The sequence below is a fragment of the Euphorbia lathyris genome, chromosome 8, assembly GCF_963576675.1.
Source record: "Euphorbia lathyris chromosome 8, ddEupLath1.1, whole genome shotgun sequence".
In the NCBI taxonomy this organism is placed as follows: Eukaryota; Viridiplantae; Streptophyta; class Magnoliopsida; order Malpighiales; family Euphorbiaceae; genus Euphorbia; species Euphorbia lathyris.
Genome location: NC_088917.1, coordinates 57,061,308 through 57,205,486, shown reverse-complemented (window position 1 = coordinate 57,205,486; position 144,179 = coordinate 57,061,308). Strand labels below are relative to the sequence as shown.

General features: G+C 34.8%; 7 protein-coding genes, 2 long non-coding RNA genes, 1 other non-coding gene and 1 pseudogene across 19 annotated transcripts in view; 5 read left to right on the top strand and 6 right to left on the bottom strand.

Annotated features, from left to right (window-relative positions):
- Positions 1-788, top strand: part of LOC136202305 (uncharacterized) — a 22,386-nt gene extending 21,598 nt beyond the window's left edge. Inside the window, exon 15 of the mRNA XM_065992842.1 lies at positions 770-788. The gene's annotated coding sequence lies outside the window, so the exon portion shown is untranslated. The remainder of the gene's footprint in view (positions 1-769) is intronic.
- Positions 789-2,781: 1,993 nt separating this feature from the next.
- Positions 2,782-2,888, bottom strand: LOC136204957 (small nucleolar RNA R71). Its single transcript, XR_010675767.1, has one exon. It is a non-coding gene; the product is annotated as a small nucleolar RNA R71 (small nucleolar RNA).
- Positions 2,889-22,969: 20,081 nt separating this feature from the next.
- LOC136203956 (uncharacterized) lies at positions 22,970-25,236 on the bottom strand. The gene is made up of 3 exons (XM_065995163.1): positions 24,969-25,236; positions 23,534-24,762; positions 22,970-23,312 (listed from the first exon to the last, which is right to left on the bottom strand). Exons 1-2 carry the CDS (start codon positions 25,234-25,236, stop codon positions 24,113-24,115), a joined length of 918 nt encoding a protein of 305 aa, XP_065851235.1. The 3' UTR covers positions 22,970-23,312; positions 23,534-24,112.
- A 5,492-nt stretch (positions 25,237-30,728) lies between these two features.
- LOC136202537 (uncharacterized) lies at positions 30,729-36,204 on the top strand. 2 transcript variants are annotated; one of them, XR_010674489.1, is made up of 4 exons: positions 30,729-31,406; positions 32,126-32,840; positions 34,276-34,569; positions 35,883-36,204. It is a non-coding gene; the product is annotated as an uncharacterized lncRNA (long non-coding RNA). The 2 variants fall into 2 exon arrangements; XR_010674488.1 differs by lacking the exon at positions 35,883-36,204 and having other exon boundaries at positions 34,276-35,628.
- A 10,221-nt stretch (positions 36,205-46,425) lies between these two features.
- On the top strand, positions 46,426-54,191 carry LOC136202535 (uncharacterized). Of its 9 annotated transcripts, none has more exons than XR_010674487.1 (8): positions 46,426-46,749; positions 48,490-48,595; positions 48,765-48,969; positions 49,071-49,357; positions 49,547-49,668; positions 50,910-51,015; positions 51,987-52,038; positions 52,294-52,381. XR_010674487.1 is itself a non-coding variant. In XM_065993224.1 (7 exons), exons 2-7 carry the CDS (start codon positions 48,551-48,553, stop codon positions 52,300-52,302), a joined length of 720 nt encoding a protein of 239 aa, XP_065849296.1. In that variant the 5' UTR covers positions 46,426-46,749; positions 48,490-48,550; the 3' UTR covers positions 52,303-52,436. The 9 variants fall into 9 exon arrangements, 3 of the variants coding, with proteins under 3 accessions (XP_065849296.1, XP_065849295.1, XP_065849294.1); XR_010674486.1 differs by having other exon boundaries at positions 50,907-51,015; XR_010674484.1 differs by having other exon boundaries at positions 50,904-51,015.
- A 10,637-nt stretch (positions 54,192-64,828) lies between these two features.
- On the top strand, positions 64,829-68,542 carry LOC136203700 (actin-related protein 6). The gene is made up of 8 exons (XM_065994907.1): positions 64,829-65,763; positions 66,172-66,361; positions 66,446-66,509; positions 67,134-67,218; positions 67,306-67,356; positions 67,445-67,507; positions 67,590-67,737; positions 67,871-68,542. The coding sequence occupies exons 1-7, from the start codon at positions 65,009-65,011 to the stop codon at positions 67,717-67,719; spliced, it is 1,338 nt and encodes a 445-aa protein (XP_065850979.1). The 5' UTR covers positions 64,829-65,008; the 3' UTR covers positions 67,720-67,737; positions 67,871-68,542.
- A 1,419-nt stretch (positions 68,543-69,961) lies between these two features.
- Positions 69,962-72,343, bottom strand: LOC136203641 (uncharacterized). Its single transcript, XR_010674934.1, has 2 exons — positions 71,820-72,343; positions 69,962-71,718 (listed from the first exon to the last, which is right to left on the bottom strand). It is a non-coding gene; the product is annotated as an uncharacterized lncRNA (long non-coding RNA).
- A 5,777-nt stretch (positions 72,344-78,120) lies between these two features.
- LOC136202640 (probable clathrin assembly protein At4g32285) lies at positions 78,121-80,472 on the bottom strand. Its single transcript, XM_065993390.1, has one exon. It carries the CDS (start codon positions 80,204-80,206, stop codon positions 78,311-78,313), a length of 1,896 nt encoding a protein of 631 aa, XP_065849462.1. The 5' UTR covers positions 80,207-80,472; the 3' UTR covers positions 78,121-78,310.
- A 1,165-nt stretch (positions 80,473-81,637) lies between these two features.
- Positions 81,638-84,655, bottom strand: LOC136203954 (uncharacterized; annotated as a pseudogene).
- Positions 84,656-102,551: 17,896 nt separating this feature from the next.
- Positions 102,552-106,683, top strand: LOC136202458 (BRAP2 RING ZnF UBP domain-containing protein 1). Its single transcript, XM_065993090.1, has 11 exons — positions 102,552-103,002; positions 103,323-103,431; positions 103,525-103,639; positions 103,757-103,854; positions 104,721-104,827; positions 104,951-105,200; positions 105,438-105,491; positions 105,646-105,789; positions 105,905-105,969; positions 106,196-106,250; positions 106,344-106,683. The coding sequence occupies exons 1-11, from the start codon at positions 102,710-102,712 to the stop codon at positions 106,488-106,490; spliced, it is 1,437 nt and encodes a 478-aa protein (XP_065849162.1). The 5' UTR covers positions 102,552-102,709; the 3' UTR covers positions 106,491-106,683.
- A 307-nt stretch (positions 106,684-106,990) lies between these two features.
- Positions 106,991-118,569, bottom strand: LOC136202457 (topless-related protein 4-like). Its single transcript, XM_065993089.1, has 26 exons — positions 118,413-118,569; positions 118,079-118,177; positions 117,773-117,952; positions 117,565-117,678; positions 117,258-117,416; positions 116,962-117,139; positions 116,742-116,862; positions 114,629-114,744; positions 114,154-114,322; positions 113,932-114,041; positions 113,768-113,837; positions 113,570-113,643; positions 113,353-113,448; positions 113,185-113,280; positions 110,897-111,024; positions 110,572-110,806; positions 110,328-110,492; positions 110,119-110,211; positions 109,880-110,020; positions 109,394-109,504; positions 109,121-109,300; positions 108,706-108,834; positions 108,530-108,625; positions 108,036-108,224; positions 107,754-107,917; positions 106,991-107,640 (listed from the first exon to the last, which is right to left on the bottom strand). Exons 2-26 carry the CDS (start codon positions 118,156-118,158, stop codon positions 107,400-107,402), a joined length of 3,435 nt encoding a protein of 1,144 aa, XP_065849161.1. The 5' UTR covers positions 118,159-118,177; positions 118,413-118,569; the 3' UTR covers positions 106,991-107,399.
- Positions 118,570-144,179: the final 25,610 nt, after the last annotated feature.

Genomic DNA, 144,179 nt, shown 5'->3' with positions numbered 1-144,179 from the left:
TATAGACGGAAATCTCATGCCACGTTGATTTTATTTTTTTTTCCAGATGAAAACCTCTATAGTTGGGCAGACATTCGGGGTTCAATATTGAAGGAGGATATTGTTAGTTAAATATTGCTACTGTACTGATTTAGAGACGTTTGGATAAATTTATGGTATATACTTCTTTATAGTTTAAGTTGTATAATCATGCTAGAAGCCTTTATTAATTAAACAAGTATTAGTTTGTGCTTTGAATTTGAGGCTAGCATAGGTTAAGGTAGTCTTAATTTATGCGCCGGTCATGGCCAGGTTCGGGTCGTGACATTGAGAGCCCAAGCTCTACATGAGCAAGTCAATAGCTTCAAGTCCACTACATATCTATAATTTCCCTCAGTGATTTCAAAGCCAACAACACCGTTCCATATGATATTGCACTGCATTGATCTGTTCGTATTAGCTTGTAGAACCGATAAACTCATTGGGGAAATGTCTGTGATCCATTTTTTAGAAAATGCAACCATTGCACTGATTTGTTCCATAACTTTTATCCTGATATGCTCAAGCATTGTGATAATTGTCTTGTGTCTTGGTCCTAGAATCCAGCCAATGAAAGTCTGTGAAATGTTATTGTCAACTGAATCACATTTGGTGTCTGTGTGGAAGTAAACTGTTAAGCCCAAAATATACCTAAAAAATCATCGATATTTATATGAGTTCTAATACGAATTTGTGCTGTTTATATGTATTTAGAGTACTTTTACGTCCGAATATGTTTCTTTCATGCAAGGTACCTAAATATTTGGTAAAATCCAAATAGGAGCAAAAATGGTCAGAAACGAAGGAAAAACCCTACGAAAAGAGTCAAAGACGACGAAAATCAAACGCACCGTTACGAAGGACGGGAACGAAGTCTGATTCGGGAATAATTACCCGTGTCACGACCGAGATTCCCTATTCTCGGTCACGACACGCGTCGCCCAGTCATTTCTCTCCTCCGTTCTGAAGACTGAAATCTACACCCCTAATCTTGGTAACTTCAGATTTTCAGGCAGCACATCTTACACATGTTCGATTTCAAAGATATGCGTCCGTTCGAGTGGATAGAAACATCTCTTCGCAGCAGACACATCCCCTAGACACGACTCTTCAACATCTATAAATAAAGAGTTGATTCAGAGTTGAATGATAATTGAGAGTTAAGATTTAGTACAGAATTTATGCAGAAATTCTGAGTCAAGCGATTCAGAGTTAGAAGTTCGATTTTGTAAAAATGATATGATGTACACACATTGTTTATCAAATAATTACATACACAGTAGCATTTAGATTTAGATTAAGATCTGTTTAAAGATTAGTTTACATTTTGGTAGTAGAGGAACCATCTTTATTCCGAAGATTCAGCGAGAAGATTAAGTAGTGGATTCGACCCCGGAGCCTGACAAACTCTAACGAGGTTTGAGGAAAGGATTGACGATCCAGAACTCTCATGTCGTTTTGAATGCTTCTATGCTTTTTATTCTCTGTAAACTTGTATCAAATTCACACTTCATCTAATAAAGTTCATGCAATTCAATATATTTTTATGTAGCACTTCTGTAAATGATCCGAAGTGAGTTCTGGTGTTTTCATTAAAACGTAGTTAAATTCAATATCTTTACAAGGAAACTTTGTTGAACACTTAGGCAAATTCATTCATTGAGAATTAATTTGGTTAAGGTAGCAATCTAACCCGGCCGTAGGAGGATTGTCTGCGATTCAAAGCCCTTTAATTGAAGGAGTTTACGTTATTAGACTTTTATAATTTATACAAAGTTTAAAGTTGTTTTCTTTGCGTAATGCAAACGAATACAATTAATCTCTTATTTTAAACACTAAACGTTTCAGTTTTGTAATTCATTTTCAAAACAGAATTGATTTCTAACATTCTAACCTAATTCTTATTCTGTCAATTTCAAAACCAATTTCAAATAGCAATTATCTATTTTTATAAACCTTAAGTCGTATTTAAACTACACATTAATAAGTTTTTGTTAAAAAACGTTCCCTGTGGGATCAATATCTTTTTATTACTACAAACGAAACCGTGCACTTGCGGAAATCGCTCAACAAGTTTTTGGCGCCGTTGCCGGGGAACGCCAATTTTTTTAACAAAAATTTAGATTTTTCGTGTTTTATTTCGAATCTAGGCTTATACATACTTATTTTAACTTTTATAATTTATTAATTTTAATTTACTAACATATTTATTTTTCAATTCTGTTTTGAAGGTAGTTTCGGTTCGTGCAAAATTTCAAGTTCATGCGCAGTTCTCGAAGTTCAGGCATTGCACCAAACCCGTTAGTTCCAGAAATTGAGAAGACACTTAAAAAGAAAAGGAAAGACAAGAAAAACAAAAACAAACAAAATTCTGAGCCAGAAAATATGGCAAATCCACCAACACTTATGGAATACGCTAGGTCAGGGGTGGCTGGTGTAACCAATAGTATCATTAGACCCATAATCACGGCAAACCAATTTGAAATTAAGCCGGCTTTGCTTAATATGTTGCAAAATAACGTGACATTTTATGGGTTACCTAACGAAAATCCTAACACCCATTTGACAAATTTCCTTGAAATTTGTGACACTTTTAAAATACCAGATGTGACTACCGAAGCAATCAAACTTCGACTCTTTCCTTTCACTTTGAAGGATAGAGACAAAGAATGGTTAACTTCTATGCCAGGCGCAACATTTGCGACTTGGGAACAATTAGCCCAAGCGTTTTTATCAAAATATTTTCCTTTAGCAAAAACCGCAAGAGTCATAAAAGAGTTAACATCTTTTTCTCAAAATGATAATGAAACTCTTTATGAGGCTTGGGAACGTTTTAAAGAACTTCAACGTTTATGCCCACACCACCAATTGCCCGACGCACTTTTAATGCAAACATTTTATAATGGATTGAATCCTACAACTAGAGGTTCATTAGATGCTATGTCAGGAGGGTTATTTATGAAGAAGACATCCGCCCAAGCAAGAGAACTTTTGGAGGAAATGACAATCAACAGCAGTATGTGGCCCGCTGAATGTGGACACATACCGATGGCGAAACCATCATCCTCAACCACATCATCCGTTAAAGGTATAGTGAATCTTGATCCAGTCACGATGTTACAAGCCCAATTTTCTGCCTTATCGCACAAAATTGATAGGTTTATGGCACCGTGCGATACCAATGGTAATCCAATCCAAACAGATGTGGATTATGAAGGTATGAGCGAGATTGAACAGGTAAATTTTGTCCAAGGGCAAAACCAAACTAATAATTCTTATTCTAGTACTTATAATTCTGGATGGAGGAATCATCCTAACTTTAATAGGAAAGATAATAATAATAATGCAAATTCTAATCAAAATCGTACCAATAATTATCAAAATCAATCAAGAGATACGATTAGCACTTTATCTTCTAAAATCGACAAATTCATAGATGCTATCGGTGAAAAAATAAGTAATCACGACGATGGTTTTAAACGGATCGAGAATAAATTCGATCAGCTTATTAAAAACCACTCATCTAGCATCCATAATTTGGAGGTTCAAATTGGACAAATTGCTAAATCAATTCCATCCCGAAAAGAGGGAAGTCTTTCTAGCCATACGGAAGAAAATCCGAAAGAGCAAGTAAAGGCTATCACTCTTTGTTCAGGGAAAAATTACTTAGGTCCGGAAATGCCCGGAGATTCTACATTACCAGGAACTGATTTACCAACGAAATCCAAAGAAGATACATTAAATGCAAAAAGTTCACCTATTGACTCAAATACAAAAACATTTGTACCCAAACCACCTTTTCCACACAAAGTCCGAAATAAAGACTATGACAAACAACTTTTAACATTTTTGGATAAACTTAAAAATTTGCATATTAATTTGACGTTTATGGATGCGATTACGCAAATTCCTAACTATGGTAAGTTCTTAAAAGATTTGATTTCAAAGAAGATCAGTTGGGAAGGAATTTCATCCATTTCGCTAACTAATGACTGTAGTTCAATAGTGTCAAGCAATTTGCCCACTAAACTCCAAGATCCCGGATGTTTTACCATCCCGTGTAAATTGGGAGATATTGAATTTCCAAGTTGTCTTTGTGATTTAGGAGCAAGTATAAACTTGATGTCGTTGTCTATTTTTAATAAGTTAAGTTTAGAAGAAGATATCAAGCATACCAATATGGTTTTGCAATTAACGGATCAAACCACTAAGAGACCATATGGTATAATTGAGGATGTTTTAGTCAAAGTTATAAATTTATTTTTCCTACCGATTTTGTTATATTAGACTTTGCATACGACGTTAATTGTCCACTAATTTTTGGTAGACCGTTTATGAACACGGGACGTGCATTAGTCGATGTGTCTAAAGGGAAAGTAGTTTTAAGAATAGGTGAAGATAAGATCGAGTTTAATATGAACAAAGCGATGAAGTATCCTATGGAGGAATTCGCTTGTATGAAACTTGACTTAGTAGAAGAATGTGTTAATGACATGGTTCAAAGTGAAGAAATAATAGAACCTATAATAGGAGAAGAATTAGAAGATAAGGACCCAGAGCCTTTGATTCGAAAAGATGGACCAGTTCCGCCTTCAATTGTAGTACCTCCTAAATTAGAACTTAAAGAGTTACCAAACCATTTGAGGTACGCTTTCTTAGGCGAAGGCGATTCTCTACCTATAATTATCTCTAACAAGTTAACTAAAGTTCAAGAAGAAAAATTGAAAGAAGTTGTTAGAAATAGGATAGGAAGTATGAGATGGCAAATCTCAGACTTAAAAGGAATTAATCCTAGTATTGTAATGCACAGAATTCATTTAGAAGAAGATAAGACACCTAAAGCGGATAGGCAAAGACGCTTAAATCCGAACATGAAAGAAGTAGTAAAAAATGAAATTACTAAACTTTTAGACAATGGAATCATTTATCCTATTTCGGATAGTGAATGGGTTAGTCCAATCCATTGTGTACCTAAAAAAGGAGGCATAACTGTAGTAAGGAATGATGAAGGTGAATTAATACCTACGCGAACCACCACCGGTTGGAGGGTTTGTATAGATTATAGGAACCTAAACAAAGCAACCAGGAAAGATCATTTTCCTCTACCTTGCATTGATCAAATGATCGAAAGGATAACCGGTCATGCTTTTTATTGTTTTCTTGATGGTTATTCCAGATTCTTTCAAATTTATATTTACCCGGATGACCAAGATAAAACAATCTTCACATGTCCTTATGGAATCTTTGCATATAGGAGAATGCACTTTGGTCTATGTAATGCACCAGCAACATTTCAACGTTGTATGACTGCAATTTTTAACGATTTCATTGAAGATATCATGGAAGTTTTCATGGATGATTTTTCAGTTTATGGAGATTCTTTTGATGCATGTTTAGAAAATTTAGATAAAGTGTTATCTAGATGTGAAGAAACGAATTTAGTTTAAATTGGGAAAAATGTCATTTCATGGTTGACGAGGGAATTGTTTTAGGTCATAAGATATCTGAAAAAGGATTAGAAGTGGATAGAGCAAAAACTTCAGTGATAGAAAAATTACCCCCTCCAACTACTGTTAAGGGAGTACGGTCATTTTTAGGACATGCAGGTTTTTACAGAAGATTTATTAAAAACTTTTCTGTAATTTCCAAACCACTTACTAATTTGCTCATGAAGGATTCAACCTTTGATTTTAATGAAGATTGTGTTAAAGCTTTTGAAATATTGAAAACAGCTTTAGTCAGTGCACCTATAATTACTAAACCCGATTGGGATTTACCTTTTGAAATTATGTGCGATGCAAGTGACTTAGCCGTAGGATGTGTTTTAGGTCAAAAGAAGGATAAGAAGCTTCATGTTATTTATTATGCAAGTCACACATTATCCGGTGCACAGTTAAATTACACCACAACTGAAAAAGAAATGCTAGCGGTAGTTTTTGCATGTGATAAGTTTAGGTCGTACCTGTTAGGATCCAAAGTGATTATTTATACCGATCATGCAGCTTTAAGATAGCTATTTGCTAAGAAAGATGCAAAACCGCGTCTTATTAGATGGGTCCTATTATTACAAGAATTTGACATAGAAATTAAAGACAAAAAGGGAGTAGAAAATCTTGTCGCCGATCATCTATCGAGACTTGAAGATGAAAACGGTCCTATCGGTGAAACTGTTGGTATACGAGATGATTTCCCCGATGAATATCTCTATCAAATAAAAAGTGTCATGTCACCATTGTTGGTCCCTTGTAAGGTTGCAAGTATAGTTCCAAGGGGGGGTTAGGAACTATTTAAACTTTTTTTTCAATTAGGGCAGACTTCTTTTTCTAAGGAAAAAGGTTTTAACAGCGGCGCGGGGTAAACAACAAGATACTGGCTTAGTCAACTGGTGACTAGGTCAGTTTCTTAGCTTGAGTCAGGAGATAGCACTTATAGTCTATTCCTGAGCTCAGACGTTTAACGCGCACAACTCAACTTGACCTCTTTACTTGGTCAGTTTTTGGTTGTTTTAAGCAAGCAATATAAATAAGGAGTTAAAGGTAAGAAATACTTTACTCAGCAGATTTATCCAGGTTCGGCTTCTTCTAAGCCTACGTCCTGTCCCCGGAACGCGTTCCGAGATTTCGAATCCTCTACTGAGCTCTTTAAAGGTAGAGCCTCAAACCTTTTACAATCTTAGCAACTGAGTATAACAAGAGTACCTTCCTTTATACCTCTACTCAATCCTAATCTCACGCTGAGTACTATAACCGAGTACTCAACCTCTCCTTTCTATCTTCTAGAAATGATAAGTGTTTTATCCTATACAAAGATTTGCTAAGACACTTTAGACGATTGAAATAATCACTCTAGACTTTTACACAGATATAAGAATTGTAGTGTAAGATTTGCTTTGCTTCTTCGCTTGCAGAACTTGTGTAGAAATTTGGTCAGCGTAATGGCTTGATCAAGTTCTGTATTGAGTGAAGCTTCTGATGGCACTATTTATAGAGACGTCTGGGCATCAGTCATTTTGAATTTTGAAATAACCATTGGAGGGAAACGACTACCTGTCGTTGTCATCCTGACTTGCTCAGAGCTCTCGGCCAATCAGAATCGTGTATCTTCTGTCCTCGGTCAGCTCAGCAGACTGTCTCTCCTTTTATGGTAAAGTCAACTGGACAACATACTGTGTCGTCTGAACTTTACCCAAAGTAGAAATACTTTGTCTGGAAGTTTTTGTTAGCCAGCTGCTGTCTTGTACGCTTTGTCGATACTACTCAGCAGCTTCATCTTGAAGTTATTCCCGAAGGTCTTCTAGATCCTTCTCTTGCTGAGTTGCGTTTTGTCCAAAATGGCAACGTTGTGACAAACGTGGGCCGAGTTGTACTGAGTTGTTTGACATGGGCTTTAACACTTGTATTGGGCTTGGGCCTTTTAATTCTTGTGTCTTATAAACAGTTTTAACTCAACATTGAACAAACACATTAGTATAATAAATCAAAGCATTTAAACTTAGTGTGTTTAGAATATATATTTCAATTATACTTAAACAATTTTGTCAAATCAAAATTATGTGGAAAGGTGTTTCAACAAGCTCCCCCATTTTGATGTTGGCAAAACTATTCAGCGAAGAACTCAGTATTGAGCTCCCCCATGATAGTTGACCTATTTCAACTTTAGCAAACTCCCCCGTAAGGGTTGAGCTACTGACTTAGTTTTACTTTAAACATTTAAAGGTTTAATTCGAGTAAGTCTAAGGTCAGTTTTTCAGATATAGGTCAGCTTATTAAACATATTCTATTTACTCAGTATTAAGCGGAAGGTATAATCATATAGAGTGCGCTGAGTAATTTGTTGTTCAATGAGTTCTTAACAGACAATGTTTTATAAGCACATAAGTCAATGTCAAACATGTTATCAGCATTTGATTCAGTCAATAAGATTTATAAGTATAAAACATAGCTGATTTAATTGAAGATACGTAATGACTCAGTACACAGTAACATATATTAACATATATCATAACTCAGAAATAAGAATCAAAGATGCAGATATGATATATTGATAGAAGTCAGTGGTTACACAACAAAACTTATAGATAAGGCATATAGATTACACCTGACTTAGTCTATACTGAGCTAGCCTATCTATTTCTTTTTCTTATGTTGAGACTGACTTCGCTCATGCTGAGCTCTAGCTGCTTGTTCTTTCTCCCCCGTTTTGTCAGCATCAGGAGGAGGAAGTCTGAAAGCATCAGTTAAGACAGCTCGAGTCAGTTCTTTAGACAGCTCCTTAAGTTTGTCAGCGCTTTCATTGACGCCGTTAAAAATTGCAACTCCATCAGTTGATACCTCTGCGGGTATGTTGAGGTCAGCAGCACTGAGCATATTGACGCTAAACGCTTGAGCTTTGCCTTGCCAGATGAGAGCTTCAGTAAGACCAGCAAAGATTTGGTGAAAGGTCTTTAAAAGGGCTGTGTCGTAATACTGACGTTGAATATTGTTATGACGAATATGGTTGAAGGTTTGTTGCATGATAGACTGCATCTCATTATGTTTCATTGCGTCAGTATCCATCTCTTGCTTATTCAGATTAAGCAAGCGAATAGCCTCACCAATTTGCTCTACTGAGCACTGATTGTAAGAAACCATTTGCTCGTTGGTCTTGATTTGCTCAGTGTGAAGCTGAGCAAAGAGCATCTTGACTTCAGATGAAGTGGCATGGTCGGGGTTCACAGCTGACAAGTTCTGGATTTGTTGTTGTAAGGAGGTCAAGTACTGCACGGTTGTCAGCTGGATCTCAGCCAGTTTGGCGATTGAATCCTGCTTAGCTTGCTGTGCTTGGAAGGTAATGATTACATTCAGCAAGTCCTTGAGTCCCTTAACCTCGTTGAGAAGTTGAGTGACCTGGGAAAGCTGAGTATTCTCAAAAGTTGAAGACCCAACAGCAGGAGGAGTGGACTGTTGAAGGCCTCTGATCAATGCTTGCACTGAGTCAATGATCTTTTTGCCGGACTCAGTGGCATTCAAATAGCTTTGAGAGCCTTCAGGGACATCAGTGTGACCGGAAGGAAAAGGAGTGAAAGGAGTGACCTGGTTAGTGACTGGAATAGTTGTACCAATCTGCACTTGAGTTTCTGGGATAGTTGATTGATCGACAGGGATGGTAATATGAGAAGTAGTAATACGGACACTGTCTGTGCTGACAGGGGTGGAAGTGGTTGGAGTCAGCACCATGCTTGAAGAAATAGCATGCACAGTAATCGGCTCAACCTGACTGGTTGAGGTGGCGGAAGCATTTTGGTCGGCATGTTCCTGTTGAGAAGAAACAGAGGCTTGCTTTTCTAAGGACGCTGAAGCAGTAGAGGGTTGTTGGCGTTTGAAAAATGTCAGCTTGACTGTAGAGGGGTCCTTAGTTGTCTTTGAGATGACAAAGTCAGGAAGAGTTGGTGGTGGCACAAAATCTTCACTGACAGGCTTCTCACTGGCCTTAACCAACTTTCTTCTTCTACGAGGTGGAGTGACATTTTGAGTAGGATCTCCTGAGTGAGAAGGAGAAGATTCGTGTTGCTCATCAGCAGGTTGGTCAGCCTGTTCTTGGACTGGATCAACATTGTGTTGATCAAGTTCTTGCTCATCTCCAGCAGCAAACCCAGCATTGGCCTGCTCAGTCTCATGTTCACTGGCTGTCTCCTCAGAGTCCTCAGCGTCATCCTGACCGCTGGCCTCTTCTTCTTCTTCGGTACTGTCACCATTAAGTTCTTCCTCAACTTGTGAGATGAAATGATCATCCAGTTGTACCTCATGTTCTTTGGACTCAGCTACACTACCTTGACATTGGGTGAAGTGAGAGTCACCCGGTACAATAAAGTCAGTAGGTATGGCGTTGAGGGGAGTCAGTGTAGAAGGTTTCTGCTTCTTCTGAGGATGCTCAGTAGTTTCCTCAGTTCCAGGCTCACCTTGCCTGCTTCGTTTCTCAGCTGACTTACCAGCTGACTTCTGCCTTTTTGCTGGAGACTCAACATTTTTGGAAGGAGTCTCAGCAGTTTTTCTTTTGCGGGAAGCTGGGGCCTTAGTCCTTCGCCCTTTCTTTGGCTCAGCAGTTCCCTCAGCTTGTCCAGCAGCAGCAGCAACAACTTTACCTTTCTTCAAAGGTTGTCCGAATTTTAGAGCTCTCAGCGAGGCCGCTGTGATCTCAGATCCTCGAGTCTTGTCCTCACATTCGAGATCAACTTTATGGTCGATGAGGATTCTTGTAATGATTGATCCTAGCCTCAGCGTACCAGTGCTGCGTAGGAAGCCAGCGATGAGAAATACTGGCATATTGATTGGAGTGTACGTCAGCATATGCCATATAAAGCATTGCTCGAAGTTTGTTGCTGATGTGGTGCAGTTGATCGTTGGGTAGATGAAGTAGGTCAGCAAGTAATGAGCCATCTTCTGGTGCTGACCCATAGAGGAAGCTGAGACTTCTCCTGAGTGACCCTCAGGTTTGCAAAAGTTGTGTGCATACCCAGTGCCATCCTGATCTCCAGATCTTTTCAGCCTTGCTCCCTCAGTTTTCAACTTGAGCAGATTTCCTAAGTAGAGAGGGTTGATGAAGATGGTTTTCTTCTTCACCACTGTGCACAGGTAGTCAGTGTTGTCATTTGCAACTCAGAGGTTGTGGTAAAATTCCCTTACCAGGTCAGGGTAGGTGTCATCCCTAACCGAAAATAGCTCCGTCCAGCCGTTTTGTGAAATCCATTCGCAGAAAGGTTGTTCGTTTTGTACGAAGTTTTCTGATACCCATCTTGAGGGCTCAACTTTCCATTCGCGGACGTTCTCAAAGACCTTGGAGCAGGTCCTGACTTTTACAGGCTTTCCCTGACCAGAGGTTTGGCCAGCTTGTCCTTTGTTCGGCGAGGTTACTTTGGTAGGTTCCGGCACAGAGGTTTGCCTGAAAGTGTCATCGGAGCTGGGCTTAGAGTGGCCAACACCGGAGATGTTGTAGGAAACCTTAGTCATTGTTGAGGATGGGAAAGCTTAGAGGGATTTTTAGAGAGAAAGAGTTTCTTTGCCTTAGAGTTCGATAAGCGTAAAGAATAAAAAATGGGGAATTACCCATTATTTATAGAGGTAAGGTGTGGTGTGGATCTAATCGAATCCATGTGTCATTTTTTTTTGCCTTGGGATTGTGAACCGACAAAGATCCTGACATTTATGACACATGCGGCGTATACGTCATCCTAAGGCTATACACGTGCTATTGCATTTATTCTAACGGATCTAACACTCAGCGTTTAGAATACTAATCGTTTGATATTCTGAGTGGTCAGTATTGCATTAATGGGATGATTTCTAAGTTTAAGTTTATACTAACTTACTCAGTGTGCAAGTTTACTCAGTATTTGATGTTCAATCAATTTCTATGAGTTACTCAGCAAAACCAATCATTCAGCATAATAATTCACTCAGCATACATATTCATTTAGTACAGGAATTTACTGAAGAGGATTAAACATACCGATAGCTTCTCTCAGTATGCTGAACTGCTCACGAGCCAGTGGCTTCGTGAAGATATCCGCAAGCTGTTCGTCCGTTGGGACAAAGGTCAGCTTGATCTCACCTTTGAGTACATGGTCTCTAATGAAGTGATGTCTGATGCTGACATGCTTCATTCTGCTGTGTTGAATTGGGTTCTTTGAAAGATCAATTGCACTTTTGTTGTCACATTTGACTTCAATTGTCTTCGTTTGAACACCATAGTCTTCAAGCTGTTGCTTAATCCATAGGACTTGAGCAACACAATGACCAGCAGCAATGTACTCAGCTTCAGTGGTAGACAATGCTACTGACGCCTGCTTTTTGCTGAACCATGATACCAGATAGCTTCCTAAGAAGTGACATCCTCCAGAGGTGCTTTTATGTTCCAGCTTATCCCGTCCATAGTCAGCGTCAGTGTATCCAATAAGTGTAAAATCATGAGTATTGGGATACCATAAACCTGCGTTCACTGAGCTTTGCAAATATCTAAGGATTCTTTTTACAGCAATGTAATGAGATTCCTTAGGGTTAGATTGATATCTAGCATAGTAGCATACTGAAAACTGAATGTCCGATCTACTAACTGTTAAGTAAAGTAGAGAGCCTATCATACCTCGATATAATTTGCTGTCTACTGACTTACCATTCTCGTCAGCGCAGAGGACAGTGTCAGTGCCCATAGGAGTGGATATTGGCTTGCAATTTTCCAAGTCATATTTCTTTAATATCTCCTTGGCATATTTGGCTTGACTGATGAAGATGCCATTCTTTCCTTGTTTAATTTGAAGACCGAGGAAGAAATTGAGTTCTCCCATCATGGACATTTCAAACTCAGTCTGCATTTGTTTGCTAAACTCCTTGCACATTGATTCGTTAGTTGCACCAAATATTATATCATCAACATAAATTTGGGCCAGCAGGGTATCTTTACCCTTTCTCTTAATGAATAAGGTTGTATCAGCTTTGCCCCTGACGTAATTTCTAGTCAGCAGGAAACTGGTCAGCCTCTCATACCAAGCACGTGGTGCTTGTTTGAGGCCGTACAGAGCCTTTTTGAGTTTATAAACATGGTTAGGGAACTTATGGTCCACAAAACCTGGAGGTTGATTAACATAAACCTCCTCGTTTATAACTCCATTAAGAAATGCACTTTTGACATCCATTTGGAATAATTTAAAGTTCATGTAAGATGCATATGCACATAGAATTCTAATTGCCTCTAGCCTTGCCACTGGGGCAAAGGTCTCACCGTAGTCAATACCTTCTTGCTGACTGTAGCCCTGAGCTACAAGCCTTGCTTTGTTCCTGACTACATTCCCTAGTTCATCCATCTTGTTCCTAAAGACCCATCTTGTTCCGATGGTCTTTTGACTCTTTGGATGAGGCACTAGCTCCCATACATCGTTTCTTCTGAATTGATCGAGCTCCTCTTTCATTGTGTTCATCCAGAATTCATCGTACTCAGCTTCAGCGAAATTCTTCGGTTCTTGAACTGAGACGAAGGCAACATTGCTGAGGTACTTCCTGAGTTGATTCCTTGTCATCAGGGTATTCCCAGCAGAATCAAGGCTTGCACTTTCTGAGTGCCCTCTTGGAATCCTTATCTCTTTAGGTAGATTCATATCTTGTGCTGTCTGTGTTTCAACAATCTCTGCAGAAGTAGATGGGTCAGTAAAAGTAATCTTAGGTTCACTCTTACTCTTGGTCAGCCTTTTCGTGAATGACTCAGTAGCTGGTTCTAGGTCAGCGGTGGTTACTGAGTGTGGATCATCTTCGGTCAGCGGCTGGTATCTACCTGCAGGGTTAGTTTCGTCGAACTCTACATGCACTGACTCTTCTAAAACTTGAGTTCGCTTATTAAAAACTCTGTATGCTTTGCTGTTTGTTGAGTAGCCCAAAAAGATAGCCTCATCAGCTTTTGAATCAAACTTTGCTAAGCTATCTTTGGTATTTAAAATAAAACATCTACAGCCAAAGGCACGAAAGTATCCAATATTGGGCTTTCGTCCTTTCCAAAGTTCATAGGGGGTTTTCTTTAATATAGGTCTAACTAGAGCCCTATTAAGAATATAGCATGCTGTGTTAACAGCCTCTCCCCAAAAATACTTTGGAAGCCTATGCTCATCCAGCATTGTCCTGGATATTTCAACCAGAGTTCTGTTCTTCCTTTCTACAACCCCATTTTGCTGAGGTGTTCTAGGAGCAGAAAAATTGTGGTCAATGCCGCTGGCTTCACAGAATTCAACAAATTTTTGGTTTTTGAATTCTCCACCATTATCGCTACGGATGTGAGCTAATTTTAGGTCTTTTTCATTTTCAATTTTTCTAACCAAATTTGAAAATGTCTCAAAGGTTTCATCCTTGCTGGTCAGCAAGATGACCCACGTATACCGAGAGAAGTCATCTACAATGACCAAGGAAAATCTTCTTCCACCCAGACTCAGCGGCTAGACTGGACCGAAGAGATCCAAGTGTAGTAACTCTAACAGACGTTTAGTTGAGACAATATTTTTGCTATGAAAAGATTGTTTGGTTTGTTTTCCAGCTTGGCAAGCGTGGCATAATTGATCTTTTTCAAATTTAAGTTCAGGTAGTCCCTCAACCAATTGCTTTCTTGCTAGTTTGGCCAGGAGGTCCATGCTTACATGACCAAGTCTCTTGTGCCATAGCCAGGAATTCTCTTCCTTTGATACTAAGCACACAGTTTTTGAAAACTTTTTCTCTAAGTCTAACATAAAGACATTATCTATTCGAGGGGCAGTTAATATTAACTCATTTGTTTTACCCTCGTATATTTTACATCCAGTAGCATCAAATATAACTTTTCTCCCATTGTCACATAGCTGAGCTACACTGAGTAAGTTATATTTGAGTCCGCTGACTAGGGAGACAGATTCAATAGTAGGATTACCTTCGATGGTTCCTGACCCTACTATCTTACCCTTCTTGTTGTCTCCAAAACTTACGCTCCCTCCTCGTTTACGCTCAAACGTGATGAACTGAGTTTCATCACCCGTCATATGCCTTGAGCATGCGCTGTCAATATACCACATCTTTGACTTCTCGGCACATCTCAGGCTTACCTGCATTGTAACTAGTTACTTTTAGGTACCCAATTCTTTTTGGGTCCTTGCTTGTTAGGTGAAACAGGTAAAGCATCATATTTCATTTTATGGCGACATACATGAACAATATGGCCATTCTTTCCACAGAAGTCACAACTGACCTTCTGTTTAGGATGTTTCACTGACTTGTCAGCACCCCAGTGCTGAGCGTGCCAGCACACCTTAGTGGTGTGTCCTAACTTCCCACAAAAGTCACATTGGACTTTTCGCTGGGGATTCCATCTCTGCTGAGTACCTTGGTACTGAGTTCTCAGAGGACTGTTTCTTTTATTTGGAACCTTTAGTTGGTTCTGGATAGTTGTGACGTCCTTTCTCAGTTTCTTTGAAACTGACTGGACTTCAGAGACAGACTCATGTATGATCTTCATGTTATCATGCAGAGTTGTATTGTCCTGAAGAAGGAATCTGAGGTCACTCAGTTTGACCTCTTCCACTTCGTCACAGCGCCTGCTGAGTGCTCTAACCTTTTTATTACACTTCTTGACAAGTGTGTAGAGATCACTCAGGGCATTAACCATATCGTTTCTGAGCTGGGGAAGAGAAATTACCTCATTTGATTGCTCCTCGTCATCTGATGCGACAGATAGGTCAGCATGCTCAGAGACGCATGGCTCAGCAAGTTCGTCAGCCATGAAGCATATCTTCGCTGACTCGGTGGCCTCAGTTTCTATGGATGAAGACTCATCACTGTCACTCCATGTAGCCACCATTGCCTTTTTGCCACTCTTCTTGTCTTTCCTCAGTGTGGGGCAGCTTGACTTAATATGGCCGGTTTGATGGCACTCAAAGCATGTAATGGGCTTTGAGCTGTTCTTTTTGTATTTGTTGTCGCTTGAGTCAGCTTTATACTTATCAAACTTTCTGTAAGGCTTCTTAGAGTATTTGTCATTTTTCCTGAATAGCCTTTTCATCTTCCTTGTGAACATAGCCATCTCCTCATCATCAGTTGAGCTCCCGTCAGTGGAGTCAGCTTTCATGACAAGGGATTTCTACTTCTTGTCTTCAGATTTTTCCTTCACCTCGAAGTTCTTCATAGATATCTCGTGGGTCAGCAATGAACCGATGAGTTCGTCATATTTGTAGGTGGTTAAATCCTGAGCTTCCTCAACTGCTGTCTTCTTTGCTTGCCAATCTTTAGGAAGACTCCTGAGTATCTTTTTGACTTGTTCTTCCTCAGTGAAGATTTTTCCAAGTCTCTTGAGCTCATTAATGATGTTGGTGAACCTTGCAATTTGTCTGAAATGCCCTGATCATTGTTCATCTCGAACAGCTCGTACAGTCTCATCTGCTGATTCACCTTGGACTCCTTTACTTTATTTGTTCCCTCGTAGGTGACTTCCAGCTTTTTCCAGATCTCTTGTGCCGACTCACAACCTGAGATTTTATTATATTCTGCAGCATCGAGCGCACAGTGAAGCATATTGATAGCCGAAGTATGGTTTTGGAGCTTCTTAAGATCATCCTCTGTCCATTTGGCCTCAGCTTTTACAACTTTTTGGCCAGCCACAACTTCGACAGGTACAAATGGGCCTTGGACTATAGACAGCCAGGCACTCATGTTTGTAGCCTGAATGAAATTTTTCATCCTATTCTTCTAGAAGGTATAGTTTGACCCGAAGAATAGGGGAGGCCTAGTAATGGACAGCCCCTCAGGCAATATCTGAGTTGTTTGGTTTCCAGGTAGAAACCGAGTGCTGTTTTCTCCCATGGTAGGGATCAGCTCAAGGTTGTTAGACCTTTTACAGTGAGTTTTTAAGCTCTGATACCACTTGTTGGTCCCTTGTAAGGTTGCAAGTATAGTTCCAAGGGGGGGGGGGGGGTTAGGAACTATTTAAACTTTTTTTTTTGCAATTAGGGCAGACTTCTTTTTCTAAGGAAAAAGGTTTTAATAGCGGCGCGGGGTAAACAGCAAGATACTGGCTTAGTCAACTGGTGACTAGGTCAGTTTCTTAGCTTGAGTCAGGAGATAACACTTATAGTCTATTCCTGAGCTCAGACGTTTAACGCGCACAACTCAACTTGACCTCTTTACTTGGTCAGTTTTTGGTTATTTTAAGCAAGCAATATAAATAAGGAGTTAAAGGTAAGAAATACTTTACTCAGCAGATTTATCCAGGTTCGGCTTTTTCTAAGCCTACGTCCTGTCCCCGGAACGCGTTCCGAGATTTCGAATCCTCTACTGAGCTCTTTAAAGGTAGAGCCTCAAACCTTTTACAATCTTAGCAACTGAGTATAACAAGAGTACCTTCCTCTATACCTCTACTCAATCATAATCTCATGTTGAGTACTATAACCGAGTACTCAACCTCTCCTTTCTATCTTCTAGAAATGATAAGTGTTTTGTCCTATACAAAGATTTGCTAAGACACTTTAGACGATTGAAATAATCACTCTAGACTTTTACACAGATATAAGAATTGTAGTGTAAGATTTGCTTTGCTTCTTCGCTTGCAGAACTTGTGTAGAAATTTAGTCAGCGTAATGGCTTGATCAAGTTCTGTATTGAGTGAAGCTTCTGATGGCACTATTTATAGAGACGTCTGGGCATCGGTCATTTCGAATTTCGAAATAACCGTTGGAGGGAAACGGCTACCTGTCGTTGTCATCCTGACTTGCTCAGAGCTCTCGGCCAATCAGAATCGTGTATCTTCTGTCCTCGGTCAGCTCAGCAGACTGTCTCTCCTTTTATGGTAAAGTCAACTGGACAGCATACTGTGTCGTCTGAACTTTACCCAAAGTAGAAATACTTTATCTGGAAGTTTTCATTAGCCAGCTGCTGTCTTGTACGCTTTGTCGATACTACTCAGCAGCTTCATCTTGAAGTTGTTCCCGAAGGTCTTCTAGATCCTTCTCTTGATGAGTTGCGTTTTGTCCAAAACGGCAACGTTGTGACAAACGCGGGCCGAGTTGTACTGAGTTGTTTGACATGGGCTTTAACACTTGTATTGGGCTTGGGCCTTTTAATTCTTGTGTCTTATAAACAGTTTTAACTCAACATTAAACAAACACATTAGTATAATAAATCAAAGCATTTAAACTTAGTGTGTTTAGAATATGTATTTCAATTATACTTAAACAATTTTGTCAAATCAAAATTATGTGGAAAGGTGTTTCAACAACCATGGTATGCGGATATAGCCAATTATCTCACAACTAACATTGTTCCAGAAGGGTTAAGTTTCCAACAAAGGAAAAAATTCTTTTCCGATATTAAAAAGTATTTTTGGGAAGATCCTTTCTTGTTCAAAACTTGTGGTTATGGTATAATTAGGAGATGCGTTAGTGAAAATGAATATGAGTCTATAATGTCAGAATGCCATTCGAGCTCTTATGGAGGGCATAACGGCGTTAGTAAAACAGTAGCTAGGATATTCGAATGTGGATTCTTTTGGCCTACGTTATTTAAAGACGTTCATTCATTTATTATTCGGTGTGACAAATGTCAAAGAACCGGAAATTTAGGAAGGAAAGATGAGATGCCTCTCACAAACATGTTAGAAGTTGAAGTCTTCGACGTGTGGGGGATCGATTTCATGGGTCCTTTTCCCCCTTCTTTTAGTAAAACTTATATTTTAGTAGCCGTAGATTATGTTTCAAAGTGGGTTGAAGCAATTACAACCCCAACAAACGATGCTAAGGTTGTCGTTAAGTTTCTTGATGACATATTCTGTAGATTTGGAGTCCCTAGAGTTATGATAAGTGATGGAGGTACCCATTTCATAAACCGAAGTTTTGAATCGCTTATGAGAAAATATGGAGTACACCACCGCGTATCTACGTCATACCATCCTCAATCGAATGGTCAAGCGGAGATATCAAATAGAGAACTCAAGTGGATATTAGAGAAAACAGTTTCGTCTTCGAGACGAGACGAGATTAGTCTTGTAAACTTAACAATGCGTTATGGGCATACCGTACTACATTTAAAACACCTATAGGAATGACACCGTACTGACTTGTGTATGGAAAAACTTGTCATTTACCAATAGAATTAGAGCATAAAGCTTATTGGGCTATTAAAGCACTTAATTATGATTTACGAGAAGCAGGTAAGAAACGTTTATTCGACTTAAACGAGTTGGATGAATTACGTCATTTATCTTACGAAAATGCAAAAATATATAAAGAGAAAGTGAAAAAAAGGCACGATGCCAAAATTAAAGTCAAAAGCTTTCATGTTGGAGATAAGGTGCTACTGTTTAATTCATGACTCAAGTTATTTCCATGTAAGCTTAAGTCTAGGTGGTCAGGACCATTTTTAGTTGTTAAAACTTTCAACTATGGATCCTTAGAACTTGAAGGACCTAATGGAGTTCGTTTTAAGGTTAACGGTAATAGATGCAAAATTTATTATGAAAACGCTCCAATTAAGGAAATTAAGTTTGTAACAAAATTTCATGAAGATTAATTCGTTAATTTTCATACATTTTATTGTTTAGTTTTTGTTTAAATTTAAGTTTAGCTTTTATTTTTAATTTAATTTTATTTTTTTTACACATTTCATTTTTATGATTTTCAGTTTTTAGATGAGTTTATATCAAGTTTAAAATGCATAAAAATATATTTAAGTCATGTTTTTAATCAGATTTTAGGTAAATAGTTCGAATTAGAAGAAATTCAGGAATCTCGGTTGAGATTTCAGGAATCTCAGTTGAGATTCAGCACTTTCAAAAATTGTCCAAGAAGGTAAGGATTTTCTGATCTTACCGAGATTCCCTATTCTCGGTCGAGATTCCCAAAAACACTTCTAGCAAAATGATTCGGGATAACTGTCTATTTTATTTCACAAGTTTTTGAGTTTTTCATTGTTTGGCTGGGTTGAGAGTTCCAAAGTTCAAGTTCGAGATTTGTTTGTTCTGGATTGTTTGTTGAAAGGTCTAAGGGTTGATAGCATTGGAATGCTATTTGACAATTTATAACGTGCTTCGAAGTCACACACTAGGCAAGTACCTCTAGGGAATTTTATTACCGGCTTAGTGATGGGTGCACGTGGGGAATTAGCAGATTTTGACATCACCTCCTACCATGGCTATGTCCCTCTTTTGGACATTGCGGCCCTTGACCGAGCCCACCTATTGATTAGTTTTCATCCTCCCGTTTTTGTTTCGTATGAATCACGTATTGCCCATCTTAGTGGTAATACTGGAGGAGGAGCCTCGAGTTCTCAATTTGTAGGTACCGAAGAAGGCGGTGCGACGGACGAGGCGGAGGTCGAAGCTCACGATGTTCCACATGCACAACCACATGAGGAGGATCCTATTGATTTAAGAAGGATTTGGAACTAAATCAATGCCCACAATAGACAAATGAATTTGAGAATTGATGATTTGGTTGAAAACAATAATGTGATGAATGACAATATCAACACCTTGAGGAGGGAGAACAAGTCCACCCGTCGTCGGATGCTATCATTTTCCATCGTCAAAATATTGAAACTTCACCATCTCCACAGGATTCACCATCACATGCTTAGGTTTTATCTTTTCTTTCTCATTTCTTTTGTTATGCTAAAGTTTGGTACATTTTCTATTTTACTTATGCTTGGTACAATGTTAATTTTCTTTTATGTTGAATATTTTCTTTTATGTTTATTGTTGGATGAATTTCTTTCATGATTTTTCTATTTTCTTTCGTATGCGTTATTTCGTCTAATTTTTCGTGTTTTATCAATTTTTGCACCAATGAGGACATGGTCCAAATTAAGTGTGGGAGGAGATATTACATATATCATTTTTGTTTAGTACGAATAAGTATAACGAATAAAGATACAATGACATCCATTTTTTTTAACATATACTAAAACTTTTAAGCAACATTTCTTTTATACAAATGCAACACATTTTCAAAACAATGACATTATTTTGATTTTATATATAATTTTACATTATTTGTTTTATGAAACCTTACATTATTTTTCTATGTTTAAAAATATATAATTGAACTTATGATTCTTTGTAGGTTATCATTATCGATAGAAAATAACATTTCTATACGGGCATATTTTTGAAATTTTTCACAAATCTCCGATACAATTTTAAGTAAAATTGTCTCGAATGAATGTATTTAAGTAAAATTCTTTATTCTTAATCTCTATTTTATATCATGCAATTCATGATACAATAAATCTTATTTTTTCAATTAGGTTTATAGGCATTAAATTGAACTAACAATTTTTAGCTCGGTTTGATTTTCGTCTTACATTAACACCAATTGAAGTTTTTAAGGAAACTTTAGCCATAATACATGTTGAATTTTAAGTCAATATAGGATGAATGTGCTATTTTTCTTTTTCCCAATTTACAATTTTAACAACTCGTGTTAATCAAATCAATTAGTCGTATTCTTAACTTTTGGCCACGATTGGGACCAACCTTATCACAATCGAGGTATGAAAGGGAAGAAAATTAAGTAAACGGTACTTTTGACCACGATTGCGACCACCCTTATCACAATCGAGGTATGGAAGGAGCGTTTAAAAATAAAAAATTAAGCGTGTTTAAAGTTTAACGTAACGATTGCGTCCACCCATGGCATGGTCGGTACCTCTTAAGAGAACACAAATAAAATGCATATAAAGTTACGATCAAGACCACCCTTATCTCGGGCGTAACTAAGCAAATAATTTAATTCAAATACTTATTCATTTAATGTATTTCATATAATAGTTTAGGTTTGGGAAAGGAAATTTTGTGCTTTGAAATGCCTTGAGACGAAAGACTCAATAACATGCGTGCTTACGTCGTCCCGAATACTTCAATTTAAAATTGAAAATACAAGACGAATGATATATTGCCTTTATACTAGTTAGTTCGATATCTTGCGCATAAATTTGTCATGCGAAGTTAATCTTTTCGGGTTAACTAATTTAAAACGTAATACAGAGATATATGTTTTATTTTCATAAAGAGATTAGTTAAAGGATAAATTCAGTGAAATTTTGCTCGGGACTAGCAAAAGATTAAGTGTGGAGATTTGTTAATCCCAAAATATACCTAAAATATCATCTATATTTATATCAGTTCTGTTACAAATTTGTGCTCTTTATATTTATTTAGAGTACTTTTACGTCCGAATATGTTTCTTTCATGCAATGTACCTAAATATTTGGTAAAATTCAAATAGGAGCGAAAATGGTCAGAAACGAAGGAAAAACCCTACGAAAAGAGTCAAAGACGACGAAAATCAAACGCACCGTTACGAATGATGGGAACGAAGTCTGATCCGGGAATAATTACCCATGTCGCGATCGAGATTCCCTATTCTCGGTCGTGACACGCGTCGCCCAGTCACTTCTCTCCTCCGTTCTGAAGACTGAAATCTACCCCCTAATCTCGGTAACTTCAGATTTTCAGGCAACACATCTTACACATGTTCGATTTCAAAGATACGCGTCCGTTCGAGTGGATAGAAACGTCTCTTCGCAGCAGACACATCCCCTAGACACGACTCTTCAACATCTATAAATAAAGAGTTGATTCAGAGTTGAATGATAATTGAGAGTTAAGATTTAGTACAGAATTTATGTAGAAATTCTGAGTCAAGCGATTCAGAGTTAGAAGTTCGATTTTGTAAAAACGATATGATGTACACACATTGTTTATCAAATAATTACATACGCAGTAGCATTTAGATTTAGATTAAGATCTATTTAAAGATTAGTTTACATTTTGGTAGTAGAAGAACCATCTCTATTCCGAAGATTCAACGAGAAGATTAAGTAGCGGATTCGACCCTAAAGCCTGACAAACTCTAACGAGGTTTGAGGAAAGGATTGACGACCCGGAACTCTCATATCGTTTTGAATTCTTCCATGCTTTTTATTCTCTATAAACTTGTATCAAATTCACACTTCATCTAATAAAGTTCATGCAATTCAATATATTTTTATGTAGCACTTCTGTAAATGATCCAAAGTGAGTTCTGGTGTTTTCATTAAAACGTAGTTAAATTTAATATCTTTACAAGGAAACTTTGTTGAACACTTAGGCAAATTCATTCCTTGAGAATTAATTTGGTTAAGGTAGCAATCTAACCCGACCATAGGAGGATTGTCTGCGGTTCAAAGCCCTTTAATTGAAGGAGTTTATGTTATTACACTTTTATAATTTATACAAAGTTTAAAGTTGTTTTTTTTGCTTAATGCAAACGAATACAATTAATCTCTTATTTTAAACACTAAACGTTTCTGTTTTGTAATTCATTTTCAAAACAGAATTGATTTCTAACATTCTACATATTCTAACCTAATTCTTATTCTATCAATTTCAAAACCAATTTTAAATAACAATTATCTATCTTTATAAACCTTAAGTCGTATTTAAACTACACATAATAATAAGTTTTTGTTGAAAAACGTTCCCTGTGGGATCGATATCCTTTTATTACTACAAGCGAAACCGTGCACTTGTGAAAATCGCTCAACATAAACCCTGCACCATTTCTCTTTTTCATAAGTCAGCAATTGTGGCACGATGTTTTCTCCTAGCTTTCTTAACTCTTCTAACCAATCCTTAAATTCAGCCTCAAATGTTGATTTAGCAACACGCCAGAAAACATTTCTCCTTTCAACACCCTTCCATTTCTTAGCCCAATTGACAAGAATATGCCTTGCACACTCTCTATGCTCCGCTGTTGGCATTATTTCTTTTATAGCTGGAATCAGACCCTACAGATTGACCAATTAATTTTAAAAGCATTCCAACCAAACCAATGCATCATTCCAACCAAACCAATAAAGCACACCAACAAACATAAAGCATTAAAGCATATCTAGGACCAAGCAATTAAAGCACACCAACCAACATAAAGCATTAAAGCATATCTAGGACCAAGCAATTAAAGCATTATAACTTAATTGACATAAAGAATTAAAGCAATAAAACTTACTTTTTGCATGTCCGGTATCATTGTGTGTCCTGCACCTTCATCCATATCCAAATATGCTCTAACCGAATTCAAAAACTAGCTCTATATATGTTTTGTTTCATGCTCAACAACTGCCAAGCAATTGGATACATCTAGTTGTTTCCATCCATACCAACAACAACAAGTAATTGACCCTTACATACACCTTTAAGAAACATCCATCAAACCCAATACGTTTCACACATCCCCTTTTGAAACCTTCCTTTAATGCATTGAAGCATACATAAAAACCTCTAAAAACCAATCTTTCAAGATCTAGTTTCTTATCAACTAGTACAACAACTGTGCTTCTTGAATTAGAATGCAACAACTCATCCTTGTAATCATATAGCCTCGCATACTCTACCCTAAAATCACCCATTGCTTCCTTCAGTACTTTCAGTTTGGCCCTCCTACAAGTGTGTTTCCCAATATGAACTTTCAGTTTGGTCTTAACCAAATCATGTATCTTCTTGGTCTTGATATTTGGCTGATCTATAATTCTGTCCTTAAAATACCTAGCAATAAAAGAAGTATTATAGTGCTTGTTCCTGTTTGTCTTCACACACTTGTGAATTGGGTAATATGTCTTGACAAGAAAATTCTGGCTCTTCTTATCCAGACTACCCAGAAGATGCCATGGACACTTCTCATTGCATTTAATCTGACCCTATGGTGATCATTTTTAGCAAACACCAAATCTACACCCCTCTTCACAACATACTTAGCTACTGCCTCTCGAAATTCGTACACAAACTTGACGATCATACCCAACTCCCACAACGGTTCTTCACAAGCTGGATCATAGTGCACTTTCCTATAAGCCCTTTTTACCCGTTTGTGGGTTTCATGATCCTCTCCACCGTCATCAGAAGCAAAGCTATCTACATTTGAGCTGGCAATGTACTCTTCATCTCCACCGAGCAAACCATCATATTTGTTCCCCTCTCTTAAATAACATTCTAACTTTTTGTCTGTCCCAACTTCTCCTAAATCAAGAACATTATTATCTACTAGTTTGTTGCTCCTAGATCGCTCTCGTCTATAGCTTTTAACACTTTGTCTAACTTCTTGATCCTCTTCATCTTGTTCACTCCCATTGTCATCATCAATTTCAGCTTCATACAACTCATCATCTGTTGTCTCTGAATCTGTGTCACTATCAGATGATGCATCTTCTACAATGCCTTCTACAGGGATAGGATATGGCTCTAATGATCTTCTCTATCCACAGCTTCTTCATTAACAGCCTTTCCCCTTTCTTCGGAAGTAGAACATGAAGCTACAACCACTTCTAGAGTCCTCTTTACCACTATATTAGCTACAATTTCCACCTCGGCCCTAGTTTCCAACTCAGCAGACTTGACAAAATCTGCTGGCAAAGCATCCACGTACACATCCATCTAGTCATGCTTACCTTTTCCACTCATCATATCCAAGACACTTAAATCATTTGTTAATTCCACATACTTACTTGGATCTTTGTTAATAGCATAATAAACAGGCCCACAATTTGTATATCCTAAATAAACAACATACCAAAGTATGTCTAACCTACTTAACTTATCAAGATCAATAGGTGATATGCAATGGACTTCACCACCAATATACTGCCAAACTCCCCCAACCCCAACCACAAACTTTCCTCCATAGTTAATATTGAGATTGACGAAATCATCTCCCATCTATCAATCAAACATGCACAAAAAAAAGAATCTCTTCAACAAATTGTATTGACAATAAAGAAAACATCACAAGAATGACCATACAAAATAGCTGTAATAGCCCACTTGCAACATAGTAACTTAAAATCCATCCAACCTTTGCCCATACTTAAACTAAAATCACAAGTTTACCCATATAAACTTTGAACAACACACCAGTACAACAATATAGCACTAAACAACATCACTTAAAAAAGCATAAAAAATACCTTGTATGAATCGTTCGCATCCGTCTGAGAATGAGTAGGAACAGAGACTTGCAATTTCTGCTTAATCAACCGCGATTTCCTCAGCTATCAACCCATCCTTGTTCTGCAATATTCAACAATATCTTTAATGGAATTTGCAGAATTAGGAAGCTTTTGGAGTCGAAATCACTTTTGGGTAGATATAAGAACTTCCAAACTTAGGGCTTCCTTGTATCATTCAACTGGCACAATGACCATGATGATTCAAACTCAAAAGTCGAGGGGTTTAACTCCTTTAGTTTGGTTTTAGTCGGTTGATATTTTGTCTTCCATTTTTTTAAACTAATTATCCTACATGGCGCTTGACTTTTCAACGGATCTACGTGTCTTTGACAGGTGGCAGTGCGTGTTCTTCATGCGAAATTCTTTCTCGAATCCGTAGACTGGAGGGGTAAGTAATTCGGAATAACCATGTTGGGGGTTATTTATTAAAAGTGAAAATACGGGGGTCAGTTGCAGTATTGGGCCAACTTGGAGGGGGGGGGGGGGGGGCTGGGAGAGTATTAAGCCTATATTTAATATGATTCGTAATACATAATAATTCAACTTTATATTTTTTTTATTGAGTTGATTTTTTCTCTCTCTTATATTTTCAGAGTTACATGTTTTATCTTAACATTTTTTATGAATTTCTTTTAATTTAATTGAACTCATTTATTTTTAGTAATAACAATAATAATAATAAGTAAACATCAAAGTCATAGTTAAAATTTAATAAATCAGCATATGAATATCAAAATACAGACCGATATATGATAATATAATCAAAATACAGCAATATATATATATAAAAAATTACAGCCAAATCAATCAACCATTGATGAATCTTATTCTATTGTTTTTATTTAATTTTTGTTCCTTAGTTTTCTATTTTTTTATTTGTCAAAGGAATTTTGATAGATTAAATCATATCGTATGTAATTCATACATATGATTTGAATTATTTTATAATATATTTAAAATAGCTTTATTTAAGATTCATACTTTAAATCTTTTCATATATATGACATATGAGCGATAAAAGTTAAATTTTAAATTCAATAAATATGGTTAAGCATAAGTTATATATATAAACTCCAATTAAAACTAACCTCAAATCCTAAATTTTTGAAACGGAATTGCCGAACATCTAGCTTTTATTAATAATTAAAGCAAACAAATGGCAAACACATGTTATTATGATAGTACGAATTTATTAGACGGAGTAGGTTCATATTACGTTTCTTCCCTACACATAATCGAAAAAACAAACTTGAACCTCTTCATAGACAGTCGTTATCCTAACGTCATATAAACAGAGTCAAAACAAAAAAGAAAAGGTATCTAGTCATGCTTACAGATTGATTGGTGGCGACTCGAGTTACACCATGAACGAGCTTCCCATAAAAGGTTCGATTCGAACCGAGGGAAAATAGCAAATAGAGCCCTCGAGCATGCCTCGCACCTCACGGGCCCAACACGATGCATTGTATGATATGACTAGTATAAGGTTGTAAAGACTTGCATGTAATATGTTTCCTATTTTGAATAGGTAATTGATCTCACAAGTTGTAAGTACACAGATATCTAGATAGTTATATGGATGTTTATGAATGTGTTCATAGGCATTGAAGATCTAGTATGAGATCCTAGATGGATAAAGAATCATGAATGCCACCGGTTAATCTCATAGTGTTTAGGTATACTAATCCTTAGACTTAAATAATCATCATTTAAATCTTGAACAAGAAATTTACTTTCATCACGACGCTCTATAAATAGGGTTTGCTCCTGGGAATGATAGGGTATTACATGAAGTCGGTGCAAGTTAGTTGAATGATAGATTAAGCATTCATCGCTCTCAGATTAAGAGAGAGTTATCTATAGCCTCTTGTGGGATACTTGCTCTAAATCCTTATAAGGTGATGGATGCCATATGGAAATTGGAAATCTCATGATCTATTTAGTTTTGAGAAATCCAACATGAACAAGTAAACAAATGTCTCATATATGTGATTTGGCATATTCCATGGTCACGAGTCATTTGAATATAACTGATGAAGGATCGAATTATACTGTAACTAAATCTGATTACTATAATCGGACCCTCGGCATTGTTATTTAACTTGACTTTATTGGTATTTTCAATCCATGTAATACATTGAGTAGTATTTGGATGTTTAGTAGTAACCGGGATGCCTTAACTTGTGTAATGATTCCACTTCCATCACTGAAGATGTCTATTTAGACTAGGATGAGAAATACAGGCAGTAGGGTTTTGATCCTATCTTAGTAACATTTTTCGATATCCCTGATATAATCCAGGTGCATCTAATGCTCCTATTTTACCCAGTGTTTAATGTAGAATTCATTAATAATATTTTGTCAAAAAAAAACATTTCCTTAATGAGCATTTTAATGGCATTTTGAAACATTAATTCATTAATCTCAAATTTCAAATCTTTATTTTTGCATGGATTCAATCCTTGCTCCTACTAATCTTATTAGACTTAGACTTTGTCTTCACTTCCTTCTGAAACATGTATACCTTTTAAGTCTTCATCTAACGAGACTTACAAACATTATCTCTATTATGCTCCCACATTTTTTCTAGAAATGAGGATCTCATTTTCTGAAAAAATATCTGCTTGAACAACAAACCATTTGTTCTCACTGGGTAGCAGAAACATTAAGGTATATCTTATATCTAATAAGTTATTTCCAAAATAATCTTATTTTAGTGGTTATTAATGATTCAGGGTCTTTTATGAGGAATTCTAATCTTATTGGTGTTTGAAATGTTTCATCATTCTAAATGATAAACATATCATATACTTGGTTTATCTTCTTTGTGATTGTTTTTACATTTAATGCATTCATACATTCATCAGTACCATACTTATGAAAATACAATGTCTCCGTGGCATTCAAAATTTATTCTAAATAAAACTGAATCCAAAATATAAACAACCCATCCAATATGTTTAAATAAAATAAAACAGGATGTCCGAATCCAAAATAGGACCACCCAAAATGTACTATCTTATATGAGAATAAACAATCCAAATATATATAGCAGAGGTATAAAATAAAATCCTCATAGAGGATGAACATCCAATGCTCCTCTGCATGCTTTCTTCTTCTTCTTCTTCTTCACTCCTTGGCTCCTACACATTTGCAACAAATGTTAGTTCCCCTTTATAGTATCCAATGCTATACAATTGAATATGAATGATATAAGACACCTAAAATCGAGGTTGTGCCTCCATTCCTCTTTTGCTCATCCAAGAAGACTAGACAATCTCGCTTCCAATATCCCATCTCAAGACAATGGAAGCAACCCTTATCGACCTTGGGCTTTTCTTTGGGCTTAGAAGCACCCTTGCCAACCGTTCTTGATGGTTGCAATTTCTTCATACCCTTTTGAGGATAAGCCTTCTTCCTTCCCTTAGTTTGTTGTCCCTTTATATCGCACCATCAACATATAAGTAGAACTTTGATAGACAACTCGGCTGTTTTGAGCATCCCATGCAACTCAATCCCAACTTTAACCATCCTTTGCATATTATAGTTTGGGATGAAACCATCATAAGCCTCTAGCAAGGAACTCATAATAGTATGCACTGCCATCTCCCTAGAGATAGGTGACTCTTGTCTCACAAGGGTATCAATATAACCCTTTGTCTTAAGAACATGGCACTTACCAAAGTGTCCAGAGCCATCTTGCATGAGTTCAGAGCCTTGGTGGTCAAGAACCGTTCTGCTTCTGGAACATCTCATCGAGACTATTCATAATCTGAAATGAATTTTGGTCCATGAACTGCTTTTGAAGTTTAGGTTTTATGATAGCAATCATGAGACATGACATATCTAGTAAGTCCTTTTTATGCTTCTCAAAAGCGTCCAACACTTCCGCGTTTGCATTTCGCCTTGGTGAAGCAGGCAAAACTCGGTTCAGAACATAGTCTTTCTGCCATTGGATAAGCACTATCTGCAGATTTCGACCCCAGTCGATGTAGTTCTAAGCACCCAAGGAAAAAGCATTTGTTTTTGCCATTTTAATCTACATAAAATAAATAAAGTCAGGTTAATTATTAAGGTCTTAATTCTTCCCATTAATATGAACTAATATCCCTATAAATTAATTCATGTTGTAGTATGCTTTTACATTAATGGGTCGAGATCCTTATAAAGCCCAATCCTACTGAAGTCATCCTACACGCTAAGACATGGTTGTTTGGGTAGGAATCTCATGCCAATTACATCAATGTGTATTCTTAGTTCGGATCGGAGGAAATAGTATTTAGGACTTTAGCATTTTCCTTCTATTGCTTAGGGCCAGGGTCTGCCTGGGGGTCTATATTAAGTCGAGACCATCAACCCGATGTTAAGCATATCTGATACCTTAACCCTTGCCTCAAAAAGATGATCCAACGTACCCGACTTTAGCATGACCTACGTTTAAATAATCGATGTCTTGACAAGGTTCATTTGTGGAAAGCACTTATGACTTACTATTGAGGGATTATTAATTTAGTTAATTAAAGTGGCTCCTAAGATGACTTTATACGACCCATGGATATAAAACATTTCTAGCGAGTGAAATGGACATGTATTTGAAAGTGTAAATAATAATAAAAAATAAAATGATTCTACATAGACTTCCTAATATAATTTATTGAAATTTCTAAAATTTACAATAGAAATAATCTTCTAGGCTAATAGGCTCCAACTCCAAATCTGGACCTCATTGTTGGCTTTCTGGTCTTATTTGAATTACATAAAATAAACTTATTCTAAAAGTACAAAGAAAATAAATAACACAGGTAATCTATAAGATCTTTGTCCTATTAGCCTTTGTAACGTTGTTTATAAGCTTATCTCCAAAACCCTTGCTAATCATTTGAAACAATGTTTGCACTCGATTATTCACCATTCACAAATTGCTTTCTAATAAATGGTATTCACCCTGCAGAGAGCACTGCCAGCTTCTTGTAGACTGAACTCTCTTCTCTTTCTTTAGGTTCTGCATCTTCACAGACATGTCTATTTCAGAGACAGTGCCCAAATTGTTATGTCTTTTGTATTTTAGGAATTTATTTTCTTTTAACTTTGCTCTCATTGCAAAGCAGGTTCGGAGAATGATTGAATTTCCTAATTCGTGTTCACAGGTTTTCAAACATAAATATTTTACAATGGTTGGTGTGATGAGGGAAAACATGGGTTTTTATGCTAGTCATGTATGGAGGAGTTTAAAGTTATTTGAGATGGGAGTTGCTGAAGATTTGGTGAAGGAAGGCCCGTTAAATTTGATGGATTCCACATGGGGTTCCCGATGTTCCTGCAATTGTCCATTTTATTTGCTAAATCCAACTCCATCTCCAGTTTGATTGATTTAATTAATTGATTTTGACTCATGGAGTACAAACTTTACTCTCCAACAAAAGAACACATAAAATGGACCAATTTGCATCAGGTAGATAGCACATATAGACCATTAAAGTTGGCCTAAGCAAATCCACCGCCCTTTCTCTCCCTCTCCGTGTGTGAAATTTGAATTAGATCGGCTCTCCGTTCTCCTTCCACTTCCCTCCCCTTTTCAGTCACGTAATTAATTTCTATTATGGCTTCCACTTCCTCACCTATTTCTCTGCAACTTCCATTTGATATCAATTTTAAGAACCACAGTGTATTACCGCCAGTTGTTCTGGTACGATGTCGGTTGAGAAAGTTGGATAATTATGCCCATATGATTTGTGCGGTTCAGTATATGAATTGAGTGGTACGATGTCGTGATGTGGTCAATTGATTGTGTCTTGCTCTACGACGATAATTTTGCTCACTAGTTTGATTCTGAAGATTGTGATCAGCCTATCGAGTCTGAGAGGAAGAAATGCCTAGAAGGTATGAAAAGTAGACTTTGTATGGCTACTGGTTTCCAGTCTCTGCCACTATTTATAGCTAACCATATGCTAATGTTCTGTTGTTATTTAGCAATTTGAAACTTTAGATTTGTTGTGAGTCAGGACTGATTTTTATTCGGATAGAGATTAACCATCATAATACAATAAACATATTTATTAGCTCAAGAGCTGTATTAGGCCTTTTTAATATTGAATTAGCATTTCCACCTAGTTATTGTTCTCTATTACATTTCTTATGCAACATCACGGGGCAAGGCTCTTGTTTTATCATTTATTACAACTCTGTGTTCCAATATGCTCTATTTTTGTTCGTTCTTCGGTGTGCTTGCCCCATGACAAGTTATCTTAACATCTTGATTTAGGGTTGGTTTGAAGTTTATCGATGTTGTTATTGGTTGCACGCTTTAATTGTGCCATTTGATTTGAGTATGTTCATTTTATGGGTTGTAGATTGATTAAATTTTGATGTAACTTTTGGGTCTTGACTTTAGATATTCATTAACTCAGTGTTTTATTTTTATTTTGTGAAAATGAATTCTTGGTATGATCTGTTTGAGAATTGACTCCGAGACATGCTGACTGTTCATGGCGTATTAGACGCATTTCAATCATGGCTAGAGTAGAGCTGTAAAATTTCAGAGCTCATTGACACTTGGTTAGATTGTCTTCGTAATTCTTTATTTCTTTATTGGTATGTAGGCTGGCAGTGTGGATGTCCTTCATTGCTACTATCCACATATACAAGGGAAGCGGCAAGTCAGCAATTGTTAACCGGCACTATGCTCAAAGGCTAATGGAGAATGTTGATTTGGACATTTATAAAGCTACAATATCACTCAGCTTAAATTGTTCTGCTGTTGAAAGTAAACTTATTGAAACAACAATAATTATGAAAACAATGTTCACATCTCTGATGGAGAAGTATGCTTATTGCTTTGTTGGACTGATTGATAACTCACAATTCAAGGTGTTTCAATCCAAAATTTCAAAGTTTCTTCATCAAAGTCTAATGAATTTGTATGTCCTAAATTTTGATTTTGTGCACTACCTTAAATCGGTTTTTGGGAGGGCTTTGCATGGAACATCATTAAGAGAGGAATTTTGAAATTTGATAATTCAGAATGTGGTTAAAATATTGAGTTACATAGGTAACAATTGACTGACATAAGAATAACTCTCCTTTCAATCAGTTAAAGTCCACTGATGCGTTGTTCTTTCATGTGCCTTACATTACATTACTGATTATCTTCGACTTCCATTTCAAATAATCTGTTACGAAGAGGTGTAAAGGAGCACAAGTTATTCAGCTAACGAGGCAACCTATTAATTTTTCAGCTGACACCTAATCTTTATGGAAATCTAGTTGGAAATATAGCTGCAAGTATTGGTGGTGGTACATGAGTCATGCCATGAGGTATATATCCATGAATTAACTGTCTTAGAACTTTTCTGCTTTAGTTTTTCCTTCTTTTGTTGAAATGCATAACATGGTATTGCAAACTACATCAATAGTTTTTTTTTTCTGGATATGCTTATAGCGTTTGCTTTCTATGTGCTTAAATCACTTATTAGCCTTAGAATTTGATTCATGATAATAGTTATTGGGGTTTTTAGTTTTGTGTGATGAAATGAATGACACTTGGGATGACCTTTGCTTGTCTCAGAGCTATTGAAATGCTACAATGCTGAATGTCGTATTAGGAAATTTCAACATTGAAATTTGGTACTTGAATGCAATTTGGCTATTGTAAATATTAGGGATGTGTACACCAATGTGGAGAAACTTAATATAGATTCCAACTCCCTTGATGTGCATTTATGGCTAAACAGATATGCAGTCGTGATTTAAGATTATGGAAGAAACTGATTTATGACTTGCAAATATATGAAACTGCTTGGGTTATTAAATAATGAAACATTGTGATTGTATAGATGTACATCTAATCATAACAATCGGGCTTCATTTCCCCAAATTATTGACTCTCTCTCGTTTGTTCTCTTTTTGTGTGAGCGTGTCAGTAGTCCCTAAACAAATGCCCTTTACCCCCATTAACTCTATGTTTTGAAGACAATGCTAATTTTTGAGCTATGACTTTTAAGTCTTTATGTTCCTTCGCACCCCATTAACTCCATCATCACACCCTTCTCTTTCATTTAGCTACTTTCATTCTAAGTCTCTCTTGATCATTCTGAACTGATGTTTGAATAGCAAAGAGTTCACCTTTTTATTCTTTGGTGATAAATTCTGAAAGTTTAAGTTGGGTATTTGTTGAAGTTAGTTGAGCTTGGTCTTTGTAGTGGTTACACATATTTAGCAGCCAATAATTTAATTGCTTGTGGGGGAGTAAAATGCATGATTCCCTCCATTTGTCTCTTTGACTTCTCCTAACCTTCCCACATTTGTCATTAATAGAGAACTGGAAGGAATGATAGAATGATATTTACCATATAATATTATGGAAAAGATGTAGGAAAGGGGAGAGAAATAACCTTTACTACAATTTTCAAATTAATGTTATGAGCTGTTGACATATGCAATGCTATTAGCTGTAATTAATAAAAGTATGTTAATATTTTTCTAAAAAAAAGTCATATAAATGGTGTAATTGTTTATGGTCAAATATGATTTCACTGATTATTGCAGACATTTTCATGATTTTCAAAATGTTTTTCTTATTGAGTTAAATAATATTCATGGATATCATAATTTCTAATACACAAAGAGTTTGATAGGTTAAAATCCATGTACAAGTAAACATTTTTTTATATTAACAATTAATTATATCTTATTTTCTCGTGATTCCTCTCTCTCTCACCATACACTGAGAATTTTAGTGTCCGTGGCTCAGAGTCAGACGAATCTGCTGCAAAAATGGGGAAAGTAAATCCCAAGGATGATGCATCATCTTCTTCTTCACTGCTCGTCGAAGAGAAAGAGAAAGAAGGGACTGTGAGCAAGAAAGTCAGTGTCACTATCACCACTGGCTCAAAAGAAGATGCAGAAACTGGGAAACTGGCAATATCACTACTGCCTGATGCATCATCTTCTGCTTCACTGCTCATCGAAGAGAAAGACGGGAGTGTGATTGATAAAGATGCTGTGGGTGGCTGAGAAGAAGCTGCAGAAACCAAGCTATTATCAGGTAATATTGGTTTTACTGTAGAAATTGTAGGCAGAGGAATCTTCTGTTCCAAAGTAGAATCCTGGAGGATAATTAGTGAGGATCAAAACTTGAGTAGAAACAAATCCTAAAAATGCTATGCATAAATAATAAAACAGGAAATACAAACCTCATTGGCACCCTTGTATCAATGTGATCTAATATTTTTCGAGCCACAAGGGTAGATTGGGCAGGGACTCATGGAGTAAAGAGTTCAGTGTTTTGTGGCTTAGTACACTGACTATCTATTGGTCCATTTTCCAGATTTTTCTTTGGAGCAGAAAATAAGGCCTCTAAATTACTACTCCAGTAGTCCTTTTTAGAACAGTTTAAATTCACTGATCCTCTAGAGAGAGTTTCAACATGAAACTTATGCCGCAGCCTACGAATGGGTCCCACAGATCCGTGGTTACTGTTTAATGATTTGGTCTTCTTCTTTGAATGTACCTAAATATACATGCAGTCCAACAAAGAGTCAGTCAGACAATAAGAATAAACTCATAAACTTAATCAACAAAATAACAAAAATTGCCTGTTTTAAAGTCTGTTGAAATGAATTTGTGATTGTTCTAGAATATGGGGTTCGGGGAAAAGTATGAAGCACAAATCTGTTTATCTGATCATGGGCTAAGGCACCAGGACATGTAGGGGCTGGCTGTTGAAACAACATGAAAATTGAATGCCTTAATCATCCATAAAAATAAAGGAGAAACAACCATTTCATTTTGGAATTTTATTAAACACTTGGTAAAAGGTAAGATTATAATTCAATTTTATTTTGGCTCATGTATTTTAATTCATCCCTTGACAAACAATTCCATTTGCAGCCAAGAGTCAAATCTTTGGATATTAATTACTAAAAGAATTCAATACAGAACACTTGTAAAATTGTGCAACTGCTGTAAATAACTCAATTTATTGGCCAAATTCTGGATGAATCTAATAATATATTACAAATTCTTTGGTTTTGGTTGTTTAAATTGTGATTTACATCCTCTTCCTCTTAGTTTTTAGCTTTCCTGATCATGTCGTGGGGTGATATATTACAAGAATTAATGGATATGACAAAATGATATATGAAGTAGAATTTGGTTTTCAAGAATTAATATGATATAGCTTACACCTACCTACCAAATCAAAATAATACTCTTACTTTGAGATATTCTAATTTTTATAGCTAATTTTATCTTTTTTTACACTTATTATCATTTTTTACACTTATTATCAATCTTTTTTCTATTTTTATATATCAAATAATATCTATTCTTTTTATTTTCTATTTCACACAAAATAAGAGCGCTTACACTCTTAGATTGAGATTTGGAGAAGAAAGAAGCCAATAGCATGTTGGCTTTGCTCAAAAACTTAGAGAGAAGACCACCACCGTGTGTCTGGTTATATGAGGAAGGAGGAGGCGAGGTGTCTCTGTCCTGCACGGGTTTGGGTACAAATGAAATGGTTCTCCGGTTCTTAGTGTTCATGTTTATATCATTCACATTCTTGAGTCCACTATCATCATGCTTCCGCTTGTGGATTCCATACCTATCCATTTTCAATTCTAATACAAAAATATGTTACAATTGAAGAAATCATTCTTTATTTATAGATAGAGGATGGGAGGGGATTATAGAAGGAAATATTTAATGTAATTGGGAGGAATATCAATTATAATAAACAACTCTCTAATTTAACATTACAATATTAATCCTATTGACTCAAATAAAAGTCTTATATTGGCTTGACTCAAATTTGAAACTTTATAAAATTCGCCAGTGTCTCAATTTTACTTAATCAAATCTCACATGTTTGGTTTTCGCTGGATCGTCCTGGTCTTAGTCAAAACTCCTTTGATTTTGAATCCCCTCAAAAAATTACCAAAATCAATTAATTAACTTACCAAAAAATTCTAATGTAAATGTAAGGGATATTCAATTATAATAATAAGCTCGCTAAAATAACGTTGCAATATTAATGGCTTAAATCATGTGATAGTTTTAGGTAAATGTTAACTTCCTTTTAATATTTTAAACTAATAAGATTATTCCTATATAGTAAATTTATAAAAATCTTATCTTTAACTTGACTCAAATTTTGAGATTGACTAACCGTCTAAATTTGACTTTGTAAAATTTGGGGTAGCCATGATTTTAATTCTAAATTTACTTCTTCCTTACCTAAAATTTGAAACAAATAGTTGCATTATGTCTTTATTAAACTGATCAATATCTAACTATTAATCCGCGATAATTCTTATTGAATTCAACCAATTTACCCATTTTTTTATGAATTTAAGCCACAGTTAAATTGTATGAAATTTTCTTAAATTGGTATGAAAATGCATTTAAACACGTTTAGTGTGATTTTATGAAACCTTCGAATTAATATTTCGGAATAATTTCAATTGATTTCATCTTTTCATCGTTGTTACTCTTTTCTACCATTTTTCTTCATTTTTTTCCCTACGTTGCCTTTTTTGTTTGTTTGGGTCGATTTCAATCAATTAATTCAGTTTCAATCAATGTATGCCAATTAATATGAGGTTAAATTGAGTGAAATTTGTATGAAAATACATTTAAACATGTTTAAATGTATCTATATTTATAAGAGAATAGAAAAGGCATCAGCATTAAAATGTCACAAGTGATATAGTAACTCCAATGTACCCATACTTTTTGGATATATATAATATTTTGAAATATTAACTCCATGATTTTCATAGTTTTTGGATACAAATAATATTATACTGTATGTGACTCAAATTAGGTAAAACCCAACTAAAACAATAATAAATAAATAATATATACATCAATTGAAAATAACTGAAAGTTTATAAAAGTAACTTTAAAGTATATGCAAGTGACTGAAATTGTATGAAATTGGCTAAATTTTGGTGAAACTATTCTAACATATTCAATATTTCGTAAAATTATATTTAAGTGATTGAAATTGGATACAAATAATATTAACTTCGAGGTTTCCATACTTTTCAGATACGTGTAATATTTTCTAGGGTAAATTCCAAAAAAAAAACCTGTGGTTTCATGGATTTAAAAAAACCATGTGGTTTGTTTTTACAAAAAAAAAGGAGCATGTTATACACTGTTACACGAATTAAGAAAAATGACTTAACACCGTTAAATGTGATGACGTGACAAAGGGTATTATGGGAAAAACCAAATTTTTTTATTTTTTTATCCAGAATTCTCTCTCTTCCTTCTCTTTCCTTCTTCTTCCTTTCATATTCTTCTTCTTCCTCTAAAACATGTCAAGCAAACCCTAAACACCAAATTACTGCTATTACCAACAATTCGCACAAAAACCCTCATCATAATAAATTCAATATTACCTAAAATTACTACGAAAGAACGCTGAAAAGAAGTTACCAAATTAACCAAACCTTAAAAAATTGAAGAAAATCAAATTAATTGCACCAATTTAATCTAAAAACCAGAAGACAGCAAAAGAAAGAAATTTTGACGCACACGAATGAAAAGTGTAGAAATATTGAAAGAGGGGAAGTTAAAAAGCATAGAGAGAGAAAAAGAAAAGAAAGAAAAATCATTTTCTTCCAGGAAGGAGGAGCTGAGAGCTCAACATATATAACTTCCTCTTTAGCTTCCATTTTTCACCTGTAAAAATCAAACCAAACCCTTTCTCTTTTTCTGTTCGTTTAGAGCCTGGGATATGTTTGTTGGTTGATGTTTCCCTCTTTCTGTCTTTCCATTCCTTTTTTCCTTTTTTAATAATTTCCCTCCTAAAAAGAAAAACTGTCACGTAATCCACTAGCTTTCATAATCTCACCTTACATTACACAAATTTAATCATCCCGCAACAGATTAAAAATGGAATTGACGGTAAAGGAATTAAAGGAGAAGGAGGTGGCTGAAGAGGGTTAGGTGGAAGCAATGGAGGAAAAGTGGAGACGGTTAAAGAATTGGGGGAAAAGTGGCGGTGGCTGAAGAATTGGGGGAAAATCGGCAGTGGCTGAAACAGATTCTAGAAATTTCCAGATTTCTAGAAGTTTCAAGAATCCTGGAATCAAAATTTAAAAAAAAATAGAAAGAAGAAAATAAGAAGAAGAGAAGAGAGGAGGAGGAAGAAGAAGAAGAAGAAAAAAAAAAGGAGGAGGAAGAGTAAGAGGAAGAAGAATGGAAGAAGAAGGAGAGAGGAGAGAAGGAAGAAGAAGAACCATGGAAGAAGAAGGTGAGAGAAGGAAGAGAGAGAGAAAGAAAAATAAAAAAATAAAAAAATTTGGTTTTTCCAATTTTACCATTTTCCACGTCATCTAATCTAACGGTGTTAAGCCATTTTTCGTTTTTTGGATAACGACGTATAACACGCTCCTTTTTTTATAAAAACAAACCACAGAGGTTTCTTTTTGAAATCCATGAAACCACATGTGTTTTTTTTTGGAATTTACCCTATTTTCTATTAACTTAACGGTTTCGTGATTTTTTGGTTCACATGATATATAAGTGGCTGATTTTAGTGAAACCAAACAAAAACTTTAAAAAAAAACAATATATATCCTGTAAAAGTGAAATTGTGTGAAGCTATTTTGAAAAAAATAATATTAATTCTAATGTTCTATAAAGATACATTTGTGTGTAATTTAAAGTTAGTAAAACTTAATTGTAAATTTTAGTTTTTTTTTTTAAATACGTAAAAAACAACAACATACAAAATCACAAATACAAGAAAAATAAAATATTAAAACACATAAATCTCTCAAATTTTCAATTAACCCATAATGGACTTATTCACTAATTAATTAGTTCCATCCTCCATCTCTAATACCATTGCTTGCTTTCCAATTTAACATCATGCATAATTCTATAAATGTGTCTTTCATGTAATCAATGCAAAATTATTGGTAACCTAGTGGAAATTACTAAGGTTGCCTCATGAGCTGGAGACCGATTGGTTTAGGATAACATCAAGGTTCCCATAGAAAAATATACTTCTACCCCATTCAAGGGTTCGAGTGACGGATAACAGGTATGGAGCTATGAGTGATATACACATACCTACCCCATGACCCAAGGAATGCGTGAGAAGTATTTTTATACGCATCGGGACTAAAAGGGATCAATCTTGAATCATGTCAAATGTCGTAATGCAATAATGAAAACCACTTAAAAACTTTAAAGTTTAGTAATTAATCTTCGGTGTTTTCCATGTACTAAACACATACTCCACTTTTTAGAGATTACGTTCATGGACAATCACTTACTTAATTAATTGCTAACTAGTTTAAACTTTAATGAGTGTTGTTCTCCATAATTACTAAGTCAATTTTCAATTTATAATTACTACATTATAAGGTATCATGCATCATCCACAAAATGATAAATAAATTACAAAGTTCACAATTCTCAAAATAAGGGGGTCGGGATGCATTTGTAAAGATAAAAAATGGGAATTTACATAAATCCTATATATAAACATGTTCTAGTATTTGCATATTCACGAAACCTGTAAGACGAAAACAATTAGAGTCACGAGCCATATATTAGGCCTGATTTTTTATTGATTGGTGTGGAGATGGGTGTTGGACCCATAATGCATATGTTCTGGCAACGAGTGTTGGATTGCCTAACAAGTTATTTATATGTATGACCAAGACAAGATAGAAAATAGATAGAAGGACCAAAGTGTTAATAATGATAAAGAAAAATAACCTTATAATATGTTTTTCAAAATAGGAGGACCTAACAGTGTATTAAGTAAAAATGAGACTAATAAATTATTTTCCTATATTAAAGGTAAAAAGCATAATAAGTCCATTAACCTTATCTGTTTTAAGAATTAAGCATTTAATCAATTATTTTTCCATATTGAGCCTTTGATTATCGATTATGTTATGGATTCAGCCTTTATTTAACTTTTTCGTCGAGTTTGGGCAGCACGCATCGTTAGGGCGATTTAGCCTATTATCGTGGACAAATAAAAATAAGAGTTTATTGACTAGGATACATATAGAGCAAAAAGTAAAAAGAAATTACACAAATCAATTTCCAGTAGGTTCTTTCAAGCTCGATCGTCTCCTCTCCCGTTTCGCTATTTTTAGCATTAGAGTCACCAAATCGTTCTTCTCCCTTAATACCAAAGTCCATTTCTAGAAGATTCTTCCAAACTTGATTTTCAACTTGAAAAAACCTAGTGGAAATCGATTTCTGTAATTTTTTTTTTTTACTTTTTACTTTCTCTGCCTAGTCAAGGAAATTGTTTTTTTATTTGTCCACGCTGAAGTAAAAATTTCCACCTCAAAGGCTCGTGTTGCCCAAACTCGATGGAAAAGTTAAATAAGGATCGAATCCATAACAGAATCAATAACTCAATGTGGAAAAATAATTGATTAGAAACTTAGAGCATCTCCAACAGCTTCTTAAGTTGGCTCTTAAGTTAAAATTTGAGGAAGGAGAATGAAAAATGATCTCCAACAGTCTCTTAGTGCCTCCACAAATCACTAAAAGCTTCTTCACCCTCTCTATTAATAGAGAGTTTCTCTCCACCTCTTAGTGTCTCTTAATTCATTTTTATTAATAATTTATTATTGAGGAGTCTCTCTCCTCACACTATTGGTAAATATAACAATAATTAATAATTTTAATAATAAATAATAAATAAGGAGTATTGTTGGAGATGATATGTCTTAGGTCATGTTCTTTTTGACTGAAATTAAATTAACTGAACTGAACTGAACTTAATTGAATTACACAAAATAATTATAATTATAATAAATTATATATATAATGATATATTTTATATATAAATAATTATAATTAAAATAAATTATGATAAATTATATATATAAAATGATAAATGATATATTATATATAAAAAAAATATAATAAAAATTATATATTATATATATAATAAATTGTGAATTATATATAATTAATTATAATTAGAATAAATAATGATGAATTTATATATAAATTATACTAAATTATAAATTATATATAAATTATTTTAATTATAATAAATAATGATGAATTATATATAAATAATACTAAATTATAAATTATAATAAATAATAATACATTAGATATAAATAATTATAATTATAATAAATAATGATGAATTATATATAAATAATACTAAATTATAAATTATAATAAGTAAATAATAATTTGTATATAAATAATTATAATTATAATAAATAATGATGAATAATACTAAATTATAAATTATATATAAATAATTATAATTATAACAAATAATGATGAATATAAATAATACTAAATTATAAATTATAATATATAATAATAAATTATATATAAATAGTTATAATTATAATAAATAATGATGAATTGTATATAAATAATATTAATTATAAATTATATATAAAAAATAATAAAAAATTATATATAAAAAATTATAATTATAATAAATAATGATAATTACTGAAATTAAATTAACTGAACTAAACTGAATGATGCTGAACTGAACTGAACTTACTTATACTGAATTTAAGTCAAAAAGAACATAACATTAGTCACTCTTAAATTACTAAGAGTCAATTATTTATATTATTTTTTAGAGAGTGAACTAAGTATAAGAGCATGAGGAAAAGATGTTTGTTCTTATTGAATCAGCAAGTATTTATATAGAATACAATTTAATGATAACAACTAGGTTAAACAAGAATTAGTTGTAACAGAAGATAAGTAAGCTATAAAATAGGAGTCAAGTTTATCTACAAGATATTGTTATAGAGATATGAGGACTTGGTCAATCCTTATCACGCCCCCTCAAAACGGTCGGCCAAGATGAGAGACCGATTTTGTGAACCAATGAGGTGAATATAGCTCTTGAAAGAGGCTTTGTTAAGGCATCAGCGAGCTGATCATTGGTTGAAATGTAGGCGACCCGCAGCAAGCCCTGTTGATCCTTTTCACGAACGAAATGATAGTCCAAACCCAAGTGCTTCATTTTCGAGTGAAAACCGGGTTAGCACTAACATATGTTGCGCCGACGTTATCACAGTATTTGGGGGCAACAAGATTGATTTCCTTAACACCAACATAAACTCATTTATGTTTGAACTGATATGAATAGATAATTGTGAAAAAAGAAAAAACCGAGGACAATCATGGAAATACCACCAATAAAAGCCAATGGTTTCATCAACAAGATAGAACACGAGTTGGTGGGCAATCAAGACGATGTCACCAATAAAGGCAAGGTTTAGAAGGATATCACGTCGAGGCGTGGAGCAATGGAATCTTCTTGATCATTTGTACTTTTTGATGGTTTCATTATCTAAACCATTCTTAAAAAAATCAAAAGAAAAAAATCAATAACATAATTCATACTAACATTCATATCTTGCATGTAGACCTTTATTTGAAAATGGTTTTATGCATTCGTTAAAGAGTCATGATCCTGAAAAATATGTGAAATGAATGTTTCAATTTTTTGGAATCATAGCAATGAGACGTTAATATACCACTTCAAATCATTTTTCATGTGGAATCTTGCTAGGGGGCAACATGACTCATTCCCTTGGAACTAGATCCATCAAACAAAGGTACCAGCAGTGCCGAAATTGAAACAAAAAACATTGGGGGAATGATACCTTCCCATGATATGAATAAAGAAATAAAATGGTTTGATACAGACATGTTGTAAAGAACCATAATATTCAAGAGCATTTAAATTCAGATCATCCTCAAAGACAACAAGGAGTCAGACGAACAAACTCGAGGATAAGTCAAACCTGAAGCAATCAAGGGCTTAACCAGATGAAGCCAAAATACCCAAGGAGTAAAGATGATCTATTCATTAAAGGTTTTTAAGCCATCTTTTAAAAAAATCATGATATTCTTTCTACATTGAAAGTTGTAGTTTTCTTAAAAGCTCGTCTGGAAAAGTTCTCACTCAAATCAGAGTCATAAACACATCATCATTACGAGCATGCTTTCATAAGCATAAGAATTATATGTGTTTTCCATGTGCATCAATACATTTTGTCATGCCTAGCCACTTTGAGTCTTTTTTAGGAAAGCAATAAAAGTATGGCGAGCAATCAATAGTATCATCCCAATAAAATTTCAAAAAATCAACACCAAATGTAGAGAATGGATATGTATCGTCCCACTCTGAGTTTTTTTGGCATGTTAGACCATTCTTAATCCAAATTTCTAATTTTTTTTACTTATTAGGCCGTCTCTAAATCCGATTTATTTTCTATTAGACACATCTTTTTACATGTTAAGAATCTTAAACACCATATAGCTTAATTTTGAAAAGTTCTACATTGGTACTTAAAAATTGATTCTTGACCACTTTGATTGTAACACTATATACGAAATTTTTTTAAACAAGTTCAATTTAGCAATTTTTTTTTACACACCACGTGTAAATTTGGCCCCTCCAACCGAACAATTCTATATTCGCCACTGGAGAATGCGATAAGGTATAAAAAAATACTATCAACATAGGTAAAAAAGAGCAATTTTGTTCCTAATTTGGCAAGTAGGGGCTAATTTACATAATTAATGAAATCGTATTCTAGGTCATGAATCTTATTATTTTCACTACACATGTGTGTCATTTTATCATTCATCTCTAACCAATTACATACATATGTACATGTGAAACCAAATATAAAAAAAATTATATCGTGTTATATATTTGTTGAACAAAAAAAAAATAATTAAAATTCAAATATTTTGTGGAATAAAAATATTCCATCTCTAAGTTTATTCTGAAATAACAAAAGATACAAAATGTTATTCTTTTAGAACCAACTGATAAGCAACTAGTGCATATATATTTTTTAGTAATTTCTGAAATTGATTAAATTTGTCAACGTTTAAAAGTAAACTTGCTCTTGATTGTTAGAGGTAAAATTGTTTCATATTAAACGTTAGAGGTACAATTACTCTTCACTACATACATTAAACGTACTTTTTTTTATACCTTATCTCAGTGTAAAATTGATTTCAATGCCTCAAAAGCTATCAATTAAGGGTTTTTTTTTTCTTTGAAAAGGTGATACTTGTATTAAAATTAAGTTAAAGTTACATCAAAAATCACACTAGATCTAAAACAAAGAGGGATTGAGTCCTAAAAAGAGAGGTTAGGAAAGAAAAAAGAGTTCTTAGCTAGCACATTCGCAACTCTATTATCAGAGTGATGAACGAATGACATGTGAAAACCAGCATATCGCCTAGTCATCATACGCAGTGGAGGATAATCTGCCCAAGCTCTGACGAAGTCGTATTGCTAGAGGAAAACACATCCACTACTCTTTTAGCATCCATCTCAAAATGCATATTAGAAAGACCACAATCTAAAATCTAGCTCAAAATCTCTTGCAAACCCATTACTTCCGTCTGAAACGCAGTTCAGGTCCCCGAAAGCACTTTCATTTTGGCAGGCTACAATCCTTCCTAATGAATCATGACACACGTGGTCCAGACCGATCCTTCGTCCTTCACAGTCCCCACAGCTTGAAACGACTAATGCTCCTCTGTATGCCTCTAACCGCATACTGCTTGTTTATTACTAAGGCATTGCAATGTTGGACATCCTTCAAAAATTCCAAGCATTGTTTCGTAGCAATCCGAGCCAGAATTATGCAATTATTCCAAAGTTTATTGTTCATCTCTACCCAAATCATCCGCAATATAATGTAAGCTTTTTCTTTAATATCCACTGTGTCAGTAGTGCTAAATAGTTATGTTCATGGGTCGGGGCCAACGAGATCTAAAAATGCTCAGGTACAAACTCAGCCCGCTATTAGTTTAGGCGGGTTTGGGCCGGGTTGGGCTCGGGCTCAAAAATCAAATCCCAAGTTCATCCCATATATGTCCACCTAGAGATATATGTATAATTTTTAATAATAAAAAAAATTAAATTTATGCTTAAAAATAAATATTAATATATAAATTTATTAATTATATCCGGCCTATGCTATTTTTATAAATCTCAAACTCATCCAAAAAAGAGACAGATTTTAATAAATTTGGGCCTAAAGCTAAATTTTCAAGTCCAAGTCCGGCCCAAACGACATGGGTCTAGACGGATCAAATAGATACCTGAACCCGTGAACAGGTCTAGTGCTAAAAGAGAGTGAAAACCAAATTAAAAAAATTGTCCATTTGAGGAAGAGTCATATTTAAACCCACCGCATCCCAACAATCCTAGGCATATTTGCAATCTAAAAAAAGATGGATATTGTGTTCCTCCACCTCCTCACGGATAATACATTTATTTTCAATTATCCTCGTGGATATTGTTATTCTAAAGGAGCTAGAAATATAAACTAACTTTAAACTAGTCACAATTAATAAAGGGTCACACTCAATGTTAATCAAAGTAAATAAATCCATGAAAATAACAATTCCATAAGAAGAAATAAAGCTACAATACAATGTAGCGAATTACGCCAAAGAAACTAACTGAGTTACAAGCCCTTCATTTAAAAATAAACATTCAATAGACAACTTGACATATAGTTTACTTCCTATGAATATGAATATGGGCTTCTTATTCATGTACGTACCTCATTCCAACAAACATCAAGTATTAAATCTAAAAAATCAGATATATATCTAATTGATGCTGTAATTAATTTTGAAAAACAAAGAAAACACAAATCATAAATGAAAAATAATGGAATTTGACAACTATAACAAAAATTCAGACCATTGTTATGAATCTAATTAAGAGATTTAGGAAACAGGTTTCTTAGAGAAGAATCAAATTTTATAAAAAAAATAAATAAATAATAAGAATCAATTTTTATCCCAAAAAAAAAACCCCGATAAGAATCAATGATGAATAAATACACTATAATTGAAATAAATTGTGAAGCATAAATATACCACGATATCAAACCATAATTCATTGAATCCAAATATAGATATCTGATGATGAAGCAATAATCACGATATCAAACCATTTAAGCAAATGAACACAAAAATATCAGCACCAAAGACGTTCTCTTCAATCCTGTTTGTTTGTTTTCTCCTGCGATTCTATCCTCAGCTCAGTCTCTCCAATTTCCTTTCTCTTCTCTTTTTCTCATTTCCTCTCAGTTTCACCTTCGAATTCAAATGGAGCTGCGTGTAGCTCGAAATCGAAAATCCCTAAGCCAACGCAATCGACTTCTAACAGTAGAAGCTCCATCTGCTCATTCAATTTCAGGTATTTACTTCGCTTTCCTTGGCTGTTTGTTGAGACACACATGATTCTTTCTTTCGCATTTTCAGTGAAGTTGATGTTGCCAAGGGTTTTCTCCTTCTTCGACTCTTTGTATAATAGTTTTTTTCTGTAGTAATTCTCAACAGTCAATAATTTGTTTCAAATGCTTCTGGGAAATTAGAACCATGGAAATTGAATTCCTACTCAAACGGGAGTCATTATCAAGTATATTTTGAACTCAGCATCAGGATGCAAATTTTAAATTTATACTTTAGACTTTTTGTTCCATATACAGCAGTGCAGAATTTATTTGATGAAAGGTATGCATCTTTAGTAGTAGATTTTAATATATCTCAGGAAGGAATTCATCAATGTGCTGTATTAAATTGGATGGAAAACGTGCACCTTGTTTTTGTTCAGATGGTTCTGTTACTTTTAGTTCGATGAAATAATAAGGATCCACTCTCTTGCTTTCAATGGAGTTTGCTGGTGTCAATGCTTGTAGACTATTTCAGAATTGTTAGAAAGCTGTATTATTTTCCCATTGCTTTTTAGTGATTACTTGCTTTGAACTTAACATTTAGATAATTGTGCTGAAGAAAGTATGCTCTTTTTGTGTATATATATGTATATATACTCAAATATGAATATAAAGAGTCCCTTTCTCATAAAATGTTCGTAAAACAAGTAGGATCCACTTTCATTGGGCTATTTTCTGTAGCCTTCAATATTTAGTTCATTCTTTATTTACTGATTGTAATTAGGGATGTGTCATGAATTTTTTTGTAAGACAATTCTATTTATTTTCACATATGATGTCACTGTTCATTGAATGTGATGGCATACCAATGTATATTTTTGTGTTGCCAAATTAATAGAAGTGACCTCAACTCTTTTTTGGGCCTAACAGTTTGGTTGAATTCTCAGTTATATTTTCTTAACCATAATTCTTCATTGAGTTTGAGAGTGTACTTTCACCGATGATATTATAAATTAATTTACGCTCTGGAGAAGTTATTCCTTTGCCTCTATTTTCTTGTTCTCATTATAAATATACAAACCTTGGTTTACTAGTTTGACTCAGTATTAAAGAAATTCTCAGCTAGTTTATGTTGGTCTCGTAATTTTTGAGGTGTTACAAGGAGGCTTGAAAACGACTGGTTTTGTGCAATATGTCAGGGTACCCCGTGGGGGACTCTCAGATAATCAGAAAAGTTTCAATGAAGAAATCATATAGAAAGAAACAAATATGGCATTAAAGGCCATGACCTGTCTTTGGGGGGTTTATGAAGAGTCTTATTTGTAGAGAAATGACTAGATTTCCTTTGCATCAGCTGGATGGAGGGTTTGGGCCTTTTTTTGGGCCATTCCTGACGAGAGCCTAAGCTGAAGACGATCTTGAGATTATGGCTGTCATCTGGAAGATGAACAATTGTTTCCTGAATCATATGTGAATCGGTGCATGGCCCATTGTAATTTTATTACATAGTAAAAAAAAAAGTTGCAAAATTTTGAGCAGAACTAGATTTATTTTTTTATTTGGGGTGAGATGAACTAGTTAAGCCAATGTTCTACCGTTAATATTGGATACTAGGCGACCATAGAGATTCGGATGTATTAGCCTTCAATGCTGAATTGTTTTCATGTGACATGTTCTTTGGGTGTTACATTTATTTTGGACTAATGGCTTAGTTTTCTGCTTGGTGCTTTAATATTCAAGGTGTTTTCTTCATATTCATGCAGAAACGATAGGAAACTTGGCTATGGCCTGCAATCCCGAGCTATTAAAGAAAGATTCAGGCCTATGCCAATTTGCTCTCCAATACTGTTTCCTACACCACATGCCCTGGTATTTTTCTTATATTTCTTATTATCCTAGATTCCTAATTCATTGCATTTGTGCAGCATGTTGGCATTCCTGTGGTGCTAATTATTGATTTCTCAAAGATCAGATTCAGTTTTTCATAGAGAAGGGATTTCTTTCAAGGTAACACACTGCATCTGTTCCTTTGCTACAGGCATTGCGGATGATCTTGCAATTGGGTGTCAAGCCCTCTTGGTTCAACACTTGTGGTACAAATATTGATAAGAGGCCTCATTCAATTCCCGGAACTGCTCCGCCTGCTGTGGATCTGCGAAATTACATGTCTTATTTACCTCCTATTGGTGATGCAGTAGTGCCAGAAATGCTTCTTAAAGTATTAGAGCCATATCGGAAAGAAGGTGGATCTTACTTCTTGAACACGGTCTTACATTAAGGTCTAGATAATCATTAATTAATTTTTTTCGTGCTTTCCTTTTCTGAATGATTCCCACACCTGAAGGTTGCATACTCGACGATGAGAGAGCAAGATTATATGCTACCATAGTGAATAAAGGTTGTGCTGTAAGGTTTGCCTTTGCAGCTGCTATTTTTGGTGAAACCCCAGAAGCGCTTTTCTGGTTGCAGTTGCCTCATGCTCTAGAACATTTGATGAATAAGTTGGTAAATAAGTCTACACAGAACTTTTCCATCTCAGCTTCAATCCCGGGACTTGATGGTGCAGCTACGCCTAACGCAATTACATCAAGGGAGAAATCATTTACTGGCACTGAGAACAGGGATTCATTTGTAAGTGAATTTTGTATTTTTTTTTTTTTTTTCTAATTGCTACCTCTTATACTCTAACGAATTCAAATCTTTTCTCTTTTCCACCCTTTCTTTTGTTTATTTTCCTGTTTCATACTCACTATTCAGATAATTGTCCATGCTCTATTTATTTTTCATATTCTGCAGTAATCTGAGCTATCTGTGTTGCAGTGCCAAGGTCAACTTAAGTCAATCGCTTTCCGGCAAGAAGAGTTATGGGAGAGTGCAAATGAGCGAATTCCTTGGCATGAGAAATTGGACGGGGAAGAGGCTATTCAAAACCGTGTCCATGAGTGAGCCCTCTACTGTACTGCTTTATTGTCTTATTGAACTGTTTATCATTTAATGCTAATTGAGTGCTATGTGAGCGCTCAAGATAGATGCATTTTGTTCTTCAGAAGCTTGAATCCATTTGCTTGTTCTATCTGAAGCTTAATATGATGCTTTGTGGTGAACTACAACTGAAGATGTGAAACATTATAGTAAACTGGTGCTTGATCAACTCTCAGTAGGGCAATGAAAAGCCTCAGTACCTAGTCACGAGTTATTAATTAGTTGCAATTTTACTGGTTGTTTCATGTAATGCTGTTGTATCATCAAAACATTGGAAGTTTCAGGAAAAGAGATCACTTTGGAAAAACTTATTATGTCAATTAACTGTGATCAAGAATCATGAACAGCGGATTTTGAAACTTGGATCACATGGTAAATGCATAGTTTGTGCTTATATTGTCATCTTATGTATAATACTAAATATTGTTAGTCCTATTGAAAATGGAGAGTTATTATAGTGTGAGATCTTTGCATAAAGTTACTGTCTTAAGGTGTCTTCACGTTCACAATTTATTATGCTTGTCGGATTTCAAGGTGTTGTACTGCTCTTGTATACTTTATTAGTAATTCACTTTTGATGAGTAATTAGTTGCATGTTCTTTCCTCCATTCCACTAATTGCAAGGTTACTTCTATAAATGTCTGCAGTTGCTAATTTCTTCCTCTCACTTTAACCAACTCCCTTCTTGGCGCACTTGGTAGTCGGTGTTAGGCATTCAACTATCTCAAAAAGCTCCATAAATTTATTTAAATGTCTTGCAACTCTTATTTGTTTTGAATGCAGTCATTCCTTGAGTGATAATGTCTGTGGATTTGCAAGCTACATGTCTCAGATAAGTTGATGATAAACTCATATATGATGTTTTATCATGATAAGTTTGGGTCATTTGTGTCATGCAAATACCGATCACACTAGAAAGTCATCTTACGTTTGAGTTCACCGTGTAGTTGAGAGTTAGTTTCCAATTTAATGTGCCAAACATTGTTGAAGCTTTTGATTAACAGCATTAAACCTTTTATTCTAGTGCAGCAGCTGCAGTCAGTATTTTTTTTTTAAAGAAAAATGGACAATGCTGCTATGCTAATTTATTGAAAGAAAAAAAATAAGTTCAAACTTTAGTTATTTGCTGAAGACTAGGAGAGAATGAAGTATTTGTTCACATTATGTTAAAAACAAAAGTTCTTATGTGCATTAGCAGCAGGTTCAGATGCATCTTAGGATGATATGGCAGAAAGCTTTGCATTTGCACTAGTAAATGGGGCACTTGGAGTTTTTGAGGTTCATGGTAGGAGGATCCGGGACTTCAGGTATGCTTTTTAAATGTGATGGACTTACATTATCTAGTTTGTAATTGGTCCAAATTTTTTAATTCACATTAAAAAGAAAATCTTTTGAGCCAGCTATATCTGAAACAATGCTGTGTTTATATGTTATGCTTCTGAACCGCTAAAAAATAAGCCTACTCTAAATTGTCAATTCGGAATTGTCCTTGTTTGTGGATTGGCCAACCTTTACCCCTCATTTCGAAACTTTTACTTAAATATATTTGAAGAAAATTCCATGGTTATTAAACCTGCACTGTGGAAGAACTGAAATTTTTTGAAGGGTTCAAGGGTTAGAGTTGTTATTTCCGTTCAAATAAGTTCACTCTGCTATTATTTCGTGCTTTATTTCATGCCTAGATGTTGTCACTGTGAGATTTTTATGAGACACAATCTAGTATTCCATTTTTAACAACGTAATCTAAGGTGATTTGCTTATTCAGATCCAACTCACTAACTTGCAGCTGCTAATCCTAATACTAACTTCTTTTATGTTTTATCCTGTCATGGTAACAATCATTGTGTTTGGTCTCAAATAAAATTTTCAAGATTTTTGATAAATATAATCAGAGTATTATAATTATATTTAAGATTGTGTATATGATAAAGTGTTTACGATTCTTTGTCTATTTGTTGTAAGTTAATTCTTCAACTTCTTCTTCCCCTTTTACTTGCTGCAACTTTTAGTTCTTAAAGTTTTTCTAGATTCTTATTCGAGCAATTATGCCATAACAATTAATTTTCCCTTATCTATGCAGCTATTAATTTTTAACCATTAATTATGCTTCAGTTTGCTTTGCATAATAACATCGTTTCACCCCAATGTTTGGCTGGTTTGGGGTTTTATGTTCACTTTGAATAAATTATAGATCAGATATGAGTTTTGCTTTATTTTGTAATTCTCCTTCAATTTTCAATTGTTATGTTGATTTCTTCGACCAAACTTTAACTTGCAGGGATGAGTCTGGTTGCTATTTTCGAACTATCATGACAATTGATAGCAGACTTGTAAGAGACAACTAAACCTATGCTTATCTATCAGTTATGTACTACTGTTTGTTTAAGTCAAAATGGATATTCTTTAGATTATAAGACTTGTGCTTTTTAGATTGTTTTGTCTCTCTTTGCTTGGCTTACCAAAATGTAAATGTGATCTTGTTTCTCACAAGTCTTTTGTTGTTTGTTGCATAAGAAAATATATATTAATTATACATATTTACAAGTTTAAATTTCTCTAACTAATTGAATCTTCTTTTTTTACAGGGAGCATGAACATTGCGACGGTCATGTTCTTCACTGCTCGTCGAAGAGGAAGATGCATCATCTTCTTCACTGTCAGACCGGACTGATGATCCCTCTCTCTCTCCATACACATAGAATTTTGGTGTCGGTGGCTCAGAGTCGGATGAAGCTACAAAAACAGGGAAAGTAAATCCCAAGGATGATGCATCATCTTCTTCGTCTTCACTGCTCGTCGAAGAGAAAGAGAAAGACGGGACTGAGTGAGAAAGTCGGTGTCACTGTCACTGGCTCAGGCTCAGAAGAAGCTGCAGAAACTGGAAAACTGGCAATATCAATGCCTGATGCATCATCTTCTTCCTCACTACTCGTTGAAGAGAAAGAGAAAGAGAAAGATGGGACTGTGAGTGAGAAAGATGATGTGGGTGGCTGAGAAGAAGCTGCAGAAACCAAGCTATTATCAGGTAACACTGGTTTTGCAGTGGAGGTTGTAGGCGGAGGAATTTTCTGTTCCGAAGCAGAATCCTGTAGGATAATTAGTGAGGATCAAAACTTGAGTAGAAACAAATCCTAAAAATGCTATGCATAAATAATAAAACAGGAAATACAGACCTCATTGGCACCCTTGTGTTGAGCATTCAAATTTTGTGCATAATGGCCATGTGTTAATGCAGTGGCAACTTTTATATCTGAAGCTGTTGCCACTGCATTCACCTTATCTATAAGAGTATCAATGTGCTCTAATATTTTTCGAGCCACAAGGGTAGATTGGGCAGGGACTCCTGGAGTAAAGAGTTCAGTGTGTTGTGGCTTAGTACACTGACTATCCATTGGTCCATTTTCCAGATTTTGCTTTGGAGCAGAAAATAAGGCCTCTGAATTACTACTCCAGTAGTCCTTTTTAGGACAGTTTAAATTCACTGATCCTCTAGAGAGAGTTTCAACATGAAACTTATGCCGCAGCCTACGAATGGGTCCCACAGATCCGTGGTTACCATTTAATGGTTTGGTCTTCTTTGAATGTACCTATATAATATATGCAGTCCAACAAAGAGTTAGTCACAATAAGAATAATAAACCCAGAAACTTAATCAACAAAATAACAAAAATTACCTGTTTTAAAGTCTGTTGAAATGAATTTGTGATGGTTCTAGAATATGGGGTTCGGGGAAAAGTATGAAGCACAAATCTGTTTGTTCTCTGATCCTGCACAAAGGCACCAGGACATGTAGGGGCTGGCTGTTGAAACAGAATGAAAATTGAATGCCTTAATCATCCATAAAATAAAAATAAAGGAGAAACAACCATTTCATTTCAATTCAATTCAAGTTTGGCTCATGTATTTTAATTCATCCCTTGACAAACAATTCCATTTGCAGCCCTTAGATTAGAAGCCCTATATATTAGAACACTTGTAAAATTGTGTTGTCATGATTACAACCATAAATAACTCAATTTATTAGAAGCCCTTAGATTAGAAGCCCTATATATTAGAAGCCCTTCAAACAAACAAAGGAGAAACAGGATAATCAGACAACCATTTTAATGTCAAGGTGTTTATACTGTAGGTCTAGTACTTATAAATAACCCTTAGATTTTGAGGCTTAAACATGGGCAAGGAAACAAATGAGTACTTGACCTTCAGAATTATTACATAGATAGTATTAAACACTTGGAAAAAGATAAAATTATATACTTCTATTTTGGCACATTTAGCTCGTGTATTTTAATTTTCGTCAAAATCATCAGATTCACAAACAAGACTCAATTCTTCTATCAAGGGTGAGTCGGATATTACACAAATACTAATTTTTTTATAGCTAATTAATATTTTATTTTGCCCCTTATCCTTTTTTACACTTTACATGTAAAGATTTATCATCAAACAATATTCTATTCTTTTTGTTTTCTATTTACATGTAAATAAGGGTGCTTACATTCTCATATTGAGATTTGGAGAAGAAAGAAGCCAATAACATGTTGGCTCTACCGAAAAACTTAGAGAGTAGACCACCACCGTGTGCTTGGGTCTGTGAGGGAGGAGCAGGCGAGGCGCCTCTGTCCTGCACGGGTTTGGGTACAAACGAAATGATTCTCGGATTCTTAGTGTTCATGTTTATCTCATTCACACTCTTGAGTCCACTATCACCATGCTTCCGCTTGTAGATTCCATACCTATCCATTTTCAATTCTAAGAGTAAAAATATATGGTTTTTTTATGTATTACAATGGAACAAATCATTCTTTATTTATATTTATAGATAGAGGATAGGAGGGGAGGGAAGGGGATGAAAAAAGGAATATCAATTATAATAATGGTTGATTGTCATCAATCATGCGATAATTTTAGGTAATTTTGAACTTCCTTTTTTTTATTCTAAATTAATAAGATTATTGCTATATTGTAAATTTATAAAAAAATCTTACTTAACTCAAATGTGAGATTTTATAAAATTTGACTAACGGTTTAAATTTGACTTTATAAACTCTAGTATGCCCAACTGGGCGAGGATAGCTGGTAGGTCTATGTCTGTACGATGAGAGTGAATCTTTCCACCTCCGTAATTATCATCGATGTATTAGATTATGATTTGGTTTAATGAAATGAGATTTTGTTTTCAAAATAATAATAATTAGGTTAATTAGGATGTTTTAGTTTATGTTAGTTTATTTTCTTTGGTATAATTTTTATTAGTGAATTCGTTTAGTTTAACCAATTTAATTTGTAATATTGTAAATCAATTAGTTTAAATTTGATATTAATTGGTCAAATTAAATATATGATTAATTTTTTATTTTCATATAATTTATGTTTAATTTTTAAGGTAATATTTATTATTTTCTCACTTTAAAATAGATCAAATTTCCATATTAATAGGTAAACATGATTAATTCTTATTTCCATTTAATTTAGTTTTGATTTTTTAGGGCAATATTTTCTATATATGTTAATAATATTCGTAATTTATTTTACCTTGCATATATACCAAATTGAATTTATTACTTTTGCTTTTACATTTACATGTTTGTTATATGTATGTTGCACATAAACACACTCAATTTGTTTAAATCTACATTAAATTATTTTGATTTGAAATATTTTGGATCCCTCCTAAAATCTGAATTAAACTAAATTGGTTTAAAATGTTATTTTTACTCTTTTATAATCCAAATTTAAAATAAATTGACCTAAGATGCTGCCTTTAGGGTCCTTAAAATATTTCAAAAAAAAAAAGTCTATTAATCCGATATATTATCCCGAAATTAATTAATTCAAATCAATATGTAAATATTATTTAAATTTCTTTCTCATATTTCGTATAAATAATCTTTCTTATTAAAATTATTTCTATTTTTCATATATGTGATATATATGAATAAAAAATAAATTTTAGTAAATTAGATAATATTATAAGTATATTATATATTGCGATTCTAAATTAAAATTAAACTAATTTGAGTTGTTATCTCAGATTTAGCTTAATTAATTCAAATTATAATATGCAAATATTATTTGAACTCTTTCATAATATACTCAAATAACCCTCTATCAAAATCCTCGCTGATACGACTTGATTGCACGGTTTCATATGATGGTTCATGTTAGCCGACGCCGAATCATTTCGGGACTAATACTTTATTGTTGTATATATGTCAATGGGGTGTTCAAATTTGGGTTGGATGAGTTATAGTATATTTTTAACCCAACCCATTTAAGGATTTTTTTTATAGATGGGTTGGGTTATGATGGATTGGGTTATTGTGGGTTGGATGATTTATTATATATTTAAGACTTAATACCCTCCCAGCCCCCCAAATTGGCCAAATACTGCAACTGACCCCCCATACTTTCACTTTTAACAAGTAACCCCCCAACATGGTTATTCAGCATTACTTACCCATCCAGTCTGACATGGAGCATGGCAGGTGGAATGCGTGAACGTCAATGCCTCTTGCGCACGTGAAAGCTCTTGGATACATTAATAAACCAATAAATTGTGATTATTCACTTCAAATCCCTAAAATCTAACGGTAACTTCACTTACTGCAAATGCTTCCACCTCTCTTCTTCCATCCCCATCGATCTATTAGAGCAACCAGATAACAGAGTAGGATTAAATCCTTCGATTCATCCTTCCCAAATTTCGTTTCATCCATCTACGCAAATCCATTTTCGCAATCCAAAGTGCGTTCACAGTGACCTATATGACTAACCATACGAATGGAGATGTTTGGTACTGAATCGAGGAGGTGCTTATATGGGGAAAGAGCAGTATTGAAAGCTTCACGGCGTGATTCAAACCTAGGGAGACGTTTTTTTGGTTGCAGCAAGTATGGGGTACGTATTCTCCATTTATCTTAGGTGGTTCTTGTATAAGAGATTTCTGAGAATTTTTTTATGGTATTCGATCTGTAAAAAGGAATGAACGAAGATGTGGATTCTTCGTATGGTTTGATCCTCCTATAGACAATCATTACAAGCAAGTAATTGTGGGGTTTTTGAAGAAGATAAGGGAAAAAGATGACAATGAAGAAGGTGACATGCTTCAATTTGATGAAGATGGAAGAAGTTGATACTGTTATTGGGTTTGTTTGTTTGTTTGGGATTTTGATTAGTTGAAAAGAGTCTGTAATATTGGTTGATTTTCATTAGTGATGAAAGCAGATGAATATTAACAGAGTTAGGCTTTATGTAATCTTGTATTTTGAATTATGGAATCTATGACAAGAGGAAGTGTTTGACAATATGTGTTTGACAATATGAAAGTTTTTGTATTTGGTACAAATATAACATAATATAACACAAAACATGTTTCTGATATTCATATAAGTGCAAATCTGTCCAAAACGTTTAGACATTCACATGATCAAGCAAAATGTCCACAAAACATTCAACATTACATGCGAGCAGAAATAAAGAAGGTCCAAAATAACTTCTGCTACGTCAAACTAAGACATAGATACATTAACATTGATGTCCTAAAAGCACATAGTTGCACTCCCAAAACCACAGAATTGCACTCAATTGAACCACTTGCAATAGTTGGTGGAGTCACACTTTTCGTAGAGCTACGAGTTACTCTTGTAGAAGTTGATGCAGTTTGTGAAGCATAACTTGGTGCATTTTGTGAGGCAGACTACGAAGCATCTTGTGTAGCAGATTGGGAAGCACCTTGTGCAGCAGATTGTGTCACTGCAGATATTGTTCTTCTCATGGCAACTTGTGTAGGAGTTTGCTTAATTTCTTTGCCTTTCCACTTAACCTTAGTTAGTTCAAAATCGATATCACTAGTGACAGTAGCTGAACTTTTAATCGTTGTAGTACCAGATGAGATGACAATTCCTCCTGGCCTACCACACTAGTTTACATACAGAAAACCATCAAAAAACACACAACACATACACGAAACTAAGCTTCCAAATTAGTTAATAAGATATCACCTGTTGAACTGGAAAGTCTGTTTTTGAGAGTGGAAAACACCATAGCCATATCTAACTTTCTTTGTTCCTATTTTCTCCCTCCTAGCTGATTTGTTAGATGATGCAGCTTGTACAGGTTGATTGTTACTCCCATGTGTTGCATTTGCATGTCCAGATGATGTTTCCCCACCTGTTTCTTTTCGTTTGCGCTGGTATATGACATCTATTGGAGAATTTCCATCATCAAGGGCCTATAAAAACACCAACATGATTAAGATGCTTCAAATTGTCAACAATGGCAAAAATATAACCAACAAATATAATACAATACCTGATCAATATCATTCTTCCTAACTGGACAACCTTTTTTATTGTTGTTATGCACTTTGCAGTATGAACATGTCATTTGTTAATTCCACATACTTACTTGGATCTTTGTTAGTAGCATAATAAAGAGGCCCACAATTTGTATATCCTAAATAAAAAATATATCAAGGTATGTCTAACCTAATTAACTTATCAGGATCAATAGGTGATATGCAATGGACTTCACCACCAATATACTGTCAAACTCCCCCAACCCCAACCACAAACTTTCCTCCATGGTGAATATTGAGATTGACGAAATCATCTCCCATCTGTCAATCAAACATGCACAAAAAAAGAATCTCTTCAACAAAGTGTATTGATAATAAAGAAAATATCACAAGAATGACCATACAAAATAGCTGTAATAGCCCACTCATAACATAGTAACTTAAAATCCTTCCAACCTTTGCCTATACTTAAACTAAAATCACAAGTTTACCCATATAAACGTTGAACAACACACCAGTACAACATTAAAGCACTGAACAACATCACTTAAAAAAGCATAAAAAATACCTTGTATTAATCGTCCGCAACCGTCTGAGAATGAGTAGGAACAGAGACTTGCGATTTCTACTTAATCAACCGCGATTTCCTCAGCTATCAACCCATCCTTGTTCTGTGATATTCAACAATATCTTCAATGGAATTTGCGGAATTAGGAAGCTTTTGGAGTCGAAATCACTTTTGGGTAGATATAAGAACTTCCAAACTTAGGGATTCCTTGTATCATTCAACTGGCATAATGACGATGATGATTCAAACTCAGAAGTCGAGGGGTTTAACTCCTTTAGTTTGGTTTTAGTCGGTTGATATTTTGTCTTCCGTTTTTTAAAACTAATTATCCTGCATGGCGCTTGACTTTTCAACGGATCTACGTGTCTTTGATAGGTGGCAGTGCGTGTTCTTCACGCGAAATTCTTTCTCGAATCCGTAGACTGGAGGGGTAAGTAATTCGGAATAACCATATTGGGGGGTTATTTATTAAAAGTGAAAATACGGGGGGGTCAGTTGCAGTATTGGGCCAACTTGGGAGGGGGGGCTAGGAGGGTATTAAGCCTATATTTAATATGAATTGTAATACATAACAATTCAACTTTATATTTTTTTTTATTTTTTTATTGAGTTGATTTTTTTTTCTCTCTTTTATATTTTCAGAGTTACATGTTTTATCTTAACATTTTTTATGAATTTCTTTTTAATTTAATTGAGCTCATTTATTTTTAATGATAATAATAATAATAAGTAAACCTCAAAGTCATAGTTAAAATTTAATAAATCAGCATATGAATATCAAAATACAGACTGATATATAATAATATAATCAAAATACATATAAATTAAAGCCAAATCAATCAACCATTGACGAATCTTATTCTATTGTTTTTATTTAATTTTTGTTCCTTAGTTTTCTATTTTTTTATTTGTCAAAGGAATTTTGATAGATTAAATCTTATCGTACGTAAGTCATACATATGATTTAAATTATTTTATAATATATTTAACTTTATTTAAGATTCATACTTTAAATCTTTTCATATATATGACATATGAGCGATAAAAGTTAAATTTTAAATTCAATAAATATGGTTAAGCATAAGTTATATATATAATCTCCAATTAAAACTAACCTCAAATCCTAAATTCTTGAAACGGAATTGTCGAACATCTAAATTTTAAATCTTTTCATATATATGACATATGAGCGATAAAAATTAAATTTTAAATTCAATAAATATGATTAAGCATAAGTTATATATATAATCTCCAATTAAAACTAACCTCAAATCCTAAATTCTTGAAACGGAATTGCCGAACATCTAGCTTATATTAATAATTAAAGCAAACAAATGGCAAACACATGTTATTATGTTAGTACGAATTTATTAGACGGAGTAGGGTCATATTACGTTTCTTCCCTACACGTAATCGAAAAAACAAACTTGAACCTCTTCATAGACAATCGTTATCCTAACGTCATATAAACAGAGTCAAAACAAAAAAGAAAAGGTATCTATTCATGCTTACAGATTGATTGGTGGCGATTCGAGTTACACCACGAACGAGCTTCCCATAAAAGGTTCGATTCGAACTGTTGGAAAACAGCAAATAGAGCTCTCGAGCATGCCTCGCACCTCGCGGGCCCAATACGATGCATCTAAGGTTGTAAAGACTTGCATGTAATATGTTTCCTATTTTGAATAGGTAACTGATCTCACAAGTTGTAAGCACACATATATCTAGATAGTTATATGGATGTTTATGAATGTGTTCATAGGCATTGAAGATCTAGTATGAGATCCTAGATGGATAAAGAATCATGAATGCCACTGGTTAATCTCATAGTGTTTAGGTATAACTAATCCTTAAACTTAAATAATCATCATGTAAATCTTGAACAAGAAATTTACTTTCATCACGACGCTCTATAAATATGGTTTGCTCCTGGGAATGATAGGGTATTACATGAAGTCGGTGCAAGTTAGTTGAATGGTAGATTAAGCATTCATCACTCTCAGATTAAGAGAGAGTTATCTATAGCCTCTTGTGGGATACTTGCTCTAAATCCTTATAAGGTGATGGATGCCATATGGAAATTGGAAATCTCATGAATCTATTTAGTTTTGAGAAATCCAACATGAACAAGTAAACAAATGTCTCATATATATGATTTGGAATATTCCATGGTCACGAGTCATTTGAATATAACTGATGAAGGATCGAATTATACTGTAACTAAATCTGATTATTGTAATCGGACCCTCGACGTTGTTATTTAACTTGACTTTATTGGTTTTTTCAATCCATGTAATCCATTGAGTAGTATTTGGATGTTTAGTAGTAACCGGAATGCCTTAACTTGTGTAATGATTCCACTTCCATCACTGAAGATGTCTACTTAGACTAGGATGAGAAATACAGGCAGTAGGGCTTTGATCCTATCTTAGTAACATTCTTCGATATCCCTGATATAATCCAGGTGCATCTAATGCTCCTATTTACCCAGTGTTTAATGTAGAATTCATTAATAATATTTTGTCAAAAAAAAAACATTTCCTTAATGAGCATTTTAATGGCATTTTGAAACATTAATTCATTAATCTCAAATTTCATATCTTTATTTTTGCATGGACTCAATCAGTGCTCCTACTAATCTTATGGAGACTTAGACTTTGTCTTCACTTCCTTCTGAAACATGTATACCTTTTAAGTCTTCATCTAACGAGACTTACAAACATTATCTTCATTATGCTCCCACATTTTTTCTAGAAATGAGATCTCATTTTCTGAGAAAATATCTGCTTGAACAACAAACCATTTGTTCTCACTGGGTAGCAAAAACATTAAGGTATATCTTATATCTAATAAGTTATTTCCAAAATAATCTTATTTTAGTGGTTATTAATGATTCAGGGTCTTTAATAAGGAATTCTAGTCTTATTGGTGTTTGAAATGTTTCATCATTCTAAATGATACACATATATCATATACTTGATGGGTTTAATACATGTAATGTAGCTTAGGCCCATTTAACTCAATAAAATTCATTTATCATTTATAATATCCCTGGTATTATAAACACTTGGTTTCCAAGTGATATAGTAACTCCAATGTACCCATACATTTTGGGTATATATAATATTTTGAAATATTAACTCCATGATTTTCATAGTTTTTTTTAATACAAATAATACTATATGTGACTCAAATTAGGTGAAATCCAAATAAAATAATAATAAATAAATAATATATACATCAATTGAAACTGACTGAAAGTTTATAAAAGTAACTTTAAAATATATGCAAGTAACAAAAATTATATGAAATTGGCTAAATTTTGGTGAAACTATTCTGACATATTAACTTCAATGTTTCGTAAAATTATATTTAAGTGACTGAAATTGGATACAAATACTATTAACTTCGAGGTTTCCATACTTTTCGGATATGCATAATATTTTCTATTAACTCAAAGGTTTCCATGATTTTTTTGGTTCACATGATATATTATAAGTGGCTGATTTTAGTGAAACCAAACAAAAACTAACAAAAAAAATAACAATATATGTCATGTGAAAGTGAATGAAAATATACGAATCACAGAAATTTGTATGAAGCTATTTTGAAAAAAATATTAATTCTAATGTTCTATGAAGAGACATTTGTGTGTAATTTAAAGTTAGTGAAACTTAATTGTAGATTTTAGGTTTATTTTTAAATACGAAAAAAAACAACATACAAAATCACAAATACAAGAAAAAGGAAAAATTAAGACACATAAATCTCTCAAATTTTCAATTAACCCATCATGGACTTATTCACTAATTAATTAGTTCCACTAAATACTAATTCTCTCCTTTTTCATAATGGTTCCCCCATCTCTAATACCATTGCTTGCTTCCCAATTCAACATCACACATAATTCTATAAACGTCTCTTTCATGTAATCAATGCAAAATTATTGGTAACCTAGTGGAAATTACTAAGGTTGCCTCATAAACTAAAGACTAATTGGTTTAGGATAACATTAAGGTTCCCATAGAAAAATATACTTCTATCTCATTCAAGGGTTCGAGCAACGGGTAACAGGTATGGAGCTACAAGTGATATACACATACCTACCCAATGACTTAAGGAATGCGTGAGAAGTATTTTTATACACATCGGAATTAAAAGGGATCAATCTTGAATCATGTCAAATGTTGTGATGCAATAATGAAAACCACTTAAAAACTTTAAAGTTTAGTAATTAGTTTTCGGTGTTTTCCATGTACTGAACACATACTCCACTTTCTAGAGATTACGTTCCTAGACAATCACTTACTTAACTAATTGCTAACTGGTTTAAACTTTAATGAGTGTTGTTCTCCATAATTATTAAGTCAATTTACAATATATAATTACTACATTCAAAGGTATCATGCATCATCACAAAATGATAAATAAATTACAAAGTTCACAATTCTCAAAATAAAGGGGTTGGGGATGCATTTGTAAAGATAAAAAAGGGGAATTTATATAAATCCTATATATAAACATGTTCTAGTATTTGAATATTCATGAAACCTGTAAAACGAAAACAATTAGAGTCACGAGCCATATATTGGGCCTGATTTTTGATTGATTGTCGTGTAGATGGGAGTTGGACCCATAATACATATGTTCTGACAAAGAGTGTTGGATTGCCTAACAAGTTATTTACATGAGTGGCCAAGACAAGATAGAAAATAAATAAAAAGACCAAATGGTTAATAATGATAAAGAAAAATGACCTTATAATATGTTTTTCAAAATAGGATGACTTAACAGTATGTTAAGTAAAAACGAGACTAATAATTATTGGCTTAAAGCACTTTTTAGCCCCTGATCTATCCAAAATTTGTGCATTTGGCCTCTGACCTATTATTTAGTCATATTTGGCCCCTAACCTATCAAATTAGATAAAATACAACCCATATTGAATGAAAAATTAACTCTTTTGAAAAATTAATGGCAGTAACCAATACAAAAATGACACATGACACATAAATAAAATTAATTTTCACTCTATTGGAACACTAGAAAAAGTTTTTAAGATTTTTTTACTGTGTAAAATAGTTACTGTTGCCATCTCCAGTTGAAAATTAATTTTATTTATGTGTCATGTGTCGTTTTTGTATTGGTGACCGCTGTTAATTTTCCAACAAAGTTAATTTTCCATTCAATATGGGTTGAATTTTATCTAATTTGATAGGTCATGGGCCAAATATAACCAAATAATAGGTCAGAGGCCAAATACACAAATTTTGGATAGATCAGGAGTCAAAAAGTGCTTTAAGCCTAAATTATTTACCTATATTAAAAGTAAAAAGCATAATATGTCCATTAACTTTATCTGTTTTAAGAATTGAGCATTTGATCAATTATTTTTCCACATTGAGCCGTTGATTATCGATTATGTTATGGATTCGACCTTTATTTAACTTTTTCATCGAGTTTGGGCAGCACGCATCGTTAGGACGATTTAGCCTATTATCGTGGACAAATAAAAATACGAGTTTATTGACTAGGATGCATATAGAGTAAAAAGTAAAAAGAAATTACAGAAATCAATTTCTAGTAGGTTCTTTCAACCTCGGTCGTCTTCTCTCCCATTTCGTTATTTTTAGCATTAGAGTCGCCAAATTGATCTTCTCCCTTAATACCAAAATCCATTTCTAGCAGATTCTTCCAAACTTGATTTCCAACTTGAAAAAACCTAGTTGAAATTGATTTTTGTAATTTTTTTACTTTTTACTTTCTCCCTCTAGTCAAGAAAGTTGGTTTTTTTATTTGTCCACACGAAAGTAAAATTTTCCATAACAACAGGTTGAATCCCTTAAAGGCTCATGTTGCCCAAACTCGATAGAAAAGTTAAATAAGGATCAAATTCATAATAGAATCAATGATCAATGGCTGAATCAGAAAAATAATGGTAAACAAGTAAAGTTTCAAAGCTTAATTATGTTTTTTTTTTTGGCTTATATTAAACAAAATATATTTTTTATTTGATCATATTAAAAGAGATAAAAGTAGACAAAAAAAAAGTTTGCTAAATAAAAGAAAAAAAAATATTATACTCTATTTTATTTATTATACTTTTTTTAAAAAACTAAATTGTAAATTGTAAGTTTATCGATTTAATTAAAAAAATTTAAAATAAAATAATTAAAACATATTTCTCAGTGTATATAACTGTAACTTTCAATCACGTTTAACTCACCCAGCACTCTTCCAACCACTGAAGTTATCATATATTTTCCATTTGGTGAGATTTATAGTTTCAATCAAAGATTAATTAAAGCTTCCATAATTACCAGATATTTTACATTTGGTGAGATTTATGGCTTTCAATCAAAGATTAATTAAGCTTCCATAATTAGTATTAACCTTCTAAAACCTCGATCCAGGTGATTATAAACCCTTTAAAATGACGAAAATGAAATCTACCTTCTACACTCCCACCCAGCTATACCCTTTCTCCGATATGTCCAATGTTGTTGTCCTCGATAACGGCGGAGGCTCTATTAAAGCCGGCCACGGCGGAGAACGTGACCCCCTCACTGTTATCCCTAATTGCCTTTACCGTCCTTTATCCTCCAAGAAATTCCTCCACCCTTCTCCGACCACCTCTGCCTCTGCCTCCGAAGACTTAACCTCCGCCGCTGTCCGCCGTCCAATTGACCGGGGCTATCTCATTAACCCTGACCTCCAGCGGGATATCTGGAATCATCTTTTTTCCTCTATTCTCCGCATTAATCCCTCCAATTTTAACCTCCTCTTAACTGAACCACCTTTTACTCTCCCGTCAATCCAGCGCGCAACCGACGAACTTGTATTTGAGGAATTTGGTTTCAAATCTCTCTTCATCGCCGACTCGCCTAAGCTTGTTCATCTCTACGAAGCGAGTAGGCGGCCGTATGGATTGGTTTCCAAGGCACAGTGTAGTTTGGTTGTGGATTGTGGATTCTCATTCACTCATGCTGCTCCTGTTTTTCAGAATTTTACGCTTAATTATGGTGTGAAGCGAATTGATTTGGGTGGGAAAGCTTTGACTAATTACTTGAAAGAGTTGGTTTCTTATCGTTCTGTTAATTTGTCGGATGAGAGCTTTCTTATGGATGATGTGAAAGAGAAACTCTGCTTCGTTTCCCTTAACATGACTCGCGATTTGCAGATTGCAAGGTATTGCATTTTTATCTTATTTTGTTTCTGATTAATGGTTACTTGCTCAATTAACATGAAAAAAAATCGAACAACTTGTTAGAACTGTAGCTTATGCCTTCACTTTTTGCCTCAGTGCCTATTCTGTTCTTACTATATGCTTAGATCATCAAACTGTTAGGAGTTGTGTTTAGTTTTATTTTGTTTGCAGAACTGTTGCTTCTTTTGATTCAGTAGTTGGAACAAAAATCATTTGAAAGAAATGCATTCAATTGAATTCTCGCATGATTTACAATTCCTTCAAATTAGCTTGTTTTCTAAAGAAAATAGTTGGATTCTTTTATTTTAGTCCTTTCCAAACAATAGATTGGTGAAAATAGAATTCAATTGAATTGAATTCCTTTAAATCCATCAAAATTCCTTTTGTAGAAAGCGTGGGAGAGACAATCTATTGCGCTGTACATATGTTCTTCCTGATGGCATCAACCATACAAAGGGTTTTGTTAAAGATCCAGATGAGGCAAAGAGGTATCAAAATCTGACTAATGTGTCTGGCATGGATCAATCTGAAGTTTCAGAGAAGCCTGAGGACAGGAAAAGAGTTGATTTGACAAGAAATGTAATCTTACTATTCCTGGAACTAGTTTTTTTTTTTTTATTATTCTCAACTTTCAGGGCTTTCATGTTTTTATTATCTTTGCAGGAGTTCGACTTGACAAATGAGAGATTCCTTGTTCCAGAAATGATTTTCCATCCTGCAGATTTGGGTATGTACCATATTCTTGTGCCTTTGCTTGGCACTTAACATTTTTGCAGTTAAATCTAGGGACTCATGTGCTTTATCTTTATGATTACTTGTCATTTGTCATTACAACCAATATAGTATATAGCTCAGTATCACGTGGAAAGATTGAGGGGTCTGGTTTTCTGTATGGTTGCTCGTTGAACTTGGCGTGATTACTTAACTTCAATGTATGACATAAAAATTGTTCAACTATAATACAATTTCACTGAGGCCGTGTAAATGAAATTTCCATAAATTTAGTCAGGTGAATTTCTTTTATTGCAGCTAACTAAATGCTTTTTTTTAAAAGGATGTACAACTAAAGGTGTGTCTTAATACCTCCTTACTTTATGGTTGGTTATGCCCAAAATGGGTTTGTTCTGTACATAAATTCTGACCATGATGCGCTTATTTAACAGGCAATAGAACTGTGTGATGCAACAAAATTACATGAGGACCATTTTTAGATTTAGCTACACTTACAGAAATATGTTGAGCTTAGATGCAGATGCGGTGCGATGAAGTCAAGAACCAAAATTGTCTTGACGTTTGTCTAGTTGCTTTGGAATTAATCTTGAAGAATACATTTTACCTATTCTTTTTCCAGGTATGAACCAAGCTGGACTGGCAGAGTGCATTGTTCGAGCTGTCAACTCCTGCCATTCTCTACTTCACCCAGTACTCTACCAGAGGTGATTTACATATTTCTTAGTATTATGCAAATATTTAATGATGTCCTAATAGCAATTGATGAATGTTCAAAACCTTTGTTTATGCAGCATTATATTAACTGGTGGGAGCACATTATTTCCTCGATTTGCTGAGAGACTGTATGTTGATGTTCTTGCCTTGTTATTTTATACTATGAACATGTATTGACATTTGGCCAATAGATTATATCAGTGGATAAAATTGCAGAGAAATGGAGCTCCGACCTCTTGTCCCAGATGAGTATCAAGTGAAGATAACTACACAAGAAGAGTAAACTCACTCCTGGAAAGTGTTAATTTGTCTCTTAATTTTCACACTGATTCTTATTTGGTGGTCTGTGATGCTTGTCCAGTCCCATACTAGGTGTATGGAGAGGTGGGTCGCTTTTGGCATCAAATCCTGACTTCGAATCAATGTGTGTCACCAAGTCTGAGTATGAGGAACTTGGATCTGCTCGATGTCGCAAAAGATTCTTCCAATGAATTCTCATAATTCCCAAGGTATATTAAATACCTAGTGCCTAGTGGTATTTTGTGCATGTCTATTGAGGCAAATGAAACTTAGTACTTTTGCTTCTCAAAGTTGTTCATCTCTGTAATTTTTGTTAATACAAGTTCTATGAAAATTAAGCAGCAAACGGGAAAATGCAGCTGCTGGTGAATTTTCATCCGAGATGGATTTTGGCTTGCATAAAAAGTACTACACCCTGATTCAGCCTGTAATTTCCATCAGTGATACTGTGAAGTGCTATATTCTTGCTTTTCAACATGGTAGCAAATTTTCATCCAGCATTGGAGTTGATATGGACTGATAGCTGATGCATCCAGGTGCCAAACAATTCCTAAAGTTAACTCTCCACAAATATTGCAGAAGCAACAGTTTTTTTTGCGGAAACTCTGCAACCAAATCTTATGGATTTTTTTATGGTAATTGATGCCAAGCCAGTTCACCACTGCAAAGTTAACCCTGTTAATGAGCGTTTTTGCTTGCCGATCGGTACATACGGTTTTCATATGTTCAAATCTTGGGGGCATGCAAGTGGAAATTTTGGTTAATGTGGCCAAATTATATGTGATATGTGATGTTCCAATGAAAAATGCAAGCCCCATATAAAGTATTGAAGAACTACAAACTGTAGTAAATTTGTATCAACTGCGGGATACTTGCGGTAAAGTAGTATGAAGTATATTAAAATTAGCATGTAAATGGTTAGGTCTGGGTAATTAGTTTAGTCAAAACCTAATTGATAATTTGTGCAAAACCAGTTCCTATGTGAATACAATGTTCTCGTTGTTTTTTTCTGCCCCAGAAGAACATAAATATTTTCCTGGAATCTATTACTAAAGGTGCAAAAATACCCTTAACGTTTTGGATTAGGAACAATTTTATCTCTAACGTCTAAAATGATGCAATTTTATCCTTAACATTGGAAGCTAAGAGCAATTTTACCACTAACATTGATAAATTGGGTCAATTTCAGATACTATTATAAAACATATATTTTTGTTCCTTATTTTGCTCCAATTTCTTAAAAATTCATTCTAAAAAAATGATTTCATGTTTCTTATAGTTTAATAATAGAATTAGAGATTAATATTTATAAATTCGGTGAATTTTTTAAATTTTTTTTGTCTAATTCGTACAGGACAGTATATTTTTTTTATTTTTTCATATCCCAAAATATGTTTGTGATCTGCTACTGATAAAATGATGCACATGTGAAGTCTATATGATAAAATTCATGACCGAGAAGATAATTTGATGAATTATTTCTCAAATTGACTCAATTTATCAATGTTAGGGGTAAAATTGTTTTTGGCTTCCAACGTTAGGGGTAAAATTGCACCATTTTAGACGTTATGGGTAAAATTGTTCCTGACCAAAAATATTAGGGGTATTTTTGCACCTTAACCCTATTACTTTATATAATAGCTGAAGCAAACAACTATTTTAATTTTATTTTCCCGAACATACATATTCCAGGAATCTATTTCTCTATATATATAATAGCTGAAATAAACACTATTTTAAGTATGAGAAGCTAGAGGTCTTGAGTTCGAGTCTTAGCGTATGTAGAAAACTTTAATTGAGAGAAAATCCACTTAAAGGGTGTCTGAGAAATCAGATAAAACTATATAAAATAAATATGACAAGCCTTTCTTTTAGAAAGATTTATACCTTTTATTTTCCCAAATAGAGCAACGGATATTTAGCGATTGCTTAATTAAAGCCAGTGAAATTTTAGGGGTACTCCTGGAGTAATACTACTTCAAACCAATGAATTCACGACACATGCATGTATAGTTTTTTTCCCCACCAATCATGTCCATGTGGTGGGATTCAAAATGATTCTTAAAGCAAATTGTGGTTCCATGTCCATGTGGTGGGATTCAAAATGATTCTTAAAGCAAATTGTGGTTCCATATAGATTGACCCCCTTTGAAATTCTGTATCCTCTTGCAAATCAGCCCCAGGCTCATTGGGATTGGAAGTTTAAAGTGAAAGAATTATGATAAAGGAAGCCATAGAATTACCAAGGAATGGGATTGCGCTGGGGAGGTATTTCTCTATTTCTTCATAGAGAAGAAAAACGTCAAAAAAGAGAGAGGGAGAGGAGCAGGCGGATGCACATAACAACAACTATGTTTTACCATCCACTGTGAGATCTTTTTGATGCTGAATTTCGGCTTCAAATATTTCTGTAACTAAAGATTGCTTCTAAAATGTACAAATGATATGTATTTTTTATATTATATTTCCATTTTTCCTTTACTATTCGGAAAATGTATAAATTAAAAAACTTAGATTTTTTTTTTTTTGTTACAGTGGAAGGGCTAGACCCCGATAAAACAAAAGAAAAGAAACTACATTTGAATCTACGAGCAGAGCTGGTTTCGCTCGTATCAGCTTGAAGAATATCAAGGAGGCATGCAGATGGTCCACCACACTCGTGATGTCCCAAGCAAAGAGTTCCTGTGAAGTTTGCTATCCAGTCAGCTGCTTTATTAGCCTCTCAGAAGGTATGAGTCACTCTGACGATCCAATTCAACTTCAAAAGCTTCCTACATCCTTCAATCAGCCAGAAATATCAGTGGACGTTCAGACACAAGTCAGACATTAATCGTACCACCACTAACGAATCCGCCTCCACAACTACTTGTCTGAAACCCTTCTTCTAAGCCACATTCAAATCGAAATAAAGGCCCCATAATTCAGTCAGGCCCGCTGAACGGATGCTTAGATTACACGTGCTAGCCACGCTCTGTCTGTATCTCGAGCTAAACCTTATGTCGATGGCAAACCTGGATTACCCTTACTATCTCCATCACAATTAACCTTAACCCAGTTTTCCGATGGCAGTTGCCACGCAATATTAACATTCTGAAAGCCACCAGAGTTAAGACAAGAAAAGGATGAAATACTTTGATTATACTCTCTAGCCTGCTTGCGAATTAACTCGATCATGCTGTTGCCATTTTCCCGAATAACCGAGTTGAACACCCTCTTATTGCGCCACCGCCATATCCACCATGAAGTCGTTGCAAACACCGCATACCCTTTCTCCGTCAGCCATAGCCCTGAATTTTCCAAATTAAACTTCATCCAGGCCCCGAGTTCCAGCATGAAGAATTGCTGCTGTAAAATAGCAGGGACCAGACCTTCCCAAATCCTTCGAGCATCCCCGTAGTTACGAAGCAGATGGAGAGTCGTCTCCGATTGGAAGCATATCGAATATGAGCCTGAATCACACATGTGTCTCCTTCTTCGGTTGGCATTACATAGGGTCGCATCGTGCAACACCATTCAAATAAAATGTCGAACTCTTTTTGTTGTTTTCAATCGCCAAATGGATGCTCAGTCGTAGCTACCGCCACTTGGACCCAAATCCTGACTTAATTTATATGCAGATCTTACCAAAAAGTTCCCCAAAGACGTCAAACCCCAGCACCAATCATCCTCCTCGGGTCCGAGTTCAAGATAACGTAGGATGCAAGCTTTAGAATTACCACATTCGGGAGGACTAATGCCAGCCTTGACCAATTCCAGCCACCATTCTCCCCCTAATAGTACCAGACCATCTGATTCAATTCCTCTAGAGACACTAGAGAAATCGCAATCTCCACCAGTCGTGTGTCCTACATCCAGTGATCATACTAGAAACGAGTAGACTTCCCTGAAACAATAATTCGTCTCACACCTTGCTCTAGTAGCCGACTACCGTTGGTGACACATTTCCGGATATGACTCTGATTTTGCTTTGTCCGAAACATAGCCAAGTCGACTTCCTGCCGAGCGTATTTGCTTTCCAACACTGCCACCCATAACTTACCTGCATCAGTAAGCATTTTCCAACTAAGTTTGGCAGTAAGCGCAATATTAAATTGATGAAAATGGCGCACACCCAAGCCCCCAGACTTTCGTGGCTGACTAATAGTGTCCCACTTCACGAGGCTCGTGCCTCTCTCCCTGTCTTTCAAACCCTATAAAAAAACACCTACACGATTTATTCATAGAATTATGGATACTAACTAGTAGAATAGCAGTCTGCGTAGTGTAAGTCGGAATTGCTGATAGAACGGACCTAACCAGAGTAGCTCGGCCAACGAAAGATAAGCAGTTAGCCTTCCATCTCGCTAGCCTCCCTTTTACTATATCCAGAACATATTTGAAAGTATGTTTGTTGTCATGAATCAGAGGCACGCCCAAGTACTTCCCCAAATCCCTAGTACTAGCGATCCTAAGCTCAGAACAAATTTCCTACTGATCCCGAGGAGAAATGTTTGCAGAGAAGAAAATATGAGATTTACTCAGACTCACCTGTTGACCCGAGCAATCGGAGAAATATGATAGGATCCATTTGATAACCCGAGCCTGAGAGTGAGATGCTTCAGCCATAAGAATGATGTCGTCCGCAAAAGAAGACATGAGAGAGAGCGACACCACCATGAGAAAGACGAATAGGTCTCCAATCTTTACTTGCAGTCATGTCCAAAATAAGATGACGCGCTCCAGGCAAAGGACAAACATATATTGGGCCCTGACGGAGACTCCGAGATGGACAAAAACCCTCACAAGGTTCCATATTGCACAAAACACGCACAAAAATGCAAAGAAACACATGACATAATCACCTCAATTAGACCCTGGTGGAAGCCAATCGTAACCAGAGTATCCCGCGGGAAATTCCAATTGATCCGGTCATAAGCCTTTTCTAAATCCAACTTTAGAAACATCCAACCCCTTCTCCCCTTCTTGTGTTTAGCAGAATGAAGTGCTTCCTGGACAACAATAATATTATCAGTGATTTTCCTTCCCGATACAAAATTGCTTTGCATAGGGCCCATAAGGCTAGATAAAAAGAGGTTTCAAACGGTGCACAATATATTTATTTATTTCTTTGTAGGCAACATTACAGAGACTTATTGGGTGAAATTACACAAGACTCTCCGGAAAATCAACCTTGGGAATTAAGGTAATCAAGGTCGAATTCAGACCTGCGTCTAGAATGCCAACATTCAAAGGTCGAAGGGCACACGAGCAGACGTCATCATTAATCGTACTCAAAAAATTCTGATAAAATGCTACATGAAAACCATCAGGCCCAAGAGCCTTCGGAGGGGCCATAGAGAAAAATCCCAACTTAACCTCCTCCGCAGTGAATGGTCGACCCCATGTTGTCAAGAATTTAGACAAAATCGCAGGAAAGGAAGATGCGGGCGGATTGAAGAATAATGCGAGTAGGCATCTCCTCTATATATAGCCTTATGAAAAATTCTACTGCTATCTCTTTCAATTCGTCCCACTCCCAAATCCATCTCCTGACTTCATTTTTTTAGCCGATAATCTTATTTCGGTGTCTTCTGATGATAGTAGAGGTGTGAAAGAAAGACGTGTTCCGATCCTCATATGCTAGCCATTGGACCCTCGACTTTTGAAACCACAATAACTCTTCCAACCTTAGTATTTCATTTAATTCGTGCAAAAGATTCTGCTCAAGCCGCAACAGACCCCCAATGCACTATGACGAGAGACGAGCCTGAACTCCAGCAAGTCGAGAATGGGTCCTGCGCTTCCGATAGAATATGTTTCCAAAAGAATTTCTATTCCAAACAGTGAGTGTCTCGGTTAAATCATGGAGATCGGACATCAAGCAACCACTACGTACCCATTCATTCTCGATCAGATGAACGGAACTCAGGCAAACACATCTAAGTTGCTTGAAATTTGAATTGAGGTTGCGGTTTGCTTTCCACTTGGCCAGAGAGATCAATAAGGATAGGGGCATGGTCCGATTTATTTCGGAGTAAGTGTCGTACACTAGCTTCAAGGAAACTACACACAAAATCAAACTCAAAACTGAAATTTACAATGTTTATTTTGCTAAACTTCTGTTGATTTTCTTTGATTTCCAAAAATTCTTCTTTGTTATTTTCATCACCAGTAAGTTTTATTTTTATAGCAATTCTCTGTAATTCAATTTTAATTCTCCAAGTTTATTTCCAGTACAATTTAAGTAATTCAATTTCATTTATCTTTGGCACATTCTTTTTCAGTTAATCTCAGTTTCATAGAATTATTTGCAAATTAAAGCTTTTACGACCGTTCAGCTTTAACACAATTGTTTGATTCAAGAAGCTAGATTTGACAACTTTTGGAGTTTTCCCACAAAATCTCTGGCACGCTTGCGTAAAAGAAACAAAAAGTCAATTTTTTCATCGAGAGAATCATATTTAAATATTATAGGTGCATCGATATATCTTGCTAATAATATAAGACTTGATACATCATTTTTTAAAGCTTACTAGTAAGATTTAGTTAATCTTCAACAAGAAGACATTGAAATGGAATTAAGCTTGGTTGTGTAGATGCGCGATATTTATTTGATCCACATGCAGCTCGATCACAAGTAGGTTATCTATTTCCTTGTAGAAAAACTGATATGTCATGACGGTCTACAAAGCAAATTTTCGTTGTTTCTTTTTCAAATTATGCAGAAATAATTACAATGCATAAAGCAAGTCAATAATGTGTTTGAGTAAAATCATTGATTCATCGTATCCAAAAAATGTGCGGTTTGCATTTTAACAGTATTATATAAAGATGATACAACATGCATAGCTCAACTAAAAGGAGGCTACACCAAAGTTGATAGAACGAAACATATTTCACCAAAAAATTTGTTCACTCAAAATCTTGAAAAGAAATGTGAAATAGATATCTAACAAATTCAGTCAAGTGATAATTTAACAAATTTATTCACCAAAATATTACCCACAACAACATTTGAAAAGTTGAGATATGGTATTAGAATGTAAAAAAAAAAAAAAAAAAAAAATACTCAAAGGTATATAATGGTGTCTTTATGAAGGGAATAAAACTCACAATATATTCTTTTTCCTTATCCAAATTTTTTTCCCACGGGATTTTCCTGAAATGATGAAGCTTACCATGGGTATTATAAATATTGTGTATGCTTTTTCCTTCACTAAACTTTTATCGTATTGGGTTTTTCCAAGTAAGATTTTAATGAGGCACAATATTTCTATGGACATCTAAGGGGACGTTACAAATAAATTATATTATGGATGTACATTGTCAAAATTAAAATTGTTCTTCATTTACAACTTTAAACTCCCAGATTTTAATAGTTCTAACTCAACTATTTATGTTTACATATGTAACCTATATATTTTCAGGTCAAATGAAAAGATTAGGAAAAAATTAAGCAAAACTCATTAGTGTAAGCATATTTCTAAAAGAAATAATTGAAACCATTTTAATTTAGGCATATTTTTAATGAAAATAAGGAAAATTTACAAAATTGGATCAAATGGAAGACCCATTTACTCAACCTACTACATATCTAGACTATTTTTGTGTGACTTTTCTAAAATACCCTTAATATATATATATATATATAACACTTAGAAAAAATTTAGTCTTTCTTCTTTCTCCCTTCCGTCTGACTTCGCACATTTCGCAATATGTGAAACCTACGAAGATAAAAGACGTGTTTTTAAGCAGTATTATATTCGCAAACTTCGTATATTACGAAATCTGCGAAGTGGTATATAACAAAAAAAGACATAACAACAAGGGTGCAACAATAATTCTAACATTAAAATCCTAACATTATCAAAATTTACAACAATATTGCAACAATAACAACATTAAAATCATAACATTATCAAAATTTACAACAATAACAACATTAAAATCATTTCAAAGTCAATGTGACCAATCTTGATGGAAATTTCTCCCCGTATCATAAAAGAATCCAAGAAAATTTTCTCATCTGCGTCCCAGTACACCGCCTTATTAAAAGGGATGTTATGTATTCAACCACCTTCAGAAAAATTTAATCGTGTTAGGAAGAAAAAGGACGATTTGGCTTCGCGAAAAGAGAATTTCGTTAAGTCTATGAAGAGAAATGTGCAAGAAAGATGACGCTTTTACTTCGCGAAAAGATGATTTCGCGAAGTCTGCGAGGAGAAATGTGACGATTTTACCTCACGAAAATAGATTACGCGAAGTCTGCGAAGGTAAAAATCATGAACATTTCTCTTCGCAAACTTCACGTAATATGTTTTCACGAGGTAAAATCGTCCGTTTCAGGTTCTTTTTCCTTGCAGACCTTCGCAAAAACCCATTTCGCGAAGTGATTTTTTGGAAAAAAAAACGAAGAGAAAACAGTATATTCTTACATTTTTTCGTCTTTTACCATTAAAATCGTCAATAACCATATGATCAATGCAGAAAAACAATGAAACTAACATCGAATAACGATTTTTTTGATCCGAACAAGAAGAAAGAAACCAAGAGACGAGAAGAAACGGGAAGATGAAGAACCATGGCTTAATTTTCTAGTAATAGGAAGATGAAGAATTAAGAGAGTAAGAAAAGAAAGACATGGTGATGAAGAAAATGGAGCAGATTTCGCAATATAAAGGAAAAGAGGAAGATCAAAGATCTAGGAATGGGAAGAGAAAGAGAAACTGTAACGAAGAGGAAGGGGGAGGGGAAGGGGAAGCTGAAAAGTTTAGGTATTTTAGAAAAGTTACACAAAAATATATAAATGGATCTCTCATTTGATCCAATTTATAATTTTCCCTGTAAAGAATTGAAGTACAAGTTTTGAGTGAATATCATAGTAAGATAATTTAAGCAAAATCCAATATTTTTATTCTAATATTGAAATTTATTAATTCATATTGAAGTTTTAATATTGATGTTTAATATTGATAGTTATTAATAAAATACTTCATTAGAATAAAAATATTATATTTTACTTTAAAATATTTTAAGTAAAACTATATTTTTATTAAAATTACATAAGAGTGGAGAATAAAGAGAAAGGTATGAGACCAAACAAAATAAATAAATATTTAAAAGAATAATATTTTCAAGTATAAAATTAAAATTTAGCTAGCAAGGTGTAAAAGGTAACATATATTATATATAATTTACTAAAAGGAAATGCAAATTCATATTTTAAATGGACATGTGGATTAAAATTTAGAATGAATAAAAAACGTTAGGAATTTTATAACTAAGAGAATTGATAAGTGTATTAAGTAAAAAGCTTCGTAGTAATAAATTATTTAGTCTCATGTTTTTTAAAATTCACATGCACAAGAGCATCTTCAAAAGAGCATCTCCAAAAAAAACTACTATAAGTCAATTTTCTAAAAATTATATAATTGACTTTTAGTCATTTAAGACATTAAAAGCATCTCTAAAAGACAATATTATTAGATTCGGACCGGACCGGTCGGTGCAACCGACGAGGAAACCGGTCCGAACCTGTCCGATTATTTCAATGGTGAAATAACCGGAGTGACCCGGTTATTTCAATGATTTTAACATAATGAAAATAAAAATTAAAAGGGGTCAAGTTATGGAACCTTATTATTGTACGGCATTCGCGTCGCCCACGTCGTGCGGGTGCGCCCCTAACCCGATGGTTAATTGATTGCACCCTCTCTGTGCGTGAGAGAGCTTTTTCTCTAGTAATTGGTTAAAGGCTTATAAAGCCAATTTACTTATAAACTAGTTAAGTTCTCATTTCTTTCCTACGTGGGATGTAAATGTTTAATTTCATTTTATCTTCTTCCAAACTATAAAATATAAAATACCATTTTTTCTTACCTTAATTTGAATATATTTTTTCTTTCAGAGATTGATTTATTAAAACTTTGGGCTCTTTTTAAACTTCTCTATCAGTCAACTTCATCGAGCATTTTATTTACTAGCTTTACTACCTCACATGAAGGTTTGCTTTGTTTTGACAAATCTCCTATAATTCCTTTTGCATGATTTTTTTAAGAAATTTATTCACTTCATCGTATAATCAATTCAATTAGAATGTCAGAGCCTTGCGTTTACCTATTAAGTATTTTATTAACTAAAACTATTAGTTAATTATTTTCATCCAATTAAGGATTAAACTGAATTTTTATTCAATTTCAGGTTCAAATCTATAGTTATTGAAAAACGGGAGCTTTTTGAAACTGGAATAGTGAAATAACCCTTCTTCCTTAATATTGTAGTTATTTCTGGAAACAGTACCATGTCATTAATCCCAGAATGACTGAATCGTTATTTTGTTTCTTCCAGCAGAAAAAAACTGAAAAATCTGAAAGAATCAAAGAAAAGAATTCAAAGTCAGCTAGTTCATTAGTACAATATTCAAAAGTCAAAACTGAAAATTTCAAAGTCTGAAATAATCAAAGAATCAGCATGAAAAAGTATTGTGTTTAAGTTTTGACTTCTTCAAACATAAAATATTATAGTATCACAATAAGAATGTTAATGGAATTTTATGGCAAACATTATAAATATAACAATTATATTAACAATTTAAGCTAGAAAAACACAGAAAAGACATACAAAATTTCAGTTTTTTTTTTCTTTGTTACAAGTTATGGCAACATAATACACAAACTCATCAGACGTTGCATTAAACGTCCTTACACCCTGTGATTTAAGAGATTTCAATGACAAGTAATATAACTTCCATAAATATGATAGACATAAATACAAAGAAAATGCATTTAAAAAGAAGAAGCAACTTCAATAAGGTGTGTAATAGTAACCTCCTGGCTGCCCCATACCGCCGACCTGTGGCATCCCATAAGGCATCATCACTTGTTGGGGAGCAGTACCATAGTACCCTGAAGAATTGCTGATCTTGGCCAAACCCACTTGCCCTTGCATCCCATCCCTTCCATATTGTTGCCAAAGCTGTTGTTCTTGAACCAATAAGTGCTGCTTCCTTTCCATATCTGCTATTTGCACATATGAAGGGGGCGCAATTGCAAGAGATGCAGCAAAAGGGTCCTGGTTCCCGACCGGTTGGACAGTTCCATCAGGTGCAGGCAATGCCAGCACTGGTGTTGCTGTCTTCCCGGAGCCGGGCAATGCTACACTACTTGCACTTCCACCACTTAATTGACTAGTGTTCACATGTTGCCTTACTGCACCGTGATCATACATTCCATTCAATAGTAGTGGATCCATGCCACCCCCCAAAGCAGCTTTCTGCTTTGATAGATTACTAGTTGTTTCCACTAATGCCAATTCCCAGTTTTCTCTACCACTCTCAGCAGCTGGTGTCTGCCATGCTGAAGTCACTTCAGCCTCTCCACTTGATGGGAATGTTTCCCATGCTCCATTTGATGGTCCAGAGAATAAAGCCAAAGCGAATTTATTGCCCTGTTCATCAGCTGAAACTCCATCATCCTTCAAATTCACCAAATCCTGTGTCACTTGTTGAGGTTGTGGCTGTGGCTGTGGCTCAGGAGGGGGTGGAGGGGTATAATTTTCTGGTGGAGGAAGAGCCTTGACATCGTTTCTATCAAGTTCAGGCTCTTGCCTGATTGCTACTACCTTTTCCTCCATACTTTTCTCAGGAATGTTGGATGATGGTTTGTTTGTCATTTCTTTCAAAAATCCTTCTAGTGTACCTAATAGCTCATCGGTAATTCTCTGCACAGCAGGGAACTCGGATGATCGAGCAATCCCAACATCCTTACACCAACTATATAACCCAATAAGCTGGTCAATCATCTTTGCAGAACTAACATACATATCAAAACCTTTGACACAATCCGCATACTCCATCTCAGTAAATTGATCCAACAAAACGCCCAATGCATCACACATATCAACATACAGCACAAAGCTCTCCTTAACCATAATGTAGAGAGCCACCATCACCAATCTACTAGTCTTCGCCATTCCTGTAGGCCTGCAAGCCAAAATTCTATCAAGCAGCCTCAACACCAGGTCCAATTTTCCTAAAACCCTCTCTGGTTTCATTTGTCTAATAGGTGTAGCCTCTTTTTTCTGTTCTTTCCCATAAGAATCTTGGTTAAAATCACCATAAGACCTGGATCTCCCAGGCCTCCCATAATCAAAATCATCCCTTTGCTCTCTTGATTTGTACCCATCATCACTCTCATCCAAATTTAAATTCCGTTCGTTACCCTTCAAAGTACTCTCATTCAATGCGACCTCAACTTTCTCATCAAGAAAAATAGCATAAGACCTCACAAAAGCGGAATGATCCCACGAATGCGAGTGTGCCTCATCTCTAAAACCAGCCATATTCAAAACCCTCATCCCTCTCCTAGTGGCATAAACAATCTCTTCCTGAAATGAAGGATGGCCATCAAGCAAAAGCCTATGCACAAGCATCAAGGCCTTGACGGCCACAATCCAATCGCGAGTTTTACTTAGGCGTCTAGACACAGTAGCAACAGAGGCAGTAACATAACCCCTAGAATAAGAAGTAAGATTTATAATTTCTCTCAAATATTTCTCATCAGCTGGATCATCATCATGACTAGTAGCTTTAACGACTAATACTTCAAGTTCAGGCGCTATGTTGCCAGCCACTTTAGCTATCCCAATGCTGGTCTGATCTTTTACAGCACCGATCGCTTTACGGATCGTGCTTGATGTCATATTGTGTAGCTTCTGTAATTCAGTATTTGAAATTGGAAAATGAAATTGAATTAGAGATGAGAAAAATGAAGAGTACTTACTACCTCTTGTGAAGAATTCAGCGAAAGAGGAAATGAGAAGATCCGAGGAAGGAAATGATTGGCCAGAGATCGGAGAAGAAGAAGCGGTGAGACGGTGTCTGTGTGAATATGACTGTGTCTTCTGAAAGATTTCTCTCCGCGTGATGTTTGCTGTTGTACAAAGAAAAAGGGATGGCGGGCTCACCAGGATGATTAGATTGAAAAGGAGGCAGCAAAAAGCGCGTACAAGGTTCTATTCTATAACAACGATGTCGTTTTCGTTGTTTCATTCAACAGGATAATTAATTGACTAATTGTTTTCCCCACCAATCACTGAAAACTATTTTACTTTACATGTTTCTTTATTAATAAAAGGGTAATTAATTTATTAGTCCCTATATTTTGACAAAACACACTGTTTAGTCCCTGTATTTTCAAAAACACATGATAAGGTCCCTAACCTTTTTCTCAGTGAACTATTTAGTCATTCCGTCTGTTTGTTAGATTTTTTTACCGTTTATGACTTCGGAAATAACTAAATTACACTTTACTATTTACCTTCAAACTTTAGAAGAGGAAATCCAATTTAGAAGAAGAAGTTATTTGTATGGAGAACAAGAAAAAGAACAAACCCAATGCTTACGAATTTGAACGATTAAGGAGAAAATCAAGAAGAAGAACACTCAAAATTGATTTCAGATGCATTAGAGTTTAAAGGAAATAAAAATAAAGCAAAAGAAGAATGCAAATCCAAATTGACTAACAAAATCTTTATGAGAGTCTAACTGCATGGACTAAACAGTTCACTTAAAAAAAACGTTAGGGACTTTATCATGTGTTTTTGAAAATACATGGACTAAACAGTGTGTTTTGTCAAAATATAGGGACTAATAAATTAATTACCCTTAATAAAAGGGTAATCCGGCATGGATACGGATATGCTTTTCATAAAACACTAGTATGAACACCGGGATTGGGATAAACTATAGTGTTATATATTTTAATGGATAATTTTTACCAAATTAAATTTGGTTGTAAAAAAAATACAATATTAATTTATACTACATATTTAAAATTTTAAATGATAAAAATTTAAATGAAAATTGGAAGTATTCTAAAATCAAAATTTATTTTCTTGTTTTTTCCAATTTTAGAGATGTAAATATTTTTAATTTAAACAATTATATTCATGTACTTGTAAAAGAAAATGAACTGGAGTAATTTCATTATATTTAATATAAAATTATTCTATTTTATTAAACACTTCTTTGAAAACTACATTATGAGTACAATTACATGGTTTGTCTTCCTTGTCATTAATAAGAATTTTTAATCATGTTCTACTTTCAACTCTTGAAACTGCAACATACAGTTACCCATGGCTAAAAACCGGACGTGGAAGATATAAGCCGACATGTGAAAGTGATTGTCCTTGACTTTTATTTATTGTCATCGCAAAACAAACCACTAAGGGATACTGTCTACGTTGGAATTTGAAAGGTAATCTGATATCTGACGGTGTCAAAGAAAGTCGAGGAATGAACACTTTTTGTCCAATATTACAACCTGTAATTTGTTCGGCTTCAATAACATGTTTCCCCAATTGAGTCACCACTAATCGAGTTCCATTACACAGTCCATTATTCTGATCTATATTTCGTAGTAACATCACATGTACTCCAATCTTCAATATAAGCTTATGATTTGGCAAACCCGATGATTTGACACTATTCAAAAATTCAAGAGTGTAGATGTTATCATGGCTATCACGATGATTATCAGCTTTGCAAATATCATCTGAACTTAAATAGCACACTTCTTCTCCTGTCCAAGATGACAACACATACTCATTCACTTTACTCACACTATCCAATGTTGGAGCAAGGATATCACGTTCTTGCAAATACGTTTGATCTCGTATGTTTTCTAACAAATATGGATATGTGCTATCAACAATTGCTCCAATAGGATTTTCGCTATCTTTGATAAGTAGATCATCGGGTATATCAAATATAGCTTCACCATCATTGTTCCCACCGACTATTCCATCTCCAATGCTTAATATCCAATCAGAGAATGACCTCAGCTCATTCGAGTCGATATTGGTATTTCCAATCTGAAGCCTCGTGTTCTTGGTTAACTTAAGCACCTTACAGTATCTCCATAGGTAAGAAGAGTTTAGAGATGATGTAACAATATCTTGTCTGCTTCCTTTGGGAATGACCGGTAAGATTTGTTTGAAATCTCCTCCAAAAACAACAACCTTCCCACCAAATGGAAAATTCATACTATTTTTGTTCTTGAATCTCATGATATCTCGCAATGTTCTGTCTAATGTTTCAAAACAATGTTTGTGAACCATCGGTGCTTCATCCCATATAATGAGTTAAGTTCTTATAATTAATTCAGCTAATGGACTTCCTTGTTTGATATTGCATGTGGAATCTTCATTTACCACTAATGGAATACCAAACCTAGAATGAGCAGTTCTTCCACCAGGCATTAGAAGAGATGCTATTCCACTTGATGCTACTGTGAGTACAATTTCACCTTGTGATCTCAAAACAGATGACAAAGTTTTCCATATAAATGTCTTTCCAGTTCCTCCAAATCCATAAACAAAAAACATTCTGCCATCCTCATGTTTTACCGCATCGATGATTGTTTGGAACACCCTTCTTTGGTCATCATTTAGTGATCTGATCAGCTTATCACTTTCCGCAGCCAATAACACTCTGTCATAGTTGAGTTCATCTTGAATTAGCATATTTCTTCCTTCATCTATAAGTGATGTATCTGGAAATTGTAAAGTAGAAAACTCCTTCAAACTTCTCCCGTTTCTGTTCAAAAATTTTTCTATTTCAGCTAGTACATAATTTTTCAATTGCTCTTCTGTCATTTGTAGATCTATCAATAGCCAAAAAAATCAATCAAAAAATGTAATTAGGAATTAACATTTATAAAATGTTGTAACTAAATAATAATAATAATTTTATTCACATGAAAAGGAAAAAGAACTTATATTGTAACTAAATAATAATAATAATAATAATAATAATACCTTGGTTGTTCAAAATATTTCGTTGCTTATATAGAATATCATCAAATAAAAGATGCCATGTTTGATTCCAAACTATTTCTGGTCTTGTCATAGAGTTGGAGAACAACAATGTAGCAAACAATGTTCGGAGAAATTGCCCTGATCCCCAAAAAGATGCTTTTGGTATTGCGTTTACATACTCCTTGTCATCATCTAGTAACCCTAATGCAAAACATGCATCCTTGAAAGTTGGATACAATATACCATTCACAGTTTTGATATCATCATATTTAGTTGGACCCCGAACAATATTCAACAAAATCCTGAGATAGTATAATTCACCTGCCCCTGGATGAACATAAAATATTCTCCCTACACTCATCCCACGCTGTCTTGGACACCATTTCTTAATCTTTCCTTTTATTCTCGAAGTGTCATCAATTTCTTCAACTTCTTTCCATACAAATTTCATTGGAAATTCAACATAAGTCAATTCTTTTGCCTCTGGGTACTGTTCATTTGCCTTCATCCATTGAAGAAACATAGTACCTACTTCACCTTCTCTTCTAACTACATTATCAATAGGGTCATCATCACGAAATACAATGTTTTGCTTATCTGGAAGATGGAAACTGAGCCTTTCCACCGAAGGGTCACGATAATTAATCGGGAATGCAAATATTCTCCAACCTGCTTCACATGGTGAAATATATCTACAATCATAGTACATTTTGACCTCATCCACTTTATCAGCACTAATACCATGTCCATCAGGTTGATAAAAAGTAGCAGTTATTCGATCATTGCCTTTGTTGATGTACTTGAAAAAATATTTGATGGCCCTCTGCTGATTACACCATTCGACATTGATATGTGCATCATACTTCATTAACGATTGACGATTATAAGGCACAACAAATCTATTGTCAAGTAAGATTTTGTTTTTCTCAACAGTTTTCCCATTATTTCTTCTCATGTACTTTGGATATCCTTCTTCATCAATAATTGTCGCATCATTAAATTTCTTAGGAAAGTGCTTTGAACATTTTCCATCATTCATGCATGGCGACTTTTTGTTAACAGCACCATAGGGTCCATGAATCATAAAGTCTTTCACGGACTGATATAAATGAGGAGTTTCATCTTTATCTGGGATCTCAGCCGATATGATTGTATTAATTTCCTCTGCAGTTGAATGCTTATCTTCAGGGTGTAAAAACAATAGTATATGAGCATGAGGGAGACCACGTTTCTGAAACTCTATCGTGTACATAACTGCAAAAAGAAATAATATGAATTAATAATATCAATTTAGCCCTCACGTACAGTAGCATTTTTCCCCACTACCATATTAACTTACCACGTTGATAAAATACTGATGCTGTTTTTAAATTATAAATAGTAACAGATTATCTCTAGCTTCTTCTTTTTTGCACATTATGCCTATATTGGTGCTATTTTATACGTGAAGGCTAAATTGATGCTATATTGTAAACGTTAAGCCTAAATTGATATTATATTGTAAACGTTAAGCCTATATTGGTGCTATTTTGAACGTTGAGCCTAAATTGGTACTTCTCCAAAAACCTTAGGCCTATTTTAGTACCTTATGTCTTTATATATTGGTAAACCGTTAGTTGACTAATTTTTATCAAAATAATCTCTACAATATTACAGCTCATTTGAATAAAGTTTATAATTTTATTTAATATTTTAATTTTAATATAAATCGTTTTGAACCAATGTTTTAGGGAAAATAATTTATTAACCCTTTTATTTTTTGGATAAATAATATATTAGCCCTTTTATTTTTTGGGTAAATAATTTATTATTCGGTATAAACATACAGATAGAAAATAATAAAGTAACACGGCGATTTTGTATCACACCAAGTCTGATAAAAGGATCTGTATAAAAAATTGTAGAATATTGTTAAAACCAACCTAAAAGAAGGATGGATTTATCACATGTTTGCTATTAATGGAAATGGAAATCTAAACTCAAATTCCATTAGTGCTGCTTCTCCATCTTCTTCAAGGTAAGGATCTCGATTTCGTTTACCACAAAATATGATGTGGAATTAACTCAGTAAAGTCTATTTAGATTATCCAAGCCAATTTTGCTTCATAAAAGTGAATCCTCTAGTAACTGTACCAACACCACAGTACATTGGTGTGCTCTCCATCTTCAAAAATTCACTAAGCCCTTCCCACTTGAGTTTTTGAATCCATGCTTCAGTCTCCTTGGTTGCACAAATCACATGAAGTTGTCGATTGTATACAGTGACATTGACACCTTTAGCCAGGAGCTCACAACCTCACTAATCGTTGGTTTCATAAAATCGCCTGCTAGATTACTGAACACGTTATCTTATTGCCCTCCCTATGAGATATTAGGAGGGATAATCTTGGGCTTATAAAAAATTATAAAAGAACACTTCAATAGAGTTGAATAAATATTACTCTTCCTATAGATGTCAAATAAGAAGCATAATTTGATTTGAATTTTGTAAAATCTAATTATTGATTTCATTGAACTCAGGTATAGTATTATAATTAAACACATTGGTTATAAGTAGTAATTAAAATAAATTATACAAAAAGTTACTCGAGTCTAAGCCTTTTCATTCCATAAAGACAATAGAACTTAATGACATATCTTCAACTTTCTATATGTGTAAAGCTATGCTTTAAGGGAATAAAATGACTTAGACTCAAATATTTTGTTAGCTATAGTGATTTTCTCAAATAAATTAACTTTATAAGCAGCATAATCTTGGCATTAGTAATACTGATATCTCAATATGGAGACCTGGGGGAAGAAAACTTTAGTGGTAGAAATAGGCAGAAAATCGAAGCTCACATCATCCAATTCTGAAATAGATTGAAATAGATTCTGCACAATATCTGATCAACGGACATTGATGTGTATGAACAAATCTGCAAGATAGCTCACCATGTTATCATCCAATTAATTCTCATTCTATTTAGCTTCAGAAAGGCACAGGAAAAACAAAAAAAAAATAACAATTACAAAGAGAAAATCATGTATGCAAAACGAATAAGACTAATGAACAAAAGAAGCGAGTAATTCTATTTTAAACTTGAATTTCACTTATCCTGTTTTAGGATTGTGATTATATGAGTGCCAGATTTTGCATTATTGTATTTACTAAGATCAAACAATTGTAAATCGAAATAGAGGCAAGTTAAAGTGTTGGATAATCATTTGATCCTATTAAAAAGAGTGTAAACTGAATGTAATTGTTGAGGATTTAAGTCTACACATTCGTGATTTCAGGTTTTCTTCCATTGCTGAAAGTAGAAGTTCATAAAACTCATCAGTTCATTTGGTGACAGTGAAAACATTACAGGAAATAAAAGTAGAATATGGAACCATCAATTTAAATGGGTTTTTTTAATTCCATGAATTAAGTTTTATATGGATTTTTTTCACCAGCAAACATAAACAGTGAAGTGGCGCAACAAAGAGGAAAATCAATATCAACCGATATTGCCACAAAGAGGAAAATCTATTATAAAGAAGAAATTTTATTAAATAGAAAATCCAGGATATTAATTTCAGAGCATCACGAATAGAAAAAGTTAAACAATCCCATGTAAAAGTTAGAACAAATTTACCTGAGGAGCCGACTAACAACGAACTTAAGATAGAGTACATCATTCATATAACAAAGGACCACAGACACGCATACAACAACAGAGATGCCCAAATCTAGAGCACATTAGAGATACAGCTGCATAAAGAACAAATAGAAAAAATTCATTTGTAAAGAAGAAGGATTATCAAATATCAAACACAGTGTATCCCAAAATAAAATCAAAGAGTAAAGCAAATTCCGAACAGTCAAAACCATAAAAATTGCCTCAGATCAGCCTTCAATTTCCCGCAAGTTAACAAATCCCAAAACTCCATTAGGTAGAAACTGAATGGAATTCAAAATCTATAATAATAAAATTAATTGGAATTTGGAAATAAAGAGAACTGATGAAAAGAGAAGAGAAAAGAAAATAGTGAGGAAACATAAATCCAACGAAAATTCAGGGCTTACCTAATTATTTCCAGTTTCTTCATCTCCATTTGTAATTTCTAACAATAATGTTCCTAAATCTGCAACAAACCCATTCACCTTCTTCTCCAAAGAAGTCATTCCTGCCAAAGAGAAATACAATAAATACAAATATAAAACAAAAGAAAAGGGAAAGAGAAAAGGTCTGCTTACCTAATTATTTCCAGTTTCTTCATCTCCATTTGTAATTTCTAACAATAATGTTCCTAAATCTGCAACAAACCCATTCACCTTGTTCTCCAAAGAAGTCATTCCTGCCAAAGAGAAATACAATAAATACAAATATAAAACAAAAGAAAAGGGAAAGGGAAAGGGAAAGGGCATGCTTACCTAATTATTTCCAGTTTCTTCATCTCCATTTGTAATTTCTAACAATAATGTTCCTAAATCTGCAACAAACACATTCACCTTCTTCTCCAAAGAAGACATTCCTGCCAAAAAAAGAGGATTGGGCCGAGTTTTGAGAGAGAAAGCTGATTTTGATCGGAGAGAAGAAGGGTTAGAGAGAAGACAAGCAGCCATGGTTAGTGAAAGTGAGAGAGAAAGGGGGAAATGGGTATATATTGCAAGAAGGGGAAAGAAAAGGAAGTTTGTTGCAGTATTTGGCTGTTTGTGCATCAAAAATGCTTTCATTCTGATGAGTAGCTGCCATGAAATTATTGGTTTCACCATTTCACATATTTTCCTACTTGTTGGGTTCAGATTCTCTAAAATTGAACTGAAACAGGAGCCATAGCACAGTCAAAACCATAAAAATACATAAGATCAGCCTTCAATTTCTAGTAAGTTAACGAATCCATAAATCCGATTAGGTCGAAACTGAATAGAATTCAAATTCAAAATCTATAAATAACAAAATTAATTGAAAACGGAGAACAAAAATAACAGTGAGGATACATAATCAAACAAAAATAAAGGGTTACCTGAATTATTTCAGGTTTGTTCATCTCCATTTCTAGTTTTGTCTTCAATTTTCCTGTTCCTATTGTTTCTCTTCTGCTTGCTCAACTTCTCGTATTTATCAGTATCACTTCCTCAGGCCATGATGATATTAACTGCCTTGAAAATAGAGATGGTAAAGGATCTGAAAACAGGAAGCGAAGCACTGAAATTGTTGAAAACGTAGATTGAGAATACCCATGGTTGAAGGAATAAAACAGAGAAGCACGATCAGATAACCCATAAGAAAGAGATAAGACCTGCAATTAGGTATAAACAGAAAAAAAACCCAGTAGATAAGAGATTTGCTAAAAAAACAATGGAATAAAAGAAAATGAAGGAGAATAGAGTGTGAAAAGAAAATTAAGGTGAACAACAGTTCATCAAGCAGTTAAGGCAAATGAGAATGGAGTAAGATTGAGGGAGGGAATGGGGAGAGGTTCAGTTATTAGGAAAGAGACGTTTTAAATTACAGTGAAATAAGAATAATTGAAAAAGAAAAATATAATAAAAATTCAAGGATTTGACACATCAGCTTAAATGTAAGCTGTTTTAAATATAGTAATAGATAGGACAGAAAATGTGCAAATATTAAAAATATTGAAATATATTTTTATATTTGAAGTTTTGTAATATAACTAAGTAAATATCTATAAAAAAAATTAAAATACTCTTATTTAAATATAATTATTAAAATACATGAAATATAAATAGTACCAAACAACAACAATATTATGCTATTAAACACCATACAACTACTTTTTAATGTAAACACGATATAATTATTGGAACACATTACCACAATAATACTAGAGACGTAATTTTAATAAAATAACGATATGACTATTGAACACTAACATATTCCATAAGAAAAATTATAATTTGGTAACTCATGATTTGGTGGCTAAAGATTGTTCAAATAACTAAAGTTGTTGATGTTGGATGGCGGAGGCAGGGCCGATCCTGAGGTTTTAGAGGCCCAGAGGCGAGTTACTAATTGGGGCCCTAATAAATAAGTACAAGTAAGAAATAAAATAGAAAAGTCAATTGTATAAAAGAATAGTACTTAAAAATGATTTTTTTTGTTGCATTTAACAAACAATCTAATAAAAACATTTCATATGAAAAAACATTTTATATTCCTTTAAGTACTCAATTTCTTATACAAAATGATGTCTATGAGCATTTCTAAATGCAAAATTTTCAAAATTAATAGATTATGAAATAGTTCTAATAGATTTTATGCTCTTCAGGACACAAAGTATGATGATAACACAAGAGAAACTTCTGATCGGATCACGTCCCTGTGAGGCGCCGTTGGGATCGGTCGGGGACACTCCGATGCCAAAGTCAGTAGAATATAGGGAGAATAAACTATATTGACGAAGCTTAGAGAATATAAAAGTAAGTGTACCTTGATAGCATGGAAAGGTAGGCTATATATAGTTGAGGAATTCGTAACCCCTAGGTAACTAGAAAGCCTCCATTAATGCTCATTTAATGGCGGTTACAAGTTACTCTTAATTTGGCGGTTTGAGACTATTTAATGATTCATTTAATAATCATTTATGGCCGAGACGGCGGCCAGCCGTTATGGAGAGATTCGCGTAAGAGATCCGCCGACGGATCTCTTAGAGCTGATCTAGGATGATCCGCCAGACGGCTTCCTTTGCTACGTGGCATATCTTAAGGTAATTACCCCTTTTGGTCCTTATGATTATATCCTAATGTTATCAGAAGCCCCCCCAAAAATGCCTTTAAAGTCCTTTAGGGCTTTTGGACTTCTGCGCGCCGTCTTATGCTTCCGCATTTAATGTGCACTCTGTTCAACGTCCTTTGATGATCGACACGTGTAATAGCACACGGCCCTAGGAACGTTTCAAAAACCATCTTTCATCTTCCGGAGTTTCTCTTCCTTTCTCATTTTCCATCTCCTCCCGTTTTCGAAGCTTTTCCTCAAAAACTTCAAAGATCCTACTCAAGCTTCTACATTTCCATGTAAGTGCTTTTTCTTTTACTCTGAATGTTTAGAAGTTCATCTTCATCCTCTGGGTCAACTTCCGAGCTCTTTAATTCGACGCCTTCTCCCAAGATTGAACTAGATTTTAGTTGGACCACATCCTCGTCGGAAAACTCCCAATCTTCTGTCGGCGAGATTAATTCTGGTTCAACTGAGTTCAATAACTCGGTGCGTAACCCTTACCAGACTCGTTCCACCGGAAACCCATCTTTCTTTTCCGGTTTTACCCCGGCCGGTGCCCGTAACCAGTTTCTGGGTTTAATGGCCTCTTCTTCTGTTCCTGTTAGAAAAAAGAATCCTCGAGCGGAGTCTACTTCGTCTCGTATGAGTGCCACGGATTTGGCGAGTCTATCGGATCGCTTTCCGTGGATCAAAAATTACGAAACCCAACTCCCAGCTTCTCATCAACGCCCCTTCAATCCGCCGGTGGGCTTCTTTACTATATTTTGTAGTCATATTGAGAGAGGGTTTCGCCTTCCTCTTCCTCAGATGTTGGCGGATATCCTCTCGTATTTTGACATCGCCGTCAGCCAGCTACACCCCAACGGCTGGCTTGACATGGCGTTAGATTGTTATCTTGCGTCAAATTTAGGTGTAGTGTATAATGGCCGAATCTTTAGAGCTTTTCATAAACCCTCCAGGAGGAAGTCGGAGTCTTATCTTACATTTGCTAAATTTGGTGTTTATTCGCCCTTTTACGACAAAATGTCCAACGTTCATAGTTGGGACGAGAGTTTTTTCTACGTGAAGATAAAGGAGGATGACCCATTAGGTTTTCCTTCTGTCTGGAATTCTCGTCCGCTACACATGGCGGGCGATATGTGAATCTTAACACACAGTGATGAAAAGGTGGCGGATCTCATGAAGCAAATTAAGGCGGATGCATGGACGTATGCGGATGCCTTAGCCTTCATGATGAGTGACATTCCTCTGATCCGCCGAGTGGAGGATCAATTCATTTATTCAAAAATTACTCAGTTTGATCAAGGTACTTTGTATAATTCAGGAGCTTTAATTATTCTGATATCTTCTTTGACAGGGGTGTGTCTAAGGCAAATCGTGCTCTTGCAGAGACGCGCAGGATGTTTCAAGAAGAGGAAGCCCGCAAGAAAAATCAGGCGGCTAACCCTCAACCTGATACGGGCAAACGCCCTATGGAGATGGCTATCGATCCGCCGCTGAAGAAGAGGCGGCCCAATAATGTTGGGAGTACCAAGATAATGGCGGACGCGATTAAATCCGCCAAACCTACTGAGAAAGTGGCTCAGGTAATTAGTCTCTTGATTTTGTTTCCTGCTCATCTGATTTTAAAGCGGCGTATGATTTTTCCTGCTTAAGCAGATGGCGAAGCCTGATATCGGCGGATATTGGTCCGCCAAGTTTGGGGTTCAAGGAACTTTTGAGAATGAATCTCTCTTAAATGACCTGGACGAAGCTTTAGGACAGGTGGAAGAAGTACAAAAGGATTATGACCAAATTCCTGAATCGATCCACATCCATAAGGGAAAGTCTGAGCTTCTTTCGGTGAGTTTTTAAAAGAATGTGATGATTTGTTTCGTTCTTAGGCTAAATCCTTTTGTTTTTTCTCAGCTGTATGCTCGTTTGCGTACTCTGGAGAATGGAGTTCTTCAGAATGTGGCGAATAGGGCAACTATTGAAAAGCTAGAGAAAGAGGTAGCAAATGCCAATTCCACTATTGCCACTGCCAGCGCGAACCTAGCCTCCGCTACCGCTGCTTTAGTCCTCTGAGACGAGGAGATACAAAACCTGAAGGCAAAAATAGCTTCTGATGCTAAAAGCCATGAAGATGCTCTTGGGGAAGCGGAATACACAGCGGGCGAACAAGCCTTCTTTTATGGAGAGATGCTTATGGCGTACTTCTCTTTATCCCATCCTGAAGTTGATTTCACAGATCCTGAGTTCGCTGTCCCCAAACCGGAAGATGTGGCAAGGTTCAAGAAGATGCCCAATGCCAAGGAGTACCTTCGCAACTATGTGCGAAAATGGATGAAGGGAACCCTGCCGGACGTCAAACCTTCTACCACAGTTGCGCTGGATGATCTCCAGGAGATGCCGTCCAAAGCTGATTCTGAACAAAAAGGGAATAAGGAAGTATCTCTTGAAGGCGGATCCCTGAATGTGGAGAAGAAAGACCCTCAAGTGAGCGTTGGGGGCGAAGGAAGCACAAAAGAAGATGCCCTTATTATCATTTAGTTAACAAGTTTTTGTAAAAACTTTTCAAGCATAATTCCAAACATTGCTATGTATAAACATTATGCTACTTCTATCCTTGCGCAGGACAGTGTTTTTTAATGTGAGTATGTTTAGGATTTTTGTTTGAAGTAGGTGGCCAGCCATACTTCATTATATGAACCTTTGTGAAGGTTTGGAGCTGTTCTATTCCTTCTTTAGAGGAAGTAAAGCTACCCAGGGGTTCAACTTACTACCTATCTTTGAGGTGAAGTGAGCCGCCCGTAGGACTTGTGAATTCCTTTTTGAAAAGGATAAGAGAGTGTAAAGACCTTGCGTCCAAGGATCGTTTTAACTCTTATTGAAGATTGGGATCCGCCCAGAGACGGATCCGCCCATAAGATTGATCCTCTTATGTGCTTTAAGATAGCGATATATTGTGAATGTGGAGAACGTTGGGTGCCTCCCCTTTCTTTTTAAGACTGGAATATTGATATTGCAGCAGTAAATTATAAAAAGAACATGAATAATAAAACCAATGATATTTATTAATGGGATGAACACCTTATTACAGCGGACAGGTCTTTTATAGATGAGCCTCGTCAAAACCTTTAACAAGAAAAACCCTATGGGAAAAAGCTTGTTAAAGGAAAAAGAGTACTCAAGACCACACTTTATTTTCTAACAAAGTATTTGCGGAGATTTTGGAGGTTCCAGGTGCGTGGCAAGGTGTTGCCCTCCGTATCTTGTATTTTGAATGTGGCTGGTCCCACCTTCTCCACTATCTGGTATGCACCTATCCAATTGATCCCCAACTTGCCCTTGCCTTCTCGAGATTGGACTTTATCAGCCTTGCGAAGCACAAGATCTCCTATCTTTAGATCCATAAGCTTGGCATTTTTATCATGATAGGATGCGATCCGCTATTTATATGCTGCCATGCGTACATAGGATTGATTCCTGCGATCCTCAACCTGATCCAGACGCTCCCTTAATCGCTTATCGTTGTCTTTTTCATAGTAAAAGGCCACTCGATCACCGGGGACTTGTATTTCAATGGGGATTACGGCTTCCACTCCATGAGAAAGGGCGAATGGCGTTTCTCCCGTAGCAGTTCTTGGGGTGGTGCGATAGGCCCACAAAACACTTGTAAGCTGGTCCGCCCATTTTTTGTCGTGTTCACCCAACCTCTTTTTTATCCCTTTTACAATCGTTCGATTGGTCACTTCGGTCATTCCATTGGACTGGGGATAATAAACGGAGGCGAATCTGTTCAGGATGCCCAATCCCTCACAAAAAGCTTTGAATTTGCCACAGTTAAACTGTGTCCCGTTGTCAGTGATGATGGTATGTGGAATGCCATATCTTCCTACGATGTTATCTTTGACAAACTCCACTATCTGTTCTGCTGTAATGGAGGAAACGGCCTCGGCCTCTACCCATTTGGTGAAATGGTCCACTGCTACTATTACATACCTCTTTTACCGACGAGTTGGAGGAAAAGGGCCAACGATGTCTATTCCCCAAAGGGCGAACGGACGGCCTTCAATAATTGGTCTCTGAATGTGCTTGATAGTGTGTGACTCATTCGCATGAATCTGACAACTGTGATAAGATTCCACCAAACTTTGGGCATCTAACTCAGCTGTGGGCCAGTAGAAACCTGCTATCCTGGATTTCCTCAAGATCGTGGCGGATGCTTCATGCGACCCACAAGATCCTTCATGCAGCTCCTTGAGGATCCGCTGCCCTTCTTCTGGTAGAATGCATTTTAGCCAAGGATGACTAAAGGATTTTCTGTAAAGACCATCATTGATCAAGGAGAAGTAAGCTGATCTCCTGACAATCCTCTTCGCCTCTTCCTTGTCTTCAGGTAATGTTCCATTTAGTAGATATTGGCGGATGACTGTCCTCCAATCATCTTCCACCGTTGTGAGTACGGACACTTCTTTAGTAGCGAATGCTGGAGCCATTTTTACCTCGAAGGGACAATCTGGATCCGCCCATTTTACTTCACAAGAAGCCATTTTGGCCAATTGATCAGCCTCTGTATTGGATTCCCTTGGTATGTGAACCAATTCCCACTTAGTTTCTTTAGCTTCAAGGTTATCTAGAATCTTTTTGACTTCTGCTACATACTTGGCTAGAACCTCGTCCTTCACCTCGTAATTCTTGATCACCTGGTTGACCATTAGTTTAGAATCGCTGTATATCACGATCTGTTCCGGGGTGATTTCTTGAAGTAGGCGTAAGCCCAATATTAGAGCCTCGTACTCAGCAGCGTTATTAGTAGCATGGAAATTTAACTTTGCTGCGTATCGCAATCTTATATAGTGGGGACCTTTGATCACAACTCCTACACCAGCTCCATCTGCAGAGGAAGCTCCATCGGTATACATCGACCACTCTTCTAATGGAGGCTTGGGATGAGATATCCCCTCGTCAGTGAATTCATTCACAAAGTCCGCCAGGACTTGACTTTTCAAAGATGACCTGCTTTCATACCTTACATCGAATTTGCCCAAGCGAATCGCCCATTCCATCAACCTTCCCGAAGTGTCCGGCTTCTGTAATACCTTTCTCATCGGTATATGGGTTCGAACTATCACGGTGTGCGCCTGAAAGTATGGCCTAAGGCGAATTGCCGTGGTTACGACAGCCAATGCCATTTTGTCCAACTTTGAATATCTGGTTTCAGCATCTTTCAAAACCTTACTCACGTAATAAATGGGGAATTGTTGGCCATCTTCTTCTCGCACCATGACTGTGCATACGGCTTTATCCGTAACTGACACGTACATGTATAGATCCTCCCCCTTCAAAGGTTGACTCATCATGGGTGGCTCTGTAAGGAACCGCTTGATTCCTTCGAATGCATTTTGACAATCTTCATTCCACTCAAACACCTTTTGTCCCTTGATAACTTCGAAAAAAGGCTGACATCTACGAGCTGAGCAAGAGATAAACCTGCCCAAGGCTATGATACGCCCATTGAGGCATTGTACTTCTCTGATATTCCTAGGAGGTTGCATTTCTAGGACTGCTTTGACTTTGTCAGGATTTGGGCTAATTCCTCTTTCGCTAATCATGAACCCTAGAAATTTGCCATATGTTGCCCCGAAAGTGCATTTCTCTGGATTCAACTTGATGTTGTGGTGGCGAAGTACGTCCAATACCCCCCTTATATCCTCTGCATGCTTCTCCACAGTTGTACTTTTAATGATCATGTCATCTATATAGACAGAATAATTATCAGTCTTACTGTCTGCAAATATCTTGTTCATCATCCTCTGATAGGTAGCTCCTGCGTTTTTGAGCCCGAAGGGCATGACTTTAAAACAATAAGTCGCTTGATGAGTTATGAACGAGGTCTTGATCCTATCTGAGGGCTCCATCGGGATTTGATGATAACTTGACTTTACGTCAGTAAATGAATACATTGCGTGACCAGCCGTTCCATCTACAAGCATGTCTATGCATGGCAAAGGATAATTATCCTTAGGGCAAGCTTTATTGAGATCCGTAAAGTCAATGCACATGCGGTAAGATCCGCCAGCTTTCTTGACTAGCACTACGTTCGCCAACCACTGAGTGTAAAGTACTTCCTCAATGGCATCCGCCTTTTGGAGCTTGGCGATTTCTTCTTCTATCGCTTTTTGCCTTTCTGGACCATGATTTCTCCGCTTCTGAGCCACAGGAACTGCATCTTTATCGATGTTAAGCTTGTGGGTGATCACATCTGGGCTGATTCCCGGGAGAACTTCGTCCTTCCATGCAAAGACATCTTCAGCTTCACAAAGTACTTTGGTGATCGCATCCCGGATCTTGCCCTGTAGCCCCTTAGCTATTCGCACCTGCTTCTCTTCTGCCACAAAGTACATTTCGGTTTCACCTAGAGCCATTGTGACACGCTCTTCCTCATCTTCTTCTTTAGATTGAGGGCGAATCGTTAAGGATGCCGTATATGTTTCTTGGGCTACCTTTTGACAACCTTTGACCATCACACCTCCCTTGACCGTGGGAATGTAAAGTGTCAAATGGCGAATAGAGATAAGAGCTGCAAATTCGGAGATAAAAGGTCGTCCAAGGATAATGTTATAAGCTAATTGTCCATCCAAGATCGAGAACTCCAAATCTCCTCTCCAAACTTGATCATTATCAGCAAGCTCACAATCCAAAGTTACTTGGCCTTTCGTTTGAATGGTATGACCTGTCACTCCTAAAATGTCAACCACCGTTGGCTCCACCTGGACGGGATCAATCCGGAGTCTGGCGAATGCTCCTCGGGTAATGACATTACATGAACTTCCTGTATCGATCATTACCCTCTTCATCTCCCAACCTTCGACCATCATAGTGACGACCAGTGCGTCCGCATGGGGTAAAATCTCAGGACCCGCATTCGAGAAGGGGCGGTTTAGCGATGTCCTATCAAGGGTGGTTGTCTTCGCCTTTTTCAATGCTGGCTGATAGCCAGGTCCGCCTGCTATGTCATTGATGGTACCCTTTCCTTTCTTCTTTGGGTCCTCCTTGGATCTATCATCTTCCTTTCCTTCTGTTTGGATGAACCGATCCAACTTTCCTCTTTCAATAAGTCGCTCAATTTCTCGAGCTAACTCCCAGCAAGCGTCTGTATCATGGCCATTTTTCCTGTGATACTTGCAATAATTTTTAGGATTCTTTCCTTTATTAGTGTACTCCCCTCCTTTTGGCTCGGGGTATGAAATGCTCCGTTTGTGTTGACTATTCTCGATCCACATAAGAACCTCGCTCTTAGAAGCATTGAGAGGTGTGAAGGAAGTGACAAACGTCGATTTGTTCCTAGAATCCCTTCGTTTGCTCCGAAAAGAAGAATCTTGACGTTTGTCTCTGTCCCGATCTCGGGGACGAGATTCGCCTTTGTCTTTTTTTAGCGATGATGGAGAACCTCGGCGAATATCATCAACCTCTATAAAGTCTTTGCAACGCTCCATCAACTCTGCCATGCTGGTAGGCTTCTTGCGGATGAGGTCCTCTTGTAAATTTTTACATGTAGTGTTTCTCACGAAACATTCCACAGCTACGGAGATATCGACATCAACTATTTGTATACACAACTGGTTGAAAGTGTCCACATAATCTCGGAGGGGCTCATTCACCTTTTGCTTTAATTCGAAAAGCTTTCCGGATTTCACCACTGCAGGGATGCATCCAGCAAATTTTGCACAAAATTCCCTGCTCAATTGATCAAAGCTGTTTATTGAGCCTGGAGGTAAAGATTGAAACCACAAATAAGCTGGACCTCCTAGTTTGGTGACAAACATTTTGCAAAGCACGGGTTCAGTAGCTCTATTGAGTCTGGCTAGGATTCGATATTTTCGAATATGAGCCTCCGGATTATCTTTGCCTGTGTATATCGCACGGTTGGGAATCTTGAAAGCTCTGTCGGTTTCCTCTGCCTCGATCCAGGCTGCAAAAGGCGAATCCCTATTGGCGAATGGATTATGCCTGGCATTTTCTTCGTTCATTTGGAGTACTAGGGCCCTCACCCTATCATCAAAATTCTTCGGATCCGCCCTGGGGCGACCCCTTCGTGGCGATCTACTTGGAGAAGAAGAAGAAGAAGAACTTGACTCAGACGATGGATCTGATGGCGAATGTCTTCCTGCATTACCACGTCCGTTCCCTCCCCTTCCTCCCCCATCTCCTCCACTACCTCCTCTGCCTGGTGGAGTTGGACCATTTCCTCCTTGCTGGCCTCCTGACGAGGTGTGTCCAACAGTTCCCGAAGATGGATGCGGTGGTGGTCCACCTATATGAGATGTTATTTCTGGCCTTTTACTTCTTCTACGACCAGTAGATGGAGGAGATCTGCCACGGCGCGGGGATCCTGCTCGCTTATTTTTATTCTTTTTATGCTTTTTACTCATGGGCTCCTTAAATCCGCCAAGAGAAGAATTTGTCCGCGGACGCCTGGGTACATTTGGTCCATCGAGACTAAACCTTGGAACCCCCGATCCGCCAGGAGGGACCGTATCATTCCTTCGACTTCCCTCGCCAGGAAATAACTCCCTGTTAACCTGTCGTCCGTCACCTGGTGCCGTAGTGGTTATTATAGAATCAATATTATGAGCTTGAAGGAATGAAGAGCCATGGGCACCCGGTCCCAGACCAAAGTTTAAAGGAGGTAAGGATGAGACGGATGTCGTAGATATTGTACTCCAACGCGGAGGGATAGTCATGGATGCCCGTAGGCGGTTCCCTATCTCAAGTCCATATCGTGCCTCAATATCCTGAACACACATATCAACGAAAGAGGCATTGGGCATATTTCCATCAATATTTATTGTAGGAGCAGTTGTGCTTATGCGTCCAGCACTAGATGGTGTAATTATCGGTGATTCAATCCCAGAGGAGGGATTGGGTCCTTCATCGGTCATGATGTTTCACTGTGAACGAAAAAATCCTTTATTTGATCAAGGATTCCACCTTCACCGCACCAATTGATAACACAAGAGAAACTTCTGATCGGATCACGTCCCTGTGAGGCGCCGTTGGGATCGGCCGGGGACACTCCGATGCCAAAGTCAGTAGAATATAGGGAGAATAAACTATATTGACGAAGCTTAGAGAATATAAAAGTAAGTGTACCTTGATAGCATGGAAAGGTAGGCTATATATAGTTGAGGAATTCGTAACCCCTAGGTAACTAGAAAGCCTCCATTAATGCTCATTTAATGGCGGTTACAAGTTACTGGCGGTTTGAGACTATTTAATGATTCATTTAATAATCATTTATGGCCGAGACGGCGGCCAGCCGTTATGGAGAGATTCGCCTAAGAGATCCGCCGACGGATCTCTTAGAGCTGATCTAGGATGATCCGCCAGACGGCTTCCTTTGCTACGTGGCATATCTTAAGGTAATTACCCCTGTTGGTCTTTATGATTATATCCTAATGTTATCAGAAGCCCCCCCAAAAATGCCTTTAAAGTCCTTTAGGGCTTTTGGACTTCTGCGCGCCGTCTTATGCTTCCGCATTTAATGTGCACTCTGTTCAACGTCCTTTGATGATCGACGGCTAAGTTCTTGAAATTGGAAGTTTTTGATGCGTTTCTCCCAAATTATCTCTAAAGACCAAGTAAATCAGAATCTGATAGAGTTTTGCAAAGACGGGAGAGATAAATTAGAAATTTTGTTAGGAATAATGGACGGAAGAGATAATTATGGAAAGACTCCGAGATAAATTAGGAAATTGATATCCAACATTTTTATTAAGAAATTTGGAAAGAATGGGAGATAAATTAGAGAATTTGGAAACACTACTTAGTAACTGATGCCCATATTTTTAATCAAGTAATTTCTTTTTTAATTTAATCTAATGCCAAGATTTTTAATTTGGAAAGAATCTTATGACAATGTTTTTAATCAAACTATATTTTTGTTTTGAATTTAATCAAAAAAGCCTATAATAGTATTATACGTTACTATAATTGGGCCCCTTTCATCCATGGGTCCTGGACAGACGCCCCTCCTGCCCATGCTCAGGGACGGGCGGAGGCGGTCCTAACGGTTGAGATTGTTCTGCAATCTTCGCTTGCAAAACTTTTTGTTTTTCTAGCTTCCAATATTCACGTTCAACTGGATCTTCAATGGCATTGATATATTTCGATATTATGTAGAATTCCTTTTTTTTCACGAATTTGATTTGCTTTGTCATGAGGTTGAACTGATCTTTCTATCAAATCATAAAATTTTGGATCTTCTTCATTCATTTTTTCAATTATCTCTTTTGATCGAGTTTCTTTTTTCTTTTTTAGTTTTGTCTTTTTAACTCTTAATGGTCTTTGGGATCTTGATGTGGAGTTATTTTCATTAATGTTAATACTAAAATCAGACAGATCTGGTGATTGTTGTGTTGGAAATTCTGAAGTTGGAGTCTCGGACTCTGACGATAAAAAAAAAATGAAGTATGTGATTTTCTCAATTTCTTTTTTCCTTTTTGGACATCATCATTAAATTTGGAAAATCTTTCATCATAGTCCAAACATGATCAAATTTGAACCCTGGTTTCCATTTCGTATATGTCTTCATTAGTGTTCTTGCTCTTTCCATCTGCAATAAATTAAAAACTATTATGAAATATTCATCATGACTATGAATTTAAGCAACGAGATTAAAGAAATAATAAATACTAACTATATCCATAGAAGATGCACCACTTATCCTCATCCCTTCAATTTGTGAATGCATCCTTTGAACTTTCTCATTGCCTTCTCAATTTTTCCTACTTGGGACTCTAATGATCGCCAATTTCTTTCCTCCCAACTCATTTGTTTCATTTCATTGTATGCAACTTCTACTCATTTCCACATTTGTTCTCTCTTTGTCCCCGCAGCGGATCTTGTGTGATCTCCATATTAGCAAAGCATAAAAACTCATTTTTTGCATGACTGAATCCATCTCCACGAGTTATTATGTAAAACTATATGTAAGCATAAGTGGTTTGAATGGAGTGAGTGCAATTTATATGTAAAGATTGAGGTATTTATACAAGAAAAAAAATTATTTTCAATCTGGATCATCCTTGATATACATCTTCCCAATATACTAAATCTTCACAATGTTACATATCTTCCTAATACATACTATCTGCCCAATGCATCTCTTTCCAATTAACTTTTTGGATGCACCCTCTTTTTCTAATTAACTCTTTCCAATGCATATGTATGTCCAATTCATAATCTTTTAGCAATGATTCATCTTCACACAATGGCATTGATCATGAAATCACAAATAAAGTTATTATCTTGATATAAAAAAAAATATAGCGGCTCATCTCATGTTGGCTCAATCAAAAGTCATCAAGTAGTCATTTGTAACCGTGAAGAAGCATATGAAAATATAAATAAGGATTACTTTAGTAGTAATCCACGATTTGATGTTAAGACTTTCCGAAGAAGGTTCAGAACGTCTCGTGATCTTTGTATCTGTATCATAGATGCGATCAAAGTTCATGATGTTTACTTTCAACAATATTGTGATGATGTTGGTAGAATGGGATTGTCATCTATACAGAAAGTAACAGCTGCCTAACGAATTTTGGCATATGGAGTTCCGGGAGATGTTGTCGATGAATACTGTAAAATTGATGAGTCAACAACAATAGAGAGCTTGAAAAAATTTGTCGAGCTATTGTGGAAATTTTCTCAGAGCAATATCTGAAAAGGCCAAATGCAAATGATATTGCTAGATTGCTTCATATTAGGAAATCTTGTGGTTTTTCCTGATATGTTGGGTAGTTTGGATTGTATGTATTGAGAATGGAAAAATTATATATCAGTTTGGTAAGGACAACATAGCGAATGTTCTCGTTCACCAATAATTATTCTAAAAACAGCGATAAGATTATGGATATGACATGCATATTTTGGTATTTGGAACCAATAACAACATTAATATATATATTAGAGTTATCTAATTTCTATATTGCTAATGATATTGCGGCGCATTATACATTTTTTTTTGACAAAAAATGCAACTTCATTAATTAACAGGACCAGCGTCCTCACGAATAACGTTTGCAAGACATATAGGCATTACATTGAAAAAACTATCGTTAGCATTGGAATAAGCCCGTCTTGCCATTAAATGGGCGGCCCTATTCGCTAAACGAGGAATAAAACATAATTTGAAACCCGCGTGAGAGTTGATGATAGCCTTGCAATCTTGTATAATCAAACCAAACTCCGAATTGTCTTGTCGATGAGAATTAACCGCATCAACAACCAATTTGGCATCCGATTCAAGGACAACATGAACAAAGTTTTGGCTAGCAAGCCAACTCAAACTCGTACGTACAGCAAGTGCTTTGAATAAAAAGCGGCCTGACTCGTCCCTTACAACTACTCCCAAACCACAACTTCTATCTCCCGCAAAAACCGCTCTGTCCATATTGCACTTAATTGAACCAGCAGTTGGCGGACTCCAAGTCGCAGGCTTCCCGGACCGCTGCAGTATGTATCAGCACCTGCGAGAGAATCCTCCGTTACGGACGTCGGCCACTCAAAAAATACAAATACAATACGAGTTTGTTTTTTGTTTTTTTGTAGGCAATACAATGCGGGTTATTATTTAGGTGATGGGAACGAGACTTCATCTACCGATTCAACTCAGACAAAGGCCAGAATGTTCATCCTCCGAGTCCACTCAGTGGACACCGATCATACTCTCGCCTTGGAGGAGAATTCCTTCTCCATCGTGTCAAGTACTCCCACCCAATCGAACCCTAACCCTAAATACAGTGAAAGAAGGGGCGTCGTCCACCTGTACCGTAGTGCATCGCAGAGTTCATTGCCAACCCCTAGCTCTAAATCCACTTCTCTCTTCGTCGTTGCGGTCCCGAACTATCTCTCTCCCGATGATTTCATCAGATTCTGCGAATCCAACATTCACAAAGTCCATGAGCTTCTTTTCATCAGGTATTTATATAAACGCCAAGCTTCCTTGTGATAATATTTGTTTCAGATTTTTAGTGGAAACAGAATATTTTAAGTTCGGTTTTCTTTTCATCGAATTTTTGGACCTGGTTTAGTATCGTAATAGGCGACTAATTATATTTACGGGTGAAAAAGAAAATTCAATTTCCACAATAGGTTGTGGCGCCTGGACAAGTTGAATAGTGGTGTGTTTCTCCTTTATCTATTGTTCTTCATAAAATGATTGATACTAATGAATGAATAAAACTAATTCAACGTAAAAGGTTGAAAGTACACTTATATTTTTGTGCATAAATCTTAAGGAATGATGCAATGGAAGATCGATATAGTGTTTTAATCAAGCTCAATAATCAGTTGGCAGCTGATGGATTTTATGACAACTTCAATGGGAAACGATTTTCCCCAGCAGAGGTCTGTTTTATTTACTTAAAGTCATTCTTTTATACATTTAGCTTTCAACTGTGTTCCAAATGAAGATAATTTTTTTCCTTTATAATTATGTAGGCTGAGGTATGTCATATTCTATATGTACTTTCAGTGGATTACACTGAAGAGGCTGATATAGCCAGCACTCCTCCAACAGGATTCACAGAGTTGCCTACATGTCCAATATGCCTCGGTTGGTGATTTGCTTAATACTGGCAATATTTGATTGACAATGCAATTTTTCATTATCATAACTTGGACTAACTTTTTTTTTTCTGCATTAGATATTGACATTTTGTTCTAATTTCAGAGAGATTGGATCCAGACACTAGTGGAGTACTCAGTACACTTTGTGACCATTCTTTTCAATGTTCATGTACTTCTAAGTGGACCTATTTGTCTTGTCAGGTAAAATAGTTTTTCTTTTTCTAAGTATGTTTTATGTTGATTTTTAGGTTCAAGAATAAGGTATGAGGCTGAGTGAGTGTTCAATTGCTGACGTTGCATATTCATATCTTGTTTGAGTAAGCAAGTGAATGTGTATGACTGAGGGCTAAATTCATCATTTAAATAATAATAATATCATCTAATTATTTGAGAACGGTTATTGAACAGAAGTGATGACGGATTGTAATTTTTGAGTACTGAACAACAATCTTAATGTAATGACGGGTTAACTTTTGAAATTCTTACTTAGGGGGCCAATGGGTGAACCTGACCTCATGAATATGCTGCATGTATCACTCAATCAGGTGTCTATCCTTGTGTTGGTCAGATTAAATTTAATAATTTCAACAGTATGCTATGGCTTGCTGTATGAAGTTCATGATTCCTGTTATTAGTATTGTTCAGTTTCTATGTCATTCAGAAACTAATATTTGCATCAAAGTCTTTGACCATGAGTTTAGAACTGTATCATGGTGATCTCCTTGCGTATCATGATGCCAACTTGAGAATAGAAATCAATAGAAATTAGAACATGCGAATTCCTATAATATTCCCAGCATATAAAATTGTAGTTTCTTATTCGATAGCTTTATCTCAGGAGGAAGGGGATGGGCAAGAGATTGGAAGCATATTATCGTAACATGTGGGAAGTTGATTCTTTCACCCTCTTCTGCATAAGAGAAAATTGACGACATACTGAAGTTATAGTGCTTATAGTTGTAGACTTGAATTCATCATCCTCAAAAGATTTTGTTAAACAATTTGTTTGAAATTCCCTTAATAAAAAGTTAATATGAAACAACTATGCTAACAGAAGATTTTATCAGGTCTGTCGACTCTGTCAGCAGCAGGATGAGATGCCAACTTGTTCTGTCTGTGGGACAAGAGAGAATTTGTGGGTTTGTCTGATATGTGGTTTTCTGGGATGTGGAAGGTAGTGCATTACTGCAGTATTTGTTGGTGATCTGAAAAATGAACTTCATCGAAGATACTCTTAAGTAATAGACCATGACATCTATGGATTTAAATCATTTCTTGAAACCTTTCTTATTAACAGATACAAGGAACGGCATGCTATAAGACACTGGCAGGAAGCACAACACTGTTATTCTCTGGATTTAAGCTCACAGCAAATTTGGGATTATGTTGGTGACAACTATGTTCATCGACTGAACCAATCTAAAATTGATGCCAAGTTGGTAGACATGCATTCTCACTGTTTGTCAGTGGAAGGAGATTGTGGTTCTTGTGGATGTAGTGAGGATTCTGGAATTAGTGGGGCTCTCTTCAGCAGCAAAGTTGAAACAGTATGTGATTCCTATGAAAGACTACTTGTGAACTTGCAGAAATTTTGAAATACTTTGTTCATGAAAATTTGTTTGGACTTTTACTCATTCGAAGTTGAAACAGTTGAATAGGGCCGGATGAACTCGTTTTTTTATTTTCTTTCTATATGGTTTACTTGAGTCTTACTTTGGGCACTTTTAGTACTGAAATTCATCAAGTGATGCACATATCTTGATCCTGGTTTTTACTTGCTACAGATTGTAGACGAGTACAATCGGCTTCTTGCAACTCAGCTGGAGGCTCAAAGAAATGTGAGTATCTCCTGCATTGAGCATGCCCCTGTTTAATGACAGTATTTATTTGAGGGGAGCAGTATCAGTTTCTAGATATTAAGCTATTTTGTCGTCTCCTTTTAATAAAATTATCTAGAAACTTTTGTAATTATTACTTCATCTGTTGTTTCAGTATTATGAATCTCTAATAGCAGAGGCCAAAAGCAAACGAGAAAGTTCGGTTTTGGAAGCAGTGGAGAAGGCTGTGACTTCAACAATGCAGGATATCCAAACTAAATTGGAAAAATATGAACAGGAAAAAGATGCTGTTACGAAAGTAAGTTTTTTCATCACATTTAACCTATAGCTTTAGTTATTTTGGTTATGCAAATTTGCAAAGGTTTGTGTAAGCAAAGCTTGAGCATGTCCCACTTTCAATTTTGTGTCCTTAGGTCAACCATGATCTCATCAAGGATCAAGATATTTGGCGTAAAAAGGTTAAGGAAGTTGAAGAGAGGTAAACCTTATTCTCTTCCCTGATACAATATTAACAAGTTGTTTCTCTCCGAAAAAGAAAAAAGGAAAAGAAAAGATTGTCAGTTGCACCGATTTCGATAATTATGAAGCAGGAGCTCTAAATCAATGTGGGGCCTTTGTTCTAAGTATTGCTTCATTTTATGTGTAGATAATCTCTTTACTTCCCCCATTTAATTCCATTGACCTTTATTTTTCATCATTGTTAGGGAAGCTTGGACTCTACGTGCAAAGGATGAGACTATGGTTGATCTTGAAGAACAGGTCTGTGATTTCCACTTTTGTTGACTGATTAGAAATCTCGATTACTGGTCACATACATATATTTGTTTAAAATCTTAAATTTGATTGGCACAGATTCGAGATCTGACGGTCTACATTGAAGCTCAGAAAACGCTCAACAACATGACAGATATTGAAGGAGCATCTGTGTTAGCCGTACCTTCCAATCAATCTTCTCCGGCCAACAAAAGGCACTCTAAACCAGGTCGAAGACGCAGTTAGATTGTGACCTTTTATGCTTAAAAACTGCTGCCCGTTTCAGTATAGAGGAAGCTGTCCGTTTTCCTTGTGTTGTATATAAAAATTCACAAGCTATTTAAACTTTCAACTTTATAACATTTCATTAAATCACCAGATTTTTATTTTCTTTTTTTAAGATATAGAAGAGTGAATTGAAGTTCAAATTAATTTTTCACTTCCTGCCTTTTCAAGATTCGAAATCGAAACATTAATGTTTGAGGCTCGCCAAAGTATGTCATATCTACGAGTATGTGTTGTACAGAAAACATTATTTCTAAGACAATTTTCATAAAATAGTCTTCAAATGAAAACAAACACAATGCAAAAAAAAAAGCATATGTTGCTACAGAGAATGCACATCACATACGAATTATTGTCAAGAATCGCTGAGAAAAGGATCGACTACTTAAAATGCAACTGTATTGCCAAGAATCACAGAAAAGGATCGCCTACTTAAAATGCAGCTGAAAAGCCCAACGACATATGAGAAAGAGCTAACTGGCAATTAAATAAATTGATTATATCAACTATCCTTGAAAAAATAAAATTAATACGAAAGATATAAAAACTATGAGTGATCCCAGCCCAACCAAGCCCTATTGTGTGTACCTCTTCCTAGACTTATTTTAAGATCACCTTTCCTTCCTTTTTGTTATTTTTTTGTTGAAATTTACACCATAAATATCTTCTGATCTGATATGAAAAATTCGTTCAGGATGAGGGGACTACTTTATATGAGCTGTGTGAGGTTGAGCTCAACAAGCATTTTCTAACCCCTATCAAAACCCTAAATTCCTCAGCTTCCCCTCGAAAATCACATTATCGTGAACCCAGGGAGCGGGATCACAACGCAACTCAAAAAGTTACATTCATTACAGACACACACCAATGTCATCTTTGACCCTGACCCTGACCCTGACCCTGCCCCTGACCCTGAGACTGAGGTTGAGGCTGTTCTGAACCAGAAGCAGTGCTAGGACCAGCAGCACCATTTTCAAGTGGAGGGGAGGTGCCCCATTTTCCTTCAGATTCCGATGGTTCAAGCACATGAACTCCTCCATCTGTTAGTCCTAATGCAAACTGATTCGGCTCTGATGGATGTGCAGCGATCACCAGAGGATATACCCTTGAGCTGATCAATCAATTATGGATAACAACCAAATCAAATGTAACCAAATCAAATGTTATCCAACAAAAGCAAGCATTCATAAAAAGAAAAAAAGAAACCATGAAAAAGAAGCTGACCTAGGATTGGAAGGTAAATAAGCCGTAGCATTTATTCTGCATCTCATTCTGAGTGATGTGGTGAGAACACCCACACTTCCATCTTCAAAGCTCACATATATTGACTGACTGTCACACGAATATGCAGCATGTGTAATTGGCCCTGTTGCTTCCCGCGGTAAAAACTGTTCCACAACAACACAGAAGATTAAAATCTATAACCACTTCCCATGCACACAGATATTGATGACAAAGTGAAAACAGATAATAAAAGTTCCAAAAACATAAAATCTAGTCACACACCTGTTTAAGACATTCTAATTTCGGTGCTTCATAAATAGCTATCTGCGACTCATGCACTGCCAGCAGATGTGTCTGATCAAGATGGAATTGAACACGTGTATCTGAAAGAGAAGCCGAACCTCTTCCACTTGGAATTTGCAAGAACTTACTAGCCTGTTTCCCCCATCCATCTGTGCTCCATACACACAACTGTAGAAAGAAGTGATGCAGAACTAAGTAGTGCAATTTGCAAGAATTCACATGCTTCCTTGTTGTAGGATGCACAAAAACAAAAGATAAAACACAAATTTCACTATCAAATAGGGAATCTACATGAAAACATTGATAATACCAGTAGGCATCTAAAGGAGAGGTCCAATAGTTTAATCATTTTCCAGATACAAGTGTAACCAATGATCTCAAAAACCGAGACATAATTTGTTCCTATCACATTACTTTTGACAATCAGTTAGGATGATTTATAGAATTAGAGGCTGATAAATGATAATTCTTACCTGAGAGTCTGCTCCAGAAGACACAAGGATATTAAGTGAATGAGAGAAGGAGAGGCCAGTAATTCTTTTCTGATGACCTTTTAACTTTGTTTTAACCTGAGAAATGGAACAAAGATAAGGTTCCTGAATTTTTTTTTCTTATGGCGGAAGTGAGATTGAGTTGTATTATGTCACACCTCATCCACACGAACATTATAAATTTGGATAGAGGAGTCCTCCATGCCAATGGCAATGATATTATTGTCCTGGGGATGAAAAGCCAGAAATGTAGCAGCCGGTGGTGGGGGCATGAATGTAGTCATAGTCTGCAATTGGAAGACGTGATAATAAAGTAATAATGAGCAGGAAATATAAGGACAATGTGCCAGAAAGATATCCAAAGAGCCTTTTCCCCTAAACTCTCTCTTTCAACAATTATTACTTGTGAGTTTTGCGCTTCAAATAACACAATACAAGATGAATACAAAAAAAGAAAAAAACCACTGAATGTAAAAGTCGCCCATGCATGGCCTTTCCAAAATTTCCAAACGGTAATTATCAATCGTGAACAACAATGAGTTAGCAGAGGCAAAAAGGACAGAAGCAGTTTACCTTGAATGTCATCATATTAAAGAGAGAGATTTTCCCTCCAGAAGCTGACATAACATAGGAATCATTCTTTGATAACGCAAAGCATGGAACTGCTTCTTCAGGATTCGAGTCACTTGCGTCATTAGTCATCAATATTCCACTAGAGGGTTGCCACAATTGCGGTACTACATTAGCAGTGGCCTACACAAGAAAACACTTGTAAAGTAAAATAAAGTAAAATCTATACCCAACCCTCATCTCTTCCCAAAAGAAAATAATTATTATAATAAATACCTTCGTGTTTGGATTTCGATCATTTCTCTGCCATTTCCAGAGTTTGTGCACTGCATTTGATGCTAGTGCCAATACAGACATTCCTGAATTTGTATAAATCAATCTAGAAACCTGAGAAAAATTGTTATCAAACCAAGATGAACACATATCGACTGAACACTAAAATGCAAGACAAATTCAACAAACAATTAACAAATTGCCAAAGCATAGAAAATGAAAATGTAATTTGGAGGTAGTCCTGAAGACAACCTGAAGCCTAGACCATATATGGTTTGCCTTTATTTTGGATAAGTTTTAGTAATAAGATTGCCAAAGCATAGAAAACAATCAATGTAATTTAGATTGGTTCTGCAGATAAATTCTGGCTTAGAACACAGCTAGCTCATCTTTGCATTAGAATAACTTTGTAATAATATGCCAGCTGCATCTGCAACTGAATGCAACCAGAAACTCACTTCTAAGAAAATTGCAGAAAGTGGATTATACCTTCGTGGCTGGTAAATTATCAGGAAGCCTCAAAGAGCGACATTGTGATGGTTCATTTATTTCTGTCAATTTCCAGATTCTAGAACTTTCTTCATCCACAATTCTGGGTTTCACATCACCCAAACTTAGGCTATCACTATTCTGCATGAACTCAAAACATAAGGGCAAGAATCAGATCACAATATAAATACTATCCAAGGATGAGAGATATTACACATGAAATTGATAATAGAACTCACTATTCCAACCACTGGGGCCACTGAAGCAGCTCTATCTCCAATGCTGGTTCCCATACTAGCATTTGCAGAAGAGAAGTTGCCTAATGAAGGGGCCTGTATGTTAAAAAAACCCAGTAAGCAATATACTAGAATGAGATTCTGTGTCCAAGAAGATTTGATCACTAACTGCAGAATCAACCACAAAAATCAAAGATACTATAAGCATCTACCTTCACCATAGCTGCAGAAGCAGCTCTAGAGGCATCAAATGTACGGTTTTCCACCGTTCTTAGCAGCCTTATACCATCTGAATTTGCTACAATCTTGATGCTATTATCATTAGTTGACACAGCTAACAATGCTCCCTCCTTGTTGAATCTAATACAAGGAGATGCCTACAATAAAGATCCAACATGAGAGTTAAAAGAAGGATGAAATATATAGATCTACAATGAACAATTTCTTATAAATTACCGGCAATCCACCCTCTGCATCAATACTTGTCAGCAAGTTGATGTTGTCCATATCCCATAATTTAACCGTGAATTCATCACCAGCAGCCAAGATGCGATTCTTAGTAGTATCAAATTGCACAACCCCTGTAGATCGCTTCCCAAGACCATTATACTTACGCTTAACAGTTCCTTCACTTTCATTCCACTCCACCAAGTGTGATTCTCCTTCTTTGTTTGTCCCACATGAGAACAACCTAGCAGAAAGTCAATCATGAGAGAAGCTCATCAGTAGACACTAAAATGAAAATAAGACTGAGACAACAAGCTTTAAGTCGTATATGAACCTTGTTCCGTCAGCACTGTAGGCCATTGTGGTAGATGAGTGATCTGGTGCATCATAGTCAACTCTAGAACCCATGTTGTCATACAACCATGCCTTAATTTTTCCATCAGTAGCCGTCGAGAAGATAAACTAAGGTACAAAGAGGGTGAATAAGAAACTTTCAAAACACAAGATTATGCAAGCAGACAACCGTAGGATACCAAGGACCAGCACAAAGAATTCACAGAGGAAAAAAAAAGGTAAGAGATGCATAGGACAAAATGAAATGGTACACAATGGAAGACCCCAGACACCCTGCAGTTTGAACTTCTATAGGGGAGCTTTTTTACCACAAGGAAAAACATATTCTTAAATATCAATTGCACATCATAGCAAAGAAAGAGACTTCTGTAAGTAGCACACATCATATTGATCAATCACAGATTACAAGTTACATGGACCAAAGTTAAAACATATCTTGCACACTTGTATGACATTGTGAAGCAATAAAGCAACCAATGTTTATAGTTATCCAGTTAAAAAATACGCTTCCCACAATGTAACTTCATCTCCAAGTTAATACTAAATAGCAGCTCAAATGGCATCATACAGTTCTTTCAAATTAGCTCTACAATAAAAACCTCAAACATATACCTATAAAATCTACACATTCTCCAAATAAATCACTGTGAATAATGGGCGGGCATGGGGCATTTCTTTCCTACTTACATATAACATCATCAGCCGTTGACAACAAAGTAAAAATAAGCTCAAGATTTCCCTCCTTGCAAAGAAAGTGTTCTATCTTTAAAATATTTTCTTTTACTCGCTGCAATGTGAAATTTGCAACACTTATCCTCTGAAAAGCTTTCATAGAAAAACAGCTTCTCATTTCTGCTCCCACTCCAAAAGTTCTTAATACCATTTCAGTAAAAATCCATCAGCTCTTCAGTATTCATTTTAAATATTATTTCCTCTAAAACCATCCAACCTAACTCTTGTAAAAAGCTTTTCACGAATTTCCACTATGAACTACTAAGTTCCTGATTATGACACCTAAGATATTGGATTCCAAAAGTTCTATGCTCCTGCAACAAAATTTCCAAAGAAACTCGACATCCCTATTCTCTCAAGAGACAAAGCCTCGAACAAATTATTCTAACAGGGAATCCCCACAGAAGACTCAGAGAAATCCCTGTATGCTAACTACTAAATCCTTCTCGCAGCTCTAAAAACTTCTTCGCCCCATCTTTTAGCCTTATGCCAATCATTCAGAAAATCTTCATATCTACTACAAATGTCTATGGAAAACTTTCTACAGTAGCTCTACCTCAAACTGAAACAAACGCATCCATTGGAAATAGAGATGTGGTCCATAACCTCCCTATTGAATGATAACTATGACCAGAACACTTTCCTCATAAACATGTTCGATGGAGTCAAATAGTTACCTAAGAAAAGGAAGACATTGAATAGAAAAATTTGTGAAGTGCCAGCTCTAATGATATTAGTCTCCTCAACTCTTTAATGTTTTATCTTCATGTGTATTTCCTTAAAAAGACACATAATGGATACAAAGCCAACATATTGTCTTACTTCAAAAAGTTGCAAACTTTTTTGGTAGTCAAGTATACAGGAGCTTAGCAATCATTGATACACATGGAGGAAAAAAGAAAAAAAAATCCAATACAGGCCATTGGATATCATACATACGAAAAGAATCTTATTAATTTAATATCTGTAACTGATATAACAAAAAATAAACTTAATGAACACATTTAGAAAGTAAAACTGAAGCTTTTTCATTTGCCAGGAACTGTCAGCAACTTCAACAGAGGGACACTTAATTTCAAAGATGAAGTAACACCAATTATGAGTTTCAAAACTTAAGTAAGCTTTAACACATAAAAAGCAGTTCCTATCCAAGACCTTCTAGACAGCCAGTTTCTCACACATAGTCATCTCTTAGAATGTAATTCCCATTCATTCATCTACTCATAAAGAATGACAATGTGGAAGCATTTTGATATATATATATATATATAACCAGTGCTAATAATCCACCATCTGCTCTTTACTAAAACTGTATTTATGAGATGTGAGAGGATAAAATTTAACAGCACCGACCACTAATGAAATATCTTGAACTACTTAATTGAAGCAGCAAAAAAAAAATTCCAGAAAAATTGTTCACCTAATTTTCTTCTACAAGTATATGGACTCCCTGTTTCAATTTTTTATTTCCTCAAAAAGAGACAAATCTAGAGATGGGCTGTGAGGAAAAAACCAAAACAGTGAATAATCCATTACCGGTATATTCTCCTTGTGATGTGGACACACAGAATAAACAGGTGCTTCATGGCCCTCAAAAGTAAACTTTGCATTTCCAGTAACTGGATCCCAAACCTGCCAAATGACAAGCTATTAAAATCACCATTCCACTAGCAGAGATCAATCAGATTAGCGATCACAACAAACCTTGATGACTCTGTCATCACCACAAGTTACTACACTCAGCCGGTCATTTGGATAAGAGAAGGCAAGATCATTAACACTCCCACCATGAGCTTCAATCTACAAAAGCAACAGAAAAAAATTGCGGCACTTAAGGAAAAATCCACATATTATGCATAGAAGATATATACTAATAGTGTAATTACAGTGAGCTTCTTTAGGGTTCATTAGCTACACAAACCTCACGGAAGTTCTTTACATCATCACCAACATGGTATGAATATAGATGAACAATGTGCTTAGAATATGCAACGCCTGAAACAGGAAAAGTCAAATAGACAGATTAAAATATTTACCAACAAGCTCCAGCGTTATTTTTTTAGCATTTACTATCAGCAGAACTGATGTCTATGACTAGGAAGTATTTGAATAACAATACCAAAAAGAGATCCATCAGGACTCCACACGACACGGTTAACTGATGCTGTATAATCATTGGTAAGGGATGCCTAGCAAAACAAAGAAGAAGTTTTAGACCACACAAAACTTCAGAAACTTCAAAAACAATTTTATGTTGCACAAAGCTTAGAATTAAGTCCAAACCTGCAGAGCCACTGAACGTGCACCAATTTCCCAAACCTTAAAACTTTTCATAGCAATTCTTTCCCTGCTACCCAAGTCCCATACCATAACATCACCCATGTTTGTTCCAACTGAAATAAGTAGAACCAGGCACAATCAAGTATCAAACAACTTGTCGAAGTGTGCATAAACACTTAAAGCCAAGGACTGAAAATTTTATTATTTATGCCTACAGGGACTTACCAAGAAGAATAGTTTGTTGCATGGGATGGAAATCCATGCTCTTGACAGCCGAACCTTGATTTAAAGCCATAACAAGAGTCTTGGGCAAGTCATCAGAAGAGATGGAACTCTGACCATGGCTCTGGCTGGTGTATGCAACAGGCAAAATGTTTACTGGCAGATTATTCACCTGAGAGAATATTAATTTGATACAAAAGGACAGAAATCAGGAAAGCTTGCCATTACAAAACTAACAAATGGTAATCTTCGGTTCTAATATAGAGTATAGACACATTAGATCTTCATCAACACAAATTGCAAATACAATGGGTGCTTAAACCCTTCCATAACCCTTAAGTGAAGTCAACTTCAGCCTTCAACCCTATTCCACAATAAACAGAACTCGGCATCTCTAACTCACTGTAAAAGATAGTTCCCAAATTCACAATTATTAATCATTCAGCTACATGGGAAATTATGGGACTACTAGGTATACCTCATCTGATATTCCAAATGGTCTTGTTCTCTTTAATACATGATCAGAATCTGCTGTTTGGTAATCCATGGCAGGGTTACTCGTTGGAGGTGTCCTAGGTCGCTTCAACATTCCAGCTAAAATGAAGGTACAAAAATGAAAAAGGAAAAAAGAGAGTCAGAATATAAAAAATCAACACAACATACAAAAAGAAATGTAACCAGAACAGAGAGATTGAGGAGACAAACAATACAACCATTGTAGCATTATCCTATAATAAAATTGAAGCTTCTCTATATCCTATTAGGCAATTATAGTAATGTATAGTACTAAGGCTTTTAAATTATACTTAAATTAAAAAAATGTACTTTGATTAAAAACATTGTCATCAGATTCTTTCCAAATTAGAAACGTTGACACTTGATTAAATTCAAAATTAAAATATACTTGATCAAAAACATGGGCAACAGTTACCAAATATTTATCTCTCCCTCCTTTAATCACACTCCAATCCCAAAGAATATTGAACGGTAATATTATCATTCATCTTCAATTCATCAGCTACATAATCAATTTTGTTCTCTAATCACTTCATTGTGAAACTTCCAATTGCTAATAGACTGTTTTTGTAAACTCTATCAGATTCTTAAGCCCGTTAAGTGAGATGATTTTCAGATTTGGTTTTTCATTTTTTTGTTATCATGCTTTGTGTCCTGAAGAGCATAAATTCCATTAGAACTATTTCATAATTTATTAAATTTGAGAATTTTGCATCTATAAATGCTCATAGACATCATTTTGTATAAGAAATTGGGTACTTAAAGCAATATAAAATGTTTTTATTAGATCGTTTGTTAAATGTAACAAAAAATGTAATTTTTAAGTAATATTCTTTTATACAATTGACTTTTCTACTTTATTTTTTACTTGTATTTATTTATTAGGGCCCCACTTGGTAACTCGCCCCTAGGCCTTTAAAACCTCAGGATCGGCCCTGCAATCAACAGCCTAGTCTCTATCTTCATGAAACGAAAGAATAAGAACTAGTAAAGAATTATTAGCAGGGTAAAACAAAGAAAGCTTTAACTTTTGGCCCTCAATCAAACTAAAATCAGCTTTAGCATTCTAGTTTTCCATTTTGATGAAGATGACAATCTAGAATTTCTCTTCTTACTCTACCTCAATTTATTTTCCTCTTTGTCATCTTCTTGGTTAATAAATTCTAAAGGCCCGCCCCTGAGCCTGGGCAGGAGGGGGCATCTGCCCAGGGCCCAGGGATGAGAGAGGGTCCAATTATAGTAATGTATAGTACTAAGGCTTTTAAATTATACTTAAATTAAAAAAATGTACTTTGATTAAAAACATTGTCATCAGATTGTTTCCAAATTAGAAACGTTGACATTTGATTAAATTCAAAATTAAAATATACTTGATCAACTTTCCATAATTATCTCTCTCACCCATCAATCCTAACAAAATTTCTGATTTATCTCTCCCTCCTTTAATCACACTCCAATCCCAAAGAATATTGAACGGTAATATTATCCTTCATCTTCAATTCATCAGCTATATAATCAATTTTGTCCTCTAATCACCTCATTGTGAAACTTCCAATTGCTAATAGCCTTTTGTCTTTGAAAAACTCTATCAGATTCTTATTTACTTGGTCTTCGGAGGCAATTTGGGAAAAACGCATCAAAATCTTCTAATTTCAAGAACTTAGCCCCTAAAGCCATTTATTAAATTTGAGAATTTTGCATCTAGAAATGCTTATAGACATCATTTCGTATAAAGAAATTGGGTACTTAAAGCAATATAAAATGTTTTTTCATATGAAATGTTTTTATTAGATCGTTCCTTAAATGTAAGAAAAAATGTAATTTTTAAGTAATATTCTTTTATACCTACTTTATTTTTTACTTGTATTTATTTATTAGGGCCCCACTTGGTAACCCGCCCCTAGGCCTCTAAAATCTCAGGATCGGCCCTGATTCTAACCAAGATAGATCCATCAAGTTCATTGATTGAAAGTTTCAATCTTATAATTAAACAGGTTTACAAATTCAGGTTTACCATAATTCACTAAAAATACCTCAAAAACAGCTAAATTCAAGAAGATTTATTCAGCGTCTACCTGCACTATTAGGAGCCAAACCAATTGGACCAACAGAAGCTGATGGATGAGGAACAGGAGACGGATTGGCCATCCATCCAGCAAGAGATGTTGGAAGAGTAGCAGGTGTGGGCTGAAATGGCTGTAAGTATACAAATATCGAGTCAATGCTCTAGAAACACAGACTTAAACTGGCATAACTGCCAAGAAAATAGACTAACTGCTCCATGCTTTCACTTACACCATGTGCACTCAGTGGAGGGAAACCCGCTGCCTTAGGTACTGTACCCATTAAGGAATTAGTGACAGGGGATGGGGCTCGTGCCCCATTTGGTTGTCCACAACTGTGATCCACGAATAGGGTCTTTATATCTGGATTAGGCCTTGGATTCTTACAAAGTTGATGTTGCCAATTTAAGCTGCAAACCAACGATGACAAGAATGAGACATATATAATTAAAACAACAAAAGCTTTAGTTGATATAAAGAATATGAGAATCCAAGTATAGAAAAAGGAAAAAAGAATTTCTGAGGGACCTCTGATTAATAAGTGTACGCAATCTTGAATTCTTCAATGTTGGAAACTGAAGTTTCTCGCGAAAAAGAGGATTAGCCTCTATCAGCTTTTTGAGCTCTGCAAGCATTATACCTCTAGCAGACTTGGTGTCCCCATATTTAGATAGCTGTTCGTTATCTCTACAATCATATAAAACAATCAGGTCCTACCAACAGAAGAACATACCATTATGCATAATTTGAATGTCATAAATATATAAGAAAAAAGAAGTAGAAATCAAGTGCCAAACAAAAATAAAAATAACAATGATAATAATAATAATAAAACCTGAAGTTTTCCAATGTCAGTAGTTGTGTAATTTCTTTAAAAAGTTCTTCATTGAATGCTGCAAACACTTTCAAGTCCTTCACTAAAATCTCCACTGCTTTTGCACGATCCCTTCTACGCTTTAGATTTCAGTATTTTAAGTAAGAAAACTTGATAAATTAAGTAATTTTAAAATTCACATCAGTGTAAGAACTTTGGAATCACCCACTTGTCTAAGGCTTCAAGGTACTTCTGCTTACGAATTTCAAAGAAAATTTTCATCGAGTATCTGTTATCATCAACCTTCGTAAAACCTGATAGATACCTCTCCACCTCATCCCACTCTCCATTTGTCACCATATCTTCAAAGTATCTCATGTTGAAGAAAAAACCCGACTCTTGCTCCAACCTCCACGCTCACAATTAAACCAAAACAAAACCCTTAGAACACCAACAATTAACCATATACCAAGAAATACAAAAACACCAAGTGACAATAAACGGAACAGAATAGTTCAGAGAATTATAAGCATACCTGTGAACAGTCTCTTTAAATTTCTCTTCATCGAGAAACTGAAGTATGAGAAACACAAGCTCTTTGCTGAGAGAAGCCATGATTTATTTTCTTCTATATCTGCAGAAGAAAAGAAAAATACAACCAACTCAACGATCTAAAAGTCCTTATAAATCAATTTATTCCAATAACCAACTCAAAAACCCCTAATAAAAATTACATCGCCAACCAAATAGAAACCAGGATTAAATACTTAAATTTAAAAAAAAAAAAAATCAAGGACGAACAGAACAATTAAGAACAAGGAAACGGACAAAATCAGAAGAAAACAGAGAAAATGGAATGAAGATGGTACCGCAGATCGGAGAATTGCGAAGGACAGGTAGTTATCAGTCCGCTTTCTCTATTCTTCTTCTCTCCCTTTCTCTAGTGCTGCTTCTTCTACTTTCTCTTCCTAGTTTCTATCTCTCTTAGCTCTTCCGATAAGTATTTATACAGAGAGAAAGGCTAGGGATTTGAGGATGAGAGGGTATCAGACAAATTAAATACCGTAAGCGAGACGATATGAGATGGATTGGTATGATAAGTGCGCAGATTTATGATAAGCGAGTGTACTTATAGCGTTATATTTTGAGTGATATAATTGTTGATAAGCTAACTGACTTATCGGCGTTATAAATACGTTGGATCCGGCTGGATTTGTGGGGTTTCCCAGTGTTTAAATTTCAGTTATTGACGACAAACACAGTTGTGTGCCTATACTAAATTACTAATCCTGTAGGTACAGTAGTAACATTTTTAGGTATTTAATTCAGATGATTTCTAAAAATAGAATTTGTCAATAATATCGAAAATTACAAAAACAAAATAATAAAAATTCTAACGGTTTTTATTTAAATTTCAAATTTTAGCTTTAATTTTATTATTTCTTTCACTCATTCACTTTCCTTTTCTTTTTTCTTTTTTCTTTTTTTAACCTACCACAACCTTAAATGTTTTCCTTAAAAAAAATAAAAACTACATATTTTTCACTTATTAAAAATGAAATTATGATCCGATACAAGTCATATATCCCATCTTTGTCAACTGCTCATTTAAAAAACATTTTAAAAATGAAAAACAAAGAAAAAAAACTAGATAATTAATTTCAAATATGCCAAAAAATCAGGTGAAAGAAATTAAAAATAAAAATAAAAGATTAAGAGTTAGAGGGTCAACAAAATTTTATTTATTTTGTTTATTTAAATGATAATATTATTTCCGTTTATCCTTGACCTAGTAAAATATTTAGAATATTAAAAATAATTAAGAGAAAGTACCAACAAAAAAAATATTTATAATTTGTCTTATTTGTAAATTCAAAACTGTGGTTTAAACAATTAAAAATTAAAATTTGAAAAATGCATTGTAACTTTAAGTAATTAGTGGGTTTGTTATTCACGTCGTTAAAAAAAATTGACTTGACATTTTGACATTTTGACCCAAAGTTGACGTTTTGTCAATTTAAGAAAAAAACAATATTTATCTCACCCTTCTCTCTTTCACTTCTCTTCTCTTTTCAAAAGTATACACATGGCTACTGAACTTTATCCATTTTAATATTATGATCATTGAATTTTAATTCTTAACAATTTGATCACCGAACTTTATATTTTTTAATACGGATGGTCACTCAACGCCTCAAAACGACCGTTGTCAGTTTCAAAATAAAAAATTTGAAGAGTTAATAATGTTTAAAGAACTCTAATTCTTGAAATTTTTCATTTTGAGGTCATTTAGGTGTTGTTTGATTAGGAGATAATGAATTTCTAGAGAGATAAAGCTCCAAAAAATGTGATTTTGAAAAATGAAAAATGTGGTTTCATGATAAATGTCGTTCTGAATAACTTTAATTTTTGAATATTTTCATTTTGAGATCGTTAACGGTCATTTTGAGGAGTTAGTTAAAATTGAGTGGTCACCAGTGTTAAAAAATGTAAAGTTCAGTGGTCATACCGTTAAAAATTAAAGTTCAGTGGTCATAGGTGTAATTTACCTTTCCAAAAAGCTTGAGCAACTAAAATAAATTAGGGTAATTAATTTATTAGTCCCTATATTTTGACAAAACACACTGTTTAGTCCCTGTATTTTAAAAAACACATTGTTTAGTCCCTAACGTTTTTCTCAGTGAACTGTTTAGTCCCTGCCATTAGACTTTCATGAAGATTCTGTTAGTCAATTTGGATTTGTGTTCTTCTTTTCCTTTATTTTCCTTTCCTTTAAACTCTAATGCATCTGAAATCAACTTTGCGTGTTCTTCTTCTTGATTTTCTTCTTAATCGTTCAAATTCGTAAGCATTGGATTTGTTTTTTTCTTGTTCTTCATACAAATAACTTCTTCTTCTAAATTGGATTTTCTCTTCTGAAGTTTGAAGGTAAATAGTAAAGGGTGATTTAGTCATTTTCGAAGTGATAAACGGTAAAAAAATCTAACAAACAGACGGAAGGACTAAACAGTTCATTAAGAAAAAAGGTTAGGGACCTTACCATGTGTTTTTGAAAATACAAGGACTAAACAGTGTGTTTTGTCAAAATATAGGGACTAATAAATTAATTACCCAATAAATTAAATAGTGTTGAGAGGTAATTTTTTTATTTTATTTTATTCATAAGTTATATTTATAATACATAGATGAGAAAAATAAAATGAAATAGAAATAGAAAAAAAATGAAAAATAAATAAAAGAAAAGAAAACACAAAGTGGAAAATAAAATTTTAACATATTTAAGGGAAACTTAATTAGTCTGAGGTACAAGACAATAGAATTTTAGATGGTAGGTAAAGAATTCTGAAAGTACAGGTTGCAAAGTTTTTAATGACTACTTATAACATCAAATGCACTTATGATGAATGAGTTGTGATTTTTTTAAAGATTATGGCAGAAACACAAAAGTGCAAACACATAATCCATCTTTGTTCCACTAAACTCATGTTTTTGCTTATAATCTACAATTAGAGTTAGTAGAGTTGAGGTTTGTTGATTTCCTTCATTTACAAGCTTGAAAACTCTATGCAAAGAGCTCCTTGCTCCACAACAACAAAATAAATATCAATCAAACAATCAATAAAAACCAACCAAATCAATAATAAAGTGAATCAACAATTAAACTCAGCAAAATCATTCCTTGAGCTTTCAATTTCGATATTCAAGCCTTCAATCATGATTTACAATTCATTAGCTTCAACTTCCAATTTCAAAATTCAGCTTCGAAAGCTTTGAAACTCCATTTTTGTCTATAATCAAATCAATTTCTAGCTATTAATTTTAGCTTCTGAACATACATCCTTCAACATCTCGTTCTTAGCATCGGTTCCAGTCTTTAAGTGACTTTTTGAGATTATTTCCTACAATTTCTGATTCACCCAAAACCATTTTTCTCAACTTCGAAACTCCTATAACCTCCTAATTTCTGCCGTTTTCTGTTTATAAAGTATTTCCAATCATTATTTTAAAGCTTTCTATTAATTCGAATATATCGTTTCAGCCTAGAATCATGATTTCGATTGTTTCCAATTCGTCTGCCAAATTAATTATTCTCATAACAGCTCCGACCATTCACTTTCTAAAAATTATTTCAACCACAGCGAGCCAATCTTTGAATTTCAACCTTTGTTTGGGGGGAGTGGGTAGTTTATGGAGACTCTGGTCATTTTGGTGAAGTTTGTTTGTCCATGAGACAAACATAAATGGATTTAAGGTACACATATTCTTTAATGAGACTGAAACTCATTTCAAGCCGGGGAAAAAAAACCCAATATCGCAAGATAACATTTATTTGGCGATTCTAAGTGCATTTTTTCACGAAAAATAGTACCAAAAACACATATTCATGTCTAATAAACTCAAATCTACATATAGATTCATTATTAGCCGCAAAAATATACATATTATGTTTTTTCATGGACGAATTCCACAAAAAAGAAGACATGCCCTGTTATCAATGAGGGAGTTATGCACAACTAGATCTGAACAGAATAATCGGATAATCATTTTATTTATTGTAGTGTAGATTACCCACGAAGTTTAAAACGAAAGAAATCGAACTACAGTCTTATATTACCGGTGACACAATCCTACACCAAGTTGTTTTAGGAGGAGATGCGATAATTCTATAAACTAAGAAAAACTTGAGAGAAAAAACAATTTTCAACACTTTGATGTCTTTTTCTCCTCTTTATATAAGAGAGGAATCACAACTAATCCCAATTTATGTATGATTAGAAATATTAAGTCTATCAATCACTGAGCAACATATTTTATCTGAGCTGCATCTTCCGCCTCGCTTGCATCGTGCTCCAAGAATAATTCCGGTTAGGTGGCTGCCTCCGCCGACCTCCTGGCTGAAGGTTAACACGGATGCATCAGTCACTGGTAGCCCGGGCGCCGCTGGCTGCGGTGGCGTGTTCAGATAAAAAAAAGGCTTGTTCGCGGGAGCTTTCTCATACGGCTTAGCGGATACATTTTCTTATGCAGCGGAACTTTCAGCAGCATTATCAGCGATCAATATGGCTCATGACAGAGGCTGGAGGCGTCTTTGGATCGAAAGCGACTCATCTTATGTGGTACATTCAATTCAAAATAGAGTTAAGCTAGTGCCCTGGACTCTTAGGCAGAACTGGTTAAAATGTCTGGAAAATCTACAATCAATGACAGTGGTAGTCTCTCACATCTATAGAGAAGTCAATCAAGTGGCCGATTCCCTTGCAAACTACGGTAGAGTCAACTCAAACTTAACCCGGTGGTCGGACATCCCCCCATTCTGTATTTCGGCTTTCCTTTGTAACTTAGGAGGATGGCAGGTCTACAGATTTGCTTAATTTTATCTTGCAACTGATGTATTCATTAATTCTTTCATTTCTTCTTAATAAATTTGGTATAGGGATCGGGTGTTTTGATTAGGGGTGCCAACATAGTTGGGATGCCTATGATTCACACTCCCTGTTTACTAGCCTTTCAAAAAAAAAAAAAAAGTCTATCATTTATTAAGACATTTCTAAAAATATAAGGAGGGAAGTTTTCAAAATCCTCTAGGATTTGAAGAAACCAAGAGAAAAGAAATTGTCATCCCTATTCTTCTTCCTTTCTCTTCCAGTTTTGTGTCAAAAGTTTGTATTTTGTTGATCTACTTTGAAGAGGTTTGTCTTCCTTTTTTCTCCTCCCACATGGTTAGGTTTTTGTATTTTATATTATTGCTTTTTTCTTTTCAATCTGTGTTCATATATTTCATCGGATTTCTTTATCCGTCTGAATTATATTTGCTTTCTACTACTCTGTCGTTTATACTTTTTTCCGATTTAGCAAGAGCGGAAACGTTTTATCTTATCCGTGGATCAATTAATCTACGTGGTTGCAACAAAAGAAATGACTCAGATTCAAATGTTCGGAGTGGCCTAAATGGTGAAATTTGGATTGCATCTACTTTTCTACAGATTCCGATTTACAAGAAATATATGTTCCATTGTTGTTTTGTGTTTTTTTATGTCTTTATGACATTTTTTGCTCTATGTAGTCATTTTATCTCTTTGTAGATCTTATAAGATATGATTCCTTGTTTCCTTATTGTGCTTATTGTGTTTTGATCTAACGAAGTTATAAACATTCTCTATCAACTTTTTCTTTTATCATTTATAGTTAGAATTTTATCCTTTAGATAGATAAAACTTTTATTTTATCTTAATCACTTATTCAAATAAACGGAATCCTAATTAATCCACCCAACTCACACGGTTACAGACAGAAAATTCTAAAAGAAAAGAAAACGTATTTTAAGTAAAAAAGATGATGTTAGAGAGATATATAAGAATAATATTGTGTGTGTTTTTTATTGAATTATAAAATAAAATTTTATGTACACTAAATATATTTCATGAATGGAAAGTTACAAATTGAAGTATCTCATGAAAAAATGTTGTTTAATCAAATTTATTTTTACGAGCTATTTAGGGAAAACAACAACAACAAAAAAATCATTTAAACTGTATAAAGAAAAGTCAATTTGTAATAGAATTAACTAAATAAAATCGAAATAAATTTCTTAATTATTATAAAAAAAATCTTACTAGAATTAAATGTTATAATATAATTTAATCTTAACATTTAAAAAATAAATAAACTCACCCAATTTTTTAAAAAAATTCCATCAATATTATTGTCCTGATTTAATTTTATTCTTTATAAAGACAACGGCATGAATTAATTTAATTTAACCAAATAAACTAAGTTCTAAATAAATATATATATATATATATATATATATATATATATATATATATATATATAAAACCCAAATAAACTAAGTTAAATTATATCTTAACCGTTGATTTAGGCGTAGGTGAACCAATGAAATTAGAGAGCTGGGAAATGGCATTCAGTCGGGCAAGAGCAAACCCTTTTTACAACAACAACAAAATCTATTTATTATTATTATTATTATTATATGGACACCAAACAAAAGGAACATAAAATAAATTATGAAGAAATTAATTAAAACACTACTTTTTACTTTACGAAAAAAAAACATGAAACACATGATAAATCACATTCTCTATTATTCAGCTGATTTTTTTTTATCATTTTCTTCGCTCAACACAAAATAATATTCTCACTGTTACATATTACAATCATACTATTATATTTTAAGTTTAAACCATGCAATTTTTTTTATATATTATTATTACTTGTTTTTGTCATGTAAACAAACAATAAAAAAATCTTAATATATTATTGTTTGTAAAATTAATTGATATACTAAAATTTATAACTAAGAAAATAAGAATATAGTACTTCCCTCCTCCTCAAAATAATGTCTATCTAGAAATTTATTTTTGTTTTAATTTTTTATTATTATTTTACAAAATTAAGAGTAGATTTATTAAGTTTTTAGTTTATTCCGATAATAATTATAATATACTGAATTACAAAATAATTTATATTATGGATTGTATTGTAGTTCAAATACATCTAGAATTTCTAATCAGATATTTCATTCTCATTAAATATATTTACAAATAGAAATACTTAAAAATATATGTAGTTTAAAAAGTTCAATTTTAAAATATATTAACAAATAGAATTTCAATTAAAACATTTTAATATTTTTCTTAATGTGCATATTAAAATCTTAGAAAATATCCTTCAATGATTTTCTTTTTAAAAGAAAATCTTCAAAAAAATAATAAATCCTTGAAGTATATTTTCTAAGATTTTAAGGATTGATAGGTTAATTCATGATTGGGGTGTGATAGTTGACCGTTTGTGAAAATAAAATAATCATAAAATCTAACAAAAAATTTGTATTACAAGATAGGCAATATCGCTCAAAATACAAAAAAGAAACATAAAAATGGAAATCTTCTACACGAATTTCCAAATAAGAGAAAGAGCGAACCAAACAGTTAATTATAGTGGCGAATACAGGATTACTCGGTTGGGGGGCCGATTTTACACGTGGATTCGTGATTTTTTTTTTTTTTGCTAAATCGAACTTGCTTAATTTTTGTTTTTGTATATATGCATGTTATAATTTAAATGATCAAGAACCAATTTTAAGTATTAATGTACAATTTCTCAAAATTAAGTCAGATTTCGCTTAATAGTCCTAACATGTAAAAAAAGTTGGATTTAGGGAGGGCTAAACATGTAAAAAAATTAAGAAAATTGATTTCAGATGGCCTATATCATGCCAAAAAAAAATTAGAAATTTGGATTTATGGAGGCCTAACAGGCCAAAAAATTAGAAATTAGGATTTAGGGATAGAGTACCTAATATGTCCAAAATATTGAAATTTTGAATTTTGGACAAGCCTAACATGTAATGAGATATATTTAATTTTTTTATTAGTTTAATACTAGTTTCTAAAAAAATTAGGGATAAGGTACTAAAATAGATTTATGGTTTTTGGAGAAGTATTAATTTAGGCTCCACGTACAAAATGTCACCAATATAGACTTAACGTTTAAAAATGGTATCAATTTAGGTCTCGATAACGGATTGGAAGAGACATAATAAAAATGAGTTCAAAGTGTTATAAAAATAAATAAATTAATTAATAATGATAACATAGTTTTATAATTATTGAAAAATAAAATTTAAATAATAAACACTTTCTAAAATAAATTGAGGTTGGAGGGAATTGAACCTAGGACCTTTTAAAAAATAACAAGTGTTTTTAACCATCTCATCAAACTTTAAATAATAAAATATTACTACATAGAATATATATAAACTAATATTTAGGGGGTCAAAACTACTCGTAACCATGGTGGTTCCGACAGTCGGAGGGGCCCACCCTGTCTCCGCCCCTGGCTAATTATGTGCGACAATGTTTACTTGACACCTCTCATATATGAACTTAATAGAGAAAAATGCGTGAACTACCTCAATAATATCATCCAGGATAACACCTAAACAGTTAGACAAGTTTTGACTGCCATTTAGTAAATTGATAGCAGAAATTGAATCCGATGCAACTATAATGGATTGATATCCACAATCCTAAACCATCCGTAAGGATCATAATATTGTTAATAATTCTGCATGTAATGGAGAAATAGTAGATCCAATTAGACCTCCTCTCGACATTGAAACCAAGCCGTTACAATCTCGAAGCACCATTCAAAAAACAATTGATTAAATATAAATTTATGGAGAAATAATTAGTATAAAATTTTAAAAATGTAAAATAAAAATTAAAAATGAAATCCACAAATGGATGTGAAATTGGAGAGCCACATTCCTGAGTGATGCCTTTTATAGTTACTTTGTTTTTTACAAAGTAAAGTTTATTTTGTTTTTTTCACCATTCAATGAAGTAAGTTCATCCAATTATAGTAAAAACAAGGTAAGAACAGCCCAACGCTGAGCATTTACTATTGTTGTGTGCCATAAATAGTACTTGTTATTACTTGTTAAAAAATTCTCAAATAATCATTATATGGAAAAAATAAATAAATTCAAATAATCATTATTTTATTATTTAGTAGAGTAGTGAGAGACGTTGAATAATAAATATATAAAGTATTCCTACCAAAAAAAAAAAAAGATAAAGTATGAAAAAGGAGGAAGTCATTTTAGTGTGTAGTTTCATCTTATCGTGATAATATCGCTGAAATAGCGATAATAACAAATAAAATAGTAATTCATTTTATCGTTTGCGGAAAGAGTAAACAACAACCGCACGTCATTTTAGTATGACGCAAGACAATTTAAATCGGTTCTAATCAGATGGTTTTGTATTTATTTAGCTGAGATTAAATAGTTATGCTCATATGTGCACGCTCCTTCTTTACTTACGGTACGCGCTTTGTTTTTCTATAGAGATGAAGTCCAAATAGGTCTCACTTTTTTGTAAATTAAATTTAGTAAACTACCAAAATCAATATTATGGTTTGAACAATTTTTAAATATAAACTAGTTTTTGATCGTACGATGCACGGATCTTAACATATAAATATTAACAAAAATATAATTTGATAATTACAATTAATGATATAAATATGCTATATAAATTAAATATTATTATTTTATTTTCACATTTACTTTAAATAATCTTTTTATAGATAAATATAATAATATAATTAAAATTAATATATTATATATTATATTATATTTTTTATCAGTAAAAAAGATGGAAGTGACACCTCAGTTTAATCGTTACTGTTTTATATTATATATAGATTGTGTAATTCAAAAGTTATCAAATACATACTTTGAGGTTGATTTCGTTAACAAACACAGTCAAAATTGACTAACAGTATTAAAAAAAAGTAAAATGTCAAATTACAGAAATAACTCAACATCTGTTATTTACAGTGACCAATCAAATTGCACAACTCATTCAACTAATTGAAGCCAAGCTACCAACACATAATCAAATCCCAACTCTTCTCATCATACTCATATTTCAACATGTAGGTATACAATAAGTAAGATTTTGCAGCACTACTATTTTGTTCAGAAAGAATAACAACACTTTCACTAGATGCTCACCAGTTGATGCTCTTAGAAACTCCAGGAATGAGAAATCGAAAATAACAATATTTACTCGTCCAATTCTTTCATGTATTTTTGACATTTATATTGTTAACATGAGATTCTCAATTCTAATGAAACAATTCCCGTCCCCGACTATGTTGCCATCATTGCATAGTGTCTAGAAATGAGGAACAGTAAGAAGAATATCTGAATTGAGGATCCACGTCCATTGCCTAAGCAAATTTCGCCATGAGAGATTTGTTGAATATCTGAAAAAGACGGTGAATTGGTTACATGAAGTGTGGTTGACTGATAAAAACGGAGACACCTTTTTCCTAGTAATAAATTAGAAAATGAGATTACAGTATTAACCTTAATCCTAAATGGTAATGGCAGAGAAGAAATCAATGAAGCTCTACAGTATTAATGTTTAACTGTTACATAGTATTGTAGTTGTGTTGTGTTTCGATTGGTGCAGTACTTCTATACTGGTTAATTTGGCACAAAAAGTTCATGATAAGTAGTTTTTGTTTCATTTTGAAATGTCGCTTTTATTATTGTCAAGTTAATGGTTTATGAGAGCGTGAAAGCTACATTTGAAGATGTTTTTATGTTGATTGCTTCTATGCTAATATTATCTTCATGGATTCAATTCATTAGAAAGGGTTCATCCATTCATTAACAAAAATCAATTGATTCTAGAGAGAAATTAACAAAGAGGAGAGAAAAGAGAGAATGAAAATAAAAAATCAAAAAGAGATGGAGAAGATGATGTATTTGATTTTTATTTTTTATTTTAGGGTTTGTTTGTAATAATTAGATAATAAATGGGTTAATTTATAAAAGAAATAAATATAAGGACAAAATTAACTCTTTTCTCTTTGACTTTTGACTTTTTTAACACCGTTAGTCATTTTGGACTGTGTTTGCTAATAGCATCAACCTCAAGGTACATGTTTGCCAACTTTTTTTTTCGAAAAGATGTTTGTTTGTCAACTTTTAACCCATATAGTTTATGTTTGAAAATGATCCAAACCACATAGTTTATTTTTTTATTTTTCCCTTAAATTTATTCTTAACGTATCAAATAATAGAAATTTAAACTTATTTCAAATGTTTTAAGTTAAATCAATTTTATTAATATTTAATTGAAAATTTGAATAGATTTATTCGAATATATTTATTTGACAATTATTTGACTTTTATATCAAAATTTTAAATAATATTTATTGATAAATTAAAACAAATTTATATATTTTTAGTCGGTTATTTTTACTATTTTAGTAATCTAATAACATTTTTTGACACTTTGACAGTTTTTTTTGTGTGTGATTAACTTATATACAGTACACTTTTTTTTTGAAACATATACAGTACACTTAATTGCAATGTTATCAGAACCGGACCGGACATCAAACCGGATTTATAACTGAGTCACGGGTCACTTGGTCGGATCGGATGGCTCGGATTGGTCGGACCGGATGACGTAATAAATAAAATATATATATTAATCATAGATAATTAATTTAAATTTATAAATATAAACAAATATTGATTTAGTTAAACTATAGTTAATTATAAATATAAACTTACAATAAATATGCTTTCAAAAAATACTTACAACAAATATAATTAATGAAACTATGATAATAAATTAAAAATACAAAGTATTTAATAAATGGCTTTTATGGGATGGGGTCTAATAGTAATAATAATTGAATATGATAATCACTTAGTAAAGCAAAGAAAGGAGCCACAGTAGTGTTCACCTGTTGTTGAGGAAAAAATAAAAGTCCCCCATCGCTTGTTTGATGAGAATGGGGTAGATTTTAGGGATAGTTACACAAATATTCACTTTTTAATAAATAAATACAAGTTTCTACAACTTGTAAAATTAATTTTTATTTTGTTAAGATCTCTATAAAATATATATTTCCTGTATTTTAATCCTAAATGTTTTTATGACAAAAGCAAAATAAAAAACTGCTTATTTGATAATAGATGAATTTCTTATGTTTTATTGATAAAAACCCAAAAACAATTTATATAACTGTAAAATAATATTCAAATTATAATTATCATGTAATTTTCTCTAGATTTTACAATTATAAATAGAGGAGTTTATGCATCAAAAGATTAATTACTGATCCACCAGGATAAGGGCCTTGGGCAATGAATTTTATTGATGGGCCCAATATATTTATTGAATTTATAAATTCTCTTGAGTAAGTTTTAATTTTTTATTTAAAGGTTCAAGAACCGGGGTTGCATCGGTTTCCGGCCTGACCGGTGGTTTCCGGTTTAACTCCGATTCTCACCGGTTTTTTGTATATCAAAAAACCCGGTGTAACTCAGACCAGAAGTCTAGCCGGTTCTCGGTTCGACCGATCGAACCGGCCGGTCCGGTTTGAGTTTTTGTTAGCATTTTAGTAAGGTATATTAGTAATACAATAAATATTTTAAAATAACTGATGTTCTACATTTATTATAATCCTGTGATGGTGATTAAAAACATCTTAAAAATTAGATTTAATGAGCCTAGATCTAATGGTGAATGATCAAATTCATTTGGTCATTTAGGATTCAGGTGAACACTAATATGTCAGTTAAATAACAATCAAAACAGTTTTTTTCAAAACTTTGGTAACACATGGATAAAATTAATCTTGATTTAACATGTTATTGATCTTGATTTAACATGTTAAAAACTAAATTTACACTATTGCGTACATTAAAATCAAATATGCCTTTTTAAAAAATAATAACATCAAATTTGATGATTATCCCTTTTATCTATAGTCTCTATTATTTTATTATTACACTAGTCGGTACTCATATTAGTACTAATATATTATACAGTCATATGTTTTGTTACCATGTGCATATTTTTAAAAAATAGATAACTGTATATTGTGGATGTGATATGAAATAAAAGTATACAATCTTTACTATACATATTTATAGGAAGTTATTTATCCCTAACAGGTGTATGAAACTCTATCCTACACATGTTAATTGAGACGTTATGTATCTCTAATGAGTGTATAAGACTTATTAAAAAAAAAAAATGAGTGTATAAGACTAGAGCTCCCGAAGGTATGTTGGTTACATAATCTATTTATAAGTGTAAAAGAGACGAGACAAACGAATATGTTATGTTACATGTAAGTGGGATGTGTAGGAATCTTATCTAGCTATATGTTAGAATTAATAGTTAATTAAAGTTTTGTCATTCTGACTTTGTTCATGATTAATGTTATATATATATATATATATATATATATATATATATATATATATATAATATAATAGAGAAAATTATAAAATTGGATCAAATTGGAGGCCCATTTATATATTTATACTAATTATCCAACACATTACATATCTAGACTATTTATTTATGAATTTTTTAAAATACCTCAAACCTTTCATCTTTCCCTTTCTTTATATCGTTTCATCTTCCTTTCTTTTTATTGTGCAAATGAAATCCATTTTTTCATCTTCCTGTTTATTTTTATCGTTTCAACTACAGAATCCATGTTTTTCTTCCTCTCTCTCATCTTATGCGAATCGAAGGCATGGTTCTTCATCTTCTTGTTTCTTCTTCCTTCCTTTGTTTCTTTCTTTTTGTGCTAATCGAAGACATCATTATTCAATGTTCTTTTGCGTTTATCATATGTTTATTGTCGATTTCAATGACAAAAGGCGGAAAGAAGGTAAGTATCTATTGTATTTATGCGTTTATCTTCCTCCCTTTCTAGAAAATGACTTCGCATAATGAGTTTGCTTCACATTTTGCGAAGCCTGCGAAACAAAATCATCCCCTGAAGTAGTATTTTCTCCAAAAAATGACTTCCCAGAATGAGTTTGCTTCACATTTTTGTGAAGCCTGTGAAGCAAAATCATCATCTGAAGAAGTATTTTCTCCAAAAAATGACTTCACAGACTTCGTAGTTTCGCAATATGCGGAGCAAAATCATCATTTGTCAGGTTGTATTTCTCTTTGCAGATTTCACATTTTTGCTTTATGCGAAGCGTTTCTTTCATGATTTTCCTAAAATGACTTAATTTTTGTGAAGTTTGAATATTAAGGCCTCAAATTCAAGTATCTGTTTAGCTTGAATACAAAGGCATCAATCATAGTGATGAGTGATTGGGATGTGATGAAGAAAGTGAAGAGTAAATGTTCTAGTTTCCTTTTGAACTTCCTCCTAAAGCCTATAAGCACTCCAATTAGGGTTTATTGTGGTACACTTGTACTCATGCCATTGCTCGAGTTTAGGGTATGAATTATTGTTGCAATCTTGTTGTAAATTTTGATAATTTATGTTTTTTTTATGTCATTTTACTATACATGTTGTGATACGGATTAATTCAGGACGGGTTAGTTTTAATCGTAAACTAACAAAGATGTTTTTCTCTAGCTAAACTAGAAGGAGTGAATCTCGGGTTTTACGGACTAAATCCGTAGAAAATCAATGATTCCCCATTATTGAAGGTTTCAAACCTTAACAAGCTTCAATGAATAAGAAGATATATTTTTGTATTGATAAAAAGTTAAAGATTACAATAGAAAGAGATGTATTTATATCATCTCAAAAACCCTAATTGCCAAATTACATAAAGGGCAAATTACATAACTAATTAAAACATAAAGGTAAGGGGTAAATGGGTTAAATATAAAGGGGTGGCATGGATGGTAAATAGGGAGTGGCATGGTTGTAATAAGGGAGTGGCAAAGGTGTAAATAAGGTGTGACAGGATTGTAAATAAGGAGGAAGCTGGAGTAAGGAACAAGTTCCTTAAAATGAAGGTAAGCGGGGCGTGCCTAATTATACACGGGGCGTACTTTGGCTGTTGAACTCTTCTCCGGATCAGACACTCAAGTACGCGGGGCGTGCCCAAATCTACGCGGGGCGTACTTTGGCTGTTGAACTCTTCTCCGGATCAGACACTCAAGTACGCGGGGCGTGCCTTGGCTGCTGAACTCTTCTCCGGATCAGACACTTAAGTACGCGGAGCGTGCTATAAGGTACACGGGGCGTGCCTGAGCTGTTTGAGCTGTTATGTGGCCCTATTTTGGCCTCTTTACTCGCTAGTTGCTCGTGCTTGGTTCTTCCTCTGACTTCCTTCGTATGGGCCCGATCCCAGAAGGAGATGCCCTGCATCATACACTCTCTCTTAAAAAGAACTTGACCCCAAGTTGCTTGCCACATATTCATGAGACGTGTTCGTTGTGAACGGACCCAAGCCCTCAAATCGAACCAAGGTGTTGTTCGAGATGAATTCAAGGAGTCCACTCCAAATATTGCCAGACTCACCTTCTCCTCACAAGATTTTCCCCATATCTCCATAAGTGCCTCACCCCGGCTTTCACCTTCCATGGTACTCATCTCCCAATCTCCACCAATATCGAATGCTCTACCAACATCGAATGGTATGTCTTGGCGAAGCTTGTCAAACCACTTCCCAATAAATGCTTGGATGGTCTTCCAACGCCCCTCACTACGTTGAACGGACCACCATTGGATTCTCTTGATCTCCCCATCATGAACTTGAGGAATCAACACACTCTTCTCCTGCTCTTTGACTACCTCAAATGGAAGGTCCCGGCGACATATATCAACCCAATTAGGCTCAATCCCACACGTGCTCTTCAAAACCCCAATATGGCTTTGAGTCGAATATGCCCGGACCTCTATATACCTCACGCCATCAACCCGGATGCTAGACTCAACCTCCACTTGCTCATAGCCGACCTCAAATGTCATGTATCGGTGCCATATATCAACCCAAATTGGAGCGATCCCTTGAGTACTCTTCACAACCCAAATATGATTTCGAATTGAATAGGCCCAACCTTCGCTTTTACTCACTCCACTAACCCGGCTATCATGCTCAATCTCTTATTGCCCATGGCCCACATCAAACGGAATATCTCGGCGACATTTGTCAACCCATATCATAGTGAACCCAAGCACACACATAGTAGCTCCTCCCTCACTTTGGGTTAACACTCCCGGAACTTCAAGACTTGGCACCTTACTAACTTGGCTATTACTCCCCAAGCCTTGAATTCCTTCTACCTTCTCAACATCTCTCAGGTGGCTATCCCCATTCATCAAAGACTTCATAAACCCCACTCTCTTCATCACAAGATTGCTTCTCATTGACTCCACATAAGGTTGATGCTTCCTCAATAAGCACAACATATACCCACACACATACATGTCAATAAGGCACACAATAGTGGATTCTGAATCTACCAAGTCTTGACTTCCTTCCATCTTCTCTATATTCCACGGGAAGCCACTCCCCTTCAACAAACAATCACCAACGCCCACAACAAGATCACCCCTCATAGTCCCATCATATGGAAGGTTCCCCCTCAACATAAAGCTCACATTCCTCACAACAAGATCACCTCTCATGGGCTCATCATAGGGAATAGTCTCCCTCAACATAAAGCTCACATTCCTCTCAACAAGAGCACCACTCATGAGTTCACCATAGGAAAGGTCCTCCCTCAACATGCACATCCAACATTCCAGCACAAATATTTCAATAGAGCACAAAAGAATAAGTTCAGATTTTACCAAGTAAGAGACGTGATTCTTTTGCATGTGGCATGTGCTAGGCGTCTTGGTGCTATCAATAGGCATCATGGAGCAACCTTGATCCTCCTCTTTTGAGTTCGACTCACCATATGTAGATCTAGGTGCACTATCTCCCGGATCCCATGCTATGTTATGTGGTAGCTTCCTCAAAGGTGGAAGCCCTTTAGGTGGCTTGTTGAAAGACATGTGCTTGTCACCCTCAGACATCGGCTCAACTTCCTCACGTTCAACTTGGCTCTTTCCCTTCTCAATCGCATTCTCTTCCTTAGTTTTAGCTTCATTAAGAGAAAAGTTAGGTAAACCATCCACCTGAAGGAAAATAGGCTAACGTATGACAGCGGAAATATAAAAATTTTAACCTATTTCCATAAACCCAAGATCCGTTAATCGTTATTTCATATAAAGAGGGATAGAAAGAAATACCTTTTAGAAGTTCTATCTACCGTTGCAAACGAAGCGCCCACAACTCTTACTTCGAGTTCCCAAGCACAAAACAAAACAATCGAAGATCAAGTTAGAAATCAACCGTTTATAACAACCAAAATAGACTGTCTCTAATTAATCAACACAAGATCAAAGATAAAGAGAAAGAGATGAAAATCAATTGAACAGAAGGAAGCGGTAGATAATCTCGTCCTTATGGTGTGGGTCGAAATTCTCTCTCCCGGCTTGCTTAGTGTATTTCAAAAATTGCATATAAAGGGGTATTTATATCCTCTTGTATCTAAACCCTAGTTAGATAGAATTAGGTTACTGAATAAGAATTTAATTCGGAATATAATTCTTATTTATTATCTATAATTATATCTTAAATATAAAGATAATATTAGTAACCTTATAGGATAATAATGGGAGTAATATAATCTAATTAAAACTCCTAATTTATTTATCCTTTAATTAATTTAATTCATAATCCTAATCTAATTAGAATTGATAAAATCAAATTAATTATTTATGTATTTTATATACATAAAATCGCCCCCCCTCATTAACTGGGCCTTATTGGGCTCAGTTGGGATTCCATCAATTAATTAAGATCTGTTTCTCTTTTGGGTTCCAAGTCTTATGTGTGACCCATTAGGTTCTTATTGCTTCTAGCCGTATGCAACTATTAAATTAATTTTCACAGAATTATATTTAATCTTTGCATAACGGAATGAGTACGCAAAATGTGATTGGCAAATTCGAAACATTCCCCCAGAGCTATAAGAAGACAGGTTGATTCTGTCGTTGACCTTTCCGTTTTAGTTACAGTATAATTCGATCCTTTATTAACTACATCCTTGAACTGAATCTTATGACTATGGATAATGTCAAGTCACATATAGCGAGACGTTCGTTTTACTTGTACAAGCCGAGTCAACTCCAATTAGATAGGTTAAGAGAAATTTGTATTTCAATCTTAAGCTATCACCTTGCAAGGATTTAGAGTCAAGTCTTCCACAAGCGATCCATGGACATATCTCCCATTTATCGGGAGTGATAAATGCTCAATCCAATGTATAACTATCCTGCAATTACTTCCTGTGATACCCAACGTCTGCCGTTCACACCCCAGAGTCATCTCTGTTAAGGATCGTGTTACAACAGGATCAAAGCGTCACATTCCGTAATCCATAATTACTAGTTAACATTCCTTTGAGTCTGAGGATTACTTATACCTATTAATACCAATGAGATAAACAAGTGACAAGGATGAATCTACCCATCCTATTATCTCAAGTCGGGTCCCCAATCCTAATGAACTCCTTTTCATTGGATCCACGTAACTGTCCAGATATCTGTATATATGAAGCTTGTGAGATCAGCTTTCTGTCGCGACAGAAGACATTGTTACATGCAAGTCTCAGCAGTGATATGTCAATCCTAAACATATTACTTGACTTGGGTGGTTTTAAGTTTATTAGTTTATTATAAAGTTTCGTCTCACTTCATGCTTGTATGAACACTTTATAATCACTTTAAACAAACTTACGGATCTCCTTTTATTAGACTTTATTTAGTTCTTAAAAGGGATTGTCTTTATATAGTTATGAAACCATATCTCATTAAAACAAATGATATAAAGAACACTTCATTTACATTAAGTTTGTATCCTAGAACAATTGTCTATAGGACACTAAAACCCCAACACCACCAAACCCAAGTCATTGCGAACCGACATTTCTTCCGTGCCACCAAGGCATCCATTCTCACTCAACTCCCAAGTTGGATAAGCTCTCAAGGTGGTCTTCCTCCTCTCAACCTCATTCTCCTCTTTGGATTTGACTTCATTAGGAGAGTGGCTAGCTAATTCCTCCATGGAACCCAAGTCAAGATGATTCAATGTCTTACCCGTTCCACCAATGCACCCATTCACATTCAACTCCCAAGTTGGACAATCTTCCAAAGTGGTCTCCGTTTTCTTACTAGGAGAACTCTTTAAAGGTGTAAGGACGTATCGGATTCCGCCTTTGCGTATGGTGTAGGTGTTGCTTCTCCCCGTATGTGAGGCATCACAATCAAATTGCCATGGCCTACCAAGTAGCACATCACAAGCACCCATCTCCACAACATCACACATAGCTTCATCCCCATAAGCTCCAATAGTGAAAGGAACTTTACACCAATGAGTAACTTGAAGCTTTTCCACCTCGTTGACCCAACCAAGGCGGTAAGGTCTAGGATGTGGCTCAGGAACCAATCCAAACTTACTCATAGCGGACCGACTAATGATATTCACTTGGCTTCCTCCGTCGATCACCATCCCACACTTCTTCCCACGAACTAAGCATCGAGTTCTAAATAATTGATGGCGTTGGCTAGGCTCCTCTTCACTAGGCATTGGCACCCTAGTCACCAAATACACATTATGCTCATTGCCTTCATCATCAACTTCATAGGTGTCTTCATACTCAACATTTCTCGACTCTTCCTCGTCTTGGAACCAATTTTCTTCCTCATCATAAGCATCTTCATTTCGGTCCCACTCTACATTTTCCGCCTCATAGTCATCTCGGAACTGTCCTTCATCATGCTCATAAGTCTCTTCATTTCGGTTCCACCTAATATTTCCCGACTCATATTCATCTTGGAACCGACCTTCAACATCATCATAAGCTTCTTCATTTCGGTTCCATTCTACATGTCCCAAGTCATCATCATGATGGAACCTACCTCCATCATACTCATAGATATCTTCGTTGTAGTTCCGTTCAACCTCCTCCAACTCATCATCACAATAGAATCTACCTTCGTTATCTTCATAAGGAGCCCCGTGTCGATCCCACTCAACACGCCGACGCCCATTCTCATCATAGTAGACCCCATCTTCGTCTTCCTCATGAGCGGCCCCATATTGGTTCCACTCAACTCTTTGACGTTCATCCTCCTTATGGTAAACATACCATCTTCATCATAATCAAACGCATATGTACTATGACAAAGTTCACCATCCTCACAGATTTCATATTCGGAAGCGTGCTCTCTCTCTTCAACCTCATCCTCGAATTCGCCTTCATAATAATCACTCTCCTCATGTCTTACTAGCTCATTCTCGGATTGGTTCTCCTCTTCATCAATCTCCTCTTCTAACTCCTCTTCTTCATGGTTGTATTCAAATTCATTTCCATCTTCATCCACGATCCGTCTTTTCCCACGTCCTCTCGTTTCCTCACACTCCTCTTCATAATTCGAACTGACTAATTCACGTGCCAAGTCGCCCGACTCAAAAGACATGCTACAACCCAATATGGTAGAACCACCAACATCTCTCCCATCTCCATAGCCATCAATCTCCACACATAAACTAATTTCATCATGCTTCCCAAAGAGATTAATAAGCCCAAACTCCTTCTCCCCCTCTTCAAGACATATGCCATCAATTTCCTTAAGCATACTTATATAGCTAGGCCTAAGGGGCATTTCATCAAACACTTGGGGAGTATCCCTTGCAACATGGGTTTCCTCAATATTACCACACACAAATTCAACCCTTCACATGCCCTCACATACAAGCATCCTTTCCTCCTCATCCACACATACATTTAAATCCTCATTCACAAATTCATTATCAACAACTCCACAATGAGAATTTAAATTACTAACAACACCACAAACAACCAAATCCTCACTAATGGTAGGCATACCCACAACTTCCACATCAAGAATTGAAAGCTTTGGATTTACCTCTTCTTTGTGCAATAGAGGATAGATTTGGGATGAATCCTTAGGAGGCAAAATAGTGGTTTTCCTTTGGAGTCTTTTCATCTCTTCTTGCTCCAAGCTCTCTCTTATCTTTCTTATTATTTTGGCACATTGGAGCTCCATCTTCCTTGTCTCAGCTTCAAGACGTTCCTTTAAGGCTTGTGAATAACTCGGTTGAATCATTGTCGAAAGAAGTCACCGTTCAAGGAAAATGATCGGATCTGATACCAACTGATACGGATTAATTCGGGACGGGTTAGTTTTAATCGTAAACTAACAAAGATGTTATTCTCTAGCTAAACTAGAAGGAGTGAATCCTGGGTTTTACGGACTAAATCCGTAGGAAATCAATGATTCCCCATTGTTGAAGGTTTCAAACCTGAACAAGCTTCAATGAAGAAGAATATATATTTTTGTATTGATAAAAAGTTAAAGATTACAATAGAAAGAGATGTATTTATATCATCTCAAAAACCCTAATTGCCAAATTACATAAAGGGAAAATTACATAACTAATTAAAACATAAAGGTAAGAGGTAAATGGGTTAAATATAAAGGGGTGGCATGGATGGTAAATATGGAGTGGCATGGTTGTAATAAGGGAGTGGCAAAGGTGTAAATAAGGAGTGGCAGGATTGTAAATAAGGAGGAAGCTGAAGTAAGGAACAAGTTCCTTAAAATGAAGGTACGCGGGGCGTGCCTAATTATACGTGGGGCGTACTTTGGCTGTTGAACTCTTCTCCGGATCAGACACTCAAGTACGCGGGGCGTGCCCAAATCTACGTGGAGCGTACTTTGGCTGTTGAACTCTTCTCCGGATCATACATTCAAGTACGCGGGGCGTACTTTGGCTGTTGAACTCTTCTCCAGATCAGACACTCAAGTACACGGGGCGTGCCTTGGCTGCTGAACTCTTCTCCGGATCAGACACTTAAGTACGCGGAGCGTGTTATAAGGTATGCGGGGCGTGCCTGAGCTGTTGAGTTGTTATGTGGCCCTGTTTTGGCCTCTTTACTCACTACTTGCTCGGGCTTGGTTCTTCCTCCGACTTCCTTCGTACGGACCCGACCCCAGAAGGAGATGCCCCGCATCATGTTGTTTACTTGTGTATATTTTAGGCAAATAACAAAATATACCACTTCGTATTTTTCCCAAACTACGAAGCCTAAGCAAAAACTGTGAAGGTAAGTACTATTTCAATACATGAATTTGCTTCGCAGTTTGCGAAAACTGCGACTCAAACTCATTCTGCGAAGTAATATTTCTCTTCGTAGGCTTCGCAATTTGCGATAATGCGAAGTAAAATCATATACGCCTCTCTCTTTAATGGTTTGCACTTAGTTCGTAGAACAATTGTCTATTCTCTTAAACAATCTTTGGCATATGAGTATGGGTGGCAACGGGATGGGGCGAGGATGGAGATACATTTTCTACTACATTCCTAATGTTTGCGGAAACGGTTTTGAAGAATCCCCATTAAGTATTTTGAGGATTTTTTAATCTCCATCTCTCTCAGTACGATATAGGGGACGGTTTCTAGAATCCCCATACCAAAAAAAATATTAACATTAAATTAAAAATATAAACATTAAAAATTAAAACCAATAATGATGAGAAGACAAATAACTTTTTTCGTGGGCATTAAAAATTAAAAAGAAAAAGCTTAAAGACCATATTGTAATCTAATAAAGAAGAATCAAGAAATTGTTAACGATGAGTTCTGTATTCTAAAATACATCTTCCCCTATCGTTTTAATTTGGCTTTTGGCTTAATACATCATTTTCTTTATGAACTTGTCCAACAAAAAAACTTATTTGGTTCTATAACTCGATAGCCTTTTGAACTTGTATAAACTGTTAGTTAGTTCTCTAAACTTTCGAAAATGTAATCAATTAATCACTCGGTTGTAAAAAAGTAAGTTAAATACTAAAGATTTATTGCATATGTCTTTAAAAAAGTAAAACGATCAAGATCAGGATATGCGATTCTAATATTAGAGAAGATAAATTTTATAGTTGAGCAAGTAAGTACTTTTTTTTTAAATCTATTTTTATGAATTATGTAATAACAATCTAAGACGTGTATAATATATATTCCACATTTAACTTACTTTATTTTCATCCGAGTGATTAATTGATTACATTTTACGCAAGTTCAAGGAGTTAAATAGATATTTTATATAACTTTAAGGGCTATCGAGATATTTTGAAAGTTTAGAGGGCCAATCAAGCTTTTTGGACAAATTAAGGGAAATGATGTATTAATTTGAATTTTAATGGTTCTGTATTATGATATACTCGATTTTAATTTTTAACTTTTAGAAGTAAAACCAAAACAATGGACTTTTAATTTTAAGGGTAAATTTCAAATAAAACCCATGTGGTTTTACTAATTTTCAGATAAAGGACTCTGATTTACTTTTTTTTCAAAGTAAGGACTGAAGTTTTTAACTTTAGCAAAATAAAGACTTTTTCGATTGATACTATTAAAATTACCATTGACGACTTAAAAAATTACATATTTTAAGAAGTACTAATATTCTAAGCAATTTTAATTCTTCAACTTTTTTATTTTGAAATTATGTAGATGATGTTTGGTAAAGAGAGAGAAAGTTAATGTTTAGAGAGAGAAAGTTTCAAAAAAGATGATTTTTGAAAATCGAAAATGTAATTCTATAGCAAATATGATATTGAACAACTTTAATTCTTGAAAATTTTCATTTTCAAGTCGTTAAAGATGGTTTTAATAGCATTAATTCAAAAGGTCTTGTTTTATCAAAAGTGTGAAACCTCAATTCTCGTTTTGACAGAAAATAAACCACAATCCTTTATCTGAAAATTAGTGAAATCATAAGGGTTTTATTTGAAATTTAAATTATTTCTAGTGTTTAATCTTATTATAAGAGGTGTGATAGTGCTACTCCATTGATATTTATTTTTATGTTTCATAACTAGAGTATATTAATATAGTAAAATAAAAAAAATATAAATATTTTATTATTTAGGGATCTCCACAGGTATTTTTTGGGATATCATGGGATTTATACGGAAACGCTACGGGGTAGATAAAGTAATCTCCGTCTTTATTCCTATTTCGACTTCGAGGACAAAATGTCCCCTGTTCCCACTCCCATCCTCTAATGTTTTGGTTAGCCTCCATCGGCTCGGATATCTTGGTTTTCAGATAATTCCTGCCCCGTTGGCACTTTTACGTATAAATTGTGTGACTAGTAATATAAGATTGTGATTTGTTTGTTTCGCTGTCACTCAATGATAATATGCACTCAAGCTCGTTTTAAAATATTTTTAAGGCCATGTGCTAAATATGAAAAAAAAATTGAACCCAATGTTTTAAAAAATATACATAATCTTAAGGACTTTTACATTAAAATCATAACTAGATATAAAATTACAACTAAATTATAATACTAAAATTAATTCCAAATATGTCAAAAAAAAAATTTATATTATGATTTTATTTTCTAATTTAAAATTTTAAAATTTATTGACCAATTTGAATCTAAATCATATGTTTAGCCCCTGGTTTGGAACAACTCCATAAAAAAAAAAAAGTGAATTCTCTTCTTGAATTAAATTCAATTCATTTACCAAATAGTTTCTTTGAATTTAAATGCTAATTGGGCTGATGTCGTCTCCCATAAACCACTCCCAGTTGAATTTGGGTCAAAATACATTAATATCATAATTAAATACAAAATTACAACTAAGTCATATCACCAAACTTAATTCTTAATATGTCATTATTTTCTATATATTATGATTTTATATCATAATTTAAAAATTCTAAACTCCAAGTCATAAATCATAAACCCTAAAAAATATATATTATAGACTTTTAATTTATAAATTCTATTCCTTAAAATATATTAAAAGTACTGATTTTATATCATTAATTGTAATTATTAGATTATATTTTTGTTAATATTTATATGTTAAGATGAATCCGTGCATCGCACGGGTCAAAAACTAGTTTGACATAAATTCTATTCCTTAAAATATATTAAAAGTACTGATTTTACTAGTTTGACATAATATAAAATTATGACTTGACATAGTTGTAAATAGTTTTTAAAAGATGAATTTCTGTGTAATTTTCTCGTTGAATTTTCACAAAATCATGCTATCTTTGGTATGATTTCCAATTCTACTTTCAAATATGAAAATTCGTTTCCATAATTCAAGTGAATGAAACTTCTATCCAAAATGGGGTTTCTATACCCATTCTAAATAGGACGGTTTTACATTAAAAAATCATTATTAGTTATAAAATTATAATTAAATCACACTATCAAAATTAATTTTTAATATGTCACTATTTTTCATATATTACAAATAAAGTATATTTTTATACTCTAACTAGTTTTTGACCCGTGCGATGCACAGATTCATCTTAACATATAAATATTAACAAAAATATAATCTAATAATTACAATTAATGATATAAAGGTGCTATATAAATTAAATATTATTATTTTATTTTCACATTTACATTAAATAATCTTTTTATAGATAAATATAATAATATAATTAAAATTAATATATTATATATTATATTATGTTTTTTATCAGTAAAAAAGGAGGAAGTGACACCTCAACTCCATCGTTACTATTTTATATTATATATAGATTATATTATGTTTTTTATCAGTAAAAAAGGAGGAAGTGACACCTCAGCTCCATCGTTACTATTTTATATTATATATAGATGTTTTTTATCAGTAAAAAAGGAGGAAGTGACATCTCAACTCCATCGTCACTATTTTATATTATATATAGATTATATTATGTTTTTTATCAGTAAAAAAGGAGGAAGTGACACCTCAGTTCCATCGTTACTATTTTATATTATATATAGATATGCATAGAATTAGAGAGATTTTAGGGATTAATTTAAATTATGTAGAACTTTTAGATATAGATATGCAGAGAATTAGAGAGATTTTAGGGATTAATATAAATTCTATAGAACTCTTAGATATAGTACGAATAAAATAATCTTTTTATAAATAAATATAATAATATAACTAAAGTTAATATATTATATTTTATATTATATTTTTATCAGTAAAAAAAGGAGGAAGTGACACATCAGCTCCATCGTTACTGTTTTATATGATATATAGATAGATATGCAGAGAATTAGAGAGATTTTAGGGATTAATTTAAATTATGTAGAACTTTTAGATATAGATATGCAGAGAATTAAAGATATTTTATGGACTAATTTAAATTCTGTAGAACTCTTAAATATAGTACAGATAAGCCAATGAGGGTTGGTCCGAGT

Excerpts from the sequence above, each read along its gene's own strand:
- LOC136202458 (XM_065993090.1), top strand. The coding sequence starts at position 102,710 with ATGTTCATCCTCCGAGTCCACTCAGTGGACACCGATCATACTCTCGCC. Across the intron at positions 103,640-103,756 it reads TACATGTCCAATATGCCTCG|AGAGATTGGATCCAGACACT; the intron begins GTTGGTGATTTG and ends TTCTAATTTCAG. Across the intron at positions 105,201-105,437 it reads TCAGCAGCAAAGTTGAAACA|ATTGTAGACGAGTACAATCG; the intron begins GTATGTGATTCC and ends TACTTGCTACAG.
- LOC136202535 (XM_065993222.1), top strand. The coding sequence starts at position 48,551 with ATGCCAATTTGCTCTCCAATACTGTTTCCTACACCACATGCCCTG. Across the intron at positions 48,970-49,070 it reads AGAGCCATATCGGAAAGAAG|GTTGCATACTCGACGATGAG; the intron begins GTGGATCTTACT and ends CCACACCTGAAG. Across the intron at positions 49,358-49,546 it reads CTGAGAACAGGGATTCATTT|TGCCAAGGTCAACTTAAGTC; the intron begins GTAAGTGAATTT and ends TCTGTGTTGCAG.
- LOC136203956 (XM_065995163.1), bottom strand. The coding sequence starts at position 25,236 with ATGGGAGATGATTTCGTCAATCTCAATATTAACTATGGAGGAAAGTTT. Across the intron at positions 24,763-24,968 it reads GGATATGATGAGTGGAAAAG|AGCCATATCCTATCCCTGTA; the intron begins GTAAGCATGACT and ends GAAGATCATTAG.
- LOC136202457 (XM_065993089.1), bottom strand. The coding sequence starts at position 118,158 with ATGGCTTCTCTCAGCAAAGAGCTTGTGTTTCTCATACTTCAGTTTCTC. Across the intron at positions 117,953-118,078 it reads TTTAAAGAGACTGTTCACAG|GTTGGAGCAAGAGTCGGGTT; the intron begins GTATGCTTATAA and ends GTGAGCGTGGAG. Across the intron at positions 113,281-113,352 it reads GTGATGACAGAGTCATCAAG|GTTTGGGATCCAGTTACTGG; the intron begins GTTTGTTGTGAT and ends GTCATTTGGCAG.
- LOC136202640 (XM_065993390.1), bottom strand. The coding sequence starts at position 80,206 with ATGACATCAAGCACGATCCGTAAAGCGATCGGTGCTGTAAAAGATCAG.
- LOC136203700 (XM_065994907.1), top strand. The coding sequence starts at position 65,009 with ATGACGAAAATGAAATCTACCTTCTACACTCCCACCCAGCTATACCCT. Across the intron at positions 66,510-67,133 it reads TTTCCATCCTGCAGATTTGG|GTATGAACCAAGCTGGACTG; the intron begins GTATGTACCATA and ends TTCTTTTTCCAG. Across the intron at positions 67,219-67,305 it reads CACCCAGTACTCTACCAGAG|CATTATATTAACTGGTGGGA; the intron begins GTGATTTACATA and ends TTGTTTATGCAG.